The 144,179-nt window shown below is 37.0% G+C and overlaps 1 protein-coding gene across 1 annotated transcript; it reads left to right on the top strand.

Annotated features, from left to right (window-relative positions):
- The first annotated feature begins 45,465 nt into the window (after window positions 1–45,465).
- Window positions 45,466–115,296, top strand: RTKN2 (rhotekin 2). The gene is made up of 12 exons (XM_055140726.1): window positions 45,466–45,525; window positions 55,023–55,219; window positions 66,517–66,575; window positions 73,341–73,394; window positions 75,132–75,249; window positions 77,922–78,116; window positions 85,133–85,227; window positions 92,616–92,722; window positions 93,606–93,737; window positions 106,894–107,056; window positions 111,267–111,374; window positions 114,761–115,296. Exons 1-12 carry the CDS (start codon window positions 45,466–45,468, stop codon window positions 115,294–115,296), a joined length of 1,824 nt encoding a protein of 607 aa, XP_054996701.1.
- Window positions 115,297–144,179: the final 28,883 nt, after the last annotated feature.

Below are 144,179 nucleotides of genomic sequence, written 5' to 3'. Positions count from 1 at the left end.
AGCGCAAGACCTTTGGTTTCAGAAACTGCTTGTAGACACTCTACTAGACTATCAACTAAGCCAGAGCCCCACGCCTGCTGATGACGGGAAATAACCATCCTTTTCGTTTTTTTTTTCCCTTTGTCAGACAGCGTGGCGATTACTAAACAGGCGTGAACTCGGTGGTGCGGGGCAAGGGGGAAAAAGAAAAGTTATGTAACAAACAGCGGGACTTAATATCTCTATATTCTTAGCAATGGAGAACTATCAAATGCCTCCTTGGCAATAGGACTGTCTTTTTCTTTTTGGGGGGAAACCCCAACAACGGTAGTGAGTTGTGTGTTGAAACATGGAATGTAATCGAGATAAAGCGTAAACGAAGTGAAACTTATCACGTACAAGGGTGGGGACTGGGGAGGTGGGAGGGGGCGGCAGATATACTGGGGGGGTTGGTGATGGAAGATGGGCACTGGTGAAGGGAAGGGTGTTTGAATATTGTATAACTGACATAATCCTGAGAACTTTGTAACCCTCCACTTGGTGATTCAATAAAATTTAAAAAAAAAGAAAAAAAAATAAACTTCTCTGATGTGGAAATATAAATGTTACATTTTTAATGGAGAAAAGATCAAAAACAGTTATGCTACTTTTGATTTAAGGAAAGTAAAAATAAGATCAACTATATACTATGTATACACATTTACTAGCAATAGCATAAACAAATTTTGAATTAATATAACAAAGAGCCAACAAAAATGTTATGCATTAAGGGGTTGAAAGGTAATACAGTGGGTAGGGCACTTGCCTTGTAAAAGTTTGACCTTGGTTCAATCTCTGACACTCCAAGTGCCTTCAGGGGTGATCCCAAGAGTAAGCTCTGAACACTGTCAGGTTTGGCTCAAAAACAGTAAAATAAAATGTTATTCTTTGAGAGGAATGTTATTAGATTCTAAAAATGAAATAAATTAGAAACAAGACACTCTCTGTAAATCTCAGTTCATCATTTCAGTTTATGGGCCATGTAAATATATTACTATAAAAACAAAGTATATTTTTTAAAAAGCAACTGCCTTCAACCTATGAGTCTGACAGTATCTTTTGTGTGTCTCTGGGTAAAAATTATCAGTTCCTCACACTGATAATTAGTTCCCCTAAATAGTATCAGTTAGGGATAAATTAAGTCATCTCATGGTGATGGATTGAGGACAACTTGATTCTCTGCTGGTGATCTCTCTCTTCTTTCTGGTTATGCTTTCCCCAAGGGCGTTCACAGCTAAAACTTGCAACTGGCGTTCTGTACTATCTGCCTGGTCATAATGTGTTCAGGCAGGGTAGGTGGTACTACTTAACTAGTCTTTAACACTTGCTGCTGTTCAAGCTTTGCTGAGTTTCTCCTACCTCTATCATCCATCTGACTCTACTCTGAGATGAATCTCACAACTTCTGTCAGATTATTCTGCCCAGGTGATCTGACACTGAACAATCTTGTGCCTTTACTTGTACCCACTACCTCATCCCCACTTGTACTTACAGGAGTCTCTGGAATGGCACAATCTGTGGCCCACAGGAATAAGAAGTATTCTGGGAAGATAAATCTCAGTAAAGTATATATCCATGATGGAGAAACCTAAGTTCACATTGATGTGACCAACTTCCATGTGGGCATGTGGGAAGTGAGCAAGGCTCTCTCCTCTAGAGACACAAATGTGAATCTTGGCAAAAGTTCTTGAGATATTGCACTACTGGTCACTTTTCTACACATTTTGCTTTGGCCCATGAGAGGAATTTTGTTTTAGGATAGTCATTATTTTTTCCTTTTACATATAGGGTTTATTCTAGAGTAAGATGACTGTAATTGTTTGCACACCCTGCGCTGCGTCTTTGGATTTCAGACTCTTGATCTAGTGAGTATTGAAAGATCCCTCGAATTTTGAAAAACGTGAAAGCATCTATTTATAGAGTATGGCAGAAGGGAAATTCTGTGATTACTAAGATTTGGTAATAAAAGGCCACACTGGGTTCCTTTTTTTTGTTTTTTTCCCTATGTACTTAAAATTTTTTGCTTAGAGCTCAAAGTCATCATGTAAGAATATTATTAAGTCTGCCATGATGGAAAGGCCTATAATCGGTGCTACACAATGGGAGTCCTAGCTGAGTCCAGACTCAAAGATATCCCTTACATTTATTCTGACAGAAGTGTGAATGAATCTGACATACACTCCCTAGACTAGCTGACTACAAGTTGAAAACAAAAGAAACTAAACAAAACATAAGGCAAACAAAAGAAATAAAACACCAAAGTTTTGTTTTTAGTGATCAACAGATCCATAACGAGCAACATACTTGTATTGGATAGATAAGAAACAAAATCACTAAATCACAAGTCACACAGCAATGCAGAACGAAGCGCTTGACTCCAGCTGTTAGTGAGAACTATGTGTTCTTTCTTTGCTATGATTTCTTTTTATGAGGATCATAAAATTTTGAAAGTGTATACTAAAAATAATGAAGTCTAGTGGCTTTCAAGTTGTGTACTCTGGATCTTTGGGATTTCAAAGAGGTCTTATGGCTCATCCTGGGAGAGGAAACAATGAGATTAGAATTGCAAAACTAAGCAGGTTCTGGTACTATTTTGAACAAATTTGTTCAGCTTTTAGTAGCTGCATAAATCATGTTGATAGTTCACTTAAGGTGTCTTTTAAAGAAAAAAGCTTCATTTATAAAACAAAATTAATGAACAAAAGGAATTTTGTCTTGTACAAAGTTATCATTTTATAACACAATCATATCCTGAGAAGAAAAATGCTTTTCCCAGTGAACCAATATTTTCTAACCATATTTATATAATAAGCCTATGTCAAGTGGGTACTCAAAACTGAGATGAGTTAACTTACCAAATCAGTATTTGCTGAATACCTAAGATAGGCATGGTCATTGCTCTCATTATTATCTCAATGAAAGCAATGAGCACTCAACAGCAAATAATCTTCAACCAATCATCCATGAGTTTCTTTTCAGTAATCGACTTCAGCTTCTCTCTTCATCTTATTCATAGCAAGAATTATCAAAAAAGAAAATGTTAAAAGGTCTATTAGTTTAGTTTCTTGCTGAAGCCAAATGTCAAGTTGTAACAGGGGGAAAGGAAGGAAGAAGGCATAATTAGCTGCCTATTAAGCACAGTTGGATGATGTATAAATTGCTATGAAATTTCCAAAATGAATTTTTGAAAAGTTTTACCCACTTCTTTTGTGGTTTATTTCATTTTATTTGAGAGCCTCTACCTAATTATTCTAAGGGATTTTTTCTTCCAAGTACTAAATGTTTCAGGGAGCATTTATATAATATGCTGTATAAAGATCAAACCAAACATAGTTAGGAATGCCAGATAGTTTGAGGAAAAAATAAACCACTTAAGAGAGTATATGGACATGAGTTATTTCTAAGCATTTCCTGGGAACAAATGAGATAACAAATCAAAACATCTCATTAATTCAGTCATAAAAATTCAGTCCCTCCAGGCAAAGCAATTGTAGAACTTGTGAACTAAATAACTTAATGACTGTGTTAACACTGTCAGTCTTAATTTTTAAAGTTGCAAAGGGATAATGTAAACGACTTTAATTTTAATAAATAAAGGACTTGCTTGAACTTATTGAGAAAGTTTAATACTTTCCAACAACTTATTCTTTTTGCAAAGGAGAGGTTGGGGCCACACCCTGTGGTGCTAGGATTTGCTCCTGGCTCTATACTCAGGAGGTGAGTGTAGAGGCCCCATGCTCTCCTTGTGGTGCTGGTGTGACCATATGTGGTGTCAGGGTTCAAACCAAAGTCCTGATGCATGAAGGCAAATGCCTTACTCCCTAGACTAATTCTACAGTCCCATTGTTCTTATTTTCTGATTTTTATTTTGGGGCCACACTTGGCAGTGCTCAGTGCTTACTCCTGGTTCAGTGTTCACGAATCACTCTGAGAGCAATATTTAGGGGACTATCTGTGGTGCCCAGACTCCAACTGTGGTTGGCTGCATGCAAGACATGTGTCTTACCCTTTCTCCTCTATATTCCTTCCACCTTGTCTAGAATTGATTCCAATTTTGGAAAAAATCACCTTTAGCTCATCCACAAATTATTTGCAGGATACATAAAATAAATTAAAAATGTGCTTTTCTTTTTTCTCTTTATAAATAAGTCATTTATCTGCTATTTTCATCATAGAATAGTGTTATTACAAACTATAATTTTTAAATAATAATTTTTTGCTATATATGACTGACTGCATTCACTCATAAAATACAAATAAAATGCCTTACACAAATTTATGCTGATGATAATTTATTCTTTGGTGATTTAAATGGCACTCCAGAGACTGAGATTCAGCATCATATTGTAAGCAATTATTTTCATTGTCTATGATAATAGATATAAATGATAAAAAATAATAGTCTGTGGTTATAGTAATGAATAAACAAAACCTTTAAAGTGGTTTTTCATATCAATATTGTTTGTGGGTTTTTAAAATCCATTTGTCAAAAATGTAACTTTTTATTTTATTTTTTTAATGTATTTATTTATTTTAAGTTTGGGACCCACCCCTAGCAGTTCTCAAAGCTTAATCCTGGTTTTGTGATCAAGGATCACTCCTGGAGGGGCTCCAAGGACCGTATAGGGTGCCAGGGATTGAACCCATATCTGCTAGATGCATAGCAAATACCCTACCCACTGCATTATATCTCCATCCTCCTAAAATGTAACTTTTAAAAATAAAAAAAGTAAATGAATACCACATTTCTCAGCATGGAGCTATATGATTCACTATGGACCCCTAGATGTCCCATGGGGGACACAGATGAAAAACACATAAATGAGGAAACAATACAAGATTAGGGAGTGATTTGTAGGACAAGGGAATCACAGCAAACAAGATTGGAAAGGGAATCACTGGACTAATATATATGCACACATAATTAAATATTGATCTCACCAAATTGGAGATGATCTCACCAAAATGTATTCATCAAACTCCTGGCACTAAAGCATAACTCAAAGATGATACTCAATACATATTTATGAGGAAATATATAATAGATAGTACTTTATAGTATTTTACCTATGTGTATTATTATTTTTTAATTTCCACAACCTAATTAAACTGACAAATAATTAGTTGCATTATCCCTTGTAACAAGCTATAGTATTATTATGGAAGGGAGCTAGATACATGCCTTACTTATGATAGATCCTCCATTAAAGAACAAATGAACGGATGGATGGATGGATGGATGGTTGATAACTCTATTTTATAGTTTACTGATTTTATACTGAAGTAGGGAATAACATTTTTCTTCTTTCAGGGCTTTCGTATCTCTGATTGAACAAGTCTAGCTCAGCATAAAAGAAAGATGGCCTATTAAATAACAGGATATATCTGCTATGATGTTGAGCTTGGGTTAATGAAACTCTGAAGACATTTTTCTTGGTTCTCCTAAGTTTGAAAAAGTTAAAAACTCAAAATATGATGACAAGAAATTTTCCTGCCTGCCAACATTTTGTCTACTCTTAGAGCTCAGCCCTCCCCCTTCAGCCAGCTTAGTGACTCAGTCTCCCCTTCTCAGTTGACAACTCCTGGATGTTCCAACCTTGTTTAGTTGTCAGCTTTTTTTGGTGACTTCTGAAAACTCCTATTATTCTATTTCTCAGTTTTGGGTAAGCTCTTTATCCATACTCATCTGCTTACCATGAAAAATAGAACCCCTCCCCCCACCAAGTAAAACACTCTTCCTTATTTGTTAAATGTCAAGTTTAAAGGAGCAAACATCCCATAAATCCTAATGCCCACATATGTAAGAGGTGAAACAAAATCTAATAGAAAAAATTTTGTAATATACAATAAAAAATTTATTGTATATATTTTTAATATTATATTAAATAATATAATAATTTAATATTATTCAAATATTAAATTATTTTATTTATGAAATAATTTATTTGTGAAATAATTTTATTTGTGAAATAATTTTAATATTATTCAAGTAGATTTTCTGAAAGATGGATCTTCATCTTATTTATTTTTTATTTAAATCAAGATTTAAATCTTTGGCCAGCAATCAACGCTGGAAATAAGATCAGATTCAAAGGAACACATTTTAGGTAAAGAGACAGTACAGAGGGTATGGCACTTGCCTTGCATGTGGCTGACCCAGATTCCATTCCAGGCAACTCTAAATTCCCTGGAGTTCACAAGGAGTGACCCTGGAGCAACAGAATCAGGAGTAACTCTTGAGCACAGCCTTGTGTGTCTCCAGTCACCTACCCCCCAAACCTCAACCCCTTACCCCCTATCACCCACATAAACCCACTCTACAACTTAAATCTTAATTTAAAATCCAATCTAAATTTTAAATAATTTTTTAATTGAATCACCATGTGAAAAGTTACAAAGTTCTCAGGCTTATGTCTCAGTTATACAATATTCAAACACCTATCCCTTCACCAGTGCCCATATTCCACCACCAAAAACCCCAATATACCTCTTGCCCCACCCCCCCAACTGTATAACTGATGAATTTCACTTCATTTTTCTCTTTACCTTGATTGCATTCCATATTTCTACACAAAACCCATTATTGTTGTTGGAGTTTCCCCCTAAGAAAGACAGCCCTACTACCAAGGAAGCATTTGATAATTAGTTTTCCATTGCTGAGAATGAAGAGATAAGTAGCCCCACTGCTCCAAGTACATAAATCTTTTTTTTCCCTTTTTCCTTTTCCTTTTTTTCCCCTCTCATCTCCCTTCCCGCGCCTCATAGTATGGTGGATGCCACGCCGCGTTTCTCCCTGAAAATGGGAAACAACCAGGAAAGAGGGATATTTCCTCTTCTCGGCCGGTGTGGGGCTGTTGCTTAGTTCACAGTCCAGAGAAATGGCTGCTACTTTGATTACCTTCAATATTTCAACAAAAAACTCACTGTTATTATTTGGAGTTTCCCCCCCAACTCAGACCTGCTAAAAAGGAACCGTTTCACATTGCTGACAATTAAGAGATGTTAAGTCGAGTGGACGCCCTCTGCGCCTAAAGACTTCCAGAGACCTAACACATTTTGGCATCCAACGCAGCTTCTTACAGCAATGCACTGGGACTGTGAGATGGGCTATGCAATTTCTGGAAGAATTTTCCCTGGACTTTATACAGAAATCTAAATTTTAAATCATTTTAAATCTCACAATTTTTTTCTGCTTCTAAACTTTGTCGCACTATCTTCCTGAGTCATTACAAAAAATATTAACCTAAAATTGTTTGCATTAGCAAAATGATAATCATAGACCAGGAAATTGGTAGCTTTCTGCCTAATTCTTTGTTGCATGATTTGGAGAGTCTAGGTACCCATAGCAGAGAAGAGTCGGTGGGGTGGGTGGGAGATAAGGAAAAGGAGGACAGAGTCCTCTGTTTGGTGTTATAGAACATCTGTTCCTTTCTATTAAATGGAAAATTTGGCTCACCACAGTATGATAAACCAATTTCTGAGATATAATTGGGTATTTATATAACCGTTCAAAAAATATTAAGCACTATAAAAACAAACAATTTTCTCTTGACAAGTGGAACTTTACTTTTAAAATTTTGTATGGATTAAATAACCTATTACCACCATTTCTGTATAGATTAAATAACTTCTTATCACCATTTCAACACTGGTTTCAAACAAATCTAGAAGTATTTTGTATTCATTTGGTTTTAAAATGATAAACAAACTAGTGATCCTATTCTCTTTACTCTCTTCTCAGTTATCTGGGTGCACATATGTATGGCTTTATTGCTTATTGGTTTGAGGGCCATGCCTTGAAGTGCTCAAGGCTAATTCTTGGGCTCAGTGTTCTGAAATCATTTGGTGGAGGTGGTGGTGGGGACAATAAAGGATGGCATGGAGCAAACCGGGGTCTGCCCCATGCAAAAAATGTGCCATAATCTCTGTACTATCTCTCCAGCTCATGTATCTAAGGACACACGTAATAAACTTATGTTCTTTAAACAGATAGGTATTGAATATCCATTATAAGCAGACCTCAGTAGGAGAAAACTGTGATGTTCAAGACCAGTAAAGTTCTTCCTTTAGGGGTGAGATGTGACAATGAATATCTATCATATAGTACATGAATATCGGGGAAGATAGCATATATAGATGGAGGCTACTTGTGGTAATCAAGTATTAAAATGGGTTGAGCTGTTTAACTGAGAGTTATCTGAGGCCATTGCGGAAGCATGGGGTATATATCAGCCATCTCTAAAGAGGTGTAATTTAAAGTGAAATCTGAGTTAGACAAAGTGGCCAGAAACCATAAGATCAGGGATTTCTTTTTCCAAGGAATAGGGAATGTCTATATCAACATTTTTAAGGTAAAATAAGCAACAAATTTGAAGAACAAAAAGTTAAATGGTTAAAGCATAAAGGAAGGGGGCAGTGTTAGCAAGAATATAAGGGTCTAGACTTTATAGTCTAAGATAAGAAATTTGAATTTTACTCTACTTGTTGATATTAGGACCAACTATAGAGATACACTGTCATTTTATTTGTATATTGGCTTATTTGTGGGCATTGAGTATTTTCAATGGTACTTTAGAGGATTTTAGAATTTAGGAATGACCAACACATCGCTAACTCATTTGGATACACATACTTCCCCTACTAACATATGCTATATTAGGCAATTAAAAACTACATCTATTATTTCATAACATGTACATTTATTTTTTATTTTAAATGGAATGAATGTTACTGATATCGGGAAGAAAAAATCCTAAATATTAAAATCATTATCTCCAACATGAGGTAACTCAGATATTCTGGATCCCTTCCTTTGTCTCGGCAAAATTACTCTCCACTACTCTTTTTTTGTTTTAATTAATTTATTTTTTATTAGTGAATCACCGTGAGAGTACAGTTACAGATTTACACACCTTTGTGCTCCTGTTTTCCTCATACAATATTCGAGAACACATCCCTTCACCAGTGCCCATTCTCCACCACCAATAAACCCAGTATCCCTCCCACCCCCCAATCCGATCTCCCCCCACCCCACCCTGCCTCTGTGGCAGGGTATTCCCTTTTGTTCTCTCTCACCAATTGGGTGTTGTGGTTTGCAATAGGGGTGTTGAGTGGCCATTGTGTTCAGTCTCTAGTCTACTTTCAGCATGCATCACCCTTCCCCTGCGTGGCCTCCAGCCACATTTTACTTGGTGTTCCCTTCTTTATCTGAGCTGCCTTTTCCCCAGAGTGTGAGGCCAGCTTTCAAGCCATGGAGTCAACCTCCTGGTACTTATTTCTACTATTCTTGGGTGTTAGTCTCCTACTCTGTTATTTTATATTCCACAGATGAGTGCAATCTTTCTGTCTGTCTTTCTCTTTCTGACTCATTTCACTTAGCATGATACTTTCCATGTTGATCCACTTATATGCAAAGTTCATGACTTCATCTTTTCTAACAGCTGCATAGTATTCCATTGTATAGATGTACCAGAGTTTCTTTAACCAGTCATCTGTTCTAGGGCACTCGGGTTTTTTCCAGATTCTGGCTATTGTAAACAGTGCTGCGATAAACATATAAGTGCAGATGTTATTTCGACTATACATTTTTGTTTCTCCAGGATATATTCCCAGCAGTGGTATTGCTGGATCAAATGGGAGCTCAATTTCTAATTTTCTGAGAAGCGTCCATATTGTTTTCCAAAAGGGCTGAACCAGTCGGCATTCCCACCAGCAGTGTAGAAGGGTCCCTTTCTCCCCACATCCTCTCCAACAGCAGTTGCTTTTGTTCTTTTGGATATGTGCCAGTCTCTGTGGTGTGAGGTGGTATCTCATGGTTGTTTTGATCCCTGATGATTAGTGATGTAGATAGAGCACTTTTTCACATGCCTTTTGGCCATTAGTATCTCTTCCTTGGGAAAGTTTCTGTTCATTTCTTTGGCCCATTTTCTGATGGGGTTGGATGTTTTCTTCTTGTAGAGTTCAACCAGTGCCTTATATACCCTTGATATCAACACCTTATCTGATGGGTATTGGGTGAATATTCTTTCCCATTCTGTAGATTGTGTTTGTATTCAGGTCACTGTATCTTTTGTGGTGCAGAAGCTTTTTAGTTTAATGTAGTCCCATTTGTTTATCTCTGTTTCCACTTGGTTGGTCAGTTGCATGTCATCTTTGAAGATACCTTTAGCTTCAATATCGTGGAGGGTTTTGCCGACCTTGTCTTAGATGTACCTTATGGTTTGTGGTCTGATGTTGAGGTCTTTAATCCATTTTGATCTGACTTTTGTGCATGGTGTCAGTTCGAGGTCTAAGCCCATTCTTTTGCATGTGGTTGTCCAGTTGTGCCAGCACCATTTGTTAAAGAGGCTTTCCTTTTTTTTTTTTTTTTTTGTTTTTGTTTTGCTTTGTTTTGCTTTTAGAACACATCTGGCATGCTCAGGGATTACTCCTGGCTCTACACTCAGGAATCACTGTTGGTCGTATTTGGGAAAACTGTATGGGATGCCGGGGATCAAACCCTGATTGGCTTTGTGCAAGGCAAGCGCCCTACCCGCTATACTATCTTCCCTGATCTCGCACTATTTTTAATTATGCAGCTACTATGTCGACTGTATTTACCAGCCCTCCTGTCATCTGACTTCCTGTTGGATTTGACTGGTGAGAGAGACCATTGAGAGGCTGGAGGCATGGCAGAGAGTCATAGTAGGATTATTGGACGCTAAATGTATGCTGAAATTTGTAAGACGCTACTAATAATGTTGCTTCTCAGAGATATCTATCATCAGCAATGTTTGAGAATTACAGCTTCATAGAACTTAATATTTTTTATTTTTCACATTGTAATCATTCAAATTGATATTCCATAGCATTGAAGCTTTAACTGGTACTTCCCAAGTGATTAACAATGTTAAACATCTTCTTATGTATATAATTGCTTTATATATATATACATACATATATATATATATATATATATACACTTTCTGGTGTGGAGCCTAGTTTTTTCCTTTTTTACATTTGGGATATATATATATATTACAAAATATATGTATTATAATATATGTATTATAAAATAGCCACACCAGGCTGTTTACACTCAGGGTGCCCCAGAGGAGGGCGGGTGAGAATCCTCGCTGCCCCAAGGGACCCAGCCCTGGCAGCTGACCTCTACTACCCAACTGCTGCCACGCTCCAGGTCGCTTTCCCGACTGCATGACACATTATAAGACACTTTCTACCCATTTTCCATAATTAACGTACCATATTTGTTGTAGTTCAGACAGTAGGCAACAAATCATAGAGAGTAATATATATACATACATATATATACATACATATATATATATATATATGTGCGGGCAGAGAGTCTCTTGCCCGCACTCCTGGCTGTCTTCCCTGGCGCCCCTTGGAGGAGATGGGCTCCAGCTTCCCTCCCTGCCCCTAGCAGAGCTCCCGGAGGCCGAAGACCACCGGAACCTAGCCACAGCCATGCTCAAGGTCCCTCTCCACATGTTTGGACAGGCCTCACACATGAAGGTACTGGCAGAGGAACCCCAGGTGTGTGTAATGCCATCAACAGCCAACTCCAGAGACTTACAAGCAAGCTCCCAGATATCTTGTAATGTACTTCTCCCTCTGGGAGAAACTGGCAATCTTCTGAGAGTTTCCTGCCCACATGGGACAGCCTTGCAAGCTTCCCATGTTGTATTCATATGCTAAATCCAGTAACAAGCTGGATCCCATTCCCCTGACCCTGAAAGAGCCTCCAGTGTGACATCTTTGGGAGGGCTGAGTCGAGAGAGACTTTTAAGTCTCAGGGAAAGGACGAATGAAAAGTTTACTGAGCCCGTTCAAGAAATCGATGATTAACGGGATTTTGTGATCATGATATATATGCACATACATACCCTCTGGGAGCCTGGCAAGCTATCACGAGTATCCCGCCTGCACGGGCAGAGCCTGGCAAGCTACCTGTGGCATATTTGATATGCCAAAAACAGTAATGTTAGGTCTCATCCCCTGACCCTGAAAGAGCCTCCAATCATTGGGAAAGACAAGTAAGGAGAGGCTGCTAAAATCTCAGGGCTGGAAGGAATAGAGATGTTACTGATGCCCGCTTGAGTAAATCAATGAACAATGGGATGACAGTGATACAGTGATATATTTGGAAGTTAGTTTTATTATTGTTAAATTGAAAAAATAATGCATATCAAACATAAGGTTTGGGGTTGGATATGTAATTTGAAAATAAGTTATCTTCATCATTAACTCTTTTCCATCTTTTAAACAGTACCATTTACAGAGAAAAATGTTTTTCCAGATAGTTTTCTTTATTTATTTTGAGGAGGGCTCACCTGGCTGTGCTCAAGGCTTATTCTGAGTCTTGCTCTGAGCACAAGGATCACTCCTGGTGGGGCTGAAATCAAACCTGGTCGACTAGGTGCAAGACAAGTGCCTTTTCTGCTGTACTATCTCTCCAGCCCTGTTCCCCAGTTACTTTTATGGAGGTAATGTGGGTTTCACAGATTCCATATTATTGTTTTATATTTGCAACACTAATTAACCACTCCAAACATGCCCCCAGACTCCACTCCCCATGTACTCCCCCCATCAATAACCCTACATCACTCTCCCCAAAACCCTTATTTACCTAGAGAAAGGCAGAATCTCCTGCCACCGCGCCAGGCTGTCTTCACTGGGGCACTCGGAGGGGGATGGGTTGAGTTTTGCTCCCCACCCCAAGCAGAACCCCGGCAGCTGAAAACCTCCAGAATCCAGCCACAGCCATGCTCAAGGCCACTCTCCACACCCACGGACGAGCCTCACCCATGAAGGAATTGACAGAGGAACTCAGATATGCTGAGATCTCCAAGATCGGGACTGGGCTCCCGTTTTCCAGTAGCTTGGCAGCCACACTCACAAACTGCCATGTAATCTCATCGACGGCCCAGATCCAAAGACTATAAAACAAAGCTCCCGGAAGAGAGCGATGCAGGATCTTGCATGGCAGAGTCTGGCAAGTTACCTGTAGTGTATTCGATATGCCCAAAACAGTAACAATAATGGGCCTCATTCTCCTGACCCTGAATGCGACAGGGATGAATGAGATGTTACTGGCGCCTGCTCGAGCAAATCGATGAGCAACTGGATGACAGTGATACTGTGACAGTGATACCTAGAGAGAATGTTTTAATTTCCCTCCTTTTCCTACCCTTGGTTAATGCTATGTTGCTTACAGTCACTTGGCTGTAGTGCTCAGGATATCATATACTTTGTCGCAGTGTCAGGGATCACAATCAGTTTTGGCACTGAGATTACATTTGACCTGTGCAGGAGGGGGTCAGGACTGAATTCAGCGTTCTTGCCTACAAAGTGGGTGCTTTACTCCTGAGCCATTCTAGACTCAAGCTTTTCATTTTTATCAAGCCTAATTTGTGAACATTTTTTCTATTTATGAATCATGGTTTTGTATCATCTACGAGTCTGTGCCTAGCCATAGGTAATAAAGATTGTTTTTGATCATGATATTAGGAATCAGCAAAAGGAACTCCCCCCAACCCCGACCAAGCCATGATACCTTAAGTGGCCACCCTAAAGGTCACCTGTTTTAAGTGCAGTCCAAGAACCTAAGTAGCAGCCACCAAGATGGTGAGAAGTGGGACTCAAGCAACGATGCTTAGGGTTTATGCAGTGACAAATCTTACCAGAGTTACCAGGTGTTATGAATTTCAGAGGAGGGGGTGAAAATGTAGGTGAATTCTTTTATCCCAACATTCTAAATTGTAGTCTTTCTTTCTTCTTTTTGGTTTATGTATTCTACTTCACTGACTGAGGTAAGTGAATAGCTCTTTAGTTCAGGAAAACATAAGACCAATCTCTTTCCCCAAATAATTACCTGGGTTCATCTATAAAAGCTTGGGACTTTCCAATAAAAGGAAGTACAAAGATGTGCTTTAAATAAAATGTGTACCCTCTCCTAGTCTCATATGTCAGATTCCCAAAGAAAGACCATTATTCCTCCAAATGAGTTTTCTGATCACTTAAACAAATAGAGCATTCTGTTCCTCTCATTACTTGTCATAATGAATGTTTTCAAAGTGATGTATAACATAGTTAATATGTACAACATTGTTGTTTGCTTATAAATTTGCTGTCAAACTTTGAAACAAACAGGCACATAGCTGCAGAATAGATACGCAGTTTGAAATATTTTCAAAGCTCATTTCTATTCTATGGTTCTAATTTCTAAAAAATAATAGAAGCATAATAAATGCTTCATTTCCTGTACATAATTTCTCTAAACTAATAGGAATTCAGAAGACTAAAAAGCTAAGCCAGAAGAAATCCTTCAGTATTTATCCAACAAATATTAGCTTCTTTCTCATGTTCAAATATTGACTTTAGTAGGCATTAGTTTTTTTTTTCCATTATTCTTGATTATGTTGCTTTGGAATAGTAAAGAGGTATAAATGACACAAAAATATTCTTCATTTCTATAAAATAAGGTGTATTCTAAGATGAAATTTAACATATGTATTTATATATTTTTTTCTTTTTTGTATTTTGGGCCATACCTGGATGTATTCAGGGTATACGCATGGAGGTGCTCAGTAAACCATATGTATTCCTGGGGATTGAACCCAGGTTGACAATATGCAAAGCCAGTGCTACTGTACTATCTCTCTAGCCCTATAGGTCTTATAAAAACATTAGGAATACTTTAGGATAATTTAAACTTGAAAGTGAGAAAGGTACTATTTTGCAAAAGTACTATAATAGCATAGTGAAGGTATAAAGGTCAACCAAAGAAAATAATTCTGTATTTATTAACAAAAGATATTATGTTTCCACCTTTTTGTGTTGCTATTAAAATAAAATCTGCAGGGCCTGTAATGAGTCTCATCAGTAAAATTGTAAAGTGCTTGCCTTGCCTGTGTGAGACCCTGAATTGATGTGCAGACCTTCTCAGCCTCAAAAAAAGTTGCTGCCAAGTTCAGAATGATCAATAATTTGACTCAGGTATTTTAACTTCTCATCATAGGATCTTGATCCAGAAGAAATTTTCCCTCATTACCTCCTACATTCCTAGATTATTTGTGCTCTTTAGCTTTTTGAATTTTACTCCTCAGTGGAGTGCAGCAAAATCTTAGCAACTAATATTTTATTTTTTTTAATTTATTTTATTGAATCGCCATGTGGAAAGTTACAAAGTTCTCAGGCTTATGTCTCAGTTATATAATGCTCAAACACCCATCCTTTCACCAGTGCCCATATTCCACCACCAAAAAAACCCCAGTATACCTCCCACCCCCCACCCCCCACCCCCCCACCCCTGCCTGCATAACTGATAAATTTCACTTCATTTTCTCTTTACCTTGATTACATTCCACATTTCAACACAAAACTCACTATTGTTGTTGGAGTTTCAACACAGAACTCACTATTCTTGTTGGAGTTTACCCCCCAAAATTATGGCCCTACTGACAAGGAAACATTTGATAATTAGTTTTCCATTGATGAGAATGAAGAGATATGAAGGCCGAGTGGTTTAGGATTTCTGTATTTTAGTAATTAAGTCCAGGGAGATTTATGTTGGAAATTGCATCATCTCCCTTCCTGGGGCAGCATGGAGCAAAGGCTTAGTTCACAGTCTAGAGACATGGCTGCAAGCACTCGCTGGGACAAGTACAGTAGCTGGCCTCTGGATCTTGGTCGTTCAGCAGCAAAGCACCATGCAAAAGCATGGCCAGTTGGGTTGAATCTTGGCAGAGCGCGAGCCCAGCAACTAATATTTTCATAATAATTCCATTTAAACATATTTCAGAATACTAGCAAACAATTGTGAATGCATACTTAAAGACTCAAAGGATGTCAAAATAATGTTAGATTTTAAAAAGATTCAATATCAAAACTAAACAGCTCAGGGAAGTACCAAATACACCAATACACCTTTGACTTTAACAATACACACACACACACACACACACACACACACATATATATATCTTTGACTTTATATGTGTGTGTATATAGGTCACTGTCATCCCGTTGATCATCGATTTGTTTGGGCGGGCACCAGTAACGTCTCTCATTGAGAGACTTATTGTTACTGTTTTTGGCATATCCAATACGCAGGGTAGCTTGCCAGGCTCTGCCTCTCGGGCTTGATACTCTCGGTAGCTTGCCAGGCTCTCCGAGAGGAGCGGAGGAATCAAACTCGGGTCGGCCGCATGAAAGGCAAATGCCCAACCCCTGTGCTATTGCTCCAGCCGTGTCTGTGTGTATGTGTATACACACACACACACACAGAGAGAAAGAGAGAGAGAGAGAGAGAGAGAGAGAGAGAGAGAGAGAGAGAGAGAGAGCTCAGTGAGTGAAAAAACACTAAAATATACCCCAAGGAAAATGGTTGCTCACTGGAAGGAGTTTATTTTAGGAGTTCATTTTTCTAGTACTAATTTAATAGCCCAGATCAGGGCTCTTGACACACATGGGTTCTTCATCAACTGCAGAAATACTATTTTCACACCCTTCTTGATAAGGAAAGAAAAGAGAGTTCTTCCCATATTCTCTCTCTTTCTTAGGAAATAAGGTCTTTTTCAAATTGCCCTTTCCTTAGTTCTCACAGAAAAGATTTATGTCACATGCCCTAGCACTGCAAGGGAGGTTGACAAGTGTAGACATGTGGATTTTCACCTACGCTGTCATACAGAAGCTCTTTAAGAAAAGTTTAAAATGTAGTATGGAGAGAAAGAGCACTAGGTCTTTATCAAGTGATGTTTCTATGAATTCTTTCAAGAAACTTAGGTCATTGACTTAAGTCATTTTTATTTAGCTTCTCTCTCTGGCAACCATCATGATAATCAAAATGTTTCTCTTTGTCTTTTCTTTTTTTTCTTTTTGCAGTTTCAGGGTTCAAACCAAGAGCTTCATATATCAGAGCTTATGTACTGAGCAACATTTCCAGTTACTTATTATTTCATTTTGAAGTTTTATCTTTTTATCAATAATTTTAAAATATTTGAAATAGGGGCTGGAGCTTGATAGTACAGCGGGTAGGGCATTTGCCTTCCATGTGGCAGACCCGGGTTCGATTCTGAGCATCCCAAATAGTCCCTCAAACACCAGGAGTAATTCCTGAGTGCAAAACCAGGAGTAACCCCTGTGCATCGCTGGGTGAGACCAAAAAAAAAAAAAAGGGAAATATATTATTTCTTTTTGTTTGTGTTGGTCTTTGGGTCACACCGAGCTGTACTCAGTGCTTACTTTTGACTCTTCAACCAGAAATCACTCCTGGCAGTTTTGGGAGACACTAGATGTAGTGTTAGAGATGTAGCCCAGATTAGCTGCATATAAAGCAACGTACCTTACCTGCTGCACTATTTCTCCAGCCCCAAGAATTTTTTTCTATATATTACATACTGATGCCAAATAAATTACAAAGGTCATTTTTAAAATGTGTTTGGTTTCTGTATTTTCATATAAATTTGTTTTGTATAAATTGACTCAAATATTTATGTGTGCTAAGGCTTACATGCACTTTCAAAGAAGATAACTGAGTTGCTATCTCTCAAATAAAGCTCTACCATAATTTTAACATAAAATTAGTTAATATTTTATAGAGTTTATTTTCATCTTGCTTCATTCTCTTGGACAAAATACTTTTTTAGAATTTAAGATTAATGAGCTCCTTATCATCACACATTCTAGAAGTCCACGCCATTACATTGCTCAGTTTTAAGAAATTTATTTTAGAAGGTCATAGGACATAAATACTCAAAACTTCATTGAGTTGAATGGCAGAACTGGGACTCAAAACTTTTCTTCTCTTCACAAAAAAGAAAAAAAAACTAGGCTACTTCCAGTAAAAATGTCATTCTTTAGTGTATTTTTTTCTGTGACTAACTTTTAAAGACTTGAATCATTTGTAAATTAGATATTCTTTCCAATTTTTTTCTAAATGATGTTGCTTTATTTTTTTCCAAAACCAGGACCAGATGGCTTTTTTATTTTCAAATTTAATTATAGCTATACATATGAGAAGCAAACTTGTTACTGCCTTTTTCATGAATGTTCTAAAAATTTTGCAGGCAATTTTATAAATACTAAAATTTCTCAGCCTTCATGACAGGTTCAGAAAATAGATATCAGCAGGGCAGCTGGACTAATTTGAAATAAATTGTATAAAAATGAATCTTGTAGTCCAATCATGTTTGTATTAAAATATCAAACCCTTATGAATATAATTCTAGTTTAGTGAATAAAAGAAAATCTGATCAGGGAACTGAAGTGGATGATGATCCAAACTTAAGGTTTTTCACTAAAACCATTCAAAAATTTACAAACTAAGGCATATAATAGATCATGTGAAAAAATAATTTAATTTAGTGCAAATAATTTTGTATTTGCGAACAATAATAAACTTATTTATGCAAATGGAGAAAAGTTGAAAAAAAACTTGAATAGACTGTAATTATTGTCACTTTGAGTTGGATAATTCTTTGGTGGGGGCAGAGTATCCCAGTATTATTGGAAATCTAGCAGCATCCCTAGTCTCTACCTACTAGATGCCAGTAAAGCACATACGTGCTCGCATACATATACTCACATATTATGCAAACAAAAGTGTTTCCAAGTATTGACAAATTTTCTCTGAGAGGTTAAGACTTTATCTTCAACCTGCACATGGAAAGATTCAACTACTAACCACTCTACATTCATCTACCAAATTGTTTTTTTTTTTTTTTTGAGGGAGGAAGAGTGCATTTGAACCACATCTGGTGGAGCTCAGGGTTTATTCATGACTCTGGGCTCAGGGATTACTTTTGGCAGTGCTCAGGGAATCATATACAATACTGTGATTGAACTGGGATAGGCATCCTGCTAGGCAAGCATATTACTCTTGAATGCTCTCTTCTGCCCCTAACTTCTAATTTGGGGAAAATAAAAAAATTAAGGTAACAGAGGAATAAGAGATGAGGTGATCAGCAAACTTTACAGTATGGTTAGTTCTACAGATAGAATTATCTGGATTTTCCTAAAAAAAAAAAAAAGGCTTTTTTCCCCCACTTCCCGCTGCCGTCTGCGTCTCCCGAGTTTCTGATGTCACTCCCTGCTCGCCCGGCGCACCCCGTCTCCCGAACCAGCTTGTAACTGCGCACGTCCATCAGGTACGAGGACCATCCCTCGGCCACGCATTCCCGTCCCCCCCATCAACAGGAAGACACTGGGGGCGTGGCCTGTGTCTTAGTGGGCGTGGTCTAAAAGTGGGCGTGGCCTCCTCTCAGAGCGGCCAACGCTAACGTGGCCGCAGTTATTCTTTGCTACCTCAGCTCAATCCGTACTGTGTATTCCTTTGAAAACTCACTTTTGCGATCTCAAACATTTACGCAAAATAGCCATTAGCTTAGGCTGACAGTATAAAAGCTATCAGTGAATAAGGGAAGTTTAGCACAATCGGAGCCCCTTCTTCCCACAAAAAGGAAGAGGAATAAATAACTACAAGGTTCCAACTCTGCACTTCCGTGACAATATGAAGAAGCAGCGAAAATCCCCTCCACGAAGAGAGGGAGAAGAAAAGATACTAGAAACCTCAAAAGAGTCTCCCAACATCTACGACCTCTCAGATAAACAATTCAGAGAGGAAATATGGAGGAGAGTCGACCTACTCCAAGCAACTATGGAACAGACATCCAATAAATTAAGGGAGGAGATGAATGAAGCGCTGGAACGGTCTACCAAGAAAATACAGTAAGAAATGAGAGCAGAAATGAGAGCAGAAATTTCAAACCTTCGAACGGAAGTCTCACAAATAAAGGAATCGGTAGATGAAATAAAAATCTCACTAGATGCCCTCAACAGCAGAATGACTACAGCCGAAGACAGAATCAGCGAGCTTGAGGATGAGCTGCAGAAAGCTTACAGACAGCAACAAATAATGGCCAAAGACCTCAAAATGGCTATAGAGCGAATCAGAGCCCTGGGGGATGACTTCAAGAGGAACAACATAAGAATCATTGGAGTACCAGAACCACAGGGAAGTAACCCCAATGAAAAAAACATAGTCAAAGACATCATTGCTAAGAAATTCCCAGAGCTGGAGAAGGCAGGCGTCCAGATACAAGAAGTCCGAAGAGTGCCAGCAAAAAGAGACCCAAATAAAAAGACTCCAAGGCATATCATAGTCAGAATGGCGGATGCTGTAGATAGAGACACAATTCTACAAGTAGCAAGGTCAAGGAGGGAAATCACATACAAAGGAGCACCCCTCAGATTTACGGCCGATCTGTCAGAAGAAACCCTCCGAGCCCGAAGACAATGGTGGGACATAGTGAAAAAACTCAACGAAATGAATGCCTCACCAAGAATACTTTATCCGGCTAAACTCTCACTCAAACTCGAAGGAACCATACACTATTTCTCGGATAAACAACAGCTCAGGAACTTCATAGACTCAAAACCAATCTTGAAAGAAGGTCTAAAGGGGCTACTGTAAGACAAGGAGGAGCCCCATAAGAACAACAAATCCCACAGAAAGATGACACAAATCCACATCACAATAATCTCTCTCAATGTCAATGGCCTAAATGCACCTATCAAGAGACACAGAGTGGCTAAATGGATCCGGAAATTAAACCCAACATTCTGTTGCCTGCAAGAAACACACCTGAACAAACAGAGTAAACATAGACTCAAAGTCAAAGGATGGAAAACAATCCTCCAAGCAAACAACCCCCTTAAAAAAGCTGGAGTGGCCATCCTGGTATCCGACAACATAGATTTCAGGATGAAAAAGATCAAAAGGGACAGCGAAGGTCATTTTCTGTTTATCAAGGGATATGTACAACAGGAAGAAATCACACTCTTAAACGTATATGCTCCTAACAAACGACCGGCTAAATATTTAAAACGACTCCTAACAGACTTCAAAGAGGACATCACTAACAGCATAATTGTAGTCGGAGACTTCAATACGGCCTTATCGCCTCTAGATAGATCCACAAGAACAAAACTCAACAAGGAGACACTGACTCTGAATGAAGAAATTGAAGAGAGAGGCCTAATAGACCTATACAGGGCCTTACACCCCAAAAAGAAAGAATACACATTCTTTTCCAGTGCACATGGAACATTTTCAAAAATAGACCATGTACTGGGCCCCAGAACATACCTCAATCGAATCGGAAAAATAGAAATTGTATCAACCATCTTTTCAGACCACGATGTGCTGAAGATAACCACCCACAAATACGGAAAATCAAATCAAACACCTGGAAATTAAACAATTCCATGTTGAACAATGAGTGGGTCAAGAAGGAAATCAAGGAAGAAATCAAAAGATACTTAGAAACAAATGAGAATGAAGACACGAGCTACCAAAACCTATGGGACGCAGCTAAAGCCGTGTTAAGGGGAAAATTTATAGCTCTCCAAGCATTCCTCAGGAAGGAAGAAAGGACCCACATAGATAGCTTGACTTCACGACTCAAGACCCTAGAAAAGGACCAGAAAAAGGACCCCAAACCAGACCGAAGGAAAGAAATAATAAAAATTAGAGCAGAAATTAATGACATCGAAACCAAAAAAACAATCCGAAAGATCAATGAAACAAAGAGTTGGTTCTTTGAGAAAATAAATAAGATTGATAAACCGCTAGCAAGTCTCACAAAGAAAGAAAGAGAGAAAACTCTAATAAATCGAATCAGAAATGAAAAGGGGGACATCATAACAGAAACCAGTGAGATTCAAAAGATCATTAGAGACTACTTTGAAGGTCTTTACGCCACAAAAAAGGAGAACCTAAAAGAAATGGATGGATTCCTTGATTCCTACAATCTCCCAACACTGAAGAAAGAAGACCTGGAATACCTGAATAGACCCATCAATGTTAAGGAAATTGAAACAGTAATCAAAAACCTCCCCAAAAACAAAAGCCCAGGCCCAGATGGTTTCACTGGCGAATTCTTCCAAACATTTAAAGAAGACCTGCTGCCTGTTTTCCTCAAACTTTTCCAGGAAATTGAAAAAACAGGAACTCTCCCAAACAGTTTCTATGAAGCACATCTCTCCCTAATACCAAAAGCAAACAAAGACACCACTAAGAAAGAAAATTACAGACCAATTTCCCTGATGAACACCGATGCGAAGATCCTCAACAAAATACTAGCAAATAGGATCCAACAACTCATCAAAAAGATCATACATCACGACCAAGTGGGATTCATCCCAGGGATGCAAGGATGGTTTAACATTCGGAAATCAATCAACATAATCCAGCATATCAACAAAAGTAAAGATAAAAACCATATGATCATATCAATAGATGCAGAGAAAGCATTTGACAAGATCCAACATCCTTTCATGATGAAAACCCTCGCCAAAATGGGGTTTGGAGGAACTTTCCTCAAGATAGTCGAAGCCATCTATCACAAGCCTACGGCAAGCATTATCCTCAACGGGGAAAAACTAAGGGCCTTTCCTCTGAGATCAGGCACAAGACAAGGATGCCCACTCTCACCACTCCTCTTCAATATAGTACTGGAAGTACTTGCGATAGCTATTAGACAAGAAAAAGAGATTAAGGGCATCCAGATAGGAAGGGAAGAAATCAAACTCTCACTATTTGCAGACGACATGATACTATATCTAGAGAAGCCTAAAACCTCTACTAAGAAACTCTTAGAAACAATAGACTTATACAGTAAAGTTGCAGGCTACAAAATCAATACCCAAAAATCCATGGCCTTCATATATGCAAACAGTGAGGCAAAGGAAAGGGACATGAAAAAAGCAATCCCATTCACAATCGTGCCCCAGAAAATCAGGTACCTCGGAATCAGCTTAACCAAGGAAGTAAAAGACCTTTACAAAGAAAACTACATAACGCTACTCCATGAAATCAAAGAGGACATGAGGAAATGGAAACATATACCCTGCTCGTGGATAGGGAGAATCAATGTTGTCAAAATGGCAATACTCCCTAAAGCATTATACAGATTCAATGCGATCCCTATAAATATACCCATGACATTCTTCAAAGAAATGGATCAAGCAATCCTAAAATTCATATGGAATAACAAACGTCCAAGGATAGCTAAAACAATTCTTGGGAAAAAGATGATGGGAGGCATCACCATCCCCAACCTCAAACTTTACTACAAAGCAGTAACAATTAAAACAGCATGGTACTGGAACAAAGGCAGAGCCGTAGACCAATGGAACAGGGTGGAATATCCCTACACACAACCCCAAATGTATGACCATCTAATCTTTGATAAGGGAGCAAGAGAAGTGAAGTGGAGCAAGGAAAGCCTCTTTAACAAATGGTGCTGGCACAACTGGACAACCACATGCAAAAAAATGGGTTTAGACCTTGACCTGACACCATGCACAAAAGTCAGATCAAAATGGATTAAAGACCTCAACATTAGACCACAAACCATAAGGTACATTGAAGACAAGGTCGGCGAAACCCTCCACGATATTGAAGATAAGGGTATCTTCAAAGGTGACACGGAACTAAGCAATCTAGTAAAAACAGAGATCAACAAATGGGACTACATTAAACTAAAAAGCTTCTGCACCGCAAGAGATACAGTGACCAGAATACAAAGACTATCCACAGAATGGGAAAGGATATTTACACAATACCCATCAGATAAGGGGTTGATATCAATGGTATATAAAGCACTGGTTGAGCTCTACAAGAAGAAAACATCCAACCCCATCAAAAAATGGGGCAAAGAAATGAACAGAAACTTTACCAAGGAAGAAATACGAATGGCCAAAAGGCACATGAAAAAGTGCTCTACATCACTAATCATCAGAGAGATGCAGATCAAAACAACCATGAGATACCACCTCACACCACAGAGACTAGCACACATCCAAAAGAACAAAAGCAACCGCTGTTGGAGAGGATGTGGGGAGAAAGGGACCCTTCTTCACTGCTGGTGGGAATGCCGACTGGTTCAGCCCTTCTGGAAAACAATTTGGACGACTCTCAAAAAATTAGATATTGAATTCCCATTTGACCCAGCAATACCACTGCTGGGAATATATCCCAGAGAATCAAAAAAGTACAATCGAAACAACATCTGCACATGTATGTTCATCGCAGCACTGTTTACAATAGCCAGAATCTGGAAAAAACCCGAATGCCCCAGAATGGATGACTGGTTGAGGAAACTTTGGTACATCTATACAATGGAATACTATGCAGCTGTTAGAAAAAAGGAGGTCAAGAATTTTGTAGTTAAGTGGATGGGCATGAAAAGTTTCATGCTGAGTGAAATGAGTCAGAAAGAGAGAGACAGACATAGAAAGATTGCACTCATCTATGGTATATAGAATAACAGAGTGGGAGACTAACACCCAAGAACTGTAGAAATAAGTACCAGGAGGTTGACTCCATGGCTTCGAGGCTGGCCTCACGTTCTGGGGAAAGGTCAACTCAGAGAAGCGATCACCAACTACATTGTAGTCGAAGGCCATGTGGGGGAAGGGAGTTGCGGGCTGAATGAGGGCTAGAGACTGAGCACAGCGGCCACTCAACACCTTTATTGCAAACCACAACAGCTAATTAGAGAGAGAAAACAGAAGGGAATGCCTTGCCACAGTGGCAGGGTGGGGTGGGGGGGAGATGGAATTGGGGTGGGTGGGAGGGACACTGGGTTTACGGGTGGTGGAGAATGAGCACTGGTGAAGGGATGGGTTCCAAACTTTGTATGAGGGAAGTATAAGCACAAAAGTGTATAAATCTGTAACTGTACCCTCACGGTGATTCTCTAATTAAAAATAAATAAATTTAAAAAAAAAAAAAAAAAAAAAAAAGATCATACATCACGACCAAGTGGGATTCATCCCAGGGATGCAAGGATGGTTTAACATTCGGAAATCAATCAACATAATCCAGCATATCAACAAAAGTAAAGATAAAAACCATATGATCATATCAATAGATGCAGAGAAAGCATTTGACAAGATCCAACATCCTTTCATGATGAAAACCCTCGCCAAAATGGGGTTTGGAGGAACTTTCCTCAAGATAGTCGAAGCCATCTATCACAAGCCTACGGCAAGCATTATCCTCAACGGGGAAAAACTAAGGGCCTTTCCTCTGAGATCAGGCACAAGACAAGGATGCCCACTCTCACCACTCCTCTTCAATATAGTACTGGAAGTACTTGCGATAGCTATTAGACAAGAAAAAGAGATTAAGGGCATCCAGATAGGAAGGGAAGAAATCAAACTCTCACTATTTGCAGACGACATGATACTATATCTAGAGAAGCCTAAAACCTCTACTAAGAAACTCTTAGAAACAATAGACTTATACAGTAAAGTTGCAGGCTACAAAATCAATACCCAAAAATCCATGGCCTTCATATATGCAAACAATGAGGCAGAGGAAAGGGACATGAAAAAAGCAATCCCATTCACAATCGTGCCCCAGAAAATCAAGTACCTCGGAATCAGCTTAACCAAGGAAGTAAAAGACCTTTACAAAGAAAACTACATAACGCTACTCCATGAAATCAAAGAGGACATGAGGAAATGGAAACATATACCCTGCTCGTGGATAGGGAGAATCAATGTTGTCAAAATGGCAATACTCCCTAAAGCATTATACAGATTCAATGCGATCCCTATAAATATACCCATGACATTCTTCAAAGAAATGGATCAAGCAATCCTAAAATTCATATGGAATAACAAACGTCCAAGGATAGCTAAAACAATTCTTGGGAAAAAGATGATGGGAGGCATCACCATCCCCAACCTCAAACTTTACTACAAAGCAGTAACAATTAAAACAGCATGGTACTGGAACAAAGGCAGAGCCGTAGACCAATGGAACAGGGTGCAATATCCCTACATACAACCCCAAATGTATGACCATCTAATCTTTGATAAGGGAGCAAGAGATGTGAAGTGGAGCAAGGAAAGCCTCTTTAACAAATGGTGCTGGCACAACTGGACAACCACATGCAAAAAAATGGGTTTAGACCTTGACCTGACACCATGCACAAAAGTCAGATCAAAATGGATTAAAGACCTCAACATTAGACCACAAACCATAAGGTACATTGAAGACAAGGTCGGCGAAACCCTCCACGATATTGAAGATAAAGGTATCTTCAAAGGTGACACGGAACTAAGCAATCTAGTAAAAACAGAGATGAACAAATGGGACTACATTAAACTAAAAAGCTTCTGCACCGCAAGAGATACAGTGACCAGAATACAAAGACTATCCACAGAATGGGAAAGGATATTTACACAATACCCATCAGATAAGGGGTTGATATCAATGGTATATAAAGCACTGGTTGAACTCTACAAGAAGAAAACATCCAACCCCATCAAAAAATGGGGCGAAGAAATGAACAGAAACTTTACCAAGGAAGAAATACGAATGGCCAAAAGGCACATGAAAAAGTGCTCTGCATCACTAATCATCAGAGAGATGCAGATCAAAACAACCATGAGATACCACCTCACACCACAGAGACTAGCACACATCCAAAAGAACAAAAGCAACCGCTGTTGGAGAGGATGTGGGGAGAAAGGGACCCTTCTTCACTGCTGGTGGGAATGCCGACTGGTTCAGCCCTTCTGGAAAACAATTTGGACGACTCTCAAAAAATTAGATATTGAATTCCCATTTGACCCAGCAATACCACTGCTGGGAATATATCCCAGAGAGGCAAAAAAGTACAATCGAAACAACATCTGCACATGTATGTTCATCGCAGCACTGTTTACAATAGCCAGAATCTGGAAAAAACCCGAATGCCCCAGAACGGATGACTGGTTGAGGAAACTTTGGTACATCTATACAATGGAATACTATGCAGCTGTTAGAAAAAAGGAGGTCAAGAATTTTGTAGTTAAGTGGATTGGCATGAAAAGTTTCATGCTGAGTGAAATGAGTCAGAAAGAGAGAGACAGACATAGAAAGATTGCACTCATCTATGGTATATAGAATAACAGAGTGGGAGACTAACACCCAAGAACTGTAGAAATAAGTACCAGGTGGTTGACTCCATGGCTTCGAGGCTGGCCTCACGTTCCGGGGAAAGGTCAACTCAGAGAAGCGATTACCAACTACATTGTAGTCGAAGGCCATGTGGGGGAAGGGAGTTGTGGGCTGAATGAGGGCTAGAGACTGAGCACAGCGGCCACTCAACACCTTTATTGCAAACCACAACAGCTAATTAGAGAGAGAAAACAGAAGGGAATGCCTTGCCACAGTGGCAGGGTGGGGTGGGGGGGAGATGGGATTGGGGAGGGTGGGAGGGACACTGGGTTTACGGGTGGTGGAGAATGGGCACTGGTGAAGGGATGGGTTCCCGAACTTTGTATGAGGGAAGTATAAGCACAAAAGTGTATAAATCTGTAACTGTACCCTCACGGTGATTCTCTAATTAAAAATAAATAAATTTAAAAAAAAAAGGCAGGACAGAGAATGAAAGAGGCTGAAAAAAACCTAGGAAGGACTGAAGATGTTGACTCTTGCCTTGCATGTGTCTGACCCAGTTTGTGTCCTCTCCAATGCAAATGGTCACTGTAACCCTGACAGGGCTGATCTCTGAACACTGAGCTGTTAGTAAATTATGAGTACCTGTGGGTAAGGAAGAAAAGAAAAAAAGGAAGGGAGGAAGGAAGGGAGGAAGGGAGGAAGGAAGGGAGAAAGGAAGGAAGAAAGGAAGGAAGGAAGGAAGGAAGGAAGGAAGGAAGGAAGGAAGGAAGGAAGGGAGGGAGGGAGGGAGGGAGGGAGGGAGGAAGGGAGGAAGGGAGGGAGGGAGGGAGGGAGGGAGGGAGGAAGGGAGGAAGGAAGGGAGAAAGGAAGGAAGGAAGGAAGGAAGGAAGGAAGGAAGGAAGGAAGGAAGGAAGGAAGGAAGGAAGGAAGGAAGGAAGGAAGGGAGGGAGGGAGGGAGGGAGGCAGGGAGGAAGGGAGGAAGGAAGGGAGAAAGGAAGGAAGGAAGGGAGAAAGGAAGGAAGGAAGGAAGGAAGGAAGGAAGGAAGGAAGGAAGGAAGGAAGGAAGGGAGGAAGGAAGGAAGGGAGGGAGGAAGGAAGGAAAGCTTTGTCTAAAAGAAACCTAGAAAACATATCAGATAATTGCAATGTATAGAAAGATTTTAATTTTATCCAATCATAGAGTATTATAAATACATTAGATATTTGATGATAGAAGAAACTATTGGAATTATGGGAATGTGATTATATTTTTTTAAAAATACTACATTTTATATAATTTATGGGGTTGAGAAAAAGATTACTTAGATAAAAAAACTGATTATGAGTTGATAATGCAAACCAGGATTTATGAGAATTTATTATAACATTTTTATCTTATTTTGAGTTATAATTATACATTTGCCATGACAACCTTTTAATATTTGGATATGTGTTTTTAATAATTTTAGTCTTGCAGACTATTCCAATAGTAATAGCTTAATTTATTTTGCTGAGTGAATTGAGTTAGCAATTACTAAGAGAAGAACATAATGCATTTGCTTTTATCTACATTTTATGGTCCATTGATAAACTTAACAAAGGTATTGGTAAATCAGTATCTTATATTAAGCAGATCAAAATCTCATAAAATGCTTGGTACAATCATTTGCAGGTAGCAACACCCACAAATCCTAGGATACCAGACGTTCTTGTAGAAATATTTGAGTCAGATTTTACTTTCAAAGTATTTGCCAATCATTTTTTTCAAAGTGGAAGACCTTAACTCTTAACTGTGAGATCAATGTACTTAGAACCACATACTCAACTTGATTTTCCTAAGTAGTGACATTATTTCTTTCATTATTATTTAACTGAATAAAGAGCAACCTAAGACTGTAAGGCTGAAAAGTACTACAAGAAATATTACTAGTTTGTGAAAATACAAATTTTCTCAACATTTTGTGACACACTACAAAATTCTGAATATTTAAAGTACTTTATACCTATTTTTAGCACTCAGTTCTTGTTCAGAGTGGTCATTTCCATTTATTATTGTCATAGTGGCCCCTTCTCTATCCTAACTGATAGTAGTTAAAGGGAGATGCCTGAGAACCTTTATTGCAAGCCATAATGCCCCAAAGCAGGTGAGGGACAGCAGGGCAGGAGGATAACTGGGGATATTGGTAGTGAGAAATGTGTACTGGTAAAGGGATGGGTGTTGGAACACTGAACTCCAATCATGAAAAACTTTGTGATTGTGCATCTCACGGTGATTCAATTAGAAAATAAATTAACACACCCTCCCCCCCCAAAAAAATAGTTGCCCCACCAGAGCAATATGTGTTGCTCTTTCTCAGTCTCAACGGTGTTTTCCTCAGTTCTGACTTAGTTTTTAGGTGAACTCTTTCTATATTGTATTTGGAATGGCCACTCTAGCCAAAAAAAGAAAAAGTATTTTATAACTGTATTTGCAATCATAATATCAAAATATTAATTTTTAACTTAGTGTTAATTACCCCTAATCAATTCAATACTATGAAAATGTCTTCAACTCACAAAAGTAATGGCATTAATCAAAGGCTGAATTACTTTTTACATTCTTTGGTGAAGCCACCAACGAATGTTAGGGATTATTTCAGGCTCTGAGCTCGGGAATCACTTCTGGTGGTGCTCAGAGGACCAGAGACAATGCAGAAGATCTAACAGGGATCAGTTGCATGCAAACCTGGCACGGTAGTCACTGTACTATCTCTCCAGCCCCAAATTAAAAAGAAAATAGGTGTCAGATAGAAAAAAGTTTGAATACTAATGTCAATATGGAAAGAAAATCAGGAGACCTGGTAAAGACTGTGCACCAGCTTTGAACAAATATAGCAGATGCTTCTGATGAAGGACTACCCTTGGAGAAATAAAGTCTTATGCTGACATCAAAAATTTTATTCCAGTTAGAAGACCTAACAGATTAGGATTCATATTTTGTGGGTTTTCCTCCCAACAACTGCATGTGCAGTACAAAGGTATTGTTGTTGAAAGGATTCTAACTGAGATGTTTTCTGAGATTAATGATGGGCTGATTGTGGGTGGGGTATACAACTAAAATAGAGTGACTGAAGTTATCAAAAATATGCCATTGTTCATAAAGATACTGAAAAATAAACAAGAAAGAAAATCCAAGTCAGAAGATTCAAGAAACCCTCTTGATGGGCTTCTTGAGAAAAGAGCAAACTAAACAAAAACAATAAGCTAGAATGAGATATGGAGGGCCCAGCAATGTGGCAAAGAAGCTTTTGGTGCCTTTATGACTGAAAGGCTCATCCAAATGTGTGGAGAGGGGCCTTGAGCATGGCTGTGGCTAAGGCTCCGAGGTTTTTGGCTTCGGGAGTTCTGCTGGAACTCCCGAAGGAGGGAAGGGAATGGACTTAAAACCAAGCTCTTGGAAGAACCAGCAGGCTACCAAGAGTTTCCTGCCCACGTGGGAGAGCCTCGCAAGCTCCCTGTGATGTATTCATATGCCAAAACCAGTAACAAGCTGGGTCTCATTCCCCTGACCCTGAAAGAGCCTCCAATGCAGCATCGTTGGGTAGGATGAGTAAGGAGAGGCTTCTAAAATCTCAGGGCTAGGACAAATGGAGACGTTACTGAGACTGCTCAAGAAATTTGACGATCAATGGGATGATGATGATGATGATGATGGTGATGCTGCTGCTGCTGCTGATGATGATGATGATAATGACTGAAAGGATAAAGAGAGGATATGGCATTACTGAAGCCCAGTAGGGCATCTCTTTGAGGCTGTGTCTGGGAAGGGGTACAGATCACACTCAAAGCAAGAAGCTGGAAAAAAAAAAGAAAACATTCTGTCTTCCAATCTCTTACCCAATTCACCACCTACTACCTGCTAAGCCTTCCCATTTCACATGTCCCATGTGGTTGAGCCAACAGAAGTCAAAAGCAAAGAAACCTGAAGATGTCATTCCCGAGCCACCTCCTCTTCAGCACAGAGCAGGGCTGTGAATGAATTCTAGTGAATGAATGATGGGTGAAATCAAGGAAAATAATCATTAGCACCTTCTTCCTCACCAATACAATTCTCCAAATAAGTATTTAAAATCCTCAGGTTGGTGATACCCTCGTTAATTAAAGGCAAAATCAAGTCAACTCTTTAATCAAGGATTGGAACACTAGAGTGAATGGTTGGAGGGAAAATAAACTACTCTTATTTCAACTTCCACTTAAAGATTTTATTTTTGTGTTTAGGGCTTGGGCTGGAGCAATAGTACAATGGGTAAGGCATTTGCCCTGCATGCAGCCAACCGGGTTTGATCCTCTCAGAGAGCCCGACAAGCTACCAAGGGTATCCCGTCCGTATGGTAGAGCCTGACAAGCTACCCGTGGCATATTTCGATATGCCAAGAACAGAAATAAAAAGTCTCACAATGGAAATGTTACTGGTGCCTGCTCAAGCAAATCGATGAACAACAGGACGACACTGCTACAGTGCTACAGTGTAGGGCTTACATACTTCTAAGAAGTTTGGAAATGTCATTTTATGTGCTCAGTCAATTCAGATTTGTTTCTTTCCCTTAGGCTGCTGACTTGTATAATTTCTAGTCCTTTGATCACCCACCTACAGTGACATCTGCTGAGGTAATTACAGTTCTCATTAGTTGCAGGTCTACACAGGTGGCTGAGTGTGACCTTTCAGGCTACAGGATCCCTGAAGGTGCAGTTACTCTCTCTGCAACTTGGCTGCCATTCTCAAAATGCCTGGCAGCAGCACGCTGGTACTGCCAGATTTGCTGGCCTCTGGGAAGGCTATTAGGACACTTTTCCTCTGGGCATGGGAAAGATAAGGGAAACTGCAAGCCCTCCTCTGTTGTTCCTATTTGCATAGCATCTCATAGGTTATGTCTTATTTGTGTTCTGACTGCCTCTCTAATATCCGAGAGTGTGGTCCGCTTCCTCTTGATCTAGAACCAGCAACCTGTCTTGGATTTCTTTCAACACCCCTTCCCCAGAGAAGATAGTTTCTAAGGCTTCGATCCTTCTCCTCTCATTTCTATTTGCTTATCGATGGAATCTACCAATTTGGAGGCTGACTATAAGGAAGTTCTTTGGACTTCACAGTGTATCTCTCCAAATCCTTCATCTATGATAGACACCAGTGTTTTGACATTTCTTCTTTCTAGCAATAAACACATCGTTCTACATGGTTCATACAGACTTTACCTTATTCTAACACTCAATTCAGTCCTATCCTATCCTATGGTATGCTATTTTGTTATATAATTTGAAAAGGTACAGAATCACACAGATCTAGTTTCAGTTATAGGGATTGGCCACGTATCAATTAAATGAATAGAGTGAGTTATTTAAGAGAATTTTTTCTTCATTTATGGGGTTGTGAGGATTAAATAAGATAGAGCATCAAGTTCTAAGCATCATTAGTGAAAAAGAATACCACATATTATTTTCTGTTATTAGCATTATATACAAAACACTAAATTCATATTCTATTACAGGACTACAGAAAATATTGTTATATAAGATTCTATTTTAAATGGGGAGAATATTTAGAATGTGTAAAGTCACAGGAAAAATATTCCATTTTCATAAGCATACAATTTTTCTAGTGTGCCAAGGGCCATGGACATAATTTAAGAGTAGGGGCAAAAGGGGTGAACTGAGAACTATTAGGAAAATATATGTTATGTTTAAGCAACACAGATGAGAAAAAATTGACACCAATTAAGTCAAATGAAAAATTTAATATTAAGAATACCTGATTAGACTGGAGCGATAGCAGAATGGATAGGGCATTTTCCTTGCACACAGCTGACACAGGTTCGATTCCTCCATCCCTCTCAGAGAGCTCGGAAGCTACCGAGAATATCCCACCCACGTGGCAGAACCTGGCAAGCTATGCATGTCATATTTGATATGACAAAAACTGTAACAACAAGTCTCACAATGGAGACGTTACTGGTGCCTGCTCGAGCATATCGATGAACAACGGGATGACAGTGCTACAGTGCAATATATGATTGTTAATTTTTAAATGAGAGTTGTATTTTCAGGATAATGATTCTGTTAACATTTATTTCTCACTATGTACGCATTAAAATTTTTTTATAATTATATGCAACTTTGTGATTGTTTAATAAAGTGGTAAATTTTATAAGTACATAAAGGAAAATGGACCTTCCTCAAATATAGTAATCACAAAAGAACTTAACTCTTGGTCAGAAACCCAGATTTTTTTTCACATGCCCACAAGTCAAAGGTTTAATTATTACTTGAATTTCAAAGCTATATATGATAGTTAGCAGGAAAATGTGACTCTTCCTATTTTTTGTTAAATAAAAGTTAGAGTTTAATTATTATCTATTCATTTACTTGGATTTTGGGGTTACACCAGTTGCTGAGGGTTTCCTCCCAGCTCTTCTCAGGAATAACTCCTGGTGAATGTTGGGGGACCATTTGCAGTATGGGTTTTGAAATCCAGATTGGCTGTGTGCATTGCAAATACCCTATCATTGTACTATCTCCCCAGCTCCAGACCTTAATTTTTAATCACTTGGAGTATAGTATAATTTAATGTAAGACTTTTGTAGTAAACATTGAGTTATAAAAATACAAGCCAGAGTAAAATATAATGAAAAATTTATTTTAGTATCCCTTTCTATACTCTATACTTTTAATAAACACCTTGAAAATAAGTTTCTCCTAACCAATAGTGTAATGACAAAGGAATGTTTGTTCTCTGAAGTCAAATATGATTAATCTTAGAATAAATCAATTTTTACAAAATATATTAAAAGTAGAACTAATAAAATTGCTGTGGTATTAGCATATTAGTACACAATAATTAAAGAGAAAATGAGCACATCAAATTTAAGAGATGAAAACATGATTTATAATATCCATAAAGACTAATAACTTATAAGTGAAACACTCATTTCTTTAAACAGTTTTGGCTTATTAAAAAATAGAAATGTGAAATGATTAGAACTCATTTCATATTGACCTACTTTAGAAAAAAGCTATTTGATTATTAGAAAAGAAAATGAGAACCACAAGAAATATTCTATCCTAATTGATCATTAATTAATTTTGACTGGTTATTCTTGCTAGCTCTTTGTATGAAATTATTAATAATGAAAGTACTTCAATAATTTAGACAAGTGCTTGACATAAGTTAATTTAATGATACATGAAAGACAGTTTGTTAACATTCTGGAGTGAGTAACCTTATTCATACAATCATAAATATGATCATAACAATAGATTCATATATAGTCTCATTTTTTATCATTGATAACTATGAAATGAAGTTGACATTTTACCTAGTGTCTTCATACTCTCACTTTTTATATTAATTTTATAGCACAACGGGTAGGGCATTTGCCTTGTATGTGGCCAACCCGGGTTCAATTCCTCTGCCCCTCTCGGAGAGCCTGACAAACTACTGAGAGTATCTCGCCCGCACAGCAGAGCCTGACAAGCTACCCATGGCATATTCGATATGCCAAAAACAGTAACAACGAGTCTCCACAATGGAGAGGTTACTGGTGCCCGCTCAAGCAAAATCAATGAGCAATGGAATGACAGTGACAGCCAAAGAAAATATTATGTTGCTGAGAAATTATTGAATTCAATACAGAGAATTTTAGAAAGTGTGTGTGATAATTTGGGGGCTGAAATTTTAGGTTAGCAGTATTTTTGTTGTACTTTCATTCTGAAAAATTAAAGTTAAAATCCACAAGGTAAAACTTTGTTTTGAGGCCAGAGTGATAGAAGTGTTGGTAGGGCACTTGTCTTCCACCGGGTCCATCCCAGTTCAATCTCTGACATCCCATATGATTCTCAGAGCCCTGCCAGGAGTGATTCCTGAGAGTACAGCCAGAAGTAAGCCTTGAACAACACTGGGTGTGTCTCCCAAACAAAACAAAGCAAAACAAGTGCTTTGCACTTTGTTATTTTTGTAATGGTAATCTTTCTTCAACAAAACAGGCAAATATTGAAGAAATTACAAAACTGACCCTTGGCCATAGAAAGAATGAGGTAAATGTGACTATTGAATTTTAAAAGCTAGACTTTGCTTTTATTTTTGAAGAGAAAAAATGTTACTACTTCAAGGAAGGGGCTGGAACGATAGCACAGCGGTTTGGAGTTCGCCTTTCAGGCGGCCAACAGGAGTGGAGTTCGAGTCTTCCGCCCCTCTCGAAGAGCCCGGCAAACTACCGAGAATATTGTGCCCGTGAGGGCGAGGCAGAGCCTGGCAAGCTACCCATGTGTATTGAATGTGCCAAAAACAGTAAATAACAATAAGTCTCTCAATGAGAGATGTTACTGGTGCCCACTCGAACAAATCGATGAGCAACGGGATGATGGTGACCTCAAGGAAGAAATGAAGCATCCTTCTTAGTGATCAAATAGATATATATTTGTTAGGTAGCCAGTGCAATTATACCATAGGGTAGTCAAGTAAGGATTTTATTTTAAAGACATTGTAACTATCACAACCAGAGATTGATTAATGAATAACATATAAACGATGGCTAATGAATGTGGAAGGTAGGAAAACAAGTACACTGCAGTATCTTTTCTAGTGGGCATCCTTTCTTTCTTCAACACTTTCTTTTAACTGTCACATCTCCAATAGCACTTACAGCTTTTAGGACTCAGCTGAAAAGACACATCACAGCAAGAGCCTTTCATGTATTGCTGCTGTAGTCAAGAGATAGAATTGAGATATGGCCCTTGGGAAACTCAAGTATTGCTACCCAGTTGAAACTTTTGTCAATACTCATAGAAGTCATTTTTAAATGATGGGAAAATATTGCAGTAGACCACCATGAACAACCAATTCATGTCCTTGCGTAAATGCTGCCATCACAAAGACTATATCAAAAAACCACTGTGTGAAGTGTTCTTTTATCAGACACAAGAAATATACCTCAACAGGCCATATATCAATGTTCATACAAATGTTAAGAAATAAAAGCTGGTAATTCATCATATTACTGAAGATCTTTAGGAAAAGAATTTCAATATGACCTTGTAGCATAGTACAGTAAGCTGGTACTTAATAAGTAAATTATTTTGTTTTAAGATAAGTCAATTCAAAGTCAATAATTAAACAAAAAATTAAATTAAAATTTGCTTAAAAATTAATGATAAAATAGTTTTTGTTAAACATATATTATGTTAAAAAGTAATTTATGGTTAATTCTAATTTATTTCACCATTTTATTTATTTTATTAACTTATAAAACAGTTAATAGAGATAAGTTTGATTTCAGGAACTAGAAAATACTTAAGGGAAATTTATTTTGCCTTAGATAATAAGGTCTATATAATTTTGTATGTGATTATGATTGGTTTGAATTATTATATTAATAAGAAACCATAACCAAAGAAGCAGATTTTAACCAAATAAAAATGATGAAAAAAATAAGATTAGGCATTAGTATAAAAATTCTTTCAGCAGGATAGTTACTGGGCTTTTTCTATTTAATATGAATATCTTTATATTTTATTTTGTTTTATTTAAAAAAAGACTTGCTATTTTTTTTTGGTCTCTTTGTTATCGGTGATGGTAGTGTTACTTGCACATTTGGCTGCAGTATGCTGGAGAATGCATACTTGTGGCACCAGGGATCAGAATAGCAGTGTCAGTGCAATTACACTGGGTTACTTGAAATACTGCCAAGACAAAACTCAGGACCTCCTGCCTGCAAGTCAGAAATTTCCCACTGAGCCACAATCCCACGGTATTTACATTTAAAAAGATTATCTTGGTTAGACACTTTCCAAACATGAATCATATATATATATATAATATATATATATAGAGAGAGAGAGTTAGTATATAAAATTTTTCAAAATATTTAGAGTTGTAAATTAAGAAAGATGAGTTAAACCTGAAGGTAAAGGCTAGAGAGATAATACAGCAGGTAGTGTGTTTACTTTGCAAGCAGTCAACCCCTCTACCATATATGGTTGATCCTCTCTACCATATACGGTCCTTCAGGCCCAGTGAGAAACCAGTAGTAATCACTGAGCACTGCCAGGTGTGACCCAAACCAAAAGGGGGGATTAAAAAAAGAAACAAAAAGTATCACGTGGTAGAACACTCACAAAGAAATTAACCCCCAAAAGACAAAGATATAGGGGGAAAAAAGATGTGTATCTAACAAGTATGTTCTCTAAAATGTATAAATGTCTTCTAAGAAATTAGAGCCACATTGAGTTATATATCACAAAGATTATTTTTGTATATGATAATATGTATTTATTTCAAGAAGATAACTTAATGCATGTATATAAATCAATCATTACATTTCAGTAAATGACAGAAAGTTTGAAAAAAATAAAATTTGTATACTTAGTAGATGAAAGAAATTAGAACAGTGATCAGCAAAAGGTTTACTATTTACTATTAAAAGTTTAATATATAATTTAAGTATATCTAATCAATAAGATGTAATTCAAAATTAATCTTGATTCATTTATGTTTTCTCATGCATATTGAGGACAGAGGTAAGTCATTTGTTTTAATTATCTTATAGGAGAAGAACTCAAAGTTTCATATATAATTACTCCTCACACATCAACATTACTGTGATAGTACCAGCCAGCATAGCACTTTACAGAATTAATATGGAATCCCACCCTAACTGCATAATCATTCATAATACTGCAAATAAAAAGCTGAACACAACAGTTCCATAATATCCAGAATTCCTTCTGTCAAGTGATTTTAACTATCATTGCATAGTCTCTATTAAGTAATGAAGAAATGCTAAACGGCTCACACTCTGGAAATTTGTCAAAGAACTTCTTTAGAATTTCAGAAAACAATAGGAAATGGTAGTTTTACAAAAGTCTGTGATGTGTTCTTTCTAATGTGGTACTATCAGTGGAAGTGCAGGGTTGATATCCAAACTCAGAATTTTGGGTATAGGAAAGGAAAACAAAGTGTGTGTGTGTGTGTGTGTGTGTGTGTGTGTGTGTATCACTTGTATCACCTGTCATCCCATTGTTCATCAATTTGCTCAATAGGCGCCAGTAACGTCTCCATTTGTCCCTGTTGCATGCTAGTGTAGCCCAAAGGCGTGTGCTTGCTCCAGGAACATGAAGAACATCAAACCATTCGTTCAGGGTCTTGACGAAGAAGTCTGACTATCTCGTAGGTGGGCAGCCAGGTGTTTTTTGATGTCCCGTGGAATCCAGCGATAGTCTCCAAATCGAATTACGTGTCTGGCCCATCTGATTTTTGATGCCTTGGCAAATGAGACAGCGTCCCTGATCCTTGATTATTGAAGGAGGTTGCAACTCCGGATTCCTTTTCTCACTTGAGTGAAACGTGATACTCCAAGCATAGCTCTTTCGATTTCTCTTTGGGATACCCGAGTAGCATTCTCATCTTGTTTTCATAGGGCCCAGGTCTCTGAGGCATATGTTAGTGCAGGAAGAACAGTGGAATAGAAAAGATGTGCCCGGAGCCAGAGTTTCTTTGTCCTTTTAACCACTCCTTCGACGCTCTTGAAGGAGTTCCATGCTGTACTCTTCCTCCTGTGCAGTTCTGGTATCAAGTTATTCATCATGTTAGTTCTCAACCCAGGTACACAAAACTGCTGTATTTGGAGATGTTTGTTCCGTTGAGAGCAAATGGAAAGGTCAGGAACTAGTTCGTTTCTCATGGACATTTTTGTTAGTTATACCATAAAGTTCTATAAAATTTCAAAAGATTACAAAAGATCCTCTTTTTTGGAGATGACAGCAGGAAGGTGGCACAAAGCCAGGCATGTTCAAGTGTCATGCCCACCAGTGTCCAAGGGATCCTACATGATATCAGGGGACAGTATGCAGGACCAGATTGCAGCCTCAGACTAAGCAAGCTCCTTAACCTTTGTGCTATCTCTTCGGCCCTCTCTGAAAGAGTCTTTAATAGACTCTAAAGCAGTTTACAGTGAGTAGCTACTTAGTTTAGATAGAAATGCCACTGTTTCATGCCTAAATTGTAAAGTAATTCATTCCACTGTTATCTGATTTAAATATTGAGTTTTCATCACTTCTCTAGTGTCTTCTTCTTGGAATTGTTATCACTTAGACCAAAATAAACTCATTCAATGCTGTTAATGATAATACTGATGTATATTTGCACATGCTTTACATTTTCCAAATGCTTTCATAAATAATGGTTACCAAAACAAACCAGTGAAGCAGGAAGAAGAAGAAGAATTATTAGTGAAATAATAGTAGAAAAAAAAGTCAGATCTAGATACTTCAAATGACTTGGCATGTAATATTAGGTGGCAAAGATGAAAGTATAAATCCTCTTTCTCAGTTTTAGTGAGGATGGGCTTGCGCTATTGTGACAAACTTTCTCAAGGTCTGGAGGCTCAAACAGCAAAGATATATTTATTCATTTAATACCTACATGTTCTAAAATGAACTAAAGATGTTTTTAGTTCCCCCAACTAGAAAACTTGATTATATTCCCATTTACTATTTCAAAACTAGCCTATCCCTGGAATGGGGGAAGGAAGAAACAGCAAGTCATACACTTGACTTTAAAGCTTCTTTCTGTACAATCACTTCTCATGGTTATTAGAAAATTGTGCCTCACTTGATCAATAATCATCAGGATGGATCCTAGAATTTCTGAGCATGGAGTGGGAAGTCAAAAAGAAAATTTTCAAGAAAGGAAAATTATAAAACAGTCAAAATTCCCACTATGAATACCATTTAATACTATAGAACCTTTCTGTCCCATCCAATGCAGTGAGGTAAAAAGAGCAATACTTAGAAGATAAAAGCACTATTAATAATATTTACATGGTCACATAGAATATGTCTCAAGCTTACCATTATTCTATTAGAAATAATGTGGATTCATCAAGGTAGCTGGGTATAAAACCAATAGACAAAAAAAATCAATTTTATTTCTATCTACTAGCCACAAATAGAAGAAATGTTAATGCTGAGGGGACAGGAGGGAACAAAGGCAGAGGGAAGTTGACAAAAGTGATGGGATTGGTGCTAGAACATTATATGCCTAAAACTCAGCTATAAATAACATTGTAAATGAAGTTTCTTTAATTAAATTTAAAAAATAAGCAAATTAAAAATAAAGAATTATTTACAGTAGCTCCTGGAGATGTACCTCTGTTATAGTGCCCTGCCTTGTTTATGAGGCCCTGTGTTTGATCCCCAGCAACACACAAAGGATACAGAAATGTATGAACAAGGACTGTCAGAAACAGCTTCTGATGCCCATATTTGCAACATGTGATATTCATAAGTAGAATTATGAATATCCTTCTATATTATATGCAATTCTGATAAAATTCCATGTCTTTGATTCCTTAGAACTTAGAAGCTGATTCAAAATTTTATTTTTAATTTAATTTTTTAAAATTTATTTAAATAAAAGTAACATTGTATTTGAATATTATGTTCTAAATGTTCATCCTTGAAAATCAATATGCATATGGATTACATTGATTTTGTCGGTCCCCATACAGTTGTCTTCTTTGTTTCAATTTACACGCTCGCCCTCCTTTCTCCTCTGGTAGCCACTAGTTGATTTTAGAGTCCAAAAGTTTATTCTTGTTTTAGTCAGTTCATCTGTCTACATACTACATATGAGTGAAATCATATGGTATTGGTCTCTCTTGCAAAATATTATCTGAGAGAGCAAAAGACCAGTAATAGCCAAGGCAATTTTTGATTTGCATGTTTTGGGCCACACTCTGGGTGCTGGGGTGACAAACCTTCAATTCTGTACTCAGGAGTCCAAGAGGATATGAGTATTGTACCTGGTCCACCATATGTAAACTATGTGCTCAGCCGATTAAGCTCTTTCCAGACCCTAGCCAAAGTAATTTTGAGAAAGAGAAAATTATGGTGAATATTTATTAAAAAAATATCACTGTAGCACTGTTGTCCCATTGTTCATTGATTTGCTCGAGCAGGCACCAGTAACATCTCCATTGTGAAACTTGTTGTTACTATTTTTGGCATATCAAATACACTACAGGTAGCTTGCCAGGCGCTGCCGTGCAGGTGGGATACTCTTGGTAGCTTGCCGGGCTGTCAGAGAGGGATGGAGGAATTGAACCCGGGTTGGCCGCGTGCAAGGCAAACGCCCTATTCGCTGTGCTATTGCTCAAGTCCCTGTAAAAAGAATATTTACATGATATTAATGTATCTAAAGGAAAAAGTTACCTGGAAGAGTTAGTACTATCCTACAAAGTAAAAGTGTTTAGAAAAGACTATGATAAGGGAAAAACAAACATTTTTCCCCTTCGATTTGTTCAGGTATCCATAGGTCTGTTAGTATTAAATAATTCTAAAATGACACATGGTTCGACATAATCAATAGCTGGCTTTCAGTTTTCAAATATAAAACCTAAGCCCTTAATTCATTGCTTTTTATCAATGTAGCACTGTCACTGTAGCACTGTCGTCTCAACACTAAATCATTTGATTGCTCCTTTGGACCTAGATGGTTTTTACAATCCTGAAGCAAAGTAGTGGGGATGGGTAAAGCAGATGCCTTTTTTCTGTCAAGTGCAGAGAAGTAGGAGTGAAGAGGGACCAAAGTGATGCATATAGAGCAGGAAAGTTGGTGGGTAGATAAATTGTAGGATAGGGAACATAGTTGGAGTTCTTGACAATATTCTCTTAAACCGCATAAGCCTCTACAAATCTCGAAAAAGCTTTGCAAGCTGAAGTTTGAGGGATATTGATTCAAGTCATGTAACTAATTTCCCTGGTTGATCTTGCTCAGTGAAGATATCTCTGAGTTTAATGGCATTAATGTCCTTAGCCTACATGTAATAAGCCACTTTAATTATATAGCTCAATTCACACAAAATTTGATCCCCATCACAGGCAAATCTTTTGTTCCTTGGAAATTTCTCCCACCCACCCTATACTCACATAAGTTTTATATCAAGTCACATCTACTTACGTTTTGCACACTTTTACTGATATGTTCCATTGAGCAAATAATCACAATTCACCCATTCACCCAATATTTGCATTTCTGTAATATTTTTGCACTTGTAGGCAATTGTCCTGCATTTATGACTATATAAATATACACATATATACATATATGCATATTTATTGTTCTATACAATAAAGTATTATCTTCAATACAGTAAAGTATTCTCTTCCTGAGGTCTTAATCTGAAATTTAAAGTCTGATAATAAAGTTGAATACCTATTCACATTTTATTTGTCATTTGGATTTACAATACTATACAATACTTTTGACCATTTTTAATTTTTAAAATTGATTTAATGGTCAAACTTTCTACATAATCTAGGTGTTAATCTTTTTCAGTGGCTAGTTATATATTTTAAAAAATATATGACTATTCACATGTTCTTTTTATTTAGTTCTCAGATGTCTTGGGGTTCATTTGCCCTACTGTGTTCATGTTTATTTCCTGTAGTAGTAATGTCTAATGTTTGTTTGCAATAACTAATTAATCAAATACTCTCAAAACTTTATCTCATTTGAGTTGCCCAACAATGTTTAAAAGAGAAGCTGGGTATTATTATTTTAGTTTTATAGATAAGGACAATCAGTAGCTTGCCCAAGGTTAGGGTTAATAAATCTTAAGACTGCATTCTATAACCTCTGTATTATTTTCATGGTGCTTCAGCTATTTGAAGAGTATAGCAAATACAGCGTCTCTGCTAAACATCTTTACCTTAGTTGCTTTTTTTTATATGACTGAAAATGAAGATCTAGTCTATGAAATATATTCTAAACTTACCTGCAAGACACAAAATGAGTAAAGTAATTATCAAAAATATTTGTAATAGGATATATATTTTTATTTTGAGTGGATAGCAGAATGCTATAAATCTTAAGAATTACTTGTTCTGGAACAACTCAAAATTTTGAAAAATAATGGGTCTATTACATGAGAGATGTATTAAAATTTAGTATTTTTCTTTCATTGGGTCTTTTAGAAAGTTAAAAAGGGGAATAAGGAGAAGAAAAATATACTTTAACTATATTAATATTACTTATATTGCCAATACTATGTAATCAAATACTTATATTTTATTGATTAAATGCTTAATATTAATTTTCATATTAAGTGTAACTGATCTGTTACTTAGCACAAAATGTTAAATTTAAATTTATAATGTGAAGTTATATAGCTAGGCTAGTATTTGCATCACTCAACTTCCAGCTGAGGCTGCAACATGTGCACAAATGGGCGAGCACCTTCTTACTGTAGAAGACAAGAAGACGGGACAGCTCTCACTAAAATGAGAGATGCCTAAAGGTTTTTGCTGGTGAAATATACTGCTTCTTACTTTCTGGCTAAATTTACTCATTCATTCACTCTCAAGATAATCAAATGTGATATCATTAACCTTTGGCAGTCTCTAAGGATTATTTTATTTTTTATGTATACTGCATTGTGAGACTTGTTGTTACTGTTTTTGGCATATCAAATAAGCCACAGTAGCTTGCCAGGCTCTGCTGTGTGGGCGGGATACTCTTGGTAGCTTTCCAGGCTCTCCGAGAGGGGCAGAGGAATCAAACCAGGGTGATACAGTGATACTGCATACATCAGAGAAAACTATTTGATGGAACTAGCCTTAGCAACAACAACAAAAGACCTGTGGATATATTCCTTTGCTCTCATATTTAGTTCACTGTACAATAGTTGTGTAAAAAGCAACTCCTTGGGCATACTTTTTGATAAATAATAGAGATAGGACATATACACTTTCAAGGATATAGTCTTTAATAGAAACTTTTCTGAAATAAATTGTTAGTATGATCTTTCCTAACTCTAATGTAATAAGCATCCTCAGTCATATACACAGTATTTGACAGTATATCTATAGTATATCTATAATATTTAGATATACTACATACATAGTATATCTATACGTCAATGTTCAACTTAAAATTGGTTAACTTGAGTCTGTTTTCATTAGATGATGGCTTCTGTATTTTGAGCCATGGGTTGTGTGTGTTATATGAGAAATAATATATGTCCAATGGTGAGTTCTCTGAGTGTATTTCTTTTATGAGTCAGGTACTATACAAAACTCAGGCAGCTCACTTTGAATAGGGGATAATTATACCACAAAGTGGTAAGCAAAAGAGAGGTGTGCACTGGGGAAGGGTATCTAATGTCTCTGGAATCAGTCTGGCTGTGAAACACAAATTGTGTATTCATTTGAGCTGTAGTATTTTGTGCTGTGTGGATATGATTTTTCTACTCTTTAATGCATTAATAATGGACAAGGAAGGTCATGTCCTATTCTAAATTACCTCAAAAAAGGCGAATTCCTATTAGAAAAGGGCAATCATATTTTCAGAAATACATCTTCCAACCACCAACATCTAAAAGGGCTTTGTGAATAATATGACCAAAACCTCTAATATCTACTTTGGCACCAGGACAACATCGGTAGGCAGTTGGACCAGGACCCGAACAGAGACTGAAGCAAGTAAGGAACAGGCTTGTTCTGTTGATGGAATAAAAGGTGCCCTAGAGATCTAAAAGAGGATGTTTGGGGGGTAAAACGTTAGACTTCCATGTTGCCTTTTCAAGAGGAAGTCAAGATAGTCCACGGACAATAGATTTTAAGGGCCCTATGAATGCCTTAAAATTGAGGCACATTGATTTTTATTTTTAAAGTTCTGTACTTTTCCACTATGGTCATTAAAAAACTCTTAGTCTTAATATTGACTTTTAGAAATAGCAAGAAAATGGGCTTGGGAATGTGGGGGAATGAGATTTTATCCTGTCACCTTGGATGCTGAGAAAGCAATGACGTGGTCTTTGCAAGGAATAAACAAAAGCAAAAACAAAAACAACCCAACCCAACCACAGAATTCTTGGGTGAAAGGCAAGGGAACTTGACCAGAACACTGGGGACAAAAGACTGTGCCTGAGAGGGGTCTCAGGAGCGTGGAACAAAGGCCACGATCTGAATGGGCTTAACGCCAACGCCCTGCTGGGGAACAGAGTGGGAGCCAAGTGTCCCTTGGCGTCCGGGCGACAAACTGTTGGCTCCGTGGCACCCTGGGTCCCCTGTGTCCCCCGATCGTCTGTAGCAGCCCTAAGACTGCGACTTTCTGGGAGCTGGTCCTGGAGCGCTCGGGAGAGCCCAGGCGGGGACGTGGGCTCCAGGCTGCCCACAAAAGGGCGTGCCTCAAAGGCCACTACCCCGAAACGCGACGCCCATCAGGTGCGCCCAGTGGCCGGAGCTTCCCCCAGGACTCCACCCACTCCCGGCCCCGGCCCGCCCACACCCTGAAAGTGCTTTAAGGTGGCAGCCGACCACTCGGGTCTCCAGGAATTTCCGACTCGCCAGCGCGCGTGCGGCCGCTCCCCCCGCGCGGGGACTTGGTACGGCCGGGCGGTTGGTGGCCCGGCGGCGCGGCGCGGCGCGGCGCGGGGCGGGCTTTTCAAATCCCACCCCTGGCCCGTGCGCTGGCGATGGAGTGGTACACGTTGAAGGGTCCCGACGGCGGCCTGGCGGGGTTACCCGCCCAGCAGGTGAGTCCGGCGGGGGGGGGGGGGGCGGGGGGAGCGAGCTTCCAAGTCTTCGCGCTTTGATTTCGGTCTAGTCGTCCCGAGCGCCTCTCACTCGCCTGGAAGTCAGTTGTGGCCAAAAACAAAGGGGAAGACTAAGTGCAAATCTGCGTGCACGCACACACAAACACAAACACAGAGACACACACACAGACAGACACATGCACGCACGCACTCATGCAGTCACTCACGCAGACGCGCACGCGGGGAAGACAAAGTGCAAATCTGCGTGCGTGCACAGACGCGCGCGCGTGCACACTCAAACACACACGCACACATTCTGCACTCATGCACTCACACATGCAGACGCGTACGCAGGTAGAAGCTGCCTGCGCTTGAAAATCTGCATGAAACACACAAACATCCATTTCTCTTCCCTCCCTTCCCCGCCCCCCTCCCACCTCTTTTAATTGCATCACCATGAGATGCACAGTTACACAGTTAATTCATGATGGGGTTTCAGTCATATAAGGCTACAACACCCAGTCCTTCACCAGTGTACATTTCCCACTACCAATGTTCCCACTGTCCTTCCAGCCACCCCCACACCCCCAGCCTGCCTCTGTGGCAGGCATTTTTCTTCTTCTATCTCTCTGAAAACATACCTTTCTTAAGGAAATGTTTAGTGCCTAGATGGGGAAGTGATGCTGGAGTCCCATGGTTTCCTGGCACGCCAGCCCACTGCCCACCCACTCCCGGCAAATCCTATCCCCACTTTGAGACCCTTAATTTTGCAAGTGTTAGGGGACCACTGGTAGTCCTGGTAACCCAAAAAGCTCTCTCGAGACCAATGTGGACAGTTTGCATTTATTACCGGATCGAATAATCCATTTCTAAGGGATGCCTGCACACCACCTAAACTCTCTGGGGCCCGTGAAGAAGCAAACTGCAATCTCTGAGCTTTAGAAAACCTGAAAGTAGGCAGTGCATTCTTTCGAAGTAATTAGAAAGAAAAGGAGGACACTTTAACTTGCTCAGAAAAGAAGTTTGATGTTTGCTATTTAACCTTGTAACGTGATAGAAGCCTTTTTACTTACTACAGACCTACATTGTTTCTTGATAACTTGAGGTATGTTATCTCAGACTTTCTGCTTTTAACCTAACTCTGAATTCTTAGAGCTGGATCTTGCTCTCCACCTTCTTTCACCTACCTCAGATGTAGCTTAAATCACTTGAATATCAGTTTGTAGTCAAAATTGGCACACTATTAGTAATTCAAGTGGTTAATTTCATTTATTTTTAAAATTTGGAATTTCCTCAGCAAATAACAAAATTGTTAGGAAGTTTTTAGCAATACTGTGTAAATTCAGGCTGGTCGTTAATACTCATGCAAAAATTCCGGTACCTTTATTCATAATTTATGTCTTTTCATACCTATGTTTCCAAAAATTTTAAAGATTTTTACATAAAGTACTTATTTTTCTATATCCTAGCCTGTACTTTGTCAGTCTTGATAACCAAGTCTAGACTTCTAAGAACAATTGGCCATTGATTGAGGCTCTTACACCTAATAGGTTTGGCGCAGTCATTAAGGTGTGTGTGTATGTGTGTGTGTGTTCATGTGTGTGTGTTTGTGTGTGTATGTATATATGCGTATACACACACACACATATATATATAGTGTATATATTTATCCAACTCTGTACACTGACATTTAGGAGTGGTACAGGATAAGTTCATGAAATATGTAGTAGTACTTAGGATTTAAACATACATGAAGGCTGAATTGTTAAAATATGGAAAGGTACAGTGTCGTAAGTAGCAAGAAATTCAAATAATTGAGTTGTGGAATTCCTCCTGTTTGATATTGGAGGAAAATATATAAAGCAGGGGGCAGTGGCTGTGAACATAGAGCACCAGCGGGGGCCAAAGTTCAGTCCCTGGCACCATATAGCCTAGACCCTAGTAATGCTCCCAACACACACTCACGACCTGGTAGAGCAGCCTGGCATTCTTGGGCTCACGTACTGAAACCATCAGACCCACACAGTCTGAATATTGCAGAAAATGACACCCAGAGGTCAAAACACTATTGGGGAACGCATGACTGCCCTGCCAACCCACACCACATTCCCCAAGCAAAACTGGTTATAGAATTTTGCCTAATAGGAATATTTAAGTAAATTAGTAAAAATTTTATACTTGGCAGTGCTGAATTTTATTTGGTCCATTTTCTTTAATATTAGAGAACTTACCATCTATTAGAATGAGAACAAAAGATATTGAGGGGTCACAGACCCTAGACCCATTCAAACCTGGAGTCATGTAAGTTTACTCATAGCTATCGTATTGACTTTGGACTAAGGCGAAATCCCTGTTGTACAATGCTGACTCGGTTACCCATCTCTTTAAGTCTCAATTTCCACAACTGGAGAATGGGCATGGTGTCTTTTTCAGAAATGACCAGATTTTGAGGACCTTTTAAAAATACACAGTATCCAAGACTGAGAACATGCTTGAGAGACGACTATTTATGTTGGTTCTTTTGTTCCATTCATTTAAACAAGTTGTGATAGTTAACTACTTTTGCAAATGTATAAGCTTTTGGAATTTCAAAAAAGTCTCTGAAATAATGCTATCTCATTAAACATATGAGTCATGAATTTAACTATTTTCTTTCATCTCAGTCCCCATAATTGGACCACTATTAATAATTTTCAATTTTTTGAGAATATGTGCCTTCTGAACTCTGCAGCTACCTTTTATTTTTCCATCTTGATCACTTAACTTTCTTGGTTTATCCATATTCATTGGTTAGGTGATAATTTCTATCTGGTTATTTTATTAACAGCAGTCCAACTTTTATGCGTGTGTTTGTGTGTGGTGTGTGTGTTTGTGTGTGGTGTGTGTGTTTGTGTGTGTGGTTTTAAATCAGTGCTTAGTTTCAACAGAGGTTATTTTATTTTTATCTTTTCTTTGGTTTTGGAGTCACACCAGGCAATGCTCAGAGTTCTTCCTGGCTCTAACCTCAGGAATTACTTCTGGTAGTGCTCCTGGGACCATCTGGGATGGTGAGGATCAAACCTGGGTCAGGAGCTTGCAAGGCAAGCACTTTACTTGCTGTAGTGTCTCTGCAGCTCCATCACCAGAGAATATTTTCTTTATACCATTTATCTAGTAACTAATAGTGTTTCCCAAAGCGGACAACCCCTCCACTATGTGCAGTAGGGTACAGCTGGGGCTGCTTTTTGTTTGTTTGCCTAGCAGTGTCGCACTGTCATCCCATTGTTCATCAATTTGCTCAAGCGGGCACCAGTAATGTCTCCATTATGAGACTTGTTGTTAATGTTTTTGGCATATCGAATACGCCCCAGGTAGCTTGCCAGGCTCTGCTATGTGGGTGGGATACTTTCGGTAGCTTGCCGGGCTCTCTGAGAGGGATGGAGGAATCAAACTCAGTCGGCTGAGTGCAAGGCAAACGCCCTACCCACTGTGCTATCACTCCAGCCCAAAGGCGGCAGTAGTTCACTTATTTTTTTCTTTTTGGGTCACATCTTGAAATGCACAGGGGTGCACAGGGCAATGCACACCTGGCTCATGCACTCAGGAATTACTCTTGGTGGTACTCGGGGGACCATATGGGGTGCTGAGAATCGAACCTGGATCAGCCACATGCAAGACAAATGCCCTACCTGCTGTGCTATCACTCCAGCCCCTTATTTGCCAAGAGAAAGTATATTTCTGGGGAGGAACTGGGAACTAAGTGATTGTTCTTTTTTTTTTTTTTTTTGCTTTTTGGGTCACACCCGGCGATGCACAGGGGTTGCTCCTGGTTCTGCACTCAGGAATTACCCCTGGCGATGCTCAGGGGACCATATGGGATGCTGGGAATCGAACCCGGGTCGGCTGCGTGCAAGGCAAACGCCCTACCCGCTGTGCTATTGCTCCAGCCCCTGATTGTTCTTTTTTGAAAAGGGGCCTAGGCCAAATAAATTCAAGAACCTCTGACCCTGGTTCTTCAAAAGTCTAAATTTGTATAAAAACCTTTCTGTATCATCGCTTATCACTTATCAGTATGTCTCAGTTTCATCCTTAGCCTTCCCTTGTCCGTTTATCAGCCAGATTTTAATAGGACTATGTTATACTATAGGTTTCTGCTTGACTTGATTTAAGCAAGCCCTTATTTGGAAAATTGAAGGCGAGCTAGAGAATGACTCTCCGCCAATTTTCTGCTCTTCCAGGAGACTCATTCAAACACTCCCGAAGGGATGGAATCCAGGAAGGTTGCTTTTGTTACTACTGTTCCTGCTTGGTCCTGATTTGTCTCTGTGACTGAGGCAGCAGTGATGATTTATTTAGCTTGCTTTTCCTCTTTGTGCAGTGGGTATCCTTAGTACATGGTCATTCTTCTCATTTTGAATAGTGGTGGACAATCAATTCCTACCCCAGAAACTTTTCATTTTGCATATTACCTAAAGATAAAGGTATTTATTTATATTTTATTTTATTTTATTTTTTAATAAGAATTTTATTTTATTGAATCACCATGTGGAAAATTACAATGCTTTTAGGCTTAAGTCTTAGTCATACAATGCTGAAACAACCATCCCTTCACCAGTGCCCATATCCCACCACCGAAAAAAAAAAACCAAAAAACCCACAGTACACCTCCCATCCCGCCCACCCCCGCACCCCCCAACCCCGCCTTGTAACTGATAAATTTCACTTTACTTTCTATTTTCTTTGGTTACATTCAATATTTCAACACAAACCTCACCATTATTGTTAGGAGTACCTCACTAGAGTCAGACCTGTTGTGAAGAGAAATGAGGACACACGGCCTTTTGGATTTCTGTACTTTAACAACTAAGTCCAGGGAGATTTCTTCCGGATATTGGATCATTGCAAGCTTGTAAACCCCATCTGTGGTCGTCATAATATGGCGGTTCCCACGCCCTTCATCCCCGGGAAGGGACAGGCGAGAGAGAGAAATACCTTTCCCCTCCCAGGCGGGCACGGGGTCGCGGCTTAGTTCTCTGGCTGGAGACACTCTGCAAGTATCTGCCCATGTTGAAATTGGTTCAGCTGGGTCTGGATTCACGCTCGTGCAGCTTCGGAGGGGACGCATGCACATGCGGCCCCCGGGCTCACATAAAGATAAAGGTTTTTAATTCAAAAATTTTTTGTTGAAATTGATTCTTTAATGAAATCAGTTTCTTCCATCAGTTAGCACAAAAAATGATGTACATTTTTTGACACTTTCGGTTTTTATTTTTCATAGAATTAAGTATATGGAATATTTCTTTGGTAAATTTATTTTTCATTGATATTTATTTATTTATTTATTTTTCTTTTTGGGTCACAACCCAGCGATGCTCAGGGGTTACTCCTGGCTTTGCACTCAGGAATTACTCCTAGCGGTGCTTGGGGGACCACATGGGATGCCAGGGATCGAACCCGGGTTGGCTGCGTGCAAGGCAAACGCCCTACCTGCTGTGCTATGGCTCCGGCCCCTTTTCATTGATATTTATAATTAGTTATAATATTTACTACAACAGTAAGATAAAATCACAAATTTAAAAGTAATTTCATTTTATAAACTGTCACTGTCACTGTCATCCCGTTGCTCATCGATTTGCTTGAGTGGGCACCAGTAACGTCTTTATCGTGAGACTTGTTATTACTGTTTTTGGCCTATCGGATATGCCATGGGTAGCTTGCCAGGCTCTGCCGTGAGGGCGAGATACTCTGAGTAGCTTGCCGGGCTCTCTGAGAGGGGCGGAGGAATCGAACCTGAGTCGGCCGCATGCAAGGCAAACGCCCTATTCGCTGTGCTATTGCTCCAGCCCCATTTTATAAAAATAATATTAATTTCTCAAATTTTTATTCATAATATTTGTGCTGCATGAATCTATTAGTTTCTTACCTATTTGCAACTTTGTGTCAAAGGATGACATTTTGATTTACATAATACAGTAGTCCATAGAAGGCCTAATCACATAGTCCAAATTGGGTATTCCTAAACTTTTTTTAAATTTTATTGAATCACCATGAGATACAATTACAAAGCTTTCATGTTTGAGTTTCAGTCATAAAATGATTGAACACCCATCCCTCCACCAGTGCACATTCTCCACCACCAATGTCCCCAGTATACCCTCCGCCCTTTCCAACTCTCCCCCTGCCTCTATGGCAGACAATTTCCCCCATATTCTCTCTCTACTTTTGGGCACATAAATTCTTTTTTTGGTTGAACTGGTGAACAGGAGATCATCACTACTCTTTTGTTTCAGCCCCATCTACGTATATTTACTCTGCTTTTGTCAGCCCTCCCAGATCTAGCTGACTCATGCTAAGATGAGGAGATAGAGTCATAGTTTACTATTTTAGTAAATTTGGCCACAATTTCTGTAAAAAGACAGATAATAAATATTTTATCTTTGTAAATCACACAGTCTGTTAAAATTACTTAACAATTGTAGCTTGAAAATAGCTACAGAATAGGAATGGGAATGACTGTTTGCCAATAAATTTTACGTAAATAGGCAGTATCCAGGTCATAGTTAACTGATACCTGCTTAAGGATGATAGATTCCAATATTTGTATCAGACAGGTAGATTATTTTTCCTTAGTGAATATGTAATCTTACAAATAAGATTCAAAAACCAAAAAAAAAAATTCTGACTCCTTTACTACTTCCCAAGTCTCTATAATTTTGCAAAGTCCATCCTTTATCAAGTTGAAGAGGTCTTTATTTACAGAATAAAAATTCCAGGAGCCAAAACTGATTTCTTAAATGTGGCTGTGTCCACCTACTGGCTCTTGAAGGTTGCTACAACTTTCCAGATTGGCTTGAAGTTTCAAGAATGTAGCAGGGTTCTTTACCTTCGCTCTTCACCAGAGGGAATTTTAAAAAATGCTCAAACTTTATTTGCAAAGATTTGGTTTCTGAAGGTGGTCATAAGGTTGGACACTTGATAAAGTTTCAGTCAGGTTACAGAATCAATGTGCTGACTGCCTGACTTCAGCGTTTGAAAAACCAAATTGCATTTACTGGCACCAGATGTAATTGTTTACATTTGAATTGTGAGTTTAAGTTCATCCCACCTTCAAGTTGCACCCTTTGTGTGCTCTCTACCACTAACCAGCCTGCCAGGGTTTACTTCTATGGACATATGGGTCACCGATAGCTTTTATAATTAATTCCTTATTATATTAAACTAGAATTTACTTTGGGGCTGACAAATTATAAAAACATGATAGGGAGTTGTTTAAATTTAGTCACGTGTGAAGAAAAGCCAGCAAACTGCATTTATATAGTACTACTGCATTTATATAGTACAGTAGTTTTGAGTTATATTGCAAGATAAGATTTTTATGTGGTGATTAAATGAGGTAATTACAGAAAGTAATTAAACAGATCTGTTTTCTACATGTGAATAGTACAGTTGATTAATTTGGGTAGTCAAGTTAAATCATCTACAATTTCTCTTTTTTGAAGTCTTCATGGACTACTGCTCTCTTAACTTTCAGCTTTTCTTCATCTTTTTAATATCCACAACAATAATATCGAGAAAACCATCTTTATAATATTCAGAACTTTTGTTATTAGGTCCCTTTTATTTTTGGATATATATTTTGACCCAAATTAAAAAGTAAATTATGTATTTTTTCCTTTTACAAAAAACCCACAGTGGTCATTTGATTTTTAGAAACAGACATAATGGAACATTTATTACATAGTAGAGTGTCTTAAATTTATAACTAAAAAATTAAAGAGACACTATGCATTAATAAGAGCAGTATGTTTCAGTTTTATGGAATTTTAATCTTGCATTTTAAACATGTAAAGAGTTAGACCATTACAATACCAGTAATACTATTATAATGAATGACTCAAAATTAAAATTCCTAAATAGCTTCAAGATGATCTTTAAAACTAAATCTTTATACCAAGTGCTTTTTCCAGGTAGTTAAAACTTTTTTTTTTGTTTTTTTTTGGGTTTTTTTTGGCTTTTTGGGTCACACCTGGCAATGCACAGGGGTTACTCCTGGCTCTGCACTCAGGAATTACTCCTGACGGTGCTCGGGGGACCATATGGGATGCTGGGAATCAAACACAGGTCAGCCTCGTGCAAGGCTACCCACTGTGCTATTGCTCCAGCCCCAAAACTTCTTATATTTTTTAAGCATTATGCTTCCACTATAAATGTTTTTGAGACTTTATGCTAAAATTTTACTAAAAATGTATTCAATTTAGTAAAACTTATTTTAGCAAACTGCTTCTCAGCTTTTATTTACATGGTTTAACGAGACAGGTAGTCTGATTTGACTCTAAACTATTTGAGCAGCTCAAACAGTTTTTGAGAAAGTATTTTTCCTTGATTAACCACTTTATCTTGATTAACCATTCTCATTAACCACATATTGTCAGCTCACAATATCAGGTAGGTAGTATGTACATGTGCTACATATTGTTCACATTAATTATTGTATTAGTTTCCCGAGGCTGCCATAACCGAACACCAAGTTTTATTTTATATTTTGAATTTTATTTTGTCGTCAGGAAGTCAGAAGTCTAAAATCAAGTTTTTCTTAAGGCCATGCCCCCGCTGAGAACCCTTAAGAGCCTTGTTCAGCTTCTGTTGGCTGCTGACAATGTTGGTGTTTGAGCGTGTAGATTCCAATCTCTGACTCTTCTTCAATGTGGTAGTTCTTTCTCTGTCTTCAGATAGGTATCAGTGGGTGCATTAAAGTCCCACACTGTTGCTGTATGACTTCATTTTAACTATGTTTGCAAAATCCTGTATTCAAATAAGGATACAATCTGAACTGCTGAGGTGACAGGAATGTATCAGGGCAGAGTGGAAAGTGTGGTTTTTTTTTTTTTTTTGGCCACACCCAGTGGTACTTAGGGACTACTCCTTGCTCCATGTGAGGGAATCCCCAAAGTGCTGGGGATTGAACCCAGGCCTTCTGCACTGCCCATTTTTCTGCCTCCCCCCCCATTTTTCCATGGTTAAGGTAGGAAGTAAGACTGTCACTGTCATCCTGTTGCTCATCGATTTGTTCGAGTGGGCACCAGTAACATCTCATTGAGAGACTTATTGTTACTGTTTTTGGCATATGGTAGGAACATGTAATGATTTTCACATTTGTTTAGTCTGTTTATCTAGTAAGTTGTAAAGATTTCCTAATAAAGGAAGAAATTGGGTTTTGCAAAGTATGTTTTACTCTCAAGGTTTGATTTCCAGGATGACTCCTGGTGGGGCCATATGGAGTATTAGGGATTGAACCTGGTGGGCCAAGGAGTACAAGGGATTGAACCAGGCAAAGCACGTTACCCTCTGTACTATCTCCCAACACCCACATAATCCTGTCATATGTTAACATTTTGTTGCTTTCCCAATATAGTATAAAATTTAAAAGATATATATACATTTTTATATACATTTTCCTATCTGTAAGGCATAAGAAAATGCTATGAATTGTTCTTCTAAAATGCTTCTTTTTTTTTAAGGGCTGCAGCATTCAAGAAAAATTAAATTTTGAAATTCGAATGAGAGAAGGAATACGGAAACTCCTTTCTCTGAGCACTCAAAAAGACCAGATTTTGCGTGGAATTAAGAATCTCATGGTTTGCAACACTCGAATAATGGCTTATACATCGGAGCTACAGAAATTAGAGGAGCAAATGGCAAAGGAAACTGGAAGATGGTTAGTATGGTTTACCTAAAGATTTTACTTATTGAATGTGCTAACAAAGAATTATTGACCAAAGAGCCATGGAAATATGTATAGAAATTGATACATAAGTAGTTCCTAGTTTATCAAAATATTAAGTAGGTTAAATCCCCATATCACATATATAACAAAGATATGAAATAAAGTCTAGGACTAGTAACTGAAATGTATGGTTTGCTGTTTTGATGCTTATAGTTCATACGCATATATATGAAAATAAGATCAACCTTAATTATTAGTTATTTCTTTATGGTCTGAATATCCTGTTTGAATTCTTTTGTTTCAAATTTGTTTTAAATATAAATGTAACTTTGAAGACTGTGGTAAACTATAACCAGAAATTTTATATTAAAATTATATAAAGATTAATGAGTTAAAACTTGCTTTCCCAATATTGTATAGAATTAATGAGTGTTAAGATGGTATTTTTAGTTCCCTGAAGAAGTTTACACAAATAGAAAATTTGACTAGTCAAATATTTACCAAGATCTTGTACTTCTAGAACACCTATCAGCACGTCTAGAACTCAAACATGTTAGTATATTCAAATTTAAAGGACAGAATTTGTCAAAATAGGCGAATACATGTATATTCAGAAAATATTTTGCCTTTAGACCTTCAGCAAGTTTATTTCATAATTTGGTTTTGCTTGTTTGTTTTTTTTTTTGCTTTTAGGGTCACACCGGCAATACACAGGAGTTATTCCTGGTTCATGTACTCAGGAATTACTCCTGGTGGTGCTCAGGGGACTTTATGGGATGCTGGGAATCAAACACGGGTTGGCTGTGTGCAAAGCAAACGCCCTACCCACTGGGCTATTACTCCAGCCCCAGGTTTTGCTTGTTTTAAAGGTAGATAAATAAAATGACTATTGGGGTCCTTTATATGCCAGTCGGGTGTTGGAAGCAAGGTGAGACAAAATAATTGAAATAATCAGCTTTTTGGAAAATTATTAAGAATCGACAATCTTGGAAGTTATCAATTAATGAGGTAACTTTTGGTGAGAGAAATGAGGTTAAAACTAGTCCACAAGGGATTGGAGAGATAGTATAGTGGGGAGGGTGTTTGCCTTAGATACGGCTGAACCAGGTGTGACCCCAGCATCCTACATGGTACCCTGAGCACTTCAAAGAACCCCTGAGCATCACTAGGTATGACCCAAAAAGCTAAAACAAAACAAAACAAAACTAGTCTATGAGTTTCTATGAGGGCTTTGAAAGTAGTTTTTATTCGAGATCCTTATTCTATGCAAACACCATCCTGCAGTTTCCATTGCTTTTCAATGTATTACAAATTTATCAAGTTAAGTAGTATTTATTTCTTTTGGGGTTCCAGGAAAGAAATAACCCTAATGCCTCAATATATTCATTATCTTTAATGATTTGACACCTATGTATATAATGTTAGATTGCAGCGGTTATAAGTCATATATCACTTGGTTCTCTTTTTCGGGATGCTAGAGATTGAACTAAGAGTCGACTTTTTTTAGTAACTGTTTTTTCAATTTTGGGCCAAACATGCTAGTGCTGTCTGCTCTGGGATCACTCCTGGACATGCTCAGGGAACCATAGTGTGGTGCCAGGGATCAACTTGGGTTGGCCGTTGGCAAGGCAAGCACCTTAACCCCTGCACTATTTCTCTTTCCCTGAATCTAGAGTCTGATCCATGTAAAATATCTGGTGAACAGCTGGGCTGTATCTCTCACCTCTGTTATTTCATTTTATTGTTTTGGTTTGGTTTGGGGACACACCTGGCTGTGCTCAGGGCTTTCTCCTGACTCTAGACCTAGGGATAACTCCTGGCAGTACTCAGGAGGCAGATGGAGTATGGGGGACCAAACCTGGTTGACCCCACATATAAGGCAAGCACATTACCTGCTGTACTATCTCTCCCTCCACACTGTTATATTTTTTAACCACATATCTGAGAATATTGATAATGGTTAAAGGTAGATAAATAAAATGACTATTTTATTTACAATGTCCATTACCACAAACTCCTAATACTATAGCAAGTGCTTTGTTCTTCTAAATTGTGTGATATTACAAAAACACCATAGGTATGCTACCTGTTTTTTTATGTCTGAATATTCACAAGAATATTTAGGTTTGTATGCATTTTACAGTAGAAATAAGTTGAATTTAAAAAGCATGCAACAAAAAACTTTATGAATTGACTAGAGAGTAGATTGTGTGATAATATAAGAATTGGAATACAGATAGCTTACAACCTCAGTTCAGAATTGCTTGGTTACAATAATCTGTCAAATTTCTAGTTTTTTGACTTTGGTAAAATAGACTGCTTCCTTATCCTTTTTCCAACAGGTTATAGCTAGATATATCTACTTAAAAGACTGCATTAAACCAGTCCGCTTCTTAAGAAACAGCTAATGGTTTCCATTTACTAAAATTCCTTAGATAGCAGCATATTCCAAGATCTTTTGGTTTGATCCCAAACTACTTTTCTAGTCTTATCTCACAAATTTCTCCTTTAAGATTTTTTTCAGCCAAATACTTAATCTGTATCTCTAAAACAGTTGTTGCATTTTCATATCTCTAATGCCTTTGCTTTACTTAAGTCCCCTGTCTTCTATTTCTAGTTTATGAGACTCCTTTTTGTTCTGTAGTGTCTTAACCTCATCAGAGTTTCCTTTTCTGAATTGATGATTTAATTCAGAAAATGTTAATTTCTTCCTTTATGCTAATAGTAAGAACTCAAGAAATTACTTAATTAGAACTTAAAAAATTAGTTGTCTCCTCTTGGTTCTCATGAACCATGAATAAATATCTCTCTATAATATATTCTAATATGGCTGACTATAAACATGTATTTTTAATTAAATTATAAGCCTTTAAAGGCATGAACAATGTCTGATTCTTTTATAGGATTATTGTGACAGTTTAGTACTTGAAGCTCAATGGCAGCTCAGCCAAAGTTGGTTCTTTCTCTTTCTCCTTTGTACACCCCCTTCCCTACAACATGTAATGTCACTATATACCCATTTAACAATTTAACATTTATTTCATAAACATTTTTCTTAGATGGGGGGAATGCACCTGGCAATGCTTAGGGGGCCGGGGGCCAGCCATAAATATTTTACTTCTTTCCCCCATAATGAACAAATAGAACAAATACTTATTCTAATTTAATAACAGTGATATGCCAGTTTTTTTGCTTTTGTTTTTGTTACTTTTTTGCCATGTTTCACATATTTTTAATGTCTTTTGTTAACTTCTATGCTTGCTGTGTTTCAGATCCTAATTTATTGTTCCCAACTTGGTTCACTTTTGTATTGACATCTTATATACATTTTTTACAATTACATTTTATTGCACTTTTTGTATCTAAAACAATTTAAGAACACTTTGGAAAACATCACGTAAAATTTACACTTAGGTGGACTGGTTAATAGTTTGCCATGTATTTTCTTCCTTTTCTTCTCTTTTCTCTTTGTTGACATGTACACATACACATACATGTATTTATTTTTATGTGTCAAAACATTTGAAATTAAATTGTAGACAATTTTGGCTTGCATATTTCAATAGTTTCATATGTATTGTCTAAAAAATTCTACATATCGAATACTAATAATATTCCATAATAGTCCTATAATAATAGGGCTGGAGCGATAGCAGAGTGGGTAGGGCATTAGCCTTGCATGCGGCTGACACAGGTTTGATTCCTCCATTCCTTTCAGAGAGACCGGCAAGCTACCGAGAGTATCTCGCCCACACGGCATAGCCTGGCCAGCTACCCATGTCATATTCGATATGCCAAAAACAGTAACAACAAGTCTCACAATGGAGATGTTACTGGTGCCCGCTCAAGCAAATCGATGAACAATGGAATGACAGTGCTACAGTCCTATAATATAGTCTTACTCAGAATTCAGTCAATCAGTAAAGATTCATGCAGTACATTTTCTTCTGTCATTTTTATTTCATCTAATTTTACCTTTTTACAAAAATGACTTGCCATCAATGTCATGAAGTCTAGACATTTAAAAATATCCTGTACTGAGCTGGGGAGCTAGCATATGAGGTAGGGAACATGTGAGGCCCTGAGTTCAATCCTTGGCACGCATGGCCCCCAGCCACGGCTAGATTTGTCCTGGTGATCTCTATACGTGAACTGTCAGACCCCTTCCAATAGGCTTAGCATTGCTGCAGGAGGTCCCTATTTAGAAGAAAATATCTCATAATTTAGGCCTGGGGAATGAGACTGTGAATGAACAACTTGCTGCTCGGCTGGTGGGCTCAAGTATGTGTGACCTGCAGTGCACAGCAGCCAGGTGTGTAAGCACCACAACTGAATGTGTGAGCACTATAATTTGTGTGGTCCTGGTGCACTACCACCACCACAGATACTAAGTAAGGTGGCAGGGGAAGAACCTTGCATTTTTTATTTCTGTGTGTGTGTGTGTGTGTGTGTGTGTGTGTGTGTTCCGTCCCCACACAGTCATATGCCTATCCTTTTCTTGTCTCTTTCACAATCATTGAGCCTTGCCCCTGGGATTATTTACTGTTTGGAAGCTCCTGGCACAAAAACTCCCAGCACTGTTCGCTGGTTACTGTAGCACACTTCCTGTGCAACTGCTCTAAAATCCTTTGGTCTCTTCTTTGTTTTGTTGCCTTTTGGACCTGGTTGATTCAGAGGGCACCTTTGTACTACCTCTGCAGCCCTGTGATTAAATTCTTAAGATATACTCTCACAGCTTTTAAATATACAGCGCTGTTTTATTAATTATAGTGATCATTATCTGCATGATTTGTTTTGGAACTCATCTTTCAGCAATAACATTTTCTCTTGTCCCAACCTACCAGTCTATCTCTTGTCTTATTTATGAAACACTTTATTTGCCTTTGTAAAAACAATCCAATTTAAGTCCTGTATAGGACCTAGATGTGTATACTATGCAACATAATTGTGACTTATTTATTTATTTATTTTTAAATATTTATTTTATGTATTTGCTTTTTGGGTTGCACCCGGGGATGCTCAGGGGTTACTCCTGGCTCTGCACTCAAGAGATTACTTCTGGCGGTGCTTGGGGGACCCTGTGGCATACTGGGGATCAAAACTGAGTTGTCCACATTCTTATTTTATTGCTTATATGCTGCAACTTTAGAAAAATAAAAAATAAGGATTCAGGACTTCTGTTTCCTGCCCCATCCTTTCAGGTGAGGTTAATCTCTGGCTAAGATTACTGGCTCTACTGAGAAGGGGAGATAGAGACCCTCCTTCCAGCTAGGTCCAGCAGCCTCTACTTCAGATGTCTGCCACGCTAAGAGACCCACACCAGAGCTCCGCATGCTGCATGCTGCCCCACCCTTTCAGGTGTGCAAAGAAGGAAAAGCGCAACCCCCAGCACAATCCCTGTCTCTTTTAGGATGTCATAACAGCAGAGATTCACCCCCCACAGCCCAGCAAGAGCGTTATCGAATCAATGGGAAAACACGTAGAAGCCAACCACGTTCAACTAAAAACAACATGAAAGGCACAATAATAACAGTAACATGGAGGGCCCAAACAACAGCTTTAGGTTACAGCAGCTAAGGAAAGATTGAGAAGCTCCAGGATGAGATGGAGGAAACCTAGAAAGTAACAGACGATGAAAAAATCCTGAAAAGAAATGAGCAGCATTATCAGTGAACTATGGGGTGAGCTCAAGAAGAGCAATACAAGAATCGCTGGAGTCTCTAAGGACCAGGAAGGCAAATTGGATGAAGAATCAACAGTTAAAATAAATCATAGTTTAACTTTGGTACATCTACACAATGGAATACTATGCAGCTGTTAGAAAAGATGAAGTCATGAAATTTGCATATAGGTGGATCAACATGGAAAGTATTATGTCAAGTGAAATGAGTCAGAAAGAGAGGGACAGACATAGAAATATCGCACTCATCTGTGGAATATAAAGTAACAATGGGAGACTAACACCCAAGGATTGCAGAGATAAGTACCAGGAGGATTACTCCACAGCTTAGAAGCTGGCCTCGAATGCTGGGGGAAAAGGCAGCTCAGATAGAGAAGAGACCACCAAGTAAAGGGTGCTAGGAGGGCCTGCTCAGGATGGGAAATGTGAGCTGAAAGTAGACTATAGACCGAACATGATGGCCACTTAATACCTCTAATACCACAACACCCAAAAGGAGAGAGAGAGCAAAAGGGAATGCCCTGCCACAGAGGCGGGGTGGGGTGGAGGGCACGGGTGGGGGTGGTGGGAGGGATGCTGGGACCATTGGTGGTGAAAAATGGGCACTGGTGGAGGGATGGGTACTCGATCATTTTATGACTGAAATGCAAGCATAAAAGTTTGTAAGTCTGTAACTGTAGTTTATGGTGATTTACTAACAAATTTTTTTTAAAAATCATAGTTTAAATAATTTCCCAGAGTTGTACAATATAGGAAACTAAATACAAGGGACCTGATAGGTCCCAGTGAAAATAGATCTAACTAGGAAAACTCTAAGATATACTGCTCAGAATGACAAAAACCAGGGCAGAATTTTGGAAACAGCAAGATCAAAAAAAAAAAAAACTTAAATGCAAAAGAAAGCTCATAAGATTCACAGCAGATCTATCAAAAGAGATCTATAAGCCATAAGAGGGTAAAGGGGTATTGTACAAAAACTCAGCAAAGTGAGTACCTTACCAAAATACTCTATCCAGCTAGATTATCCTACATATTTAAAATAATGGTATAGAGCTTCATGGGCTGGAGGGATAGCACAATGAGTAAGGCATTTGCTTTGCAATTAGCCGACCTGGGTTCGATTTTTCCATCCCTCTTGGAGAGCCCGGCAAGCTACTGAGAGTATTCCGCCTGCACAGCAGAGCCTGGCAAGCTACCCGTGGCATATTTGATATGCCAAAACCAGTAACAACACGTTTCACGATGGAAACGCTACTGGTGCTTGCTCGAGCAAATTGATGAACAACGGGGTGACAGTGACAGAGCTACATGGACAGGCAACAGTTTAGGGAATTTGTAGCCTTGAAACGAGGTTTGCAAGAAGCATTAAAGTCTCTATTTTAGAGGAGAGGCCAACGTGGCATTGAATATGGCACTCATTCGTGGTTGTCCTCTACTAGATTAAGAAAGGTATGATAGCATAGCAGGTAGGGCGTTTGCCTTGCACGCGACCAACCTGGGTTCGATTCCTCCACCCCTCTCGGAGAGTCCAGCAAGCTATCGAGAGTATCCCACCCGCACCATAGAGCCTGTGGCATATTTGATATGCCAAAAATAGTAACAAGTCTCACAATGGAGATGTTACTGATGCCCACTCGAGCAAATTGATGAGCAATGGGATGACAGTGATACAGTGATGTTTACTCCTAGTTTGCTAAGGCATTTGATAACATTTTTAATAATGAATTAACATTTATATTGACTGTTCTATGTCTGATCAAGTTTTTCAATATCCAGAGACTTTTATCTCAGTCTTTTATTAATGCATAATTTAAGCAATATCTATAATCTAATCTCTTAATAGAAAACCAGTAGTCCATTCCTTATGATAAAATACTTTGTACTTTTATAGACCAATTTAGATTTCCCTCTTTAAATTTTCTTAAACCTTATCACTCTTACTAAATATTACATTTGTAGGTTTTATCTACTTCATGTAAACTTTATATTAGCACAGACATTTTTTAAAACAGTTTTACTTATGATCAGGAAGACATGGTCATTACTTTATCAGCTCCAAACAAAATAAAATTTAATGCAGTAAGTTTTAGGTATCAGAATTGAAAATTTATTCATGTAAATGAGAATAGGGATTTTATTGTATTAAGTAATTTGAATTTCTTTATTAGTTAAAATCATATAGCAGGAAATGATCACAAATTGACTTTTATCGGTATATTTTATGATACTTACATTTACCATTCCTTTAAGTTTTGTTTGAGCATCAATGTGAAATAAATCTGTTCTATACTTGTCAAGGGGGAATGGCATACTGAGGACATTAATTGAAAGGATGGCCATTGTGCGATTGGTGTTGGAATATTGTATGACAGAAACAACTCTATTATCAACAACTTTGTAAACTGCGGTGCCTTGATAACATTTTTTTTATTGGGATTCCAATGAAATTTGTATACTTAGTATTTCCGTAATAAAAAATGGCACACTAAAGGTATTGCTGGTTTTATTTTTGAACAATTGTCTCTGGTGTCTGTTGGAACATTTGTTGTTTTCAAATAGAAACTTTACCATCCTAATTTTAAGATCCTTATGAAGGTTTTAAGTTTATACCACATAGTTTTAAAATAGTTTAAAATTTCTTGTTCGATATTTCTGACTGTTTTATTTTTATTTGTATAAAAGTAAAGTGCTGGGGCTGGAGCAATAGCACAGCGGGAGGGCGTTTGCCTTGCATGCTGCTGACCCAGGTTCTATTCCCAGCATTCCATATGGTCCCCTGGGCACCGCCAGGGGTAATTCCTGAGTGCAGAGCCAGGAGTAACTCCTGTGCATCGCTAGGTGTGACCCAAAAAGCAAACAAAAAAAAAGTAAAGGGCTTTTTAAAAACATGCTTTCAAGCAATGAAATCTCACTTAGGGTTAATTTGGTACTTTATTAAAAAATATAAAATATCTTCATTGTTCTATTTATCATTATTGCTTGTTATTTTGGGCAATGAACTTTTTAATTTATAAGTGGAATGATATAGGATATTGTGCATTTACTCAGATGATTTTAATATAGATTTTTAAGCAACAAAGTGGCTGTTTGGCACCCTCTGTTGGTAGTTTTATTTACCTACAGCAAGAAATATAATAATAAGTTAAAAATTACCTTTTATATTTTTATTGTAACTTTTAAATTAACATTTGCACATCTTTTCTAAATAATAATCCAAAGTAGGAATAAGGTGCAGTATTTTTAGCTTTGTTTTTGTTTGGATAATTTTGTGCTTATTTACATTTTCCCCAGTCTGACTCTTATGCAGCATTTAATATTGGCTTTAACATTGCAGATTTTCAAACAAATATTTATTTAACCGTAGAAATATTAGCTACAGTAGCACATTTTTTAACAATTTTATTGTCAATTTAGGCTAATTAGTAAGACATCATATTTTAACACTCTTACATACAAGTTTGAGGAGTTATTTGAATTAAAAAAAATTAAAGCATCAGAAAAATGAGACTGAATTACTTTAATTCATTTCTCATTAAAAAAGACAGACTTAAGGGGCTGGAGTGATAGCACAGCGGGTAGGGCGTTTGCCTTGCACGCGGCCGACCCGGGTTCGAATCCCAGCATCCCATATGGTCCCCTGAGCACCGCCAGGGGTGATTCCTGAGTGCATGAGCCAGGAGTGACCCCTGTGCATCGCCGGGTGTGACCCAAAAAGCAAAAAAAAAAAAAAAAACACAGACTTAATTACTCCATAAGATTATATGTTCAATTAGATTTTACATTATAATTTAATAATATTTATATACAGTAATACTGTGACTGGTCCCAGAAATGCTGATGCAGATAATTCATCATTACAAAGAAAAAACTGTTCTTTCCCAAGTCATATTAAATCCATTTAACTAATACTGAATGAATCTTTACTTTAGCATAATCTGTGACCCATTCCATCGTAGTCAATTTACCATGTTAGAGCTTGTGTTACTAAAATATTTTAGCAAGATATAGCATGCATTGCACATGTAGGTGTCTTTAGAAATATTTTTAAATGTCAGCCAACTATATTTAAATTCTGTTTCTCATAAATTTTAGGAAATTAAATTTCTTTTGATTTCTAGCAAGTCTTTAAGTATATTTTGACCGAACGGTAATAGGGAGTTAAAGTTTAGATTCCATTCTTAAGGTGAAATAGATTAGCAAGCTAATATTCTCTAGCATGACAAAGTAAACTTTGGTCTAAGTACTGAAATGAAAAATTTTTTAAATTATGATTCAACAGAATATTATTTTGACCTAATGAGTACTTTTTGCTTGCATAAACTTCCTATTTTAACTTAAATAACCAGGTGTGACTATAAAGTAATTATACAGGAATCTGAGAAGTTACAGCTTTAAATATACTATCTTAGTTTATACTTGTTTGCAATTCTATAAATACCTTATAATTGTCCCATTTCAGGTTATTAAATACATCACTAAGCTTAATTCTTTTTTTGTTTGTTTGGTTATGGCTTTGGGGTTACACCCTGCTGTGCTTAAGGCTCTTTTCTGGCTCTGAGCTCAGGAATTATTTCTGGTAGAGCTCGGAGGACCTTACGTGGTGTCAGGGATTAATTCCAGGTTGGATGTGTACAAGGCAAGGCCCTCCCTATCTGTTATACTATCTCTTTGGCCCTAGTTCTTTGGAATGTATTTCACCTATAATACTTAAATGCTTGTACAATAAGAGAAAAATTTTTATAAAGGAGACTGATAACCATTTTTCTAAATTTGGATGCATGGTAGTGTACTGTTAATTTTTCTTCTGAAATGCAGTGTTACACTCAACACAGAGCATTCAAATTAAGTTACTATATTATCACATATTTGAAGTGTCTCATTGAATTACTCAGCAGTTTATTAATTAAATTAGAATACCACACCCTATAGAGAAAACATGAGGAATAGTCTTGAAATCAATGTTCTAAAAATGGGATCCTCATCTCTAAATACAGTTTATCAGAAAGTAGTTTATTGAAGAAATATTCAAAGGGGTCGTTGATTGGTTTATTAGGAGATAACTACCTTTAGATTTTTTTTATAGTAGTGTTCTGATGTCATACCTGGAAGTGCGGTATATCCTAAAATTTTTTTTGGCACTTTTTGGTATTACATTTTTCTTTCCACATTTTATGTTCTTTACAGATCCACTCTCTTTCGCATCTCTTAATTTATTGTTTTAGTATGTTTTTTAATTTAAGAGAAATTTAAATATGTAGTAGAGTTTTTTTTAATTTTTAAGCAACTAATCTGATAGGATAGAAATGTAATTTGGAAAGTAATATCCATATTTCCTGAAACTTGGACACATATTATAATGTTGTTTCTATAAGTGATCACAATAGTCTTTCATTATAGAATAAGCGGTATGTAAATCAGGGAATATAAAGTTTATATAAAAAGTTAGAGAATGATTCTTGTCAGCTAACTTGACATCTTAAAGTTTGTATAAAGTAGTTTTGTTAACTGTAAGTCATTTGTCATGGATAGAGTTACATTTTAACATTTAAGAATTTTTAAAATACGAAAAAAATTATATTTTTTTAATCAGTATTTTTTCTTTCGACAGTGATGTGAATTTTGAAAATAAAGAACGAACAGCATGTAAAGGGAAGATTGCCATATCAGGTATGCTAAATGGATAACTTTTATTTTGCCTAGTATATTCTATAACTTTCTGGTTTGGGTGGATTTTTTAAAAAAAAATTTTTTCTATTTTATTGAATCACCATGTGGAAAGTTACAAAGTTTTCAGGTTTAAGTCTCAGTTATACAATGCTTGAACACCCATCCCTTCACCAGTGCACATATTCCACCACCAAGAATCACAGTACAGCTCCACCCCGCCCCCCCACGTCCCCAGCCCCCCCCCCCCCGTGTAACTGATAAATTTCACTTTACTTTCACTTTACTTTGATTACATTCAATATTTCAACACAGAACTCACTATTATTGTTTGGATGGATTTTAATCTGTGGTATTCCAGCTCTATTTTGCATACCACACCAGAATATTTACTCTGCATATTTTTCCAGTATCTGATATCAATTATTATCATTCTTATGCTCCATTTGTACAGACTTTTAAAGCTCAAGGACTTTTCTCAAGTTATTATACATATCTTTCATATATAACATGTATATTGCGTATATTGTGCAGTTTCCTCTTTATTGCAGATGTTTTATTTAGATAGAGAAGTTATATTTATTTTTGTAGATCAGAGGTTAAAGAACTTCCTGTAAGTGATTGAGCTGGACTACAAATCCTGTCTTTTGACTCTTTATTCCTTTTTTCTGGTCAGAAATTTTGATGTTTGTCTGGAAGTTCCAGGAGGATTAGAAGCATGTTTGTTTGTTTAATCACTTCAGATGATGAAGTCCCATCAGTGATTGTACATAGTAATTGCTTAGTGAATATTTAGCGGATATATTACAGCTTTTTGTTGCCTTAGGATAGGGATCAAATTTTTCCCCCACTAAGTTTTCCATCACTACTCAACTATTTTCTTCCCCATATCTTCCAGTACTCCTCTATGTATTAAGTGTCTGGTTAGCCACTTTTCTTCCAGTCCCATCAGAGCACCAGACGCCAGTTAGTTCTTAAAATAACTATTTCATCTCAGGATCTGTTTGCTCATCTCTGAAGCTTTCCCGTTGTCATTCCCGCCAGAAATGATATTTCTTTTCTTAATTCCTAATGCAGTTACAAGATCCTTTAACCACTAGGTGGCACTTATGCTGTGTAGCATCAGTTTCTCCAAAGTGTTAAGAAAGCTAAAGACAATGGCTTGGAGATGGCACAGATTGAAGTGAATGCCATGGCTGACTCATGTGTATGCTAGATAATGAACCTTTTACACATATCTCATCCTGCAGTTTGGAAACAACAGACAAGTCCATCGTTTCTTAACTAATTACTAGGTTGCTTCATTGGCCAAAATCATTATATTTTTATATATATATATATATATTTTTTAACTCTAAGAAGTCTGCTGCTGCCTTTAAGGCCCTCTGACTTACGGAACTATCTTTGGAAATGTCTTTATAGATAAACAAAAATTATCATCCAGGAAGGATAGGACTGGATTTTACATAGGACAAATTGTTCTAATTGCCCTCGGCAGAAAAATTCAGAAAAATGAAAGAATTGCATAAAAATGTAGTGCTCATTTGTAGTGTTTCTATTCATGTTTTTATCTTTCTAATTATTAAGACTGGAATAAAACATGTTTCATGCCTCTTTATTTTCCTCTAAAGCCAAACAAAGAACTTCTACATGATTTTCATTTTGCTCAATCCATTTCAACATGAATATAAAAATTCGCTTTTGAAAAAGGATTTTCTAAAATATTTTAAACAGAATCCCCCATTTTTATTTTTGATATATCACTTAGTGCACAGAAATATATGCTAAAATGCTGTGAAGGACTTCAAAGACCGAGTAGATTTAAAACATCTATTGTCTTATAAACAGTTTGCAGCAGTTTATGAAATCAACATTAGATGCACATTTTGAAGAGTAATTAGCTAAAAAGGTTTAAAGTAAAAGAAGGAACTGCTTTCCTGACCAAAAATACTGACGTGTAGAAATTAAACTTATTTCTGCATGTGTTCCTTCTTTCTAAAAGATAATTTTAAATTAAATTAAGGAACTGAAATTCTCAGAAAATGGAATACATATGTAATTTCTTTTCATCTTGCTTAGAATTATATCTATATCTTGTCTATATATTTATAACAATAAGACATAATTCATTTTTATAAATCCATTTTCTTTTGACATTGGAATATGGCTCTTATTTTAATCAAAATTGTATTTACTAAGTTTTCTTTTAATGTTTTTGAGATTACATTTATAGCAGGACGTACCTGGAGTTTTCATTTCTAATTTACTCATTGGTCATTTTTTTAATTATAGTTATAAACTAATGATGTTTATCCTGATTATTTCTGCCAAAATAAATAATAATACTGTGGGAGTAGTCTCAGTTTATTCACTGAATACTAATGCCAAATAAGTAAAGTGTTTCAGTTTTCACTTTTGAAAATGATAGACATCTAGCTTCCAATTAATTAGTTAGCCATCTTAATATGATTCTCTCAATTCACCACAAAAATCAATGAAGATAGCTTTATAAAAAGGACAAAAGTAAGAATACCATACTGTAAACTTAAACTGAGTCAGCCATTTACAAGAATCAGAAAAGTATTTCTACTGTTCAAACTGAGTTAAGAAATATAGTTTGTTAGCCAGGAGCTGGATACAACCTAAGTGCCTATCAACTGACAAATATAAAGAAAGAGTATGCATGCACAAAGGTTTATTGTTGATTTACTTAAAAAAAAATGAAATCCTGTCATTTGCAGCAAAAGTGATTGAAATAAAAAGTTAACATGCTTAGTGAAATAAGCCAGACAGAAAAAGACAAACAGCATGATTTATTCATAATGTGGTATATATGGAAAATAAACAGGTGAACAGAATTTTTAAAAAATGAACTTTCTGGACTCAAAGATCAATTAGGGATCACCAGAAGTTAAATGGGAAGGAGAGTAAGTCAAAATAAAGAGGACAAGTTGTGTTGAAGGATAGAATTAAAGTGTTATTAGTGATATTAATGTAATTATATACTTGATTTTCAGTGATAAATGACAAATACTATTATGATTCAGTGTTATTTCAATAGAAATAATGGATAACCAATAACTTTCAAAAATATATAAATTATTTTTTCTGTTGTTTGTTTATGCTGCATTCAATTTTAAGTTTTTCTCCATAAGTTTATTTAACTTTATTTTAGAATGAATCAAGTGTAATGGTAAATATTCAAAACCATATGCTCTCTTAATGTGGCATGTACATAGACTTTTATTAGTTAAAACATTCAGAGGTGGTGAGCTAACAAATGATAAGCAGGAAATAGATAAGAAATGTTTATCTCTGCTTGAGAGTTTTTCTTGGGAGGGCATGGGAAAGCAGTGCTGACCTATAAGCTATGGACTATGTCTAAGAAAGTCAGGGTCCATGTTCCTCCTCAGATAGTGTAAACAGTTAATGCCACCATAATAGAACAAGAACAGCTGTGAACAAGAACAGTTATGAAATGAAATGAGTCAGCAACTGTGGTCAAGCAAAAAACAATCTTTTTGGCAGGGCATCAGCAAAGTCATAATTATAAAACAATAAAAGCAATCACATTAAAGTCAAGAGCAAAATAACCATATTTATTTTATCAATATTATTCAGCAGAGTTTTAGAAAGTCTGACTTAAATTTATGAGAATTAGGAGATGGAATTATTTAAAAAGAAGTATATAAGTTGAATTCTATTTGAAGATATGAGATTGCAGACCTAGAAAAATTTAAGGAAATTCATTGAAATTTATTAACGAGTTCGATTAATAAAGATTTATGTAGAAGTGGCTGAATTCAAAATAAATACACATTAAGTGTTAACTGCTCTCAAAACTAGCAGCCACTATTTATGATGGCAAAAAATCTTATAACATAAATCCTTTAATGACCCAAGAATAATCTTAATAAAAATACTAAGATTAATAAATCAGACTATTGTTCTTGGAGACATTATATTGTAAAGTTCCCAAATTAATTTTAATAATAGAATTCTAATAAAATATTCTAGAGGAGAAATTTGAATATATATTTAAATTTAACATAAATAAATTAGTCAATACTAAGTGTTTAGGAGGGTATAGCTCTAACAAATAGTAACATTAGTTATGACAGTATGACAATGATATTAGAATAAAGAGTAACTGGCAGATGATTCAGGAAGTATATAATCAAAGAACGGATGCTTTGAATGCCACATATATGAATATGGTATGATAAGCCAGTGGAAGAAAAAGTCTACTAGATATTAAATTAATCTGAGTCAATTATTTTATAAGAATATTTATATATTTGGGGTGGAGATATAGTTCAAGGAACTTAGCACATGCTTTGTATGCAGGATGCCCAGATCAGGTTTAACCCCTGGCACTGCTTGGTCCCACTAAGCTCTGCCTGGAATAACCCATAACCCTGTGAGTACAGAAGTGGGAGTAGTCTCAGAGCACCGGGAGTATGGCCTCCAAATTATCATTGTGTCATTGTCATTGTCATCCCGTTGTTCGTCGATTTACTAGAGGGCACCACTAACATCTCTAATTCCTCTCAGCCCTGAGGTTTTAGCTGCCTCTCCTTACTTGTCTTTCTGAACAATTGGAGGCTCCAAATTATACAAAATAAAATATTTTTAGCTCTCCCCAAATTCTCACGTAGATTAAATAATTTGCTTTCAAAGGTGAAAACCATAAACATGTTAAAGAGAGGAAGAGAAACGATGGATCTAGATTCACTGAATAGGCCAGTAATGTCTTACCACTTTTCTATTAATCAAAGCAAGCAAATACGAATAATTAAAACCTTGTCATTTTACCACAAAATAATATTAAGCTGTAAAGTATTATATAATTTCTGTGTAAAGTGTTCAGCTTATATGGGAAAAATTTAGTGAATATTTAAGAAACTCCTAACGGAGCCCAGAGATGGCCACTCTAATACTTATGGGACAGAATAGGTATGAGGAGTAATAGAAAAGTTTTCTAGAAAGAAATTGAAATATGTATTAATAATTTTCAAAAAAATTCTACACAAAAAAGTAGATATAAAAGCATGTCACAAATATTGACCTGTAGTTTATGTTCATAAATATTTTCAATTATTTGAAAGTCACAAAATTAATAGGCGCAAAAATAAAAGCACCAATGGAGCTGAACAATTAGTACAGGGGTTTAAACACTTACCTTATGTACAGTTGACCCCTGTTTAGTTCCTAGAAACATGTATTCTGAGCACTGTGTGGTCTAAATCCTACCCCTTCCCCCCCAAATAAATAAATAAATTTTCACAGAAACTTTAATAGTCCACTAGAGACTTCAACAGAACTTCCTTTTCACAAATTAAAATTAAGGTTTGAGGTGTTTATACAGTTTGTACTTTTTTTTTTAACTCTCAAAGTAATCAAAAATATTTACTCTAATTTGCTATTGCCTATGTTACACTCTAAATCACACATCTTAGCCTATTTGATAGAACCTTGCCCTTTAAATTTGAAAACATACAGGAATCTCAGAAGAAAATTACTACTTTTAAGTACTATCTTTAAAAAGTAAATGGAAGAATGGAAGAAACTTGGAAAACTTTTTGTTCTTAAAACTAATTATGGGGGCTGGAGCAATATAGCACAGTGGGTAGGGCGTTTGCCTTGCACGAGGCCAACCCGGGTTCGATTCCCAGCATCCCATATGGTCCCCTGAGCACTGCTGGGGTAATTCCTGAGTGCAGAGCCAGGAGTAACCCCTGTGCATCGACGGGTGTGACCCCCCCCAAAAAAAAAAACCTAATTACTGAAATACTTTGTTGAGAGTTACAGACCAAATGCCCTATTTCTAAAGAAGATGCTGCAATTTGTAATATGAAAGTATGCATTCTTTTGTAGAGAAATTAAATTTTAACAGAATAAACTTGGCTCTGTTACGTTATGAGTTAGGTCTTTTCCTACAATAAGTGGTCTTCAATGAGTCACTAAATTTTCTTCAGCTTTAAAGTTTGCATGAAGTTCTAAATCCTATTATTTATGATCTTGAAGTGATGCTTCTCACCCCAAGTAGAAATTCAACATTGAGTTTCCAATAATTCACCAATCTTATGCCATCCATATGGTAGCATCAGTTTATTGCACTGTAGCACTGTCATTCTGTTAATCATCAATTAACTCGAGCAAGTGCCAGTAGAGTCTCCATTTGTCCCAGCCCTGAGATTTTAGCATCATAAACTTTATGCCCTCTCTCGGCGGAGGCGGCACACCCGTGGGGTGTCTTTGGGCATAATGGTGACACACTTGGCGTGGATGGTGCAAAAGAGTGCCCCACCAGGTTATTACAGACCTTAATTTCTTGAGAAATTTTTGGTGGATATTTTTCAGTAAAATATTTTAAATAATGAAATAATGATTGCAGATTTTTTTATTCCATAAATAAATTGTTTTTAAGAGGAAATGTCCCCTGTTAGACTATTTAAATAATAAAGATTACATTGGCTTTTTTTTTTTTTTTTTTTTTGCTTCTTGGTTCACACCCAGCGATACTCAGGAGTTACTCCTGGCTCTGCACTCAGGAATTACCCCTGGCGGTGCTCTGGAGACCATATGGGATGCTGGGAACTTGGATCTGCCTCGTGCAAGGCAAATGCCCTACCCACTGTGCTATCACTCCAGCCCCTACATTGGCTTTTATGATTAGAATACACTATGGAATTCAAAGGTTAATTTCATTATTAGAACCTAAATCTATCAAAAATTATTACTTGTTTCTTTTCCTCTCCTTTGTAGATATTCGAATACCATTAATGTGGAAAGACTCTGATCACTTCAGCAATAAAGAAGGTAAGGTATATTTAATTTCAATTTGTAATTGAAATATTTTCTTTAGTGTATATTAAGATTATAATTGTTGGGTGAAAAACTATACACTGAAATAAATTAATGTCATTTGAAAATAAGTTGAATCTTGTTCACTGTATCACTGTAATCCCGTTGCTCATCGATTTGCTCAGTGGCCACCAGTAACATCTCCATTGTGAGACTTGTTACTGTTTTTGGCATATCGAATACGCCACGGGTAGCTTGCCAGGCTCTGCCTGAGGGCAGGATACTCTTGGTAGCTTGCCGGGCTCTCTGAGAGGGACAGAGGAATCAAACCCGGGTTGGCGGCGTGCAAGGCAAATGTCCTATCCGCTGTGCTATTGATCCAGCCCTAATCTTGTTAACTATCTTTTAAAAAAAATAAATATGTTGTAATGCATAATGTTAAGATAATGCATATCTAACATACTTACAGCAGTTGGTAGCATCCGAAGTAAAGATAGTAAATAGGGGCTATAAAAGAAAATGTTGAAAAAAAGAAGTTGGTTATTAAGGAGATAAAGCAACATTTCTTCAGTTTGCCAGAATCTGAGAGACCTTTTCTACCTTTTTAGTTACTTGAGATTAATTAAAAAGAATGTAATAGGAGGTGTTTTTTTTTTCTTCACCTGATTCCTCCCACCTCCCTTTCAGCATTTTATGGCTATATATAGTCTTCACAAATCCATGTATTGCTTAGGTTATGGAAATTAACCTCAGATGTTTTCTCGCTGTTAGAGGCAAAGGAGAAAAGAAATGATAATCCTTTATTTTTCTTGTCTATTGTGATAGCTTTCTTCCTCATATTTTAAAAACTGAATCATATTGAGCATAATTAGTTTTATGTGAAGAAACCAAAATCAGGTTAGTATATTCGCTATTCAATTAGGAAATATAATTTACTTTATAGAGAAATACATGTGGGAATTCAGTACATTTTTTTCTTATTATTATACAGAATATGTACTTTTGGACAACTATATTTCTCAATAATGAGGCTTTAGGCCTTTAATCACCTAATACTTTTTAAATAATCCCACCAAATTAAAAGGCCCAGCAGCTGTGTTTTATGTGTTCACATATTTATTTTACTATTTTTTTTTCTCCCCCTCTGTTTGTAGGAAATCTTTTGCTGTTGTTAATGTGCTTACTTCTTTCTGGGGGAGAGGGACCACACCCCACAGTGCTCAGAGCTTTCTTCTGGCTCTTGGCTCAGAGATTATGTTTAGGGATACTGGGGAAAACCATTTGTGGTTCTGGGGATCGAACCTGGGTTAGCTGCATGAAAGGTAATAATCCTGCCCACTGTAATATCTGTCAGGCTAGATGTGTCTATTCTTAAGTTAGGGTAAGAGAAAACTTCCTCTCTTAAGTAGGTTTGAAACCAAAATGACAGCAGTAATAATGGTGTTGATAAAATTAAATTATCTTAATTAAAGCTTAAAGAGCTTCCTAGGAATAAAATGTATGATCTTGGTATTCTTTAGGCTGCTGAGAGGACTATATATTTTAGCTTTGATTTTTGATACTCCCTGATTTACTTGCGTTCTAACTGGGAACATATATGATGGAACTCGTCACTATTAAAGTCAAGATTAAATGCTCAATGTATGAAAATAATCTATTAACAATTTTTTAAGCTTTTTCATGTTCGCGTTTTAAAAAAGATAGGCATGATGTTTCAAATGAATAGTTGCTTAAAGTGTTTTTCTTCACCAGGATCACAGCGTTATGCCATTTTTTGTTTGTTCAAAATGGGAGCTGAAATTTTTGATACTGACATGGTGATTGTGGATAAAACAATCACAGACATATGCTTTGAAAATGTAACAATATTGTAAGTATTTTTTTAACTTTAGATAGAATACCTAAAGTTCTATTTCTTTAAATGATGTATCTTTGGATTATTTTTGAAGCAGTCACATTCTTAATTATTGAGAATAATTTGAATATTTCACTTTAAGAAAAATAAAAATTATTTTTAAAAATCCAATTTCTGCATTTGAAATTATCCCAAGTGAAATAAAATTATATAATATTAGTCATAACTGGCAAGGCAAACAGTAACAAGTAACAACAAGTTATAACAGTAACAATTAAGTAACAACAACTCTCAAAATGGAGACATTACTGGTGCCCACTCCAGCAAATTGATGAACAGTGCTACAGTAGTAACTGTTTAATAGAATGAGATAATTTTAAAATATTTGCAAGTATTTATAGTTTTAGGACTAAACCATGACTACAATGGCATATTAATTTGAATAGCATTTTATATAGGTAATTTGAGCATAAGCAGATTTTTACACCTTTTATTTTAGATGCAGAAATACTATAATCATGTAACAACTTTGTATGATAGTACAGATATAGGTTCCACTGGGAAAATATTTGAGTAAAATTAGAGGATGTTCTTTTTCTTATGGTGTACTTCTTTCATGTACTCCAAAACAATAAAAAACTGGGTGATCCTCAGGGTTGTTTTTATTGCCCCTGCTCTTTTACTGACTCATTTTATTGTGGTCATAATACAGAACCAGAAAGAACTCCTTAGGTAGCCATAGAAATCATTTTTAACTAACATAGGTTTTTCCTGTACCCTTTCAAAGGTTTTATTGATTCAGATCAGTGTGTGATTTGTATATCTTTGGAATTTCACATACTTTTTGTATCTAAATATCAATACTTATATTGCTTACCATAAAAGCATATCAGTGTAACCAAACTCTAAAACAGTATCTTTTTTTCAATCTTCTTTTCTGGTATTTTCAATTATAGAGTTGAAATTTGAGATTACTAGTTTTACCACTCATATAACATTAAGAAAACATTCACAAACTGTGTTTTGTGGCTTCTGCTCAGTGTCCCTTAGGTATTTGTATAACAAAAGTAAAATGCGTATTTTGAATTCTTGATTAAAGCACAGGTATTCATATAAGTTCTGTTGAATCAAAGGAATTTATTTAGGATCCCTAATTATTGCCAAGTATGTAAATAGATTCAATAATTTTTTTTGTATTGAAATATATTTATTTACATTATCAGCTATTGCTGGTGATTGTTTTTTGGTCAAAGTCACCTTGTTCATATTTAGCTCTTGTTTTATTACAAAGATAAAAATCATATTTTTAAGAAAAAAAGCACAAGTTACTTAGAAAATATATGATTTTGTCTTTTTAAAATTTTTTAAATATTTTAAATTATTCTAAAAATAGCTGCTAACAAATGTTCTCAATTAAGCTAAATAAATGCTTTTCTTATGATTGTTTTATATAACTATTCAATATTTAATGAATCTCTGGTTTTCTTTTAAATATTGACATCTGTTGGTCATTACCAGTAAGCTGTACATATAAAAGTTGCAAAATAATAAAATTAAAAACTATCTGGGAATTATTCTTTGGACTTTTCCTATAGATCAACCATTTAAATCTTTAAAAGTCTACCCTTGCTCTTTTAACCTGTAAGGTTCATCTGCCGGGGAACATTTACAAATATCTGCTATTGATGGTCTCCTTTTGCAGTTTTAAATTTATTTATTGTTTGTATCACCACCACAGTCTTTCATGCTAAAGTTGCTTTATTGTGTCAGAAATAGGACAACAATAGTCTTAGCATTTGCTGTGATTGAATATATGCAAATTGGGTTAACGTGTAGTTAATACCTTTTAAGCTGTGTTGAAAACAGAGATTATCAGATTATCAGATATCACTGTCTCCCAAATGTTCCTGCCTTAAAGTATCTATTTGGCTTTTTTTTTTTTTTTTTGGGGGTTACTCCTGGCTCTTCACTCAGGAATTGCTACTGGCAGTGCTCAGGGAACCATATGGGATGCTGGGAATCGAACCCGGGTCAGCCGCGTGCAAGGCAAACGCCCTACCCACTGTGCTATCGCTCCAGCCCTGTTTGGCTTTTTATTTCATTTATATGTGTGTGTATGTGTAGATGTCTAAAATATATATATCTGTGTATTTATATATAGTCAAGAAATGAAATCTTGAGACATTAAGTACAAAATTGGGCCACGATAGGGAGGGGAGCAGTGAACCATGAGTCACTGTATGAAAAATAAATGAACAATAAGATTCAGCAGAAGAAAGTCTGCTTCTTACCCTTTGTTTTCCAAATGAGGAATAGTGTTTTCAAAGAAGCACATATGTAAGTACTTAAAAATGTCTATATTAAAGGAATGAAAAGGAGAAATAGCATTGGCAACCAAATGACAAAAGTATTAGTCTTTTTGTGTCAGTAATATGGTTACATATCAATATGTTGATTAAATTGATTTTAGAGTGCCCTATATTAGAAGCTGGTAGCTGTGGAAGTTGCAATGACTCTCTCAGGTCATTTAGAAGGAAATAAACACAAGGAACTTCTATCTCATTGACATATATTAACAGAAACCTATTTCAAATGCTGATTTTTAATGTGATAAAAACATTAAAAGAATGCTTTAATCTTAATTTCTACTGAGTTAAATTTCTAATGTTTCGATGCCCTTATTTTAGTAATGAAGCTAGACCAGACTTCCAAATAAAGGTGGAAGTTTATAGCTGCTGTATGGAAGAATCTTCTATAACCAGCACACCCAAAAAATTAGCTAAGAAACTTAAGACATCTATAAGTAAAGCTGCTGGAAAGAAAATAAATTCTGTGCTTCAAGAAGATCATGAATTGTGCTTCTCCTTCAGTTCTCCTGTTTTGTAAGTTTTCTAATGCAATATTTATAGTAACATAGTATAATTATATATTGTGACCTTTTAAAGTATTGTATGCGGAGTATATGTTTATATTTTAAATGGAAAAAAACACTCTGAAGCAGAAACAAAACTTGATTGTCTGACATTTACCCAGCTGAGTTGTTCTTAATACCTTCTTTTGAAGGTAGGAAGTTGGGTGACTGCTTTTAGCGATTTGGAATTCCACTCTCTATTAAAAAGATAAAATGTTTTTCTTGAAAAGAGGCTATCTGCATGTTGAATTATTTGCCCACATATCAGTTTTCTAATTGAATGTCTATAAATATGTTATGCTCTATTTTTTGAACTCTTTAAGAAATTGTTTTCTATGAGTAATAGAAATCACATTACCATTATTATGTGATATAATGTATAACAAAATAAAAATGAAGCTTATAAAATGATAGCCCATCTGTATTAAAATTGCCCACTCCTGAATAAAGCCCTCTTGTGATTTGTTTGATTAAACCAAGTCAATAGTGTTGCATTTAAATGAGACTTTTAAGGGTAATTTGGGGGGGGTGAGGTATTTTTTTTAATGTTTTTCCATCTATTTTTTCTTTTCCATTATTTACCTAGGAAACTGGGCCTTGTAAAATTTTCCATATTTTGAATTTAGTAGATTGCATCTTTGTGACCTTTTCCAATGTCTATGCTATCTCTTGTATTTTCTACAACAGATTCAGATCTAGAAGACTGACCACATTCAGGTTCTCTTTCAGTGCAGTAATATTTCTTCTTGATTATATATACTTTCATATCTCCCATTTGAAGGCCTCGCCCGACTTTTAATAATGTTAAAGTTGATCAGTGGGGGTTCATGTTTTGCCAACCTGGTCCATCCATTATAAAGTTTCCTAGAGATATTTTATCTGGACCTATTTTATTTATGGCTAAAGCAGTCACTGCTGAACTTTCATTATTCCATTAGGGATTGTAATTTGGGTGACTTTCCAAATTTGTCCTGCCTTTTTTTCAAAACTGTAATTCTTTCAGAAAATTGCATTTCTTTGTGAACTGTTTAATTGCAAAAAACTGATGGAGAAAAGGGAAGGAAGAAAAACTTGATTTTTTCATTAACCTAATTTTAGAATAACTTGGGTTCTTAGTACCTACCCATGGAAGTAATCAATTTTTTTTAACTACTGGAATTTATATATGTGAGTCAAACTATTGTTATTCTTTTTGTTCAATGGAAAGCCTTTCAGTATCTCAAAAGCTTCTTTGCTTTCTGACACAAGAAGATGTTCCATGCTTGTCATGTATTTTTCTACCATTAGAATCACCATTTCTTCAAGGAACTCTTTTTTTACCAGACACTTTCTTTAAATAGTGTGTTTATTGCTTTCCAAATAGTTTTATGTTTGTTTCTTGGGAAAATCGCTGGCTAAGTTAGATATCTGGAATTTCCTTACCTATATGGTAGAATTTGCATTTCAGCATATTGTTAAGCTTGTTGTAATTATAGAAAGATATTTAGGTGTAAATCCTAAATGTCTGTCACCAAAATATAATATAATAACTTTGTATCAGACATATTACATATACAGTATGCCTTGGAACTGATTTCATGCTCCATATATGGGCTCCATCCTATCGACTTAAAAAGTCACAGTAAAATATTCCTCATTTAAATGTCATTTGAAAAAAATAAATAAATAAATGTCATTTGAAAGGAGGCAGCCCAGTTCTGAATGCAGGAGTGCATGCTTCTCATCCATGAAGCCCCTGTGTTTGGTCCTGGCGTGGCAGGTCCTTCTAAGCATGGCCAGGTGACCCTTGACCTACTCCCAAGCATTAAAATTGTCAAGCAGGAATACATCTTCAACTCCTTGTCCTTATAATTAAAACCACTTTTTCTAGATGAAGTTAGTTTTTTTTCGGAAGGTGCATGCTTATAATAGAACTATTTCTTCCCCTTTTTTATCTTTTGTTTGTGGTAGGTGCTAAGAGATTTAAAATCAGGGCCTTATACAAAAAGGCATATACTCTACCAATGAGATACATTCCTGTTTTCAAACTACTTGTTTTTGATGATTAAATGAATAATGCTATTTATAAATTGAAGCCTATGATTTATTTTATTTACTTCTTCGTTTTGGAGTCATACCTGGACTATTCTTACTCAGTACTTCCTTGCTTACTGCTTCAGCACCTTTTTAGTACTCGAGAATAACACTGAAAATAATCATAATGCATAAGAGAACACATTTTTTTTCCTTTGGTAATGATCTAGTTTATTGAGAAGCTGTCTGTTATATATTTCAGTTTTTAACCAAACTGGGCATGAAAGATCAAGTTTGGGCAATACATATCTTCTCTAGTAATATGGCACGTCACCAAATATAGCTGTTCTTCTGACAAAGGAATGCTTTTGTTTTTCAAATTATTTTAAAGTAGCTATTTTTTTCATAGCATTTTAAAAATATTCCTCAACAAAATTTTATAACAATTGGTCTATTTGATTTTTAAAAAATGTAACTGATTAAACTTTTGGGAACTCAGTATTAGGGTTGGCTGAAAGGAATGAATGTAATGTTTTAGTAAGAAAATGTTATCCTGACAAGAATGTTTTAAAAGTGAGATCATTGTTGGTTTTGGAAGCACAGTCATTATAATTAGTCATGGTTTAAAAATGAAGTAACTTGAAATATCATAAAGTATTGTTTGATCTGAAAGAAGACAGTGAACATTTTTGGTAATTTTTAGCATGCTCCCTGATGTGATTCATTTATCCATTTTATTTGTGGAACTTAGCTTACTGAAATTCCTTTAGTTTTCCCAGTGCCTCCAATAATTGAAGTAGCTGTTATGCTCTTTGAGATTATTTGGTACATTATTCTTCGTTGTGCAAATAATATGCCTCATTTTAAACATTCACTGTGTGAAAACTGGTAATGTTGAGAATGATCATATGACAAAAATGTATTAACTAAAAAAAATAAATAAACCACTGTAGCACCCAGGATGTGGTTCACGTGGTAGAGTGCATGCTTTACATTCGCAAGAGCTTGAGTTCAATTCCTGTCACTTCAAAGCTTTCTTCACCCTCCCACCCCTTGCCCTGCACAGGACAACTAGGTATAGCCTCATGTAATTTTTAAGTAGTTAAAAAATCCCACCATAGGGACTGGAGCAATAGCACAGTGGGTAGGGCGTTTGCCTTGCACTCGGCCGACCCGGGTTCAATTCCCAGCATCCCGGATGGTCCCCTGAGCACCGCCAGGAGTAATTCCTGAGTGTAGAGCCAGTAGTAACCCCTATGTATTGCAGGGTGTGACCCAAAAAGCAAAAACAAAAAAATTCCACCATATTACATTTTAAATTAGTCAAGTTACAAAACACATATTCTTACTCTTGTCCAGGATAAATTGATTATTTATAAAGATCCTAAGTATTAAACATTAAGATCATTTTGGTAGTGTGAAAGATAATGCAGTATTAAAACACAACTAAGGAATTAATCAGCTATTAAATATGGCTTATTCATTTAGTTGTCTTAGAAATGATTCAGCAGTCATACCATGTGACTCATAGAATTCAGAGATTAATAAGTTATGTTATCTGCACTGAAAGTTCTTATACTAGAATTAAAAAAATGGTCATTATGTGTCTGTTGAACCAAAAACAATTACTTTAAAAATCATTTCTGGGTCTGAGCATGGTATATCAGGTAGGGTGTTTATCCTGCACATAACTGGCCCGGGTTCAATCCCAGCATCCTAGCTGATCCCCTGAGCACTACCCAGAGTGATCTATGAGTGCAGAGCCAGGAATAATCCTTGAATGCTACCAACTGTGGCCCCCACATACCAAAAAAAAAAAAAAAGAAAAGAAAAGAAAGAAAAAAAACCACCTGTTTTTAATGCATATAAGTATAGTTTATACAGTATAATAAAATCAGGTTTTCATTCCTAGCTACAGGCAAATCTGTTACATTCATTGAATTTCAATTTTTCTTTCTGAAAAATTTGATCCAAATGCCTGTCTTGCTTACCTCAAGTACTTTTTGTAAACCTTTGAAAAGATATTATGGGGCAGTTGCCGGCACTCCATGATTCACCAGTGAATCCCTGGAGGCCCTCCACACCCCTGGGTGGCCTAGGTAATTCCTGGCACTGCAGGACCCAAGCAGCAGCTCCTCTTTGGGCCCTTGTATTGAATGGTTGGCCAGGTTGTTTGAGAATTGCCCGTGGAGCCCCAGGCCTGAATGCCTCTCAGAAGAGCCCCCACCCAACCGTACCACCACAACACACACACACACAGCCAGAGCATATAAGGAAACAAACAAAAAAATAAGACAAAAATAGATTTCTTTCCAGAGTTCCTTCAACTACATATTAGCAAATATAATAGTATATTCTTTGCGAGTCTCTAAATGTTAGTGGCGGGGGAGAGGGGGCTGGCTGATCCTACTATCATTTTGCTATTAACTTGAGAAGTATATCTAGAAGACAAAAAAGGCTAATCATAGTTCAGTTACTTTATTTTCTTTATGTTTTTGATCTGAGGTGCTCAGGGTTTACTCCTGGCTCTGTGCTCAGGGATCACTCCTGACATTGCTCAATGACCATATGGGGTGCTAGCGATCAACCCCAGTGTGGCTGAGCGTGACAAGTGCCTAATCCACTGTACTATCGAAATATATATTGCTTTTTAGTTCACACCCAGCGATTTATAGGGGTTACTCCTGGCTCTGCACTCAGAAATTACTCCTGGCAGTGCTCGAGGGACCATATGAGATGCTGGGAATGGAATCTGGTCGGCCGCGTGCAAGGCAAACTCCCTACCTGATGTGCTATCACTCCAGAAACAGTCTTTATGTTTTGAACAGATAATTTCTGAGATTTTAAATACCTAATGTTGTAGGATAGTGATCCATAATTATATTACACATTCAACCGTTTCTGAGTTATCAGTCTCCACATAGTCATTCCAATGACCACATTATCAATCAGCTGGTTCTGTTCTAGTTTAGTTAGCCATATTTAGGGAGGTTATCTATAAAGTTTGTTCATCTTGATTGGAAATAAACACAAATGTCATGTTTATTTTCCTTAAAGTAGTTGAAGGAAAGATGTCTTAGTTTATTTCTAAGAGTCTACGAAAAAATTTTAACACACTTTGGTCATCACATAGTTTTGGCATACAAGTTAGTTGCTTTCTAAACATGCCAGCTCTCCAGCAAACGAAGCACAAATGCAGAAGCTGTTTCCTATGCACACTAACAGCAGTATTTTATATTCTACTATGTATCGAAGTGATGCTATTCCTGAAGTGAAGACTACTGAAGTGTTTTTAGTAGTCAGTACGAATAAATTATAGTGTCACTCCTGTAATATGGGCTGGAGTGATAGCACAGCTGGTAGGGCATTTGCCTTGCACGCGGCCGACCCAAGTTTGATTCCTCCGTCCCTCTCAGAGAGCCTGGCAAGCTTCCCCATGGTGTATTCGATATGCCAAAAACAGTAACAAGTCTCACAATGAAGATGTTACTGGTTCCCACTCGAGCAAATCGATGAACAATGGGATGATAGTGCTACAGTGCCTAAAAATAAAAAAAATTTTCTTCATTCTCCTTTTCTCCCTTTTCCCTATTCTCCAGCACTTCAAATAATTTTCTTGATGGAATTAAAATACATGTAGGTGCCAAGAGACAATACAGTGGGTAGGGCACTTGCATGCAGCCAACCCTGGTTGCATCCCTGAAACTGTGTATGTTCCCCCAAACCTCACTAGGAGTGGTTCCTGAGTGCAGACCCAGGAATAAGCCCTGAGCACTGCCAAGTCTGGCACCCAGCCTCCCCAAAAGACATATAAACTGTCCATTCATTTTGACAACTCAGTTTCATATAACTTTGCTCAACTATCTTGTCATTTACTTATTTTAGCCTTTCACCTGTCTTGTACTCTAGATCTTGTCTTTACCAATAATTGCATACCCGCTAAAGTGTTTGTATTAGGTGTCTATTTGCCACTGCTCCCATTTCTAGTTTGCTTCCTTCAGTATTCCCTTTGTGTTAGACCGATGATTTACATTCATTCCTTCATAAAAAATTAAAGGAAGTAATATTCTTGTGCCATTATTTAAAAGGCTCACAGGTAGGTGCCAGAGAGAGTGCAACAGTTTGGGCATTTGCCTTGAACACAGGTAATCAAACTCGGATTTGATTCTCAGTACTCCACTCTGACCCCACCAGCAGTGATCCCTAAGCACAAAGCCATGAGTAAGCTCTGAGGTACGCCAGGGTGTGGCCCCCCAAAAAAACAAAAAATAACCTCACACCTGTATTACATTAGTTTTATATTTATACATATTTTCCTTTGTAATAGAGATTTTATTAAGGTCTTGTAAAAGATAAGATTTGTGAAACATACCAACTGGCACTTCAGCTATTCACATGTGTAGCATGTGCATATCTCCTCCGTTTTTTAAAAAATTCCTGAACAGGACACTTGGGCTTCTTCCACTTTTTTACTATTGTGAATATGCTATCCAAATGGGTGTACACATCTATTTAAGTCTGTGCTTTTAGTTATTTTGGATCTATACCAAGAAGTAGAATTGTTAGATCATTGATAGTCCTATTTTTAAGTTTCTAAGAGACTGCCATCCAGTTTTCCATAGCAATTGTGCCATATTTGTTCTCATCAGCTACACGCAAAGGTTATGATTTTTACAAATTTTAACTAACACTTATTATTTTCTGTCTTTTTCTTTTTAAAAAAATAGTAGTTCTAATGAAGTGATATTTCAAGAGGTTTTGATTGACATTTCTCTAATCATTAGTAATCTTGAGTAGATTTTTATGCTTTCCAATTTATTGTTTCTCTTATACGTATATATTCTTTGGAGAACTAGCTATGCAAGTCTGTAGTTTTTAATCTAGTAGCTTAGTTTTTGTTGTTGCTGAACATCTAAATATTTTATGTAGTAGAAAACATACTAAGATTCTTAAAATGTCTCTTCTTTCTATCAGTGGATCAAAATATAATTTGCTAGCTTATACCACCCTGACCTTGGAAAATGCTGAGTCTAGTTTCAAGACCCATAATCTGTCTATTAATGGAAATGGTAAGTATATCCTATGTTTCTCTTATTATATATCAAGCTATATGTAATCATAATAATAATTTCTAATTTTAATATGTTCCATTCAAGTGGGTATTAGCTTAACTATTTGTAGTTACGAGTGATTCTGTGGGTTCTTTCAAGTATATCTATACTTTTCCACAAAAGAAGACCATTTATTTCTTCTCTTCATTCTTTATGTCAGAGATTTGTTTATAAATTGAGCTTAATGAGAGCAGAATGATTGTGTTGTATTCTGTATCTTTGAGTTTGTCTTGAAATTGGTGATTTTAACACTCTTATAGTTGACTGTTTAGTATCCGTCTTTTTATTTAGAGATGTGTTCAGGGGCTTGGGGTGGGGCACTTTAGCCAACTAGGTCGAAAGTTGAAAGTTCAATGCTAGGGCCCCATCACGGATGTTTGGGGGCCTCCGGGACCACACACGGCTATGCTGAGTGCCTCCTGGACTATACCAGGGCATACTGAGAGGGCATGTGGTACCAGGGATTGGAATCAGGTGGGGCACGTGCCTAACCACTGTACTATCTCTTGGCCCCCAACTGGCCTAAATATATTTGAAATTAAGGAAGATAAGCCTTGTGTCACTAGGAAGTGGGGACAATAAGAGAAAATGTGGCTAAAGAAAAAACCTTAACCCTTTACTTTCTCTTTCAATAATAGTAGTAACTGTAGTTTATATATAAAAAGTTAAAGAAAGGGGGCACCGGGAGTGTTAGTGTCCTTTTTTTCTCTATGTCATTTCGACACTTATCTTTTTTGATAATAGCTATTCAAGCAGATGTAGGATGGAAATTATGGTTTTGTTTTTGTGGGTTTTTTTGGTGGGGGTGCACACACGTGCTCAGGGCTCACTCCTGGCTCTGTGCTCTGGGATTATTTCTGGAAGTGCTAGAGGGATCATATAGGATGCCAGGGATATAACACAGGTTGGCCACATGCAAGGCGTGTGCTCTACTCAGTATATTATTGCTCCAGCCCCAGGAAGTTCTGAATATCTTTTTTTTTTTAGATTTTTAAAAATTGTATCACCGTGAGATAGTTATGGACTTACAAACTTTCACGATTGTGTCATCCATCCCTTCACTAGTGTCAATTCTCCACCACCAATGTTCTCAGTATCTCTCCCGACACCCCCCAGCCCCCACCCCACTTCTGTGGCAGGCATATTCACTCTTACTCTCTTTCTCTTCTTTTGGGTGTTAGGATTTGCAATACAGGTTCTAAGAGGTTCTAAAGTATGTTTGGTCCATACTTTCAGCATGCATCTCCCATCCCGAATGAGCCCTCCAACCATCATTTACTTAGTGGTCCCTTCTCTATTCCAGCTGCCTTTTCCCCCAGCATGGGGGGCCAGCTTTCAAGCTATGGTACGATCCTCCTGGCCCTTATCTCTACAGTCCATCTAGAGAGATACATTTTACAGAATATAGAACTTTGGCATACTTTTGCATGTTTTTATGCAACTTAAAACTTATATTTATGATGTCTTTGTAGGTTGGTTTATGTTGTTTTTTCCAACTGCTTTTTAAACTCCTAATGTCCCAGTTCCTTGCCTGTCTGTTTTCATGTGTTTGTCACTGTAATTGAAAATTTGCATATTAGAAATAAAATGATATAGAGGCAGGTGGGGGGGAGGGAATGAAACGGGGGACATTGATGGTAGGAAATACACATGGGTGAAGGAACGGGTGTTGGAACATTACATGACTGAAACCCAATCATGAACAACTTTGTAACGGTGTATCTCACTATGATTTAATTTAATTTTTTTTTAAAGAAATACAATGATAATAAGTTTCTGCTTGCTTCTGGAAGGCATTTGGCTTGGAGGAGTATCAGTCTGAGATCACTTTATCCAATGACCATTTTGAGTTTCTCTGAACCCCGTCATCCTCGCTCCCAGGCAGTGGGGATCCAGGATAGGACAAGGCTGGTTTACTTCTGATTTACCATCTACTGATTGGTGATACGATGAAACATCAGCTTAATATGAGGATCTTCCCACTAAACACTTAAGTTGCATCAGTTCCTGATCTTTTTTTTCTTTAATTGAATCACCATGAGATACACAGTTACAGAGCTGTTCATGGTCCCAGTTCGGTAGTCATAGGATGTCCCACCACCCATCCCTCCACCAGTGTACATTTCCCACCACCAATGTCCCCAGTTTCCCTCATGCCACCCCCACACCCACCCTGTCTCCATGGCAGGCACCCTCTCCCCCCCACTCTTTCTCTCTCTCTCTTCTCCTCTCACTCTCTGCTTCTGTTTCTCTCCTTCCCTCCTGACTTTCAGACATTATGGTTTGCATACAGAAACGGAGAGATTATCGTGTTCATTCCTTGATTTTGATTTTTGTTCCTCTCGCGGTAGGATCATCCAGATTTATAGGGATTGCACAATGCTCTCAGGATAAATACACTTGTACTTAACTCTCTGGTTCTCATTTATCTTTAAACATATACTGGTATGTCTTTATTTATTTTTTACCTGCTTAGTGCTCTGGGGAGTTTTTATTTTAAACTATATTTGATTTTATACTTTCAGTGAGAGGATTTGTCTGGACAGTCTTTTCCACCAAACAAATCTTGAAGTATATAAATATTATTAGCATTATTGATTTTATCAGTAAATAAGGTAACTGAAGTTTGTTGCCATCCCATTTGTGTCTTTTTTCTAGAATTAGCAACATTGCCACAAAGTGTGGAGTAAATATTATGTATTATGTTTATCGAAATACTGTTAAGTCTTAAAATCCTACAGTATATCACAGCATGAGTGAACCTTGAAGATATTATGCTAGCTTGTAGAAAAATGTCATAGCAACAATACCTTAACAGAATAGCCTAAAAGAAATAGGCAAAATTAGATCAAGGGTTTCTGAGTGAAATTGAATACACAGGAAGTAGCTGCAGAGGGACAGATACTGCATTATTCCACTTCTATGCTATATCTGATTTGATATACATGTATACATATATGTATATATGTGTGTAGACATAAATATATATTATATTTTCAAATTTGTATAAATTTGAAATATATAATTAGTATATATAATTTATATACATACAAATGCATATTTGTACTTATACACAAACATATACAAATACACATATTTGTATATATGTGTATACACACACATACTTTCAAACAGCTTTTATTCTTACCTTTTATAAGACAGCAGCTATTTGAAGCATCACAAGGAAGTAGTTAATAGTGATGACTAGAACTATCAGCCTTGGCTTTGTATTCTAGTTCTACCACTGACTAGCTAGTGCTTCAAGTTCCTTATTTTATTATCATTTACATTTTACAGATGAGTAAAACACAGCTTACAAATCTAACATGCTGGATCATGTAGCTAGCAAGTGGTTGAACCAGACTTAAACCACAGTCTAGGACAGACTGTGCAGTCTCTGCTATAATTTCTGGTCAGGCATGATTAGTGGTAAAGCACTCAAAGATTCAAAATAATACAGGTGTGTGAATCAAGGAATCGGTGATGAAATCCATTCTTTCAACTAAACCATCTGAAGAGTTGTGGAAAGATTAAAACTCACAAAAAATGCATCCGTTTTGAGCAGTAATTCCACTGTCGTTTACTTTGTTCTAAGGGATGTTATTGGGCGCGTATGGTCCCCAGAGCACCACCAGGTGTGGTCTTCAAGCACAAAGCCAGGTGTGGCGCCTGAGCACTGGCTGTGCCCCCTGCCCCCACCCCCAAAGTTACTATATTCTTCTTTCACAGAGTACTCCTGAACAAATACAGTTGATACAGTTCTTTCTTGGAGAAACAATAGAGAGCAACAGCATGGAAACTCTTGATATAGTTCTTTCTTAGAGAAACAATAGTGATTAAGATATTAAAGACTGGGAAAAGTCCTGTGCTGCTTAAAAATAATAGAACACAAAGAGTATTGACTTTGCAATTTGCTGATTCAATAGAAAGGAAACATTCCAAACACTAACCTCCATGCCTTTTTGTTATGTAATACTTTTCTAAATGCGTGTAAATCAAAATCATATAGATCAATTTTATTTTGAGAAAAGAAAGTTTATATAATTTAAAAGGAACAAAAACAAAATTGTGTGCAGAAAGAATTTTTCCTTATCTGTGTAAATCTATATGCTGGTATGATGAATTATCCTAAGTAAACTATATATTAAATGAAGAAGAAATAAAGCATCTTTGAAATTTGTAGCTCACTTTTATTTATTCTTGCTAGTTGAAATTAAAAGCCAAAAGGACACTTTAAGGTTTATATTTGTCATCAAGGTATTTTTATCTTTTATATGAAAAAATGAATCACATTTTAAAGATCGACTCACATCAATCTCAGATACTATCTGGAGTCTTTCTCTTGCCCATGTTTCTTGTTATTGCTGTCATTCTAAAACTCTTTTGTTTCCCATTTGAATCTACGGCTGAATTAGATAAAATCTTGAAGTAATAAGAAGTCAAACTGCTCTTTTACTTCCTGTTTCATTTTGTCTTGTTCTAATACCTCCTTTGGTTAGAAAAATACATATCAAGTATTTTGATTAACTTTTGTAGCACAAAGACTGAGAAGACGGCATGATAAAATGAAAGGGTGTGGTTTAGGAGTGCAACTGGCCTAAATATGAAATTCTGAGAACTTCCTGGTAACTGTGAGATGCAATAATAGATGTCAAAAGCACATTATCTTATTTGATTTTCACAAAATTTTCTGGGTAAGATAGGTAGTACTTTTTAAAATGATGGCTTGATATTCAGGTTAAGTAACTAGCCGACATGCCATATTCCTTGCCAAGAACAGAAAAAAAAAGGGAGCGATGACTCTGAATTTTATTCCACATTTGTCCTGAACTGTATAACTGTATGCTTCTCTGATAACTTCAAATTTCATAACACGTCAAGCAAGCCTAGAATGGGGCCAGAGAGATAGTCCAGGGTTAAAGCAGATGCCTTCCAGGCGGCAAACCACAGTTTGATCCCTGGCACTGTGGTCCCCTGAAGCATCACCAGGTTTAGCTTTGTAAAGTTGAACACTGAACATTACCAGGCTGGCCAGGAAAATACCCAGCACTGTCGGGTCTAAGGAGCACCACATCTTGGACTTTTACACTGTTGTCCTATTAGCCAACAATTGCCAGGAATTTCCCCCAGGCCTCCTGGATCCAGCTTGGGATCCGTCTTCATACCCCGACTCCAAAGTGAAGAAACGTAGGTTAGAAGTAAGGGGTGACTGAGAGGGTATATTGAACTATGAGTATTAAGTATTAAAGGGACTATGAAAAGAAGACTTTTATATCCAAATATCCATTTTCAAGGACTGCAATAGGAAAGAATTTTCTTGACGTGTTATGAAATTTGAAGTTATCAGAGAAGCATGATATTATATGTGCTGTTTAGGTTCTGGATATGTTCTTGACTGAACAGACTTTATGATTTGGTCTGAAAACGAATCACCATTTACGATTCTATTTCTTTAGGGAATGCATTCTAACATAAAAACAGCTAATTTATAGATATTTAGGACACAGACCATTCACAAATCAGGGATTGCTATATAAAGAAATTTACTTTTAAACTTGTAAGTTCATAAATCACAAATTGATTACAGATATGTTACTCAGATACATGCTTTTATGTATTTTCATTTTCTTTTCTACTTGGTTTAAGAAAAATGCTTTTGTTAATTTGTTTTGTTTTGGGGCCACACCCAGTCATGCTCAGGGGTTACTTCTGGCTGTGCTCAAGGGACCGTATGGGATGCCAGGGGTTGAACCCAGGTAGGCTAAATGCAAGACCAATGCCCTACCTGCTGTACTATCACACCACCCCCAAATACTCGTTTATGTTTTAATTTTGGAAGTATATCTGGCATTATATTTATTTACCTACTATTTCCAAGTCAATAAAAGGTAGCAGCTTTTGCAAGGCACTAAAATATATTTGAATAGTCTCAGACAGTTTATGTGCTATTTTTAGTAGAATTTTGGGCAGGTAAATTAATGAAAACTGTTTTTTGTTTGTTTTGCTTAATACTTAACATTTGACCCAGTATTTTCCTTTTTAACTAGTATGCTGAATCTCAAGTACATTGCATCTATTTATTAAATAATGTTTTTTTATATTTTTTTAAAATTTCTGAGTTACTAAAATTTTTTGGTCAATAATAGTAACAGCTAGTAGGCCCTACCAACAAAGATACTACAAAACCTTTAAAATTAGTTTGTATGATATGGTGTGAACAAAGTATCCTATGTTGAATTCATATAACAAACTGATACACAGAATAAATTATGTATCTTGATATGAAGACTATATAACAACATTACATTAAAAGAATATCTTAATTTCTTAAAAGAGTTTTTAAAACAGATAAACTTGAGAGAAGTTAAAAGTTGTACTTTAAGATTCCCCCCTCCCAATTTATATAAATGAGTGACTTTTATGATACTCTGTTACCTCCAAATATATTATTAATGATCATAGTTATTGATCAAAGACTTTTTTGCGGAAAGTCTTTCAGTTTGAGTTTGTGTTGTTTAAGATTTAGAATTGAGAACAAAGAGATAGTGCTTGTCCTGCACGCAGTGGCACTGGTTTGATCCCTGCTATCATATATGGTCCTCTGAACACTGCCAGGAGTGCCCTGAGCACCACTGGGTGTGGACTCCCCACCAAACTATAGACAGGAAAAACATCTTTTGAAGCAAAAGCAGAGAGTTGATCTTGCATTCTCACTACATCTTATTAGATGGCATATAATTTTGATTTTCCCCATGACTAATCATCCTCACTGATCACTTGTTAAGGTGATAGCTATCAACTGTCTCTAAAGCTTACCTTGTGTTTCCCTTCATGTGGTTAATACATCTTTTGTCTGTAGGAGGGGGCTATCTTTACACTAAGTGTATTATTAGCTTTTTCAATGTATTCATTGATTTGTTTATATAGGTCTGGTCTTATATTTTTCTATTTTATTTAGTGCATAATAGTACTCTGAAATGCTTTATTTGGATGATCATCACGTTTCTAATTACTCTAATGAAGATCAGAGCAAAAAGTATAACTTGACATTAAAAAGTCACCTTGTTAGAATGCCTTTTGTGTTGTGTTTATTTATATACCCTACACTTTGTCCATTAATTACGCTGAGATGAAGAGATTAAAAATTTCATGTCTAGTCCAGGTGATAACATGCTAATGTCACTCTGTTAGTCTATTATTCTTTCTCTTGAGCAGAATTCACCTTCACATATATTCCTGTTCAAAGCAAAAAAATAATAATGATATAAATGGAAAAAATGTATAATGACTTTTGAAAAATCGTGTATTTGTAACTTGGTATTTTTTTCCCCCTCTCCTTCAAATAGAGGCGTCTTCATTTTGGCTTCCCTTATATGGAAATATGTGCTGCCGATTAGTCGCCCAGCCAGTTTGCATGGCTGAGGATGCAATTGCAGGATTTCTTAATCAGCAGGTTAGAGAACTTTAAATATCCTACAATTATAGCTTCAATTTAGCTCTTAATATACTGGCAGTTGTTTGGCTTTCTGAGAAGTATATTTGAAGATCTTCTTTAAAAACGACAGTTTTCTCAATACAAGCCACAGACTGGGGAGTGGTGGGGCTGGGAGGGAGGGTTCTGATGCAGTTTTGACTGTAAGGAGCTACTTCTTCAGGTTCCTCTGCATCATTAAAAGCTTAAAAGCGGTAACAGGGTAATCAACAACAGAGGATCCCATGTGGAAACTGATGAGAGCAGCTCAACACCTTCACATAAGGGCCTTTCTGGCAGACGACTATTGGTACAATTTAGGCCTCTGGGCTTCCAAAGCTTGCCTCTGTGCCACCTCCTTCTGATTTATTTATAACTGTAGTTATTTATATTCAGTAAATAATTAATTATGGGCTTCAATGAATCAATAGCTTTTTCTAAAAGATTCCATTAGGAGGAAAGAAAATTTGCATTCTTATAGGGCAGTCAACATTTTCCGGTGTTCTGAGATCAGTAAGGGAAAATTTATATTTTAAACATTCAGAGTTATTTTTATAATTTTCCTGAGTCATTAGATGAGTTTCTGTGGAATTCTATCCACTAATTTTTATAGACTAGCCTCTCTGAGACTGCATTGATTTATGATTTTCTGTGCACAAAAGTTATGTGTTAATTATAATCTCCATTTTGCTTAATTTATTTGAAAATTCCAAACTTTTGTTTCTAATACTGAGTCTTTGATCTGTGAGTACTTATTTGTTATACTGTAACAAAATAAGCAAACTTATATTTATAAATATTTAAGTATTTTATTAAATTACAATGATAAATACTGATCTAAGGTTGATGTCTCGATTTTTTTCAGCAACTGATAAAAGGTCTGATTAGTTGGAGAAAGATGTATTGTGTTTTGAGAGGGGGAAAACTTTCTTGTTTTTACACTCCAGAAGAAATTGAAGCTAAAGTGGAGCCAACTTTGGTAATATCCATTAACAAGGTAAATAAAATGCTTTTTAGAAAATAAAAGTATGAATTTACAGGAAGTTTGTACTTTTCTATAAAATTCATATTGTTGCCATCTTGAATGGGATAGGATTACCCAAATAGGTTAGTTCATAAAAATTATTTACTTTTATTTCCATTATGAAGTTTACCTGAGTAAGGAAATTCTGTATATGTCCTGAGAAAATATAGTATATGGGAACCTGTACAAGTAAATAGACTGTAAAGCAGAGATTAACTGCATTGGCAGGATATTTAATCTTTTATGAATTAAGAGGTAATATAAACAAGTTGTTATGTGATCTTTCTGGTTAATGTTCAAATTAACCCACAAGAATCTTTATGGCATGTTTTGGGCCACATCTGGTGGTGCTCAAGGTTTACTCCTGGCTCAGTATTCAGGAATCACTCCTGGTCAACTCAAAGATTGGTTACGTGTTGCCAGGGACTGAAATGATCGACTTAGCCACAAGCAAGTTTAACCGGCCTACCTGTTATACTGGACTGGAGCAATAGCACAGTGGATAGGGCGTATACCTTGTACATGGCAGACCTGGGTTTGATTCCTTTGTCCCTCTCGGAGAGTCTGGCAAGCTACTGAGAGTATCCTGCCCCCATGGCAGAGTCTGGCAAGCTACCCATGGTGTATTCGATATGCCAAAAACAGTAACAGCAAATCTCACAATGGAGACATTACTGGTGCCCACTTGGGCAAATCAATGAACAATGGGACGACAGTGCAACAGTGCTACCTGTTAGACTATCTCTTCTGGACAGTGGCTAAAATTTAAAAGAAAGGAAGAAGAAAAGAAAAGAATTGGCATGTATGTTTTATTATTTCATACAGTATTAATGGACAATGGAACAAACTTCTGTCAGTCCTTTTTTTATCAGCAGTCCCTTTAGAATATTTGAGTGCGTGTTCTGCATTTCAAAAAGTGTACTTGGATTGAAGAAATAGCACAGGGATAGCACAGGAATGCTTTGCATGCAGTCAACTGCAGTTCAATCTCCGGCACCACATATGGTCTCTTAAGTGATCCCTGGACAGAGAGCCCGGAATAAGCCCTGAGTACCACCAGGTGGAGGCCCCAAAGAAACAAGAAAAGTTGCACTATACTACCAACACACACACACACACACATTTAGTGGTTTGATACATAAGTATTAAAATTTAATTTAAATTTTGTACCCAAATATTTCTAGGAAAACTTTTCAATTAGGAATACTTGTTTTCTTTTTTTAAACCTCAGTTTAAAGTACATTTACTATCCACTTCTGGTTTATTTGGTTGATTTCCCTCTCTCTTTCATGCATTTGTACTTCAAAATAGTACCTCTTAATCTCTCCGTTCACAAACACTTCTACCCAAGAAATTTTTATACATAACAGTGATACAAATAGTATATAAGTAGGTATGAAAATCAAACACTGATAATAAATCATAAAAAATTTTAAACATTTATTAAGGTATGGGGTCATAACCTACAGTTTAAGAAGCTAGGCTATCTAGAATACTGTAGTGTCTTCCAGGTATTCATTTCAATTTAGCACTTTAAGGTAGACAGAACAAGTAAATCAACCCATTGTATCTGCGTATTACTTCTCTTTCACAAATGAAGAAATAGAAACTAATCAGCTAAAACTTGTCTAAGTGTTATGAGGCCTACTTTTCCTAATGTTCAAGGAAAATTCAGATAAATATTTGTGAACTGGTTTTCTGTTTTCTCACGCACAACCTGCTAAACAATATTTGGAAGGCAGAATTATACATTTTCCTTTCTCCATATCTACTTTGGATCAGTTTTGAAAATAAGAAATTGTTCTGTAAAGATGTTCTGAGCCTGAAGCCACAATCTACATTTCCTACAATTGCTTAAGATGTGTCGAATATTTACCACTTGAATTTAAAAGGACAGTTATAATGGGGCTCTTCTGTTATTGAAGTCAGAATATCTGCATTTTCTTCTTTAGTAACAGTGAGGGCCTAATTCCAGAAAAGTAGTCACAGTTTTTATATGTCTGACTAAATTGACCTTTTCAATTGACTCATTTTTCCTTCTGGTAATAAAAGCTGATGACCCAGAGACTGATGGAATTCTGTAGTCAATCAACTTCATTATTAAGATGACTGAATTCAGCATACTTAGGAATCTCAATGGTTGTTTCACCATTGACCATTAAAAGTTCACAAGAAAACAATCTAGCAATTAGTATAGACTTAGACTTGGGAACAATGTGTTGTATTTAGTTTGCAGGGCTGATGTCATTAATATCTCTTCCATTGTACCTGACTTTCATCTACAGTCAAAAGAAAACTTTTAGGTTAAACCCTGACTGAGCTCAGAGGAGAGATCTGAGTTTAGTATATTCAGTTAGTGATCTCAAAAACTGAAGTGATGACAAAGTCTTTCATTTCCTAACTGTGTGTGCCATCTTAAATTTTTCCTGTTAATTCCTTCCCTTTCTCTGTAGAAACTTCTCTTTGCAGTTCCAACTTCTGCCTCAGGTTTCCTTTGAACCCTTCTATTAGCCTGAATATTCTCTCTTGATAGTAAATGCCACTGTTTTTGATGCTGTTGTTGTTCAATTGAAGCACCATTGTTTCTTTATGTCCCATTATGAGAATGACTATTTTCACTCCGGATGCCCCAGAGTGGGGGCGGGTGAGAACACTTCCCACCCCAAGGAACCAGCTCTGGTAGACACATTATAAGACACTTCCTATACATTTTCCATAATTACCACACCATTTTTAATGGAGTTCAGACAGTAGGCAACAAATCATAGTTTTATTTATATATATATATGTGTGTGTGTACATATATGTGTGTTATATAATATATTTTATTATATATGTATATATATATATATATAATGCCTGGCAAGCTACCGAGAGTATCCTGCCCACACGGCAGTGTCTGGCAAGCTACCTGTGACATTTTCAATATGCCAAAAGCAGTAACGATAGGTCTCATTCCCCTGAGCCTGAAAGAGCCTCCGATCGTTGAGATAGATGAGTAAGGAGAGGCTATTAAAATCTCAGGGTTGAGAGGAATAGAGACATTACTGGTGCCCACTCGAGTAAATCCACGAATAACGGGATAACAATGATACAGTGATATGAGAATGATAATCCTTTTTCCATCTCACTGACTTCACTCAGTGTGATACCTTGTCTCAGACAAGAAATCTAGTTACTTTTGGGGCCAGAGTAGTAGCGCAGTGGGTAGGGTACTTACCTTCCACTTGCAGACCCAGTTCATTTTGGCACTCCATATGGTCTCTCGAACCCTCCAAGTGTGATCTTTGAGTACAGAGCCAGGAGTAAGCCCTGAGCACTGCTGGGGTTGCCCCCCTAAAACTGAAAATTGATAAAAGAAATCTAGTTACTTTTGAAAATTTCACTGTCACATAAATATACGTTCTGTTAAAATAATTTTTACTTGTTTTTCTCCAATTATAAAATTACTCTAATTTACAAAAAAAGTATGCAAAAGATTAGTGCTGATTTGTGTACCAAGTAGACAAGTGTTAACTTGCTTTTTTTTTCTGGCCTAGGAATGTTAAACATGATTTTACTTAATTTTTAATCAAATATTTGCTCGTATGACTTGTATGACTTGTATGGAATACAATTTTTAAAAAATTAATTTGAACTACACCTGGTGGTATTTGTAGTTTACTTCTGGTCTGGTTCTGTGCTCAGGGATCACTCCTGGTTGGAGGACAATGTGGGGTGCCAGGGATTGAACCAGGTTGGCTGCATGTAAGGCAAGCACCCTACCCCCTGCACTATTGCTGTAGCCTCTATAGTTCAATTTTATTATTTAGTTTGGCTTTTGTGGGCGGGTCACACCCAGAGATGCTCAGGGTTTACTCCTGGCTCTGCACTCAGGAATCACTCCTGGTAGTGCTCAGGGGACCATATGGGATGCCAGGGATTGAACCCGTGTCGGCTGTGTGCAAGGCACACACCCAACCTGTCGAGCTATTGCTCTGACCCCTACAATTCAATTTTAAATGTACAAGTTGATACTTTTGACAAATATGTCACTTGTCATCCCGTTCATTGATTTGTTCAAGCAGGTGCTAGTAACGTCTCCATTTGTCCCTGTCGCGTGCTAGTGTAGCCCAACGGCATCTGTTCACTCCAGGAACACGAAGAGCCTCAAACCATTCATTCAGGCTCTTGATGAAGAAGTCTGACCATCTCGAAGATGGGCGGCCACGATCAACGTGTGGCCGCCCACCTTGACAAATATGCATTTGTATAGTTATAGTATGCAAGTTTTTGCAGGATTAATTTTCTTGTGAGAACATTTAACTTACATTTCTTTGCAGATATCAGTTATACCCTACAGTTTTATAAATAGTAGCACAATATTTTATATTCAATCCTCTTTTCTTATTATTTGCTGAAGGTTTGTAGTTTTGTTTTTGTTTTTTTTCTTTTTGGGTGTGGGTCACACTTGATGATGCACAGGGATTACTCTTGGCTCATACACTCAGGGGTTACTCCTGGCTCATACACTCAGGAAATACTCCTGGCAGTGCTTGAGGGACCATATGGGATGCTGGGAATCAAACTCAGGTCAGCCTCGTGCAGAGCAAACGCCCTACCTGCTGTGCTATTGCTACAGCCCCGGTTTGTAGTTTGCTCTCTATACTTTTTGCTTAGCTATTTGAATATACATTTTCAGCACTGGTACTTCATTTTAGTTCTTGTACTGACCTTCCTTATATGAACTGTTCCCCTTTGGTTTAAAACAAAGGGCTTTTAAACTCAGCCAGTAATACATTACAGCCCCTTCTGAAATAATGGGGAAAATATTTCATCTTTTAATGATCAATTTCTCTAAGAAGTTTATTTTATATATTAATATTATATTGACATTGGCAATATGTATTAGAGTGGTATTTCCTCTTCAGAGGTTGCAATGAGTGCCATGTCTATCACCTGCCAGTCAGTTATAAACTCAAAAATGTTTGGAATATTCAGTGCCTTGAATTACTTGGTTTTTAAGTATAAGCTTTATGGATTTTTTTTGTCTTTCCTCTAGACATTAAGATACATGTATTATTATGTCTTAGATAAACAGGAAGTTTAGTAAATACCAGTGTGATATTTTATAATATGTAGTACAAGTAAACATCAAACTTTGAAGAATAACTTCTTTGTTTTAGTTTTAAAATGTTTCCAATGCTGGATCTCTAAAGATAGTTTTTTACTTAATAATGTCAAATATTAAATACAAATTAGAGTTTCTTTTGGTTGTCTTCTCATGATTTAGAAAATAATAATTTTTTAATGCTGCTTTTAATTCATGTGAAAACATAAATTTCATAGTTGCTAAAGTATATAAATAGTAGTTGTGTTATTTTGATCACAGGCTCTGTTCCTTAACTATAATTCTTGTCCCTCTAATGGCATTTCCTGTAAGTCTAAGTCAGTTCATTAATTTTCATAGGGAGCCATCTGTGGAAATAGTCACATTAAGGAAAGAAAAGCCTAAAAGCTATTCCCCTCCCCTTTTCAATCCAAATTTGAAAGGATGATTTACTTCAAAGTGATTGCTTCAACTTCAAAAACTTCCTTATGAATGTTGTTGAGCAAGACGTTCTCAAGGAAAGGCTACTTAACTGGAGCCACTGAATCTCTATACATTCTATAAAGCATTTTATTAGCCAAAGTTTTATCCATTGCCAATGAAGTCGGGAGTAGAATGGAAAAGAATTGTGGGTCTTTGAGATCAATAGTCTTTTCTTGGTTTAAATACTCTGCCTCACTTCATTTTAATGAATAATAAGATCTGTACTAAACAAGTCAATAACTCCACTTGGTGTGATAGACCTCTCTTAAATTGTCTTGAAATTGCTTTTAACTATTATATTTGTTATGAACTCTTGCAATCAATATTATTATGACTCACTCAGAATTTTCTTCTGATTTAGTTCATGTAGTATCTGAACCATCTGAATTATTTAATTTTTCCCTTTTAAAATATATCAGAAATGACTTTTTAAACAACCTTTTCCCTTGGAGGTTTACATTTCTGATTTCGTTGACGTGAATTGGAAATAATAACATCACAGTGATATGAATCATATCTAGTGCTTGGTTTATGATTGTGTTGTACATATTTTAAACTTTCTTGCCATGTATTTTGAAAGTATATGCTTCATTATTTAAAGCTTGTTTCTAGCTTTAGTTCTAATTTTACAATATTTTTGTCTCCAACTGTCATTAGCAAGAATATAGATTAGTTTTCACAAAATGTATTTATCCATATAGTAACATTTTCAAGGAAAGTGTGAATGAAATAATATTAATATATCATGCATTAAAAAGCAAGAATATTTACACTTATTTCATTTTTAAATTTTTTTTAAATTTTAAGATGATCTATAAATAGGATAAAGGAGCCCATATCATCTCACAGTGTTCCATCACTGAATAATTTTGAATTCAATCCTAGTGATCACATCATTTTATTTATATTGTACTTTTTTTAAGAAAACACTTGGCCATATATAGTATAAATAGATAGTAAAAGAACAGTATTCAAGTTTACCAGTCTTGAAGTTTTTTTAGCTTTTAAATTAGAAAACAAATGTTGCTTAATTAGGTGTCTCTTAATTTCTACTTTCTGTCTCTCTGTCTCTCTCTCTCTCACACACACACATACTGTTTGTTGAAGAAATTAGGTCATGTTCCTTGACTTTTTCAGAGTCTGGGTTTTTCTGATTGCACTTTCAATTTGCCCTTTTTTTTCTGTTTTTGAGTCATATTTAGGTTTGCTTGTTGGTTGTTTAGTAAGAATAAGTCAGAGGAAATATCTGCTTGTATCAGAAGATATATAATATATCTAAGTCTTTATTCACATCTGCATCCACTGTTTAACATTGCTTATGTCCTTTATTTTGTTAGTGATTATAAACTGGCTAGTAATATTTTAATATTTTTTTATTAACTGAGACATTTTTGTTTCTCAGTTCATCAGCTATTTGATTGAATTGCAATTTTATGTGAGAAACATTAAATGCTTTATTTCTTTTTTGCGTTTATATGCTAGTTATCCAAACAATGAGGTGATTCTGTAGCATTCTTCAAATGTTAGTTTTTTTCCTAACATTTGGTGAGTTTTTCTTCATGCTTCAGTGAGGTATTTTTTTTGTTATGAATTTTAAAGACACTTCACATATTATTATTGTTATATTTCTTGTTCACACTGTCCCACCTTTGACTAACAGAAGCTTCTTCATATACGGTTATGAGTTTTTTTTGTAGAGCCTTAGTAATAATCTTTGGTTGCTAGTAGGACAAGATGTTCCAGAAACATCTTATGTTTTCTGATCTAAACTGGGAGTCAGTCATTTCTCTAAAGAGCTGTGAATCTCCTTGGTTGGAAAGAATGTTTAGAGATCATAATCTGGATATACAATAGGTGGGGGGAGGAGGAGAGGGAGGCGTCCTAAAAGTGCTCAGGGACTCGGGGGCCACTCCCAGTGATTCTTAACCAATTAGCTTGAAATGTTCAGTGATAGGATTTACAGATGCAGGAGTGCTGTGATCCTGGGCCAGTCACTGCCACGACCATCCTGGAAGAGCTTAGAGGCCCGTAGGCCTTAGCCCCATGAGGCAGAGGAACCACTTGCTGCCATGGATTTAACAGGGTCTGGCGTATGCATTTAACGCATGTGCCTTAACCCCTGTATTCTTTCTCTATCTCTGGTACCACATAATAGATTTTTATAAGGTTGTTTAATCTAAAGTAAGAAACAATAATTTTATTCCCGAAATAGTAATTTTCTATTTCCATAGATATGGAAGGTTCAATGCAGATTTGATTCAAAATAATGAATAACCCAAGAGAAAACTAATTTGTCAGATAGCATTTTTTTTCTTCAATTGTCCTCCTTTGGATGCTCACAGCCTCATGTACTGAAAGGTTGCATGCAATTTAGTATTTACTGAGTCTCAAAAACTAGAGCCCCAAAGGATTGAATCTTTGCAATGAATAATCTCAAGTGTATCGTCAAGTCAAAAAATTTTGTCTATCGAGTCTTTCAAATTGACTGAAATACTTGGAATTAGCAAAAACAAGTCAAAAACTTGGGGGGAACCAAGGAGAGAGTATAGGGGTTACAGTACTTGCCTTTTATGTGGCTGACCTGAGTTCAGTTCACAGAAATCACATGGCCTTGCCGAGAGCAGCCCACGAGTGTCCCTGGATGTCGCTCAGCTGCCTATTACTACCTCCCCCAGATAAAGGAACCTTAGATACTAACACTTAATTTGGAACATCAACTGGAGCGGTAGCACAGTGGATAGGGCATTTGCCTTGCACGAGGCTGACCCGGGTTCGATTCCTCTGTCCTTCTTGGAAAGCCCAGCAAGCTACCGAGAGTATCCCGCCCACACGGCAGAGCCTGGCAAGCTACCCGTGGCATATTTGATATGCCAAAAACAAGTCTCACAATGGAGACATTACTGGTGCCTGCTTGAGCAGATCTATGAACAACGGGACAACAGTGCTACAGTGCAGTATGGAACATAAATTTCTGCATCTATAAATTAGAGAGTTGAACTGAAGATTATATCTTAGATCTGAGTCTATCGGTCTTTAAAACTGATTATCATTTGAATTTTTTCCCTTTATTATTTACTTATTTATCAAATGTTTTACACGGTGGATGTCAAAAACAACATTTTAGGTGGTAGAAAAAGAAATATGGAGATTATTCAAGTTTCTTGCCAAAGTATTTCCCTTATTGATTCATTATGTGAAGTCATAATCTAGCATCCTAAAATCCATCTTTATTTCTAACCCCTTTCTTGTTGGAAAATTGAAGTCATGAGAACTATTAATGACATTTTTTTTTCCACACCAAAGGACAGCTTCCAAGAATTTTTCATGACATACTTACATTTTAGGCTGATACTTCGTATTACATATTATATTAAAATTACTTTTTCTTGGGGCTGGAATGATAGCACAGTGGGTAGGGTGTTTGTCTTGCACGCAGCCGACCCGGGTTCAACTCCCAGCATCTCATATTGTCCCCCGAGACCGCCAGGAGTAACCACTGTGCATTGCCGGGTGTGACCCAAAAAGCAAAAAAAAAAATAAAATAAAATTACTTTTTCTTGACATACAACTGCGTTTAGTCACTTTCTTTGACATGCAGTTTTTTGGTTTGAAAAATTTCCAGTTAGTTAACTTATTTGGAGTGATATTATTTAACAGGTAATTCAAATGATTATTTTGTACTTCAATTGCACCTTTAAAAATTCTCTTACATTAAAAAAATGTGATGCTTGGGGTTATCAGAACTAATAAAGTAAAAAATATATATTGTGCTATATATTCTCTTTTTTGTTGTTGTCTTAAAGGAGTGGAAATACCTGACTGTGCTCAGGGTTTACTTCTCACTCTGTGTTTGGGATTCACTGCTGGTCTGTGTCAGGGGTCACTCTGCAGAGTACCATGTGTCAAGACTTGCTCTATGCAAGGCAAGCTCCTTACCCCTGTAATATCTCTCCAGCCCCATATTCTCTTAGATATAAGAATATATATCCTACCTCTTTAGATTTCTACATGCTTTTATTTGAAAAAGTATCTTGGTATTATTAAAAATGTACATATTTTTCATCTATAAGAGTAGTATTTTCCTTGGCACTAGAGAGGTAGTGTTGGTGTTGTTAAGATGCATGCCTTCCATGATGCCAGTTCTATTTCCAACTCTGGCACCGCAGCATAATAGGTGCATTGCAGGGTGCAGCCAGCTCGGAGCTTCCAAGCACCACCAGAATGGCTTGAATAGTCCCATGTCCTTGGTCCCTAGCACTAAACAACCAGCGCTGTTGACCTATAATTGCCAGGTGTCACCCTCCAGGCCCCCTACATTTTGGGATATTCCACAAATGTTTTTTAAAAAAGGAAAATAAAAATACTTTACTATTTTAAAAATTGAAAACATTTTAGCCCTATATTCTAAAGGTAGTCAGAATTTTTTTAATTAAAATATAAAAGATAAAAGGAGGCATAATTTCAACAATAAGAACAGCCATAGACAGTCCCCCATCCTTCCCCCTACCCAAGCGGCCTTCAATTAGTCTGATAGAGTGGCGTTATCAAAGAGTCTTCCTAGAACTTAAATCATTCCCTGCTAGTCATAATAAGCTTTATGGTTAAGAAGTTAATTACATGAATTTTCAGCTCCAATGAGGCCATTTGGGGCAGCGGTTTTTAATATTGTATAAATAATTACTTAAAAGAGTTAATTCACAAAATTTATTACCAAGGTATAGGAGTGTAAAAAGACCCTATTGGGATAAAATTACAATGTTGGCCATAGCTTATTAAAATTCTCTAAAGACACATTCCTGTTTGTTTGTTTTTTAATGAAAGGATAGATTATCTCTTAAGATTTGCAATAATTAGATTTCACGCTACCTCACAATTTCAAAGTTATGTTGCTACTTTATATAATATACTATACTTTTCTATTACCTTTGAATAAGAAGAATTCAGGGGGCCAAGAGATAGTGCAAGTCATTGAGCCTGTACAGACCTACAATGAGCAAACTTTTGAGTTCAATCCCTGGCAGTGTGGCTATGGGGTGCCTACCAAAACTCCCTAAAACCCCCAAATTATTTTTGCCTGTATTTATCAATTTTTCAGAGATTGGGCAGCTTTTCTTTCTAACTCTACTAGATATATAATGCCTGCATAGACATTATTATTGTTTGTGTATGTAAGATTTTGCTATGTGACTGTACGTACAATCTTTTTTAAAAAAATATAATCAGTGAAGTAAAGTGGGGAAAAGATACTTGTCACTCATGCCTCTGACACATTTTCAGTCCCTTGCACTGCATAGGGTCCAGGAGTGATCCCTAGGCACAAAACCAGAAGTAATTTTTTAACAGTGCTCTGTGTGACCCAAGAAACAAGTAACAAAATTTTTAAATCAACAAAATGAAAAATTTCTTCATTATTTTAATCAGCTTTTGTCATGACTAGACAAATGGTTTCTGAACAGTTTATCTGGAACTGCTCTACCTGATATAGTAGTCACAGCCACCACTAGCAAAATGTGACTAGCTCAAAATCAGAGGATTATAAGCATAAACATAGAACGAATTTTAGAGACTTATGAAAAATAAAAGTTAATTTTCCCATACATAACTTATTATGTAATTTAGGGAACATGCTCTACAAAGGTATTCATAGTTGAGTTTCAGGTAGACAGTTTTCTAGCACCAATCTCCTCACCAGTGTCACACCCTCTACCAATGTTCCCCTTTTTCCTCCCACCGCCCCCCCCAGCCTGCCTCTTTGATAGGCACACTTTAAAATTTAGTTATTGTAGTCTGAATATAGTGCTTTCAGGTTTGTTGTTCTATGGTTCAGATAAATAGTTAAATAATACCTTTTTACCATCAGTGTATCCCTGCATCCTTCATCTGTTACTTCTGTCCGCCTTTTTTTCCCAATTCTACTCCACGTTTCTTTCCTTCTCTATCTTCAGTTCTATAAACGAAGTTCTAGGGTATTCTAGCTATTCCCCCTTTGGTATCTAAAGTGATATTTTGGATGTTTTGAGTACATAAAAAAAGATCATTTTAAAATAATAAAGTTATTACATAATTTTTTTCAGTTTTATTTTACTGTGTCACTGTAAATGTCACATCCCATTGCTCACCAATTTGCTCGAGTGGGCATTATTGTAAGACTTGTTACTGTTTTTGGCATATCGAATACATCATGGGTAGCATACCAGGCTCTGCCATGGGGGCGAGATACTCTCGGTATCTTGCCGGGGTCTCCGAGAGGGATGGACGAATCGAACCTGGGTTGGCCAAGTGCCAGGCAAACACCCTACCCACTGTGCTATTGCTCCACAAAACTGAAAAATTTATGTAATAATTTTATTGCTATTAGTTTTAAATGATTTTTTATGTACTCAGAATATCCAAAATAACACTTTTGGACTGGAGCAATAGCACAGCAGGTAAGGCGTTTGCCTTACATGCGGGCGACCCGGGTTCCATTCCTCCATCCCTCTCGGAGAGCTCCGCAAGCTACCGAGAGTATCCCGTCCGCAGGGCAGAGCCTGTCAAGCTACCTGTGGCGTATTAGATATGCCAAAAACAGTAACAAGTCTCACAATGGAGACGTTACTGGTGCCCACTCAAGCAAATTGATGTATGGGACGACAGTGCTACCGTGCATTTTACTATTTTAAAACATGATTACTAAAGTGGCTCACGTAGTTCTAGAATAATGCACCATTTATCATCATGAGTGGCAGACCCTTATCTTTTGCAGTACTAGACTTTTCCATACTTTTTCTCTCAAATTTCCTTGGGAATTATAGATAGTTGCCTGTTTGTCATTCAACATACAGAACTTAATTGTGACTTCGGAGTAGACATTTTTTTACCTCTACACAATTACTGTCCCCACAATATGGCATTAATCATAATGTTTTGTACTTCCACAATGAATAAAACCATTGCATTTGTTACAAAACATTGCAGTCGTCATTTTGAAGAGAAATAATTGTTATCATTAGAATTATATTACTTTATGGATCTTTAGCTTTGAGCTTTGTAAACATGTTAAATATGAAATAAATATAAATGAAGAAAATATTTTGCTGCAGAAAATGTGTTATGGTTTTGTAATTTTAACTGATTAAGTTACATATTATGCATGGTACTAGCATAAGAACCATACTTTGCTGATTTTTCTATTATTGTTCAAAATAGAGTTAACATAATTCACATTACATTTATGACATTCTGTACTTATTTATTGAAAATTTTTTAATGTATGTAAAAGAAAATTCATTGCTCTGAAGTAGATAAAAACAAGTTATGTTTTAATTTCATGTAAATTAATACAGCTGCTATATGTAGCATGCTTTGGAACATTACTCAGTACTTTTAATATAAGCAGTTTGTAAAACCATCTAGAATTTGAATATTGAAAATCCTCAAAATTACTTTTTAATTTTCAAGTAACCTGCACTAAGGTTATAAATGTATCTGGTATAAATATGGTTAGCTAGGCAAGAGAATATTTATTTCATCATTATAGAAATATTACCATGTTAAAAAATTTGTATTAATTTTTAGAAAACCAGAATTCGGGAAATGGAGAAAGATGCCAAGAAAATTCATAATTTCTCTGTCATCAACCCTGATCCTGGACAGGCTGTTACTCATATTTTTGCAGTTGATAATAAAGAAGATCTTCAGAAATGGCTGGAAGCCTTCTGGCAGCATTTCTTTGATCTTAGTAAGTCTATATTTGTTGGGACTTTCTAGTAGCATATTGTTTAGCATCAAAGACTGCTGCAGTGATTTGTATATTAAAATTAAAATGTTATCATTTGTATCAAGAATTTTTTTTCTTTGCTCTGAATACAGTGGTGATATATCACCAATATCTTTTTTTTTTTTTTTTTTTTTTGCTTTTTGGGTCACACCCAGCGATGCTCAGGGGTTACTCCTGGCTTTGCACTCAGGAACTACTCCTGGCGGTGCTTGGGGGACCATATGGGATGCCGGGGATCGAACCCGGGTCGGCCGCGTGCGAGGCAAACGCCCTACCCGCTGTGCTATCGCTCCGGCCCCACCAATATCTTTCTTTCACAACATTCTCCCAGTGTCTGGCTAACTATAAATAGTGTGCCTTTGAATTTCCAGTATTCCTGCCTCTTTTGAGTTCTGCTGATCCCTAAAATAACTTCCCTACATTTTCTCAAAATATTAGATTTAACTACCTTAAAAGAGTGTTTAATCAAAGGGATAAGAAGCCATTTGAAGAATAAAAACTTTGTATAGGATAGTGATGAACCTATAACATCAAAATGTTCAGGAGGATACTCATTTCATAACCTTCTGCTACCTCCAGTTTCATTATAATATAATCTTGGACATAATCAAAAAATTTTTAAGCCATAAGATTTTCGATTTTCAATAATACAGTTAAATGGCATGGATTATAAAAAGAATATACTAGTAATATAATAGAGTTCTAGTATATAAAGTATGTGAAGTTCTAATATTCCCAAATGAAGAAGGAATTTTATCAGCAAAAATAGTGGAATTGCAGCATTTCTTTGGTGTTACTGACAATAAAGTTAGCAAATTTTGCATGAATAGAAAGAAAACTGATAACCTTCTAATCAAACTGAACCTAATGTAAGAGTCAAGGATTATTTTCTTCAAATTTTTTTTCTATAAAATTACAGAGTAGAACTATTTTCAAACAATAAAAGGTTATTTCGACATTCACAAAAGTAATCCTGAAAACATTTTAGGAATTTTTGCAAGTTGTTTTCAGGAACTTTATGTAAGAGGTAATACCAGCAGTCTTCAGATTTATTGATTTTCTTTAGGCCTGCACTGATCTATGGCTTAGTCACGTATTAGTGATAAATGGGGTGGGGCAAGAAAGAAAACTGAATTTACCAAGTGTAGCATATGGCTTCATTCATTTCTCATAACAACCCTGTGAGGCAAAAAATACTTTCCTTTGGTCTAAAGATGAGAAAACTAAGGCTGAAAAAGATTCTTGTTTATTTCAGCTAACCAGAGTATTCCCCTCTTGGATTTCTTGGAATCTTTAGGACTAGTTTTTAATTATTAAGTGTTTATTCATAGACACTTAAGATAATTAAATATTTATTCCATGCTTATTAGCAGTTACTGTATTTCCTTATTTTATTTTTTTATCACTTCCTTATTTTAAATGCCAGTTGATGCTAGCTGTGTAACTAACTTACGAGACAACTTCCTCTTGTTTGCTTGTATCAGGTATCATTTTAACTAACTGATGTTTCTGAGAGTCTGTCTTAAAAAAAAAAAGACCATTATTCATATAAATTAATAAATTAAGGTGAAATTACCACAATATTAAGCCCAATATTAGTTGCTACTAGATGACCTCATGTTTTCATTGTCCAGATTATGTAATTCCACATAATAAAGTGAGCAGTTGGGAGGATATGAATTGCATGGGTTTATGGGGTTCCTTTTGTTGCTGTTGTTACAAAGAGAACTCCTGGTTCTCAGGTTGACTTCCTTTTTAGTATTTCATGTATTATGGTAAAATCTGCCAACTTTTCTAATTTCAGACTATAGGTTCTAATACCTTTCACTTTAGAATTCATTGCATATGGAGAGAATATGAAACAAAGATATAAGAGCTAATACTGTTGGGGAAAATGGCGTGTTTGAAGATCTTTCCCTTCCTGTTTTTCTGACCTCTTGTGATCTGAGTATCATATTGTGATCTATGTATCATATTCTGATACATGATACATAGAGAACGTAGAGAGGATGTATATCCAGGGTAGATAAATACATAGATGTCCAAGGGAGAAAAAAGTAAAACTGACTTAATGACTTAGTATTTAGGAAAAACTTAAGTTATTTTTCTCCACCTAAGAGTTGAAAGTTGGTGGGGCACAGTGGGTAGGGCGTTTGCCTTGCACGTGGCTTACCCGGGTTCGATTCCCAGCATCCCATATGGTCCCCTGAGCACTGCCAGTAGTAATTCCTGAGTGCAGAGCTCAGGAGTAACCCCTGGGCATCACCAGGTGTGACCCCCACCTCAAAAAAAGAATAGAGATTCGGGAGAAGGAGAATGTGATAATTAGACATCAAGAGAAAAACTTGGTGGAACTAGCTTGTTTATCATATAGAACAGCCTCAGAGGTGGAGGTTGGAATGGAAGGGGGAAGTAAGAGATACATTTAATATTGGAAAGCTAACAAACATGAAACAGCAGAGGAGTAACATTTGTTGTGGATGATCAATAAAGGACTGGTGGATCAAAGATCACTTTTTTGAAATATTTAAAATTCAAACATTGACTTACGTAAGCAAGTAGCACACAGATAACTTTCATTGGGTACGTTATGATGATAAATATTTATGTGCAAACATCTTCAATATGCAGATTATAGGTAAACAAGCCACTTAATATTTCATACCAAGTTTTTATTTTTGTTAGCTTATTGGTATCACACAAGAATACACATATTAATTTATACACTGCCCATTGTAAAAATTTTGACTAGTGAACATACCACATTTATACTTCTGAATTTAGTAACACATGAGATAATATGGCATTGTATTCTAATTTTCAACATGATTAGTATTCTGCTACTTAGTTTAACAATGACAGTCTTTTTTCTATGTAGAGAAAATAACTGACTTTATAATTTGTCTAAGACTATCTCAGAAATGTTTGCTGGTTTAATGTTTCATCATTTTTCCATTAGATAAGGGTTTCCCCCCAACCCCAAGAAGTGAAAAGCTGGCTTTTATGTGTTATCTAAAAGAGGAAGTGGAGGGAAGGAATAAGTTATCAGATCTCAGATCCTTCTAGATTTAAATTCTGCAGAGCGACCTTTGAAGTCTCATATTTAATATTTTATTCCACTTTCTGTGTGGGTTATTTTCAGATTTTTAGCATTTTTGTACTTAGCATTAAATAAAACATAATAAAAGATTTGTTATAATTCTTAACTATTTGAGGTAATGGATTTTAAAATTTTTGCATATACTGCCACAATAGCTACATAAAATTAAAACAACAAGTATGAAGAGATAACTTGGTTGTAAGTATAAAATGTCTTAAATTTTAAAGCATGACAAATGGCCATGTTTGATATTGAATATTATGGAAATGAAACAAAATAAAAGGAACAGAAATATAAACCATAAATCAGTCATAAATGACTTAGATATTGTACACTTAGTGATGAAAAACAGGATATAAGAACTGTGAGTCTTAATTGTTTTTTTAACATGATATGTAAATTATGTAAACACATGATAGTATCTAACATAAATGTTATTCAGCATGCAGGTCTACTGTGTAACTATGGAAAAGTTCAATTTTTTATTCTTACTCAGGAGAAATGATCCTGAGAACATTATTTTATAATAAATGCAGCATTCACCCATAATTAAAAGTTTTTGAAAATTCATAAATATCTTGAAGTGATAATTGTTAAATAAGCAATTCTTATTTCTGTATTAGAGTTTTCAAAATTAAAATCATTTTGAAAACAACTCCTTTTGGTTTTTTTTCTACTTCCTGCTAGGTAACTGTCTTTGAACTTTCAACTATCTTGCACACTGAATGTTTCTATTTAATATTTAAAAGAGGAGAATGTGTACAAACTTGCCATGAATAATAATTTTAGTTATTGGCTACCTAGTGAAATAATACAGTATTTAATAGCTTTGAGATTTTTAGCTTATCTATGCACTGAACTTTTTTAAAAATAGATGACTATTTTCCCTAGTCTTGGACTTTAAAGTTATAGATAGATTAAAAAAAAAATACTAGGTTTTTGTGACTTCCTTCAGGCAATGCTTTCTAATTTCAGTTATTTTTCAAAGCAAAAACAGTATTGATGTCTATGAAAATGAAATACATGTCTTCACATTTATGCTTTAAACTGGTCTGTCTTTTTCTGTCTTAGGCCAATGGAAGCATTGTTGTGAAGAACTTATGAAAATTGAGATTATGTCACCACGGAAACCACCTTTGTTCTTGACAAAAGAGGCGACCTCAGTCTACCATGATATGAGTAAGTGGGGTGTGTCTTTTCTAAGCTGCAGGGTAACAAAAACAACATTGTCCAGACTCAAGCAGCTTATTCTATTGACATTAAAATGCTGAAATTTTCAGGGCACAGTCAAAATGAATGAAAAAAGACTATGATTATAGACTAAGGAACTCATGTTTAATAGATGAATTAATGCAAAATTAATGAATACACATTTTCACAGTTTGAATGCTTAAGATCAAACAAAAATGTTAAGGCTTCAAAATGAATAAGGGTGCAATGAAAATAAATATTAGCTGAGTAGCTGATGAAAATTCTGAAAATGTATACTTGCAGATTCTAAAATGTAGCCATGTTCGGTAATTTTTTTTCTGTTAAATTTGTTTTGAAGTGTTGATAAATGAATGTGACTAAATGAAAACTTTCATCTCATGCCCAAATAATAGTTAAGTTTAATACTTTGGAAAATTTCAAGTTTCTAGACTCATTAATTTTCTGTTTTCCTATAATGTTGAAGGATATTTATTTTCATGCTATTGCCTCAGTGAATGATGTAAAACAAATCAAGGCTACTTTTCAGTCTGCTCTGTCACCTTCTCACTGATGATATATTTGGGTTTAGGCATTTTAAACGACCACATATCTTTATTCTTCTATTTTTCCTAAGAAAAATTTCACCCAGCATCCTTACTACAAAATATGCTATCCATTTTTCTGTATGTTTGATTTTAGTTTTTTGTTTCTCCTTTGACAGAGATTTTGTTGATTTATGAGAAAGAATATAATTTGTATTTATCCCTGTTTACATATTAGGTTTTAGAAAAAGAAAATCCATTTCTGAATCAAAATAGATTTTGATATCTTTGTTGGGTTTTTATGTTTGGAGGATACAAGAGCAGGGCTCAGCTGGGACTACTCTTGGCTTGGTGCCCAGAGGTCACCCCTGATGGTGTCAGGTATTGAACCAAGATTGGCTGCATGAAAAATAAATGCCTTGAAATTAAAAAAAAAGCAAATAACTTGAACTAGATTGATAGTACCGCTGATCAGCTGGTAAGGAACTTGCCTTGCATGCTGCTGGTTCACATTCAATCCTTAGCACCTCATAATGTCTCCCAAGACTGCCAGAAATGAACCCTAAACACAGAGATAGGAGTAAGCCCTGAACACCACTGGACGTGCCCCCCGCACCAGGAAGGGGGAGAAAAAGGGAGGAAGGGAGGGAGGAAGAGGGAGGGAGGGAGGGAGGAAGGAAGGAAGGAAGGAAGGAAGGAAGGAGGGAGGGAGGGAGGGAGGGAGGGAGGGAGGGAGGGAGGAAGGAAGGAAGGAAGGAAGGAAGGAAGGAAGGAAGGAAGGAAGGAAGGAAGGAAGGAAGGAAGGAAGGAAGGAAGGGAGGGAGGGAGGGAGGAAGGAGCAATAGCACAGTGGGCAGGGTGTTTGCCTTGCATGCCGCCGACCCGGATTCGATTCCCAGCATTCCATATGGTCCTCTGAGCACCGCCAGGAGTAATTCCTGAGTTCATGAGCCAGGAGTAACCCTGTGCATCGCCAGGTGTGACCCAAAAAGTAAAAGAAAAAAAAAGAAAAGAAAAGAAAGAAATAAAAGTGCCTTATCTCTGTACTCTGTTGCCAAAATATATTTTAAATTCCAAAAAGAAAATAAATAAAACCTAATAAGTATTTTAGAATTAAAAGTAAATTTGATATAATTCTACATCTTTGAAAGCTGGATTCTCCTCCCTTAATTATCAATATAAATAGGCATATAAGTGTGTAAATTTTTTAAAAAATTATTTTTGTACATCTTGTATTGTCTCTATTTGGGTTTTTTGGGGGGGTATGATATAGTTATTTTTATGACTAAAAACTTGTTTTAAAATACTTATTTTTGTAGTGGAAAGATAACTTAATAGGGGGCTGTTTGCCTTGCACGTGGCCAACCGGGGTTCGATTCCCAGCCTCCCATATGGTCCCTTGAGCACTGCCAGGAGTTATGCCTGAGTGCAGAGCCAGGAGTAACCCCTGTGCATCGCCAGGTGTGACCCAAAAAGCAAAAATAAAATATAAAAATAAAAAAGATAGCTTAATGGGCTGGAGCACATGCTTGGCAAGCAGGAGGCCAGGGTTCAATCCCCAACACTTTCTGGGTGTGACTTCCAGTCCCCCCAGTTTTTTTCTCCAAATTTTATTTTATTAAAGCACCGTGAGTTACAAAGTTATTCCTAGTTGTATTTTTGACATACAGTGTTCCATCACCGATCCACCACCAGGGTCGACTTCCCTATACCTGTGTTCCCAGATTCTCTCTCCTAACCACCTCCCCACACCTCCCACCCCAGAGCCAGCCTGCCATCTTGACAGACAAATTTTAAGTTTGGTTATTAAAGTTTGGGTCTTGTGATTTCAGTGTTATTAACTCTGTCTCTGTCATCACTGTCATCCCGTTGCTCATCGATTTGCTTGAGTGGGCATCAGTAACGTCTCCATTCTGAGACTTGTTACTGTTTTTGGCATATCAAATACGCCACAGGTAGCTTGCCAGGCTCTGCCATGCAGGTGAGATACTCTCAGTAGCTTGCCGGGCTCTCTGAGAGTGGTGAAGGAATCGAACCTGGGTCGGTCTCAGGACAGGCAAACACCCTACGGCTGTGCTATCGCTCTGGTTTGTATATTTAGCCCTGTCATTCCTTAGCACCACCAATGTACTAAGCCCCTTTAACCCCTGCCCTGTTGCTCCTCAATTATCTCTGCTTCCCTCCCCCTCAACTCTCTTTCTTTCCTTCTCCTCCCTCTATTCTGAGGCCAAGGGTGAGCTAGGTCTCCTCCCCTTTAAAAGCCATTGCATTTCCTCATCCAGAAAATCCTTATTGCTTCATGACCATAAAAAATGCACATATCGGGCTGGAGCAATAGCACAGCGGGTAGGGCGTTTGCCTTGCACGCGGCCAACCCGGGTTGGATTCCCAGCATCCCATATGGTTCCCCTGAGCACCGCCAGTAGTAATTCCTGAGTGCAGAGCCAGGAGTAATCCCTGTGCATTGCCAGGTGTGACCCAAAAAGCAGAAAAAATAAATAAATAAATAGATAGATAGATAGATAAATAAATAAATAAAAGTGCACATATCAATTTTACTTAAAAAATAATGACTTCGGGCCAGAGAGATAGAACAGTGGGTGGGGTGCTTGTCTTGCACATGGTAGACTGGAGTTTGATCCTTGGCGCCACTTACAGTTCCTCAAGTCCCACGTTGGATGATCCCTGAGCACAGAGCCCAGAATTTTAAGCCCTGAACATTGCTGGGTGTGGCTTAGATAGATTGATAAATAAATAAAATAGCAACTTGGGAAAGGTGCATATTACTTTTGAATTATTTTCACCTAATGTTTTCCTTTAACACTGTTATAGGCATTGATTCACCTGTGAAACTTGAAAGTCTAACTGATATAATACATAAAAAGATTGAAGAGACCAATGGACAGTTCCTCATAGGTCAGCGTGAAGAGTCCTCACCACCTCTTTGGACTGCACTCTTTGATGGTAATCATCAAGTCGTGGTCCAGAAAAAAGTATTATCTCCTGCAAGTGAGCAGTCACATGATGAGAAAAGGAAAAAGAGACGCGCTCCCCTTCCTCCTTCTGATAAAGCACCTTTCGGCTTAAAAGCGCAGAGCAATACAGATCAGTTGGTTAAGGACAACCGGGAAAAAACAAGTGTATCTCAGACCTTGCCTTTTGATACCAAATCATCGACGCTAATGCATCACTTACAGAAACCTATGACTGCTCCTCGAAAAGTTCTTCCTGCCAAGAAAAATAGTTTAAATGATAGCGAACATACAGACACCACAACGAGTTTTGAATCCAAGCCAGTGCCAGCTCCAAGGCAGAAATCTATCAGAGGCATTTTAAACTGTAGATCATGGTTGCAGGCACAAGTATAGAAAACCCTTAGTGTAAAAAAAAAAAAACCCAAAATCTAGAACTGTGAGGTTTAATGCAGAGCTATTATAAAGGTAGTAGTGTCTAATTCTGTAGGTAAATATGATAGTGATTTACATCATAATTAATAAGCTATTATGTATAAAAATGCCTTTTAGTGTAGAAATGGAACTCTCTTTACTTTCGGATTTTAGAATATTCAATGATTTCCTCAGCAGAGAGCAAGAGGCAGTTTCAAGACAATATCCTAATTGTTGGAAGGGTTAATTTATTCCTAAATTAGTACCAGGCAGTGAACAAGCACCAGGCAGAAGAAAGCATTAAAATTTCTTTGGGGAGAGGCTGTCTAGTAATTTAAAATGTGTTAAATCTGAGCCATATTCTCATTGTGAGAATTTTGATACTAATGGAAAATTTCAAAAGTTTTATTCAAACCACAAATTATAGAATCCACCCCCAAAAATTTTCTTCTTAGCATTCTGGAATTCTCATCTAATGGTTCACTGAATCTCATCTATTGTTTAACTCACTAGTTAACTCACTGACCTTTCAAATTCCTGGGATAAATTTTGAAATATTAAATTCTTCATCTTTAAAGGGAATTTGTAATATGCTATTCAAAGTTGTTTCCTTGATGAGCCCTGAAGTCCTGTTGGCATTAGATCTCATAAGTGAAGCATAACATTTGCTAGTTTAGAGAAAAGGTAGATGAAATATTCTTTACTTCCCCTTTTCTATGCCTGGTGCTAATTTCTATTGTGACATTGGAATTTGGGGAAGTGAGTAGCTGATTAACACCTTAAAATTCACTCAATACTTATTTAAAAAGCAGATGGCAGATTAAAAAAAAATACCAGAAAAGTTGGCTCTGATAATAATTTTCAGAATTAATCCTTTTTAAAAGTTTTAATTAGATTTCTTTTTTCTGCAAAGGGGGCTGATGCTGCTATTGATAATATTCATTGTAAGTCATATTCTTACACTATGACATCAGAATCCTTTTCATAAGAAGTAATTACCATAGCAACTAATCATAGTGACCGAAACAGGATTATAAAATCAAGGGAGGAATAAAAAGCAAAAAGATGAATGTTAAATGAAACAAAAGGTTGATTTTATATAATAATTCTTATAAACAAGAAGCTATTTTAAAAATAAAATTAGAAATCCCAAATAAAACAAGTTCCATAAGGTGTCAGTCACAGCACTAAAAATCTCAAATCACACTGGGCCCTAATTGTCATTGCTAAGTATAAAAATTAAAGAATTAAATTAATGTCCTGAGTATAATCTCTAGAGATCTTTCTAAAGCTCATACAAACTCTGCTTGAATCACAACGACCTTATTAGAAAGTGACAGTGAGATTTAAATTGGCAAGAAATAATGTTAATTTAAAATGGAATCTTTCATTGTTTTTGAGCAGTTTTTTTTCCTCTTTTCATTTACGTAGAATGATGTAACCACCAGGTTATTTTTCTGTTTTCCCAGGACTTCTAGTAAGAATTGGGACTCAGGGGAGCAATGATACAAAAGTCCTCTTGAGACTGGTAACACTAGGACAAACACAGTATTTGATAAGAAGGAAACTATATTCTTGTCTGATAAACATAGAAGACAATGTATGAAAACCTGAAACACTAGGATTAATTTGTTTATTCTAACCAGAAGACTCATAATTTTTTCTTGTAATTGCCAATTCAGTTAATGGCATATTAAAAATCTAAGGGATATTATTGCTTTAATTTGTTTACTTTTAAAAACTCACTGCTGTTTTTGACAGCATTTGTGACTGTTGTTGCCACTAAATTATTGAGCTAGAAGATGCTGCAGGCAAGGTTGTTTCTGAAACTGGCATCTAAACATTTTTCCTTTTTTTTTAGAATTTGAAACCTTCATTGTAATAAACCAATATTAAGACCTTCAGATTATAATTATTTCCATTTCTCCTATGCATATTATTTCAAGCAAAATTTAAGGTGAACAGGAAAAAGAATTTATTCAGAGAAAAATTGCTGACAATTGTGCCCTCGGGGGGCACTTTGAAACAAGGCTGGAGCCCTTCTTCCTGGAACCATTTTGTGAAACTGACCAAGGATCACCTCCGCAAAATTATTTTGTTTCTGGAGACCCATCTTTAGACTTCAGTCTTGGAAATGAGGCTAACGTGTTCAGTTGCACTTCCTTTGGCTTTGTACTCATTAAATATTTCCTTACTTCCCTCTCAAAAGGATAATACAAACGGTGTTTCCTATCTACCTCACTTCATTTCTTCCTCAGATAAAAACAAAAAACTAAAAATACTAAAACTATGTCAAGGAGTCATCAAAAGAAGCATTTGTTTTCTCATTTCCTAAACTGGAAGTTTGTGACAGAGAAAAACATGCCTTGTAATAAAAGACATTTCAGCTTTTTATGAGCTGGCTTTTCACATTCCTTGTTTGTCCCTTTAATTTGTTTCTTGATATATGAAGACTATAAACTTGAAACAAAGAGCTGTCAGATCTTGATAATAATGTTATAATCGGAGAAACATAATAGAAAAATAGATACTTTATGATATTATGATCATTTTGACGATCTGAAGATAATGACTGAGACAATTACATTTCCATTTTAAGTTCTGGTATATAAATTGGAACAGCATTAAGATATATTATTTTTAATTGCTACAGAGTAGTGCACTTGTTATTTAAGTACACTCCAAGGGCAAAGAAAGCATTTTGTTATTGTAAATGCACACCTAAGGTAAACAGTCTTAAAATATCCGGCATGCCAACTCTCAGTGAGTTGTGTTCAATCCTTCACTGTCTACAGCACCCCTTGACTTCTTTGAAATGGATGTGCATGCATGTGGAAAAGTAAATCCATTTATTATAAATGCCTTATCTTCACCCTTTAGGACCTTATTAAATGTATTTTAACTGGTACTATTTATTAAAAATGGGAAGTTCCCTTGATTTAGAGACAATTTATATAAGGTAGGTTAAACAATCAAGTATTTCTTTAGGCTTACATTCAGCACCTCAGCCACCTACAGAGAAGTTAATTAATTCAATCCAAAGTGAAATTATAGGGCGGTTTGGTGCAATTTATGTTAAATGCCATTTGAATGTAATCACCTGTGTTACCACGAGTGAAGAACAGCTGCAGTGGAGATAGAACGCTGCACCACAAATAAAGAGAGAAGTGCTTTGGCAAGAGAAATATCTGTTCCTCTGGTCAGAATTTATCAAAATTCATTGTCTTTGTAAAGAGTAAATCACTGAACATTAATTAAACTTCAGCTGATAGCTATTTATAGTCTATTAGTTGTCTTTGGTGGGTTGGAGCAATAGCACAGTGGGTAGGGCATTTGCCTTCCACACAGGTTCGATTCCTCCATCGTTCTCAGAGAGCCCGGCAACCTACCGAGAGTATCTCGCCAGCATGGCAGAGCCTGGCAAGCTACCCATGGCGTACTTGATATGCCAAAAGTAGTAACCACAAGTCTCACATTGGAGACGTTACTGGTGCCCACTCTAGCAAATCCATGAGCAATGGGATGACAGTGACAGTTGTTTTTGGTGTTGTACTAATCTTAAACTAAAAAGTAGAGTTGACTTTCACACTTAAATTTCAAAAACGACCATTTTTACAATTTCATCATTAATAATTGTAATGAAAAGGGTTTGGGGCTGGAGCGATAGCACAGCAGGTAGGGCGTTTGCCTTGCATGCAGCTCACCCAGGTTTGATTCCCAACATCCCTTATGGTCCCCCGAGCACTGCCAGGAGTAATTCCTGAGTGCAGAGCCAGGAGTAACCCCTGAGCACCGCCGGGTGTGACCCTAAAAGCAAAAAAGCAAAAAGAAAAGAAGAGTTTGTTCCGAATCATGCATATTCTTAGTTAACACTAAGAAAATGTCAGATTAGCTTTGGGTTTTTCAAATATAAGATTTTAAGGACTGGAGTGATAATACAAGTTATGACACTTGCTTTGCATGCTGCTGACTCAGAATAGATCCCTGGTGCTACGAGTGTTCCCCTGAACACCATTAGGGGTTTCTCTGAGCATAGAGTGGATACCTGCTTAGGACCATCAAACTTGGCCCCAAAACCTAAAATAAATGAATAAAAGATAAGATATCACATCAAGGTGTGCTGTTTTCTATTTCATGCTTCTGTGATTGGTTTTCTGTGTGATTGTCTTTTCTTTTCTTTTTTTTAAAATTAACTGCAGAGCCAAACGTCAGGATTAAAAAGTATTGTATCATTGGGACTGGAGCGATAGCACAGCAGGTAGGGTGTTTGCCTTGCACACAGCTGACCCGAGTTTGGTTCCCAGCATCCCATATGGTCCCCTGAACACCACCGCCAGGAGTAATTTCTGAGTGCATGAGCCATGAGTAATCCCGTGCATCGCTGGGTATGACCCAAAACACACACACACACACACACCAAAAAAAAAAAAACCCACAAAAAAAGTATTGTATCATAGGCTCTACTTTTTAAATACCAGTGACTGGCATGCAATCATTTAAATAAGTCTACTTTACAGGAAGTGAACTAATTCATGAAGATATTAGCTTTAAAGTATCAACTCAGAACAGGTCTGACAGAAGTAACCACTGTGGTGAAAGCAGTTTAACCAGAGTTAAACATAACCTATAGCTAGTTATTGTAAGTGTTGATACATGGCAATATTGGTATAGGTTTTATATATACAAATATTTGCATAAAATATTTTAAGCATCTGCTCTTTTAAATATCCATTGGTATAACCTTAATTTTGAGTTTGTGATATAGAATTTCTTCAGTTTGTCAGTTGCTTATGTCGGGACCTAGCATACTCAGTTGCTGTTAGCCACATGGAGACTTATTTTAATACCCTCCTTCAGTATCTAATGTATTCCGAAGGAATACCTCAGGGGAGGAAAGAGAAATGAACAATCCAGGCTCAATTATATTATTTCAACATTTTACTTCTAAATCAGCACTGTGCCCAGAAATATTTAATGTTTCTTTTATAGAAAAATATTCTCTTTTTCTAAGAAGAGAGACCTATTAATAATCATCATTTTCTGGCTATTGAACGACCTTAGAGCTCTAATAACAAAAACTAAACTATTAAATGTTTAAGATTGTTCTTTACCTGAGTATGGGGAAAAGTATCCATCCTGGCATATTTGATAATTAGAAAATGAGACAGAAATCATTGCAAATCTTTTTGGTTTGGTTTGGGGGGCACACTCAAGCTGGCTCAGAGCTTAACCTGGTTCAGCACTCAGGGTTCACTCCTGGCAGACTCGGGGACCAGATGGGGTGCCACGGATTGAACACAGGTTGGCCATGTGCAAGTCAAGCACTCTATTATCTATACAATACAAGCACTGTATTATCTCTCTGGCCCCAAATTATGTTTTAAATTTCACCAGATTGTGCTGAGTGATCTTTTAATCTTTTAAAACTTAGTTGTTGTTGTTTTTTTTTTAGACACTGAATATATGATGCTGTTAATGGTAGACTTTCATTCATACAACATTCCAAGCTCACCCTATCCTACACAGTGCTCCTCTCCTCCACCCGTCTTAGGTTCCCACCTCCTAAACAGTTCCCACTACCATCTCCCCACAATGGTAAGCTCAGAGATCCTTTTCTGTCCCTCTCCTAGGTGACTTCACTCAACATGATATCCTGTTCCGTCTAGGTGGTAGCGCACTGCGTGACTTCAGGGTTTCCTATTGCCAAATAGTATTCATACATACAGCAGAATTTAGCAGCTAGGGCGTTTGTCTTGCACGCAGTCGACTGGGGTTCAATTCCTGCGCCCCTCTCGGAGTGCCGAGAAAGCTACCAAGAGTACCTCACCTGCACAGCAGAGCTTGGCAAGCTACCCATAGCATATTCGAGATTCCAAAAACAGTAACAAGTCTCCCAATGGAGACGTTACTGGTGCCCGCTCAAGCAAAGCGATGAGCAATGGGATCACAGTGATGATGATGATGATCGATTTTATTTATCTTTTCTTGGACACGTTTCCACATTTGGGCTACTGTGAGTAGAGCTGCAATGGACATAGGAGTGCAAATATCTTTTCTGAATAGAGTTTTAGGGCTCTCAAGGAGATGTCTGGCCGTGGAATTGCTGAGTTATGTGGAACAAAGTTCAATTCTTAGTTTTTTGAGGTGTCCGTATTATTTAAAAAAAAAAAAATTGAACCAGTTAACATTCCCACCAGCAGTAGGTGAGGGTTCCTTTATCTCCTCATCCCTGCCAACACTGTTTGTTTTTGTTCTTTTGATGTGTTCCAGTCAGATTAGTCTAAGGTGATATCTCATTGTTGTTTTGATATTAATTTCCCCCGTGATAAATGGTACAGAGAATTCTTTATATACCAATTAGCCATCTGTATGTCTTCTTTGAGGAAGTTTCTCTTCATTTCTTCTCCATATTTTGGGTGGAATTGTTTTGTTGCTATTGCTCATTAAAAATGATATGCTTTTAAATGATCATTGTATGACTGAAATGCAAACATGAAAGTTCATAAGTTTGTAACTGTACCCCACATTGATTCACTAATAAAAAATTTTTAAAAACTTAAAAAAATTAAAAATGATATGCTTTATATGTCTTGGATATTAACCATTTTGTCTTATAAATTTTGAGTATATACTTTCTCTGTGGCATGTCTTTTTATTTTCCCTGTTTCTTTTGCTATATACAAGCTTCTTGATTTCATGTAGTCCCATTTGTTTATCTTTGCTTCCGATGACACTAAATCATTGAAGATGCTGCTAGTTTTAGTATCATGAAGGATTCTGATGTATTTCTGATGACATTTAGTGTCATGAAGGATTCTGGTCTGATATTAAGGTCATTAACCCATTTTAATTTGATTTTTGTTCATGATGTTAGAAAGAGTCCATTTTTTTGCATGTGACTATAAATTTATAGTATAATTTAAAGTTGGGAAAGAAAAGCTTCCCAAATCTTTTTATCCTAGAATTGTTTTTGGCTATCAGGGGTGTTTACTACTCCCTATATCTTTTAAAAATTTCATGGGTACTTTTATAGGAACTGAATTGAATCTGTATAGTGCTCTGGGTAGGACTGTCATTTTGACAATATTAATTTTTCCAATCCAGGAATGGGATGTGTTTCCATCTCCTCATTGTTGTCTTTTATTTATTTTAGCAGCTGTTTATAGTGTTTGTTACTTTCACTTCTTTTGTTAAGCTTATTTCCAGGTACTTGATTTTTTGAGGCACACTTGTGAATCGTATACTTTTAAAAATTTTTCTTCTTTTTCATTGTTTTTTTTAAATTATATATTGTATTTTATTTATTTTTTTAATTTATTTTTTTATTGGATCATGTTGAAAGTTACAAAGCTTTGTTGAAAGTTACAAAGCTTTCAGGCTTAGGGATGCCAGTGGTTTCTGTGTGTTTATTTTGCAGCCTATCACATTACTTTACAAGTTTCTTGTTTTAAGAGTTTGGGGTTTATCTTTTTGGTTGGTTGTGTGTGTGTGTGTGTGTGTGTGTGTGTGTGTGTGTGTGTTTAATAGAATCCTTAGGATTTTCTTAATATCCTATTATTGATTATTGAAACTAATGATAGTTTAGCTTCTTTTCCAATATAGAGCCTTTAATATCTCTTTCTTGACTGCTTTCTATGGCGAGGACTTTCTATGTATATTAAATAATAGTGGTGAACGTGGGCAACTTTGTCTTGCACCTGATCTTATAACTTCACCATTAAATAAGTTGTTAGCTATGGGTTTGTTGTAAATGACCTTAGCTTTATTATGAAAAGTTCCTTTTAACTCCATTTTACTGAACATTTTTACATAAATTAAAAACTTATGACAAATGGTGTTGATCTTGTTCCTGGTACTTTCTCCACATAGATTGATATGATCATATAGTTTTTATTTTTTATCGTATTGATATAGTGTATTACATTGGTTGACTTACATTACATTGGTTGACTTGTATATATATATATAAGTATACAAGTATATATAAGCATACAACTATATGTATGTATATATTCTTATTGGGTATCATAGTTTACAACATTACAGAAATCATTTTTTTAAAGTTGTAGAACTACAGTACCAATATCTGGGATATCTCCAGAAAATGTGAAATTTCTCATTTTGTTGCTACTTAGATGGTATTGGAGGGTGCAATGCTAAGTGAAATTAATGAGAAAGTAAAAGATAAATACCACATGATAGCTCTCATATGCAGAGTATAAAGAAACAAAGATAGACATCATGTAATGCCCAATGCAAAGAAAGCTTGAGACGTAATCAGTAGAACTGGTTACTGAGAAACCTGGGGGAATGATCCATGAGATAGTGGTGGACGAACTTTAAAACAGTGGTGGAGATATTGTTACTGTAGCTCTGCAACTTTAAAACAGTGACTTCTGTAGTGTTGTAAACTATGATATTCTGACAATAATAATCAAAATAAATAAAATTGGCATAAAGAGACAAATATTGAGTCCAGAGAGATAGTGAAGTGCTGTAAGTGCTTATCTGCATTCATCCAACCCAAGTTTGGTCCCCTGAGAGACCACCACATATGGTCTCATGAGGACCACCAGGAGTGATCCCTGAGCACAGAAGCAGGGATAAGCCCTGAGCACAGACAGAAGTTTCACCCAAACTTTTCCCAAACAGTACACAACAAGGCACTATTATCCATTTCCTCTATAACTTTTATTAGTCACTATGCATTTGTTCAATTGAAAATACTATTAAGTTTCTATTGTAGGGGTTGAAAACATAGTACAAAGGTTAAGATCCATGCCTGCATGTGTCTATGCCTGCCATGTGGCTGTGGTCACAATCCTGGTTCTAAGCCCAGAACCACATATCAATCCCCAAGCACTGCCAAATGTGGCCCTTGATCTAGAGTCAGGTGTGACTCCTGAGTCCTGCTGGATACATATCCCCACGAAATAACTTCACATTTTTGTTTGACCAAACCATATTAAATAAGAATACTTAGATAAATTACTGCTTGAACTGGCTTCCTATGTATTTTATATATAGACACTTAAATCAATCCCTTCTTACTTCAGGGTACTTAAATTAATTGAAAAGATTAAGGCTGGGAATGAGATTAAGTGGTGCTGCCAAAAAACAAAAAGATTAAATAATACATAAAACCGTAGGCAATATAAAGAGTAGTTAGTATAACACAGTCAAGCATCTAATCTTCAGTGTTATGATAAATCTTTGATGGGTGTGAGAACTTTTACAAAGCAATTTTTCAACCAGCACAAAGCCCATGTTGGTTTTTACTCCAAAAATAATTAAGCACTGAAAAATTACTTGCTATGTATTTTGTACATCTTGGAATGATGTGAAAACAAACCATACAAGGAGTATTTTCTCAAATCTAAGAGAAGTAAAACAGGTCTCAAATTATCCAAGTAGATTTCTAGAGGCCTTAAATTTTTAGCATTGATATTTTAAAAGGAATTTACTCTCTACCATACTCCTTCAGGAAAATGGAAAGAAATGGATTGACTTGGTAAGAATCATTAACATATGTTGGCAAAACAAACAGGTTGGTTGAAATGGTATTGGGGAGAAAGTAGATTTGTCGGACCACACACAGAATTTAAATGCCAGTTAAAGAAAGGGCAACTTGAACTAAGGAATAGTTGCATTGTGACACAGGGTGACAGAGTTGGGAGGAGTACTTCATTTACAAGTAAAGAGAATTAAAGTCTAGTCTTTGATTTGCCATAGAACCATGGAGCCTTGGACAAGCTCTATTTGTTCACCTATTCAGCTTCTTTTAATGAGTAAAACCATCAAAATTACTCTTGGTGTTTGTCTCCAACTTAGAAAGTCCTGGGCTCCTTCCTGATTTCATTCCCTTAAAGATGGCAACCAGAGGGAATGATACCAAGTTAGTGAGCTCCTGTAGTCCCTCTACTAATTCAGCTAATTCAGCTCTAAGTTCATCTGGTTTATGTTTTAAACCCATGAGATAGTATTATAACAATCACCATTTTACAGATGAACAATTTGAGGCACTGAACAATTAAGTAACTTGCCCTGGGTCTCATGATGAGTGAGACAGGATTTGAACCTAATTATCATGATCAAGGGTGATTGCTTTCATTGTACTAACAGCCTCTAATAAAATGTAAAATAGCAAAAAACCATTGAGAGAAAGTTTTGCCAAAGTAGCCTTCAAACTTTTTGCCTAGTGATATGGTCATTTTAGTATATCCCTTTGTATTTTAAAGTCCCAAATGAAAATCCATTTTATTCACAATTAAATACCTCCTGTGCTATTCTGGGCATGATGCCCAGATAAATCTGGGAAGGAATGTTTGGAAATATGTAAACCTGACTCTACTACTGCACTTTAAAAAACATTCTAATAGAAATATGAAGGGGAGGGAAAGATAAACTCTATCTAAGGACATTTGGGAGAAGTAGACATGTCTTACCTGGGCCTGAAGTAATAAGTTGTTTTTAATAATTATCTTGGTAGAAAACAACAGAAGTCCACTTAAGAAAGGAAACAAAGAGGTGATGACATTTCATGAAAGTCTTAGAAGTGATAAAAGCCTCCTTAGAAAAGTTTGAATAGATAAGTCTGGGATCTTCAGCAACATACCAATCTAATTATTAAAATAGGCTTTTGAGGTAGTGACTACACAAGCATTTTTAAACTGTTTAACATTCACAAAATGAATTGCAGAAATTACTGTGCAGAAGCAAGTGTCAATTATGAGTGATTTTTGTTGACCAGGACATGTTTAAAATGTCAGGAGATATTTTGCATTGATTCAGTAGTTCAGGGTATTGTTTACATGTGGTAAGATGCTGCTAAATATGAATCTAAAGTCATCAGATTGGGCTTTATAATCTGGGAAAGGACATTCATGGCAGAATAAATAATGGGATAGAAATATGATAAAGATTCCAGGCATTCATGGAGGGCATGGAGAGTTGAGGTAACTACATCAAAACCGTATGTATCACTACTAGTATAAGAATATGATCCAAACTTTAATATTTTTTATCACTGTATCACTGTCACTGTCATCCTGTTGTTCAACGATTTACTTGAGTCAGCACCAGTAATGTCTCTATTACACTCAGCCCTGAGATTTTAGCATCCTTTCCTTACTCGTCTTTCCCAACGATTGGAGGCTCTTTCAGGGTCAGGGGAATGAGACCTATCATTACTGCTTTTGGCTTATCGAATACGCCACGGGTAGCTTGCCAGGCTCTGCCATGCGGGCGGGATACTCTTCGTAGCTTGCTGGAAGGTAGCTTGCCGGAAGCCCGCTCTCCAAGAGGTATATATATATATATCTGTTACTGTATCTGGGATATGAATACACCATGGGGAGCTTTCCAGGCTCTCCTGAGTGGGCAATAGACTCTTGGTAGTTTGTCAGGTTCACCAAGAGGGAGAATTAGGCTATTAGATGAAAATATTCATTCAATACTGTAAAAAACTAAGGCTCTCGGGCTCTCCAGGCGGCTCTGTCTCACCACCCGCATTCGGTGCCCCGGAACCGCTGTGTGTGCTGTCGGTCGAGGGCAGGCGACGGGAAGGAAGAAGGCCAGACTGGTTGATCGATCAGTTTATTTCATTCTCTCTCTCTGCTTCTCTCCCGGCTCTCAGTCTCTCTCTGGATCTGTGGATCTGGCCCCCGTGGATCTGGCCCCGTGGATCTGGCCCCCTAACCCACTCTTACAGCCTAGTTAAATCTCCACAGCATGGTGGGAATGCCGGCTAGTTCAGCCCTTTTGGAAAACAGTATGGACGATTTTCAAAAAACTAGAGGTTGAGCTCCCATTTGACCCAGCAATACCACTGCTGGGAATATATCCAGAAAAGCCAAAAAGTATAGTCGAAGTGACATATGCACTTATATATTCACCGCAGCACTGTTTACAATAGCCAGAATCTGGAAAAAACCCGAGTGCCCTAGAACAGATGACTGGTTGAAGAAACTCTGGTACATCTATACAATGGAATACTATGCAGCTGTTAGAAAAAATGAGGTCATGACGTTTGCATATAAGTGGATCAACATGGAAAGTATCATGCTAAGTGAAATGAGTCAGAAAGAGAGAGACAGACATAGAAAGATTGCACTCATCTGTGGAATATAGAATAATAGACTATAAGACTAACACCCAAGAATAGTAGAAATAAGTACCAGGAGATTGTTTCCATGGCTTGGAGGCTGGTCTCTCATTCTGGGTAACTCAGGGAAGGGACCACCAAGTAAAATGTGGTTGGAGGTCATGTGGGGGAAGGGTGATGCGGGCCGAATACAGACTAGAGACTGAACACAATGGCCACTCAACACCTTTATTGCAAACCACAACACCTAATCAGAGAGAGAGAACAAAAGGGAATTCCCTGCCATAGTGGCAGGGTGGGGTGGGGGGAGACGGGACTGGGGAGGGGGGGAGGGATGTTGGGTTTACTGGTGGTGGAGAATGGGCACTGGTGAAGGGATGGGTTATCGAACTTTGTATGGGGGAAACATGAGCACAAAGATGTATGGATCTGTAACTGTACCCTCACGATGACTCTCTAATTAAAAATAAACTAATAAAAAAAAATTTTTTAAAAATCTCCACAGCATGAGGGGGTTGGGGCGTACACATAGATGTGGTCCCCATCAATAGGATAAGGTTCCTTTCCCTTAGGGGATGCTTCTCCTAGGACCTAATTCTCTTTCAGCAGGAGGATCCACCCAAGGGCGGAGTCCCATGGATGTGTTTCTCTTCTCCTCAGCCAGCAAACATATAAGAATTCATAATATTAATTATTTTGTATGGACACAATAAGAGATGCATTAAAGCTTATAGAATTGCTCTCCTGGGGCCATCTCAATCTCAGACTACAGTGCTCAGGCCAGATCAGTCTTTCCTATCCCTGGCAGGGTCCCAGTCTCATAATTACTATTGGATCATGACAGCATTTGTCTATGATCAAGCTCTTAACTTATAGTTAAGAATTAGGCACTTTGGCCAGGCCTATCTCGATGCCAGGGTAGCACATAACTCACCGCTTGCCCTGGATCCTTCCTGTCCCACGTCGGGGACCCTGCTTTGGGGTGCTAGGAACTGAGGGCAACTGAGGCTTAAGTGGAGAAAGCAGATGCCCGGGAGGGAATAATATTCGAGGCCAATTAATTCCCAAGTTATAAAAACATAATATTATCTTCTTGTGTCTATACAGAACAGACATAGCTTTAAAGTAAATTATTCAAAAGGCACAAGAAGAGGAGAAAGGCAATATTAACTTATATAATATAAATTCAGTATCCTAGGAAGGTCTGACCTTGCAAATTAGCAGAGTCAGATTAAGGGAAAGCCGTGGATTAACTCTTTTGGGGAAGAGAGCATGGAGAAGTGATTATAGCTAAACAAAGGGATGGGAGAGATTCGGGAACACCTTGATGGGTGAAACTGGGGTAAGCCTAAACTCCGGGGAAAACCGGGACAAGCTACTTGTGGCAAGGAGGGAAAGGACAAAGTAATGTCATCCTACACAATACAAAGAGCAGAAATTATTTTGAATTAATCAGAATCAGTATTTTTCATTATTTCACTCTGATACTTAAAAAGACAAACATACCAACCTTAATAAAAATGGATCTTAGGGGTGGGAGAGATAGCACAGCGGGTAGGGCGTTTGCCTTGCATGTGGGCAACCCAGGTTCAAATTCCAGCATCCCATATGGTTCCCTAATTACCCCATATTATCCCCAGGGGTAATTCCTGAGTGCATGAGCCAAGAGTGACCCCTGTGCATCGCCAGGTGTGACCTAAAAAGCAAAAAAAAAAAAAACAAAAAACTGGATCTTAGTTGAAGGGCCACTAGCTTCTTCGAAGGTAACAAATATACTTCAATATTTATACTGAGTTCTGTTGAATTTTCTTCTGCGGTGGCATATGGGTTATTTCTAACCATCAGAACTAGACAATCAGTATACAAGTAACCAATCTTACATATGTCCAGCATAGAAATAATCAGATTTATTGCAAGCTGGCCAACATTACAAACGGATACTGCTGGCATCAGGAGCGTGAACCCCAAGAGGTCAGGAGCTGAGTCTCCAAAGGGGACAAACATGGCAAGAGAGAGGGTGGACCCGGGGCCTGAGGGCCGGCTGGGAGGGAGCTAGGGCCACTGGAGGAAGCCACAAGCTGGCCCCAAGTCCGAATCCCAGGATCCACCGGCGACATGAATATTTTTATATCTTCATTTTTTTGTTTGAATCACTGTGAGATACATAATTACAAAGTCGTTCATGATCGAGTTTTAGTCATGCAATATTCCAGCACCCATCCCATCATCAGTGTACGTGTCCCACCACCAATGTCTCCAGTTGCCCCCGACCCACAACCTCCACATGCTTCTATGGTAGGCAATTTCTCTCTCTCTGTCTGTCTGTCTCTGCCTCTCTCTCTCTCTGTCTCTCTCCACTCTGTCCTTTTATGTATTATGGTTTGCAATGCATATACTGAGAGGTTATCATGTATATCCCTTTACCTACTTTCAGCAGTTCTTATCCAGAGTGATCATATTAATGATTTCACTAAGGGGTTGGTTGGTTAGGAGGTGGGAAGGGATGCTGGGACATTGATGGAAGGGGACAGACACTCATGGTGGGTGTGAAGTTAAAGCATTCTTGCTTGAAACAATTATTAACATATTTTATACCATAGTGTCCAATAAAATTGGGAGAAAATCTAATTAAGGAAAAAGTCTATGTATTTCCAGTTCCTGGAGTCTAGTTCAAAGGGGTCAGTATGCACTGCATACTCGCACACTCAAGGCTCAGGGTTTCATCCCCAGCACAACAGGTTATGGCCCTGGTAGTCCTTACGTACCACTGGGCATACACCTCATGGTACCAGCACCACATCACCAGCCTGTGCACAACCAGCAGACCAACACCACCAGGTCAAGTATTGCTGGGTGTCCCCTGTGTATATAAGCACTATTGGGGAGGTCCCCATTAAAAAATAAAATAAACCCACATATCCTTGGCTTGCCTCTCTTCAAATGCAAATCCTCAGCCTTTCTTAACTATATACCTTAATGATTCACTTTCAACTGACAAAACATGGTGGAAGTAATATTGTGCCAGTCATAAGACCAGATCCCAGAAAGAATAGCTGACACCTGAGTGCTCTCTGCTGGATCACTTGCTTTGAGGGAAGCCAGTAATTACACACAAACATTCCTGGGAAGAGATGCAGGTGGAGAGAAACTGAGACCTCCCACCAAGAACAAGCACTGACTTTGTGAGTGAGCCACCTCCAAAGCAAATCCTCAAAGCTAACATGACGATGACCTTCTGAGATGTTTCAACTAAACCACCCAACCAAGTGCCACCTACATTCTTGACCTACTGTGCGGTTTATTTGCATATGGTTGGGAATCAGAGTGAAATAGGGAGATTGACAGGTGAAATAAGATCATGGAATATCTTGAATGTCAGACAAGCATTTTCTGTTTATTTGATAATGAGAAATCTATTATGTAGACTTATATATCTGGGTCATATCTGACTTACTTTCTAATAGAGTAGATAAAGTCAAAGTAGCTTTGATTAATATTGGACAGCAAGTTTGTTATTAAATTGCCTGTAGAAGAAAAGGGAAAAAAAGTAGTCTGTAAACCCTACTGATACATTGTTAGTTCATGGAGTGTAGGGTAAATGTTTTTGGTCATGCTTTGCCACTATAATTGTGTCAAGAAGATAAAACCACTCCTTGTATTATTTTATTATTATTATTATTATTATTATTAATTATTATTGGGCTGGAGCAATAGCACAACAGTAGGGCGTTTGCCCTGAACGCTGGCGACCCGGGTTCAATTCCTCTGCCCCTCTTGGAGAGCCCAGCAAGCTACCGAGAGTATCTCACTTGCACGGCAGAGCCTAGCAAGCTACCCATGGCGTATTTGTTATCCCAAAAACAGTAACAACAAGTCTCAAAAAAAAAAATGCAGCCGTTACTGGTGCCTGCTCGAACAAATTGATGAGCAACAGGATGACAGTGATTATTATTATTATCTCGACAGATAGAACAGAAGTTGTTCACTACTGCATATGATCCTTCTCCTAAGTACAATCACAGGAGTGATTCCTGAGTACAGAGCCAAGAACAAGCTACGGGCACTACCAGGCATGGTCCCCAAATAAATAAATGAATAACTTATAGGAAAATTTCTCTGCATGCAGAAGCCCCAGGTTTAATTCCTGGCACAGTCCCCTGAGCACTAGGAACAACTCTTGCACACTGAGTAAGAGATTGATAGCTTGTAAACTTTGCTGAGTAAACATCACTGTCCTCATCCCACCCTATGCCACCCCCCCAAATTAAATTAAAATTTTCACATTTATACAAGTCACTAATCTTGATTTTTCTATCAGTCTTTTTGCTAGAAAAAGTGTAACACATTCATTATATTATAACCACCTGCAACATCTTGACTGAATATTGGGTTCTCTTTTTAGTAAGCAAGAAGGAAAAGTAATCTAAAAAGTTGTGAGAGTGGCACGAAAGGGTGAACAGATCAAAGGGAGGAAATATTCAGGGGCCCAGGGCAAACCTCATTCAGATGGGTTCACACCACGGGCTTTGAATGAAATTCATGATTCTTGGCTCCCTGCTGTTGGAAATTCATCCATTAGCTTTTGATTTTTGCAGTTAGCACTGTAGCACTGTAGCCTCGTTGTTCATCAATTTGCTCGAGCGGGCACCAGTAACATCTCCATTGTAAGACTTGTTGTTACTTGTTGTTACTGTTTTCGGCATATCAAATACGACACGGGTAGCTTGCCAGGCTCTACCATGTGGGCAGGATACTCTCTCGGTAGCTTGCTGGGCTCTCTGAGAAAGATGGAGGAATCAAACCCAGGTCAGCTGCATGCAAGGCAAATGTCCTACCCGCTGTGCTATCACTCCTTTTGTAGTTAGTAATAATAAAACTGTTAAGCAGTCTCTTAGGAGAGCAAATAAGCTCATCCCCAAATGAGTCACTTGGAGTTCCTCTGATAAATAAGAATAGTGTGTTATTCTTTGATACCTTTGCTATGTCAAAGAAGGATCCCACAAAATTAAACCAAATAAAACTTTGAAGATGTGATTTTACTATAGATTGATTTCAACCAAATCAAGTACTAAAATAAAACGTGTAAACTAATAAACTAAAAAACGTACTGGGGGAAAGTAAGTATACCTACCCTAAGGAACTTCCTGTGAAGCAGTTGATAATTTGCACCATTAATATAATATTTGGGTTTGGGGAGAATACAGCACTGTAGCACTGTCATCCCATTGTTCATCGATTTGCTCGAGCGGGCACCAGTAACGTCTCCATTGTGAGACTTGCTGTTACTCTTTTGGGCATATCGAATATGCCATGGGTAGCTTGCCAGGCTCTGCCATGTGGGTGGGATACTCTTGGTAGCTTGCCGGGCTCTCTGATAGGGATGGAGGAATCGAATCCAGGTCGGCCACATGCAAGGCAAACGCCCTACCTGCTCTGCCCCAGCCCAATTATAGAGACAAAAATAAAATAAATTTGGCAAAACATTAACAAAAATACAAGTATTATTTGAGTGTTTCATATCTAAAGTTGCAACAGTAAAGTCAAACTTGCTCTCTGAAGCCTGAGGGGTGATGGAGGGCTAGCGGACAGTACAGTGGGTAGGGCACTGGCCTTGCGTGCAGCTCAATCCCTGCACCCCCTCCAGGAGTGAGCACAGTGCTCTGAGCACTACCACAGAGCCTGGCATAAGCTCTGAGCACAACCAGGCATGGCCCAAGAAACAAACTAAAGAATGTCTCGACAGTCCAACACCTATTTTCTAAGAGATTCTCTGTAAGGAACACCAACCAATAAACGTGAAAGAGGTGATGGAATCAGAAAAAGCCAAACACTCCACCAATACTTGGCTGGTCCTAATCATGCAAAGAACTCTGTTCCCTGCCTGGAGGCATTAAGACTATCTGTCTGGCCCCCAGATTGGTACTGTTTTAATTACACAGTGTGGAAGAAAGATGACTCCAATGTCTTCATTGTCGATAGTCTCTGAAAGATTTAAATCCCTACAAATGAGCCTTCAACTGATTCCTGGGATCACATATAAAGGAAAAAGTCTATCTTCTATCTCCTTAAGACATGTGTCTTCATTCTCTGAGTTACTCACAATGTTTCATATTGCTCCTATGCCATCTTGAGTTAAGAAATGGAGATGATTTGGAGAGATAGTCCGAGGGTTGAGGGGCTTGCCTTGCATACAGTGAAACCCAGGTCCGAGCACTGAATATGGTCCCATGAGCACCACAAGGAGTGATGTCTGAGCAGAGTGTCAGAAAGAAGATAAGTCCTTAGCACCAAATGAGTGCTCCAAGAAAAGGGGGAAGAATGAAAAACTGAACTTTTTTTTCTTCTTCCACAGCTCCAGTTTTCATGTTTGTCCCCTTCAAATCAAGAGATTTTCTGATGAACCCTGTATTTATTAAATCTCTCACTCAATTCAATAAAGCTTTCTATCGATATGTAGAACCTTTTCAGAAGCATGTTATATCTGTATATAGGAAAGTGTCTATCAGAAAACTATCAATGAAGTAGAAACTTCAGTGGAATTATAGAATGCTTTCATAGTATAAAACAAACAAAAGAATGGCAAGAGTGAGTACATTTAGGCAGGAAAGTGAGGGAAGGATCAGAGAAAATAAAACAATTTCCTTCTGCGGTCACAGCTTTGTTCCTATCCATGACTGCACTGAAGCATACTGCCCTCGTTTTGCATCCTAGACATGCTGCCTTGTATTGACTGACTTTAGATTGGTGAACCTACTGGTCCAGCCCCAGGCCCTATAAAATACTAGTAATAGGATAAAACCTCCCTTCTTGAGAGGCTTTTTGTGAGGTTTCAATTTAAATAACTAAAACTATACAGTGCAAAGGAAAAATTAAGTGTCTATAATGTCTTTTTCTTTTTTTTTTTTTTTTTTTTGCTTTCTGGGTCACACCTGGCGATGCACAGGGGTCACTCCTGGCTCTACACTCAGGAATTACTCCTGGCGGTGCTCAGGGGACCATATGGGATGCTGGGAATGGAACCAGGTCGGCCGCGTGCAAGGCAAAGGCCTTACCCGCTGTGCTATTATCACTCCAGCCCCTCTAAAATGTCTTAACTACTAAGGTTAATATTATTTCCCCAACTCTCAAACTTGTCCTACATGCAAGGAATATATTATAACTTTTTAGGAGACTCCCCAGATAACAGTGAAAGCAATGGTCATGTGTAGCTGTACCATGAATTCTGATAAAGTCAACCTGGTTGCTTCATAAAAAAGCCAAACTAAAGCTTCCTCCTTCGATGTCTTGCCACAATTTGAAAGTGAGGCAATGTCTTGGACAAAAGAGTTTTTTAAATTAGACAAAAGAGTTTTTAAAATCAGTTTTTTAAATGATGTACTCAAAAGCTCATTAGTTAGGGATTCAATACCCAAGTGCCAGTCAACTTGGAAAGACCCCCAATCAAAAGTGTGAGTTTTATTTTTTTACACTGAAGGTGTTATTTATGATATATTTTAGGAGCAAGGACTGCAAGTTACCATAAGACAAAACAGAAGTCATCTGAAGTTGGCACATAAATCAGAAATGTGGGTGGCAAATTAATTAGAATAAAGAGGCAAACGCAATAGGAAAGACTTCAGAGAGTTTTCCAAGGAGTTGTGTGATGGTGACAGTGCTTCCAGCCCTGGTCTGACCATTTACCAACTAGGTTTACGCATAAAATTTGACAGGTGTTTGATACTGAATGATAAGATTTCTAGTTGAGCTTCAGGCAAAATATTATCTGCAAAAAGCTATGCTTTTATTCCATCTTCAGTAATTAACCAGGACTGTTTGTTTTCTTTATTTATCTGTAGAGTTTGAGATAATTGGTAAATGTAAAATATAAATGGAATATTATCAACTAGGGTGTATCTGGTCCTTAAGAATTCTTAGCTCTAGAAAAAGTAGAGCTTCACTCTTGCTGTGCTTACTCAGACTTCAAAGAATAAAAGATTGTGTGCTTCAGTCTCTTCCAGACAAAGAATTTACTCCATGTATATCCATGTAGCTCATGGATATCCATGAATAATCAACATCTATTTGAAAATACTCATAAACTTTACTTGGGTGGGGTGTGTGTATGTGTGTGTGTCTGTGTGTGTAATTGTTTTCAGTAGTTTTAGGCTGATTTCTTATAAGTTCCAGTTCTAAGAAAGATCTTATATATTTAGAAACTCATCTTTCCTGAAACTTGCAGCCTTTTCCACTGACTACCTTTTGTGATTCAAATTAGTGGTGACTTTCTGTTTTTCTTCTCACCTTTGTGGAACTCATGATGTCATTTTAAAAAGAAAAATAATAATAAACTACCATCTCCAAAATGAATATAGTCAATAAACTCCAATTTTTTCACACGGGGTCTCAAAAATCAAATACTTCATTTTGGTGATGTAAAGGTTAAAATAGAATGCGACATTTCACTGAAAAAAACATCATAAGGAAAAATATGCGTCTTTTTTTTTTTAGCAGCTAATATGTTTCTGAGCACATAACAATAGCCTTCAAAGAATACTTAATAGGCATGGAACAAACATTTTGTAGAGCTGTCAATGTCTGTCATTTTTTTATTCACCACTACCAATAGCTTTCTCTTAAAATATGTTTTCTACTTGGACAGTTATTTCATAGTTTATTAGTACATGACTTTAAGAATATCTACTCTAAAGAGAATTATAACAAGCTACTACAGTATTCTACACTGGTGTTTTAGTTACTTAACTAATATGCTCATTGATAAAATGAACTTTGAATTAAATGCTTTGAGGAATAAGATCAACTAAATCTTGATGGAAAAATATCAAAGGCAAAGTAAATTTTGACAGAAGGCATGAACAAAAAATGCTAAAATGAAAATTGGGGAGAAACTCATTCTATAGCAGATAAAATGAAGAGTAATAGTTCATTAGTATTAAAATGCCTGTGTGATGAAAGGGCACAACCAGTTTCTTTCTACTATGAATTTTTTTATTCCAAGACTCATAATATCCAGCCTACATGAGCACCTGTCTTTTGAGTAACTCAGAGTATTTGAACACTTTATCTCATCCAACCTTCAATTTCCAGTGATGTAGGTAAGTCCTGAGAGCTTTTGGTACTGTTTTCAAGATGAGGCAAATGAAATAGGCTGTTCACACACTCAAAATTTCATATAACCCTGAGAAGAAAGTGAAGGTAAGGATTAGCAGTTAACTCTCAGTTGCAGAAATCCATGTTAGAATGTTATCAGGGATATTATCAATACCCTGATCAAACTTGGGCTGACTTGATAAGAATGATTTATGGTCTCTGACTCTTTTCACCAACCACATAAATTTTATATAAATTTTTAGTCATAAAAGTAATAAATGATGTGGTAGTATTTACACATATAAGATATATGATACAAAAGGACAATACATCAAAATAAAAGATCTACTTTTCCTTCTTTCACAGGCCAGTGCCACTTTTTGAATTTTTTTATCTTTATTTTGTGTGTGTGTGTTTGTTTGTTTTTGGCCCATACCCAGTGATATCCAATAGTAATAACTCCTGGCATTGCATTCAGGAATTACTCCTCGTGATGCTCAAGGGACCAAATGGGATGTGGAGAATCAAATCCGGTCAGCTGCATGCAAAGCAAGCATCCACCCACTGTACCAGTTTTAAACCACTGTTACCAGTTTTAAAATATAGCTCCAGAAGTTTTCTATACATTTGAAAATGTGTGTTATTATATTTGCAATTACGCATTCCACTTCCTTCCAAATAGTCATATTTGGACATCTAATAGTCACTTTAACGCAGTTTTCTACCATCCTTGCCCTCAGGATTTTTTTTTTTCATCTAATAAATACCCAACTTTATCCTTTTCATTGGCATAGGACAAAAGTCTTGAAATCATCTTTGGCTCCTCTCCTTCTTTTTGATGCCATCTAATTTTCCAGTAAATCTTATTGAATATAGGTTTATGCTATACTCAGAAACCAACCATTTATCATCATCTCTCTTCTCTTATTTTTGTCACTATCATTTCCTGCCCAGTTATACAATTGCTTTCCAACTGCTATCCTATTTCTAAACTTAGTTTCCAAAGATCTATATAGTATAGCAAAGGGAGTCCATAAAAACCAGATTAGTGTATCTCTTCTGTACTCAAAACCCACCCAAGCACTTTCATTTAAGTCAAAGTAAAGCAAATTGTCTATGGGACTACATGATCTGCTGACCCCTTACCTCTCAGACATATTCATCTTTTTGTAATCCTAATATGCCTCGAATGTTTATGCCTCAGGGCCTTTGCACTTAGTTCTCTGTCTGAAATGTACTTATCTCAGTTATCCTCACTTCCTTCAAGTCTTAATTTAAATGCAAACTTTCTCACTGAGTGCATCAGTAGCCACTCTATCTAAAAATCACATTTCCATTTCTAAATTAATACTTTCTTTCTCCTTTTTCAGTTTTCTTCTTAGAATTTATTTTTACTCTATTTGACTTATCAATTACTTATCTCTCATGTTTCCAAAATAATTGCATTAGTATCCATACCATGAGATCTTTTGTAATGTTACATTGCCTCTTTCACTCAAAAAATGAAGCCTATGTCCCCCTCACTTGCATTCAGGTTTCTGATACTTAGAATGCACCTTCTTAGAAGTCAAGTCCAAATATGAAAGCTTGTAACTATCTCACGGTGATTCAATAAAATTTAAAAAAAAATAAAAAAAAGAAATAAAGCAGCAATAAAGCAAAAAAAAAAAAAAAAGAAGTCAAAAGCCACTTGAGCGAATAATGCTACTCTGAGGCCAGCATGATCGGGGAAGTCAAAGTAAGACAGAGAGAGAGAGACCACATATAGATGAGTACCATTTTCAAGATATGTGAATAAAGATTTCTCCAGCTTTCTAAACAACTATAGGCAGCTGTTGATGGATGGATTCATGTTAATGACTCAGTTTGCACTCTAGATTTTCCCCTGTACCTGAAAGTCAGATGCTCCTTTTTAGTACGATTTAATAGGTTATCTTTTTTTAGCTATTTTTATTTTGTGACAAATGACCAAATGTCATTTTCTTTATAACTGAATAACATTCCATTGTATAACTGTTCCATTCCTCTTTACCCAAGCGTGTGTTCACAGGCATCTCAGTTGTTTTCATATTTTAATGATAACAGATAACAATATACAAACATAGGGTGAATATCATTTTATGTTAATGCCTTCATTTTTTTCAGGGAGACACTAAATACGAGATAACTGTATCACATGGTAGGTAGCACTGGCATAACTTCTTAAATAAGCTCTCATGCAGTTAAAAAATCATTGTGTCTGAGCCTGCTCCTCGGCCCTGAGCACCTCAGCCTTCCCTCCCCTCCGGTCTGCCTGCCGAGTGGCAGGCACACCACCCCCAACCCCCTGACCCGCTGTTGGATTGTGAGAAATGGGCGTGGCCTAATCGTCAGGGGCGTGGCCTAGGCAAAGTGGGCATGACCTCTTTTCTGGCAGGTGAAGATCCTGAAGATCATGTCCAAGACTAACATCCTAGCTATTCGTAAACAGTAGGACAATAAAACACAAGACTTCACATAAGGATTCAAGGAACATCTGAGTGGGAGGCCAGGTTCTAGAAGGGGGAAATAAAAAGGCAACCACCATTGACCAAGCCCATCCAGAATACTTTTTCGCAACAAGAGGGAACAGGGATACTGATCTTTAAGGTCCCTCTTCCAGACCACCACAACAACATGAAGAAACAGCACAAATCCCCACCGCAAGCAGAGGACGATGAAAGGAGTCCAGAAACTTCAATTGGTGTTTCCTACAAACTTGAGCTCTCTGATAAAGAATTCAGAGTTGAAATCCTCAAGATGTTCAATGAACTCAATGCAAAGATTGACAACTTAACGGAGGATCTGACAGAAACAATACAACAGACAGCCAACAAAATACAGGAAGAAATGAGAACAGAAATAGAAAACCTACAAAAAGAAATGAAGGATTTGGTAGATGAAATAAAAAACTTTCTGGCTGCCCTCAACAATAGAATGACTGCAGCGAAAGACAGAATCAGTATACTTGAAGATGAGCTGCAAGAAGCCTATAGGCAACAAAAAACAATGGGAAGAGACCTCAAAATAGCTCTAGGGAGAATCAGAGTCCTAGGGGATGATTTCAAGAGGAACAACATTAGAATCATTGGATTACCAGAACCACAGGGAATCAACCCCAACGAAAAAGACACAGTCAAACAAATCATTGCTGAAAAGTTCCCAGAGCTGGACAATGCAGGCATCCAGATTCAAGGCGCCCGAAGGGTGCCAGCTAAAAGAGACCCTAATAGAAAAACCCCAAGACATATCATAGTTACAATGATGGACGTCATGGATAGAGACACAGTACTGCAAGCAGCAAGTTCGAAGAAGGAAATCGCATACAAAGGAGCACCACTTAGATTCACAGCAGATCTATCAGAGGAAACCCTCCAATACCGAAGGCAATGGTGGGATATAGTGAAAAAACTCAATGAAATGAACGCTTCACCAAGAATACTTTATCCGGCTAAACTCTCATTCAAACTAGAAGGAATCATACACTATTTTGGGGATAAACAACAGCTCAGGAACTTCATAGACTCAAAACCAAACCTAAAAGAAGCATTAAAGGGGCTATTGTAAGACAAGAACAACCCCTACAAGCACAACAAACCCTTGCACAAAGATGGCTCAAAATCCCATAACAATAATCTCCCTTAATGTCAATGGTCTGAATTCACCAATTAAGAGACACAGACTGGCAAAATGGATTCAGAGACTGAACCCAACATTCTGCTGCCTGCAAGAAACACATCTGAATAGCCAGAACAAACACAGACTCAAAGTCAAAGGATGGAAACCAATCCTGCAAGCAAACAACTCCCTCAAAAAAGCTGGGGTGGCTTTACTAGTATCGGACAACATAGACTTCAGGTTGAAAAAGATTAGAAGGGATAGTGAAGGCCACTTTTTATTAATCATGGGATATGTACATCAGGAAGAAATCACACTCCTAAATGTCTACGAACCCAATGAGGGACCAGCTAAATACCTACAACAGCTGCTAACAGACATTAAGAAGGACATTGTGAGCAACACAATAGTAGTTGGAGACTTCAACACCACCCTATCACCTCTGGACAGATCAAAAAGATTAAAACTCACCAAGGAAATACTGGCTTAGAAGGAAGAAATAGAAGAGAGAGGGCTAATAAATCTATACAGGGCTTTATATCCCCAAAAAGGAATACACATTCTTTTCCAGTGCATATGGAACATTTTTCCAGAATAGACCATGCTCTGAGCCACACAGCATACCTCAACAGAATCAACAAGATAGACATTGTACCAGCTATCTTTTCAGACCATGATGCACTGAAGATAAAAGTTAATTATGGACAGATGCAGAAAACCATATCAAACACCTGAAAATTAAATAGCTCAATGTTGAACAATGGGTCAGGAAAGAAATCAAGGAAGAAATCAAAAGGTACCTGGAAACAAATGAGAATGAAGACACGAGCTACCAGAACCTGTGGTACGCAGCTAAAGCCGTTTTAAGGGGAAAATTTATAGCTCTGCAAGCATATCTCAGGAAGGAAGAAAGGGCCCACATAAATAACTTGACTTCACAGCTCAAGACGTTAGAAAAGGACCAACAAAAGGAGCCCAAATCAGGCAGAAGGAAAGAGATAATAAAACTTAGAGCAGAAATTAACATCATGGAAACCCAAAGGACAATTCGAAAGATCAATGAGATCAAAAGCTGGTTCTTCGAGAAAATAAACAAGATTGATAAACCACTAGCAAGACTCACAAAGAAAGAGAGAGAGAACCCTTATAAGCCAAATCAGAATTGAAAAGGGGGACATCACAACAGAAGCCAAAGAAATCCAAAAGATCATTAGAGACTACCTTGAAAATCTGTATGCTATGAAACAAGAGAACCTAGAAGAAATGTATAAATTCCTCGACTCCTATAATCTCCCAAGGCTGAACCAAGAAGATCTGGAGTTCCTGAATAGTCCTATTAACATCAAGGAAATTGAAATGGTAATCAAAAGTCTCCCCAAAAACAAAAGCCCAGGTCCAGACGGATTCACTAGCGAGTTCTTCCAAACATTTAAAGAGGACCTATTGCCAGTTCTTCTCAAGCTTTTCCAGGAAATTGAAGAAACAGAAACCCTCCCAAACAGTTTCTATGAGGCTCATATCTCCCTAATACCAAAAGCAAACAAAGACACTACAAAAAAAGAAAACTACAGGCCAATATCCCTGATGAACACAGATACAAAGATTCTCAACAAAATGTTAGCAAATAGAATTCAACAACTCATCAAAAAGATCATACACTACGACCAAGTGGGATTCATCCCGGGGATGCAAGGATGGCTTAACATCTGGAAATCAATCAACATAATCCATCATACCAACAAAAGAAAATATAAAAATAATATAATCATATCAATAGATGCAGAGAAAGCATTTGACAAGATCCAGCACCCGTTTATGATGAAAATGCTCGCCAAAATGGGTATAGAAGGAACCTTCCTCAATATAGTCAAAGCCATTTATCACAAGCCTATGGCAAGCATCGTCCTTAATGGGGAAAGACTAAGAGCCTTCCCTCTGAGAACAAGGACGAGACAAGGATGCCCACTCTCTTCACTTCTGTTCAATATAGTACTGGAAGTACTTGCAATAGCGATTAAGCAAGAAAAAGATATTAAGGGCATTCAGGTAGGAAAGAACGAAATCAAGCTCTCATTATTCACAGATGATATAATATTATACCTAGAGAACCCTAAAACCTCTACCAAGAAACTCCTAGAAAGAATAGACTCGTATAGTAAAGTTGCAGGCTATAGAATCAATACCCAAAAGTCCATGGCTTTCCTATATGCAAATAATGAGAGAGAAGAAAGTGTCATGAGAAAAGCAATCCTGTTCACAATTGTGCCTCAAAAAATCAAGTACATCGGAATCAGCTTAACAAAGGAGGTAAAGGACTTGTATAATAAAAACTACAAAACCCTACTTCAGGAAATAAAAGAGGACACAAGGAAATGGAAAGACATCCCCTGCTCATGGATTGGCAGAATTAATATTGTCAAAATGGCAATTCTCCCCAAAGCATTGTACAAATTCAATGCGATCCCTATAGGGATACCCTTCACATTCTTCAAAGAAATGGAGCAAGCGTTCCTGAAATTCATATGGAACATTAAGCCCCCACGAATAGCTAAAGCAATTCTTGGGAAAAAGAAAATGGGAGGAATCAACCTCCCCAACTTCCAACTCTACTACAAAGCGGTAGTCATTAAAAACAGCTTGGTACTGGAACAAAGGCAGAGCGGCAGATGGAACAGGGTTGAATACTCTGACACACACCCCCAAACATATGATCATCTAATCTTTGATAAGGGAGCAAGAAATGTGAAGTGGAGCAAGGAATGCATGTTTAACAAATTGTGCTGGCAAAACTGGACAGCTACATGCAAAAAAATGGGCTTAGACCTCCACCTATCACCATGTACAAAAGTCAGATCAAAATGGATTAAAGACCTCAACATCAGACCAGAATCCCTAAGGTACATTGAAAACAAGGTCGGCAAAACCCTCCACGACATTGAAGCCAAAGGTATCTTCAAAGCTGACATGCCACTGGCCAAGGAAGTGAAAACAGAAATAAATAAATGGGACTATCTCAAACTAAGAAGCTTCTGCACCTCAAAAGAAGCAGTGACCAAAATACAAAGACAATCTACAGAATGGGAAAGGATTTTTACGCAGTAGCCATCTCATAAAGGGTTGATATCAAGGATATACAATGCACTGGTTGAACTCCACAAGAAGAAAACTGCCAACCTGATCAAAAAATGGGGTGATGAAATGAACAGAAACTTTCCCAAAGAAAAAATCCCAATGGCTGAGAGGCACATGAGAAAATGTTCAACATCACTAATCATCACGGAGATGCAGATCAAAACAACAATGATATATCATCTCACACCACAGAGACTGGCCCACATCCCAAAAAACAAAAGCAACCAGTGTTGGCGTGGATGTGGAGAGAAAGGGACTCTTCTTCACTGCTGGTGGGTATGCTGACTGGTGCAGCCCTTTTGGAAAACAATATGGACGATTCTCAAAAAGTTAGAAATTGAGCTTCCATTTCACCCAGCAATACCACTCCTGGGAATATATCCCGGAGAGGCAAAAAGGTATAGTAGAGATGACATCTGCATTTCTATGTTCATTGCAGCACTGTTTGCAATAGCTATAATATGGAAAAACCAGAGTGCCCCAAAACAGATGACTGGTTAAAGAAACTCTGGTATATTTACACAATGGAATACGATGTAGCTGTCAGAAATCATGAAGTTATGAATATAGGTGGATCATATAGGTGGATCAACATGGAAAGTATTATGCTCAGTGAAATGAGTCAGAAAAAAAGAGACAGACATAGAAAAATTGCACTCATATGTGGAATATAAAGTAGCTGAGAGGTACAAGCTTACAATAATGCAATTTCTGGCAGATATTTTTCTGGACTTAGTTACTAAAATACTAAAATACAGAAATCCAAAACCGTATGGCCGCTAGTGAGGCCACTCAACTTCATATCTCTTCATTCTCAGCAATGGAAAACAAATTATCAAATACTTTCTTTTCAGCAGATCGACTTTAGGGGGGAGAAACTCCAAACAATAATAGTGAGTTTTTTGTT

This window comes from Sorex araneus, chromosome 5, assembly GCF_027595985.1.
Source record: "Sorex araneus isolate mSorAra2 chromosome 5, mSorAra2.pri, whole genome shotgun sequence".
NCBI lineage: Eukaryota > Metazoa > Chordata > Mammalia > Eulipotyphla > Soricidae > Sorex > Sorex araneus.
The sequence above is the reverse complement of the archived record's forward strand: the minus strand, read 5'-3'. Positions and strand labels throughout refer to the sequence as shown.

Coding starts and splice junctions, on each gene's coding strand:
- RTKN2 (XM_055140726.1), top strand. CDS start 45,466: ATGGAGTGGTACACGTTGAAGGGTCCCGACGGCGGCCTGGCGGGGTTA. Junction 66,576..73,340: donor AGGGAAGATTGCCATATCAG/GTATGCTAAATG, acceptor TCTCCTTTGTAG/ATATTCGAATACCATTAATG. Junction 85,228..92,615: donor TCTGTCTATTAATGGAAATG/GTAAGTATATCC, acceptor TCCTTCAAATAG/AGGCGTCTTCATTTTGGCTT.